Source organism: Gastrolobium bilobum, unplaced genomic scaffold (assembly GCF_033153095.1).
Source record: "Gastrolobium bilobum isolate Gb01-03AN ecotype WA unplaced genomic scaffold, APGP_CSIRO_Gbil_v1 utg14771, whole genome shotgun sequence".
Lineage (NCBI taxonomy): Eukaryota > Viridiplantae > Streptophyta > Magnoliopsida > Fabales > Fabaceae > Gastrolobium > Gastrolobium bilobum.
The window spans coordinates 93,267-236,572 of record NW_026896622.1 but is presented as its reverse complement, the minus strand read 5'-3'; the positions used below and the strand labels follow the sequence as shown (position 1 = coordinate 236,572).

The window sequence follows — 143,306 nt, the reverse complement described above, 5'->3', positions numbered from 1 at the left end:
GAAAGACATTGCCGAATTTGTCTCTAAGTGTCTCATTTGTCAGAAGGTAAAGATTGAGCATCAAAAGCCTTCTGGTATGTTACAACCTCTGGATGTTCCTGAATGGAAATGGGAGAGTATCTCCATGGATTTCGTAGTGGGATTGCCGCGAACACAGGCTAGTTATGATTCTATATGGGTGATTGTGGATAGATTGACAAAATCCGCACACTTTTTGCCGGTTCGGGTAGATTTCTCTGCGGAGAGATTGGCTAGGCTCTATGTGAAGGAGATTGTGAGGCTTCATGGGGTGCCTGAAAGCATTGTTAGTGATCGGGACCCGAAGTTCACTTCTCGCTTCTGGGGAGCATTGCAGGAGGCTCTTGGCACTCAGTTGAGACTGAGCACTGCTTATCACCCACAGACGGATGGTCAGACTGAGAGGACCATTCAGACGTTGGAGGATATGCTGAGGGCTTGCACCCTGGAGCAGGGTACTGCATGGGATCGATATCTCCCGCTGGTTGAGTTTTCATATAATAATAGTTTCCATGCTAGTCTGGGTATGGCTCCCTACGAGGCCTTGTATGGTCGCCGGTGTAGGACACCTACCTGTTGGTCTGAGGTTGGAGACACAGAGCGGTTTGGATTGGATTTTGTTCAGGAGACTACTGAGCAGATCAAAATGATTAGGGATCGTCTGAAAAAGGCTCAGGATCGTCAGAAAAGTTATTATGATCTCAAGCACCGGCCTCTAGAGTTTGAGGAGGGAGATCATGTGTTCCTGAAGCTGTCACCGGTTACGGGTGTGGGACGAGCCCTTGGAGTGAGGAAGCTGAGTCCGAGATTTATTGGACCCTACCAGATTCTTCGTAGGGTGGGACCGGTTGCCTACCAGCTTGCCTTACCTCCGCAATTGGCAAATTTGCATGATGTGTTTCATGTTTCTCAGCTGAGGAAATATGTAGCTGATCCTTCTCATGTGGTTCAACCTGATAATGTTGAGATCCGGGAGAATTTGAAGACTCCTATTGGGCCACTGAAGATACTCGAAAGAGATGAGAAGAAGCTGAGAAATAAATATATTCCTATGGTGAAAGTCCAGTGGGAAGGAAGGACGCCTGAAGAGTCCACTTGGGAGCGGGAAGATGAGCTTCTCCGGCAATATCCTGAGTTTAAGGACAGGTACGTTCTTGATTTTGCGGACAAAATCGCTAAAAGGTGGGGTGACTATAATAGCCCTAACCTAATTAATTAGCAAATTGCATGTAATTAAATAATTAAGCATGTTTTAATGAGTAAAATTAAGTATAAGGCTTAATTAAATGAATCTGAGTCACTTTGGAGTTAAAAAGTGTACTCAGTGAAAATTAAGGGGTATAAATGGGTACAGGCAAAAGTACCCAAAATATAAAAATAAAAGTGGAAATATTCCTAGAATAATATTCCAGACTTTTGGGTAAAGTTTGGTAATTATTGGAGTTGAATAGATAGACGAACCAATACCCACTTGATTCCACTTAACTAATGTTAAGTGGCAAACAAGTAGAAACCCAATCTTCCCCCCCATTTCCCCGTCGACAGAAACAGAAGAGAAGAGAGAAAGAAGAGGAAAAAAGAGAGGGAGAAGGAGAGAGAACCTATATGGAGCAATCCTTAACCGATCGGAGTGATTCAAAAGCCTAAACCACTCTAAATCTTCCCCTCTTTCATGATCCAAGCTTAGTTCTTAGTGGGGAGCTTTGTGTGGTGAGATATTGGCTCTAAAAAATTCGACCCTTTGTGAGATTTTGGGGTTTTGAGAGTTTCTACCTCCATTGAAGCTTGAGGAGCCATCAATCCTTGGTTGTGTGACCATTGGTGGTAAGATTCTAACCCTTGAACCTCATGATTCCTTGAAATTTGCATGAGTTAGGGTTTGTGAATAGTAAATTGGGATTTTTATGAAATGTAGTTGAATTGACTATGTTCTAGGAAGATTTAAGCTTAGAGCATGTTGTGAAAAATGCTAAGAACGACGTTTAATCGGTGAAAATGAGCTTAGATAGCTAAATGAGTATATTTGGAAAATGGCAAGAATATGACACTTAGATATTGGATTTCTTGCATTGTTGATAAATGGTTTGGTTTGGTTGGTTGTTGATTATGCCTTGGTGTTGTCTAGGATTGAGGCAATTGGGCCAACCTTGAGAGACCAACCATTGGAGCAAGCTATGGAGCTTGATTAGCTCCATTGGATAGGTGAGTTCATGCTTATGTTTGGTATGAATTGTATAGCTTGGTTGATAGCTATGAGATGTTATTGGATGCAATATGTGTTAATTGCATTAAACCTTGTGTAGGTTTTGTTTGAGAAGTGAAGTATTGTAATTGACTGACTGTGGAACCTGTTGGTGGTGAACAAAGGTTGACTGAAGCATTGAGGTAAGCCTTCGGACCTTGGGTGTAATTCCCTTGATTGTTCCACCAAGCCCTGAAAGGGTAGTGGTGATTATAGTGTATATAAATGCAATAAAATAGTGTAATGCTTTGTTATACGTATGTGTATGCATTTGGTGTGGCATAGGATGGTGTTTCCCTATGTTGGTATGTGGCATGACGATGCGTAAATCATACTTGGTAGTTAGCTGGCCAGTAGGACTATTTGCATCTGAGTTTCCTTAGGACAGCTTGAGAGCTCGAGGGATTTCTCCTGGAGATGTATTGCACTTTGCATAGATATGTATTTACTGCATTATTATTGTTATTGCTATTACACTGATATGGAACTGTGGGGTGGAGAGATGCTCCAAGTACCCCTGGTTTACTGGATATATTCGTATATCTCACCCCGTGTTGTGGGGACCCCCTTTCAGGTAAGGACGCTGCAGGAGCCTCTGGTGGCAAGTGGCCATACCTAGATTATGCTTGAAATATGGCACTTCCTTGAGTTTATGCATGTCTTTTGTAGTTGACATGTATAGGATTTTATTTTGAAAGCCCATGATCATTTGTATATCTTGATTCATTGGATGAACTTAGCCTATGCTCATGCCTTTGGTTACACCTTTTGTTGATGGGAGCCAAGGGAATGATCATAGTGTTTTGTAAGCTAAGTTCTATGATTTGTAAAGGATATGTAATGTAAATGATGTCTACTTGGAATTCAATATATGCATGCTTGTTATGTATTGAGTTGTTGAATTGGTTGGGCTGAAAATCAATTAGGTACCCTCTTCGTTTAAACTGGTAAACGATGAGAAAACAAAGGTTATGCTGCCCAAATTCTAGCTAAATCTCATGAGGAGAGGTTGGATGAGTGCTAGGATTTAGTTTCGGGGCATGGACATTTGTGGTTTGTAATGGGGATGCATTTTCCCCTAGGCTTGGACTTGAGAAATGTGGGAATTGGAATTCCCTGGCAGCGCGCTTAAGCGCCCATGAGCGCGCCCAAGCGCCCTGCTGCCCCTGCGAGTGCCAATGCATTCTGCCTCCTCGCGCTGGAGCGCCCAAGTGGGGGCTTAAGCGCCCAGGATTGCGCGCTGGAGCGCCCTGGCGTGCGCTTAAGCGCCCTTTGCTGCAGAAAGTTGGGTGGCTTACTGCCCCCTCGTGTTTTAGCGCCCAGGGTGGGGCTTAAGCGCCCAGGGTTGCGCGCTTGAGCGCCCTGGTCCGCGCTTAAGCGCCCTTCGCCACTGAAGGAGGAGATGCTTCTGTCTCTGCGCGCTAAAACGTCCCAGTGGGAGCTTGAGCGCCCAGGCTAGCGCGCCTGAGCGCCCTGTTGCGCGCTTAAGCGCCCATCCACACCGGAAATGCTGATGCTTACTGCCTCCGTGCGCTTAAGCGCCCAGATGGAGGCTTTAGCGCCCGATAGCGCGCGCTTGAGCGCCCGGTAGCGCGCTGAAGCGCGCTGGGCCTGTGACCAACACTCTCTTGTGTTGCTTCAAATTGTCCTAACTTGGACTACAGTGCTCCGATTTGAGCACGGTTTGAAGCCACGGGTAGCTAATGAAGAAACCTACAATATAGTAGAAGTGTTGAACTAAACAAGAAGTAAATTAATGGTTTAAAAATGGGAAATGAACATGATGTTAAGCTTAATTTATCTGTTTCCGCAAGGTAATATGGTTATGATCACGAAATTGGGTATTATAAGTTCGGTACGTTTTAAAATGAAAAATTTATCCGGATTTTAATTGAGCCCAGGTGATTGTAACTGCGCTTAATATCATAATGCGATGTTAACAAACCGGTTCTAGAACGGGGTGTTACAACTTGGTACGATCGGTGCACTTGCCGATTTTACGCATCAGATTACCATCAAAAAGCTTCACCCTTCGATGCCACTGTTCCACATTATGAGGATTTTGACGCAGAAGCACACTATTAGCCAGTTCTGTCCTCCTCTCCGTAAGATAATCAAATCGAGCCAATCTTAAGTCTACGTCAATTTTGTCATTCAACCAAAACCCGCGTAATAGTTTCATTTATATAATTATGTAGTGCCTCTCTTATATAATTTTTATAATTATTCAACCATAGGAGTTTGAATTTGTTGTGTGTCCAGTACACAGTGAAGAACTTGGAATTTGCTCTGACAATTGAGCCAGACAATTTGAAGATACGACAGAAGTTAACATTGGCTCAGAACCAGAAGCAAGCTGGTCAACCTACAATTCCCTCAACCATTGAGGAAGAGATGGAGACCAACCCATTTATGAGGGTTGATCTACCTGAGCTTCAGGTTTGCCACCCACCCGCACTCTTCAAAGGGATATTAAAAAAAGAAGAAGCACAAATTGACAGGAAATGCATCTCAACTAGTCTCTATTATCAATTGCAAATTGAAATTTAATAATGTGGCACAGTTTCATTTCTTTGTTGTTCTGAACTCTGAAGTGTGACATAATGCTAAACCTGAAACTGAAGTGTTTCTGGAATGTTAAAAATCTTCGCAGGAGAAGCTAGGTTGCAAGTCTCCCGTTGAAGCTTTAAGAGAGATACGGAAGCGTAAAGACAACTGGAAGGGCTAATGGAACTACTGCATGCATACTCATTGTGCTCTCCTGTTCTATTTTCTTTTTCTGTTCCATCCTCCATATGAAGGTGTCTTATCTTATGTACATGTTGTAACAGTTGGTGATGTTGCTCAAACTGAAATGGAAATATCAGATACTTGTCATGTTAGGGGCGTGGATTGTGATTTGCAGTTAATGTCATCTAGACATGTGTATTATGTTGCTTAGTCTATATACTAAGTTGTTACATTTCATTCATGTCATCTACTTGTGACCTTGAAATACATTATTCTTTCCTTTCTCTCTCTGTCTCTGCTAAGTAATTTTCACCCTCTAAATTTAATAAAAATAAGCACGAACCAAAAGCTAGCTTCATTTCTATCAGTTACTGTCAGAAAAAGTAATGGCATGCTTCTTTATTTACTGATTTTTTATTTTATTTTTTTATGCGAACTTGTTTTTATTATAATTTGTTTTGGATTTAGCTCGTGGAATTATGGCCTGGCTTTTTATTATTTTTTGTCGGCGCAGCGCAAACGTATGTGTTAGTGCCAAACCTCTTAACTTCAAAGTTCAAACTCAAAGTCGACAATTAATTAATAACATTATATTACCTAAGATTTGCATTTAAATTAAGCCCTCGATATATTCTACCTAATAAGTTTTGTTTTTAGAAAATATCTTAGGTATTTATGAATAATTGAATGAAAACGAAGTCATACTTGGACGAGAATGCTGACTCAAACACTTATTATTATGAATAACCTAACGAAAATAAACCCTCAATAATAATAATAATAATAATAAAAGCATTGATTGATGAAGAGAAAAAAAGGAGGGATCTAAGAAAGGTGGGGACGATGGCAATTCATCCGTTGGCTTTGTGAAGGGAAGGAAGCAACTGATAGTATTTGTTTAAAATCAAACAAATAAAAATAAAAAATCTAAGGTTTTCAGCTTCGTGACGTTGACTTTTCTTCTGTCTTTCTAGTTCTTGTTCTGCTACCTTTACTGGGTTGACGTTAAATCCTCTCATCATGCAGTAACCTTGTTTACGAGTGAATTTTCGGTACAATAGTAGTAGTACATGTTTTACTAAAAAATAAAAAATAAAAAGGAATATAGAAGAAAATAATTATAAAAACAAGAGTAACGTAAATGTGTTAATTTTTTTTTTTTCATTTTTGGTGAATGGTCGGTCCATCTTAATTAATACTGAAAATATTTTCCAAGTACTGAAAAGATGTACTGATTTATCAAAGAAGCTGTTTCCTTTTTTTCATTCTCCCAAGAAAGGGAATATGAATCCCCGTTATGTTCATTTATTAAAGTTCATTCCTCGTTGGATTATATTTTCTCCGTCTCTCGCAATGGTTACAAACCAAAAACTTTCCTTCCAAGAAAAAGGAATGGTTTTTCCGTGTCTGTGATTCCTGGGGGGCAAAACCCATAATTCGAAAACTGCAGATAAGGAAAAAGAAAAGGAGGGGTTAGGTGAAGTGAAAGAGATTAGGGTTTTAAGTTTCCGTAGGCAGCAAGATGGAATCATCATCATCATCATCATCATCATCTTCTGGAGGTGAAGTTGTGAACAACAACAATAACAATAGCAGTGTAAATTGGTTTGGGATGAGTTTCCCCTTCCGTTCTCCACTTTCTTTTGCAATGGATTACTGTGGTGCTCATCGCTCAACCCGTGATGATTCTGCTGAGGATGTTATGATTATTCCTCGTACAAACCCTCCGTTTCAGCTTTTTTCTGATTCTGATTCTGATTCCGATTCTGCTTCTGCTTCTGGTAGCGCCTGCAGGGGGGCAGAGGAAGTTGCTATACGCATAATTGGAGCTGGAGAGCAAGACAACAGTTCCTCCTCGTCCTCGTCGCGGAATCGGGTTGGGGAATTTGGTTGTGTTGATGTGGTGAGTACTAGAGGGAGGAGGCTGTCGACGGAGACTCGCCGGAGACTCGCTGAGGAGAGGGTTCCTCTGGTGTCATTGTCTGATGCTATTAGGGATTCCTCCTCCTCCTCCTCCAACTACCAGAGGTATGATATTCAGCAGATTGCAAAGTGGATTGAGCACATTCTTCCTTTCTCACTCTTGTTGTTGGTTGTTTTCATCCGCCAGTATTTGCAAGGTACTGCTTTCTTGTCTTTTGTTTTGTCACTTATTGGATTGTTTGTGATGTGTAGTATATCATATATGCTTGCTAGACTTTGATGATGTGTAGTATATCAACCAAGTTCCGTTGCCCCAAATATTTGAGATATTGTATATGCTTGACTTGTTGGCATGTCTGAACCAAGTCCATAGCTTTTCTTTGTTATTTTGGTATTGAACCTTGTTTGGGGTATGCTTTTCTGCATGGTGCTCTTGATATTGTTGATAGTTTTTGCTTTCGTATAACTTGGCTGCCTGTTGTATTTGGAGGCATTTGTTGTTTGTTCTCAGAGGGTGTACTTTGTGGAATGATGGTCGGGCACAGAAAGGATGCTTGTCTTTTGGAGTGATGGAAACTATGAAATCAGTATTAACTAACATGTGCTACCCATTTTGTTTAAATTTATTTGTTGGTTTTGCTGCCTTGTTAAATGTTTTATATTAATTCTGACCAATGCTGCTGTGAGCCGTGTGGCTTGCAACACATGTGTTATCAGCTATCGCTGAGGAATGTGAAACGATTTCTGAAGGTCATGTAGGGTTGTGCCTCTTTTGTTTACTGTTCCTCCTACTTGGAGGCGCCTATCCTTCGTAAGGAAACTAGAACTTCCTAATCATAAGAAATTTAAAGATGAACTTGTGCAGTTAGTTAAGAAATTATGTTAATGCTATGTGTTTCTTTAATGATTCTTAGTTGATAATATCAAAACTTTACTCAATGAAGAAGACTGTGCTGCTTGCTTTCTATCTTCTTTGTGAGTGTATCTTTTTTTCTTCTTTGCAATCTCTTCATACCTTCTGAGTAGGGAAAGAAATAATATGGTAGGTTTTTTTTTTTAATTTGTATTGAATTGATTGATTCTACTGTCTAGGGGCGTGACTAACTGTTTCTCGCGTATAGTTTCGGTTTCCTCTGAATTTCTACTTTTGACTCTTTCCACATAACTTTGTGATATTCATTTCTGAGAACTTGCAGGTTTCTTTGTCGCCATTGGCATATCAGCTGTGATGTTCAAGTCAAATGAAGTTGTTAAGAAGCAGACAGCTTTAAAGGTGCTATACCCAGATTTTTGCAAGTCCTTTAAAATATTCATTCTCAAATGAAGTATCTACTTGTGAACTCCCTTCCCTCTAATAAAAAGATGGATAAAAGAATAAATAACGGAGGCTCCATTCAAGTTCTATTTTGCAGGGAGATCGGAAAGTCTCTGTTCTTCTCAGTATCTCTTTTGTCTTCATGCTGCACGTGATATGCATTTACTGGTGGTATCAAAATGATGATCTTTTATACCCACTGGCCATGTTTCCGCCAAAAGCAACACCACCTTTCTGGCATGCAATATTAATCATTTTGGTTAATGGTATGGATTTATTCTGTGTATGCACTATATGCAGTTATTACATTATTATAAGTTATTTAAGCTAGACAGTTTTATTTGCTCTATCAGACATAGAGATATGAAATGTATGTTCATAATTTATAATTATAATAGAAAGTCGGCTCCTTAGCAAATAATTATGCAGTCCGGGTCAAATGTTGATTTCTTGACTAATATGCAAGGGACTTGGAAGTTTCAACTTAATAGTAGGATTATTTGCTTGACTAATAATGATGAAGTTGAAGCCTTCCTTTTTTTTCTTTCTTAAATCATTTCTATTTTAAAATATTTTATTATTTAAAATATATCTTGGGTGTGGAAGGAGTACTATAAAATGGGTTTTTTGCATTTGATCAGTGGGCCTGCACCAAAATTGAATAAAACTTGTTTTAGGGCGAATTTAACAGTTCTTTGCCAAAGAGGGTTGGTTCACTTGGTCAACCTTCCACTCATGACAACTCCATGACTTGGGTTTGAATCCTGGGGCCCCTCACTGATAAGCGATGTATAATCCTGCCATAAATCTTTGCTGAGGTTGGTGGTTTTCCCTAGCTATAGAATGGGGATAGCCTTCCTCACCCTAAACTTTTATCAACCAAAAAATTTAAGTTTTATTTTATTTCCCTTTTTGACATAAAAACAATGTCTACTTGTTGTGATATGAGCTGTCATTGCTTGATCACTTGTGTAGCCTACATGTAAGTGCTTTCTCAGGAAAAAAAAGAATATTACTGCTGAAATTGTGTTGAAGATCCAGAATTTTCATAGGAAACAGATTTTGAACTCTCAAATGTTCTATGTAAACACACTTCGAACCCATTTAGATAAATTGTTTAAATAAGTGTTAATATACAAGTGAGTCTCAGATTCACACTCAACTTTGCAGTAAATCGAGAACTGCTTATTCTAAAAGCTTGAATATGTTTTATCTGGTCTCAAGCATGCGGTGAGCTTGAGAGCATAGACTCCCTTCTTTCATTTTTGGATTGATGTTGTCACATGAATTGTGGAATTAATATCAACTGTGTTGCTACTCAGTACTGTGGATGGATTTAATGTTTCTCTCAGAATTTTCTGGTTTTGAGTCTCTCCTGTATGCCATGCAGAAAACCTAGGTTGAATCTAAATGAATTGATTACAATATTAAATATGTTTTCAATGTATTCTAAGATTTTTGTGTCTTCCAGTATGTGCACATTTAAAGTCCTTTCAATGTTCTACTTAAAAAAAAATTAATATTTACTAAACTTGGCTGTTTGCATAATATTTAAGTAATTTTCTTTCATTTAATATTGTTTTGGAGAAAAAAAAAAAAAATTTAGCTACTTATTTGCCTCAATTTTTGAGATATTGTTCAACGCTGATGGTGAGCAGTAAATTTGTAAATCTCTTTATGTTATGTCAATCTTTTTTTTGGTGTTGTGGTTTATTGTTTCTTTGTGTCCTGTATTTCCCTTGATTATTGGTATTTTCCTGGCATATAATCTTTCTGATTTTGTTGGTTGTAAAAAACAATTTTTCGATTGGTATTCTTGGTGACATTATACATTGACTTTCAGATACATTGGTGCGGCAAGTGGCAATGGCTTTCAAGTGTTTGTTGCTTATTTACTACAAAAATGGCAGAGGCCATAACTTCCGTCGCCAGGTTATTAGTAGCTTCATTATTTTTCCCACAAGCATGTCTTGTTCAAGTGTAGTTTCATCCTACAACCATCTGAAAGTATTTAACTTATTTCAAGGGTCAAATGTTAACTCTGGTTGAGTACACGCTGCTGTTGTATCGTGCTTTTTTGCCAACACCAGTTTGGTACCGATTTTTCTTGAACAAGGATTATGGAAGTCTCTTTTCGTCACTGACCACTGGATTGTATTTAACTTTCAAGCTAACATCTGTAGTTGAGAAGGTATGTTTTCAATCTTTATAATTAGTGTTTCTACTTCCGCGTGCTCTATTTAAAGATGTTTGTGTAAGACCCTAGATTATTCCATTTTATTCAACCTTCTGCGTACTTATTAGGTTCGATGCTTCGTTTCTTCCTTGAAAGCATTATCAAAAAGGGAAGTTCATTATGGGGTTTATGCTACAATGGAACAGGTAAATATTCTGTGAAAAGCTTTGATTAAATCTGGGTCTGAATAATTGCAATTGTAAATAAAAATTATCTCTTCTTTATTAAAATGTTTTGATACTTTCATATGCATTTTGTTGTTTGGAAATTGTAGCTTTCCTATATTTGCAAATGATACTATTATTTGCAAATTCTGCTAAATCAACTTAGCAGTTTTAGAAAAAAGGAGGAAAGATCTTTGTGGCTTGTCTTGTTTGCAGTTTTATTGTGTCTTTAAATTTTCCAAGGATAAATTCCTGCTGTTTTGGACAGTGGTTTTATTGACTTTTATATAGTGTTTAGTTCATGGATACTTCCTTGAGGATTCTTTATATGATTATGCAGCTGAGCTGGAGGTCTTTGATACATTGATGTGGTTTTATTCTGGTTTATGTTTGTTATTGACCTTTTGTTATTTGATGCTATCTTTTTCCTTTTTATTTTTCAATTGTTCCTTTATAATCGGGTTTTTTTTTCCATTTAAGAATAAAACTCTGTATATGCCAATATTGGTATTATTATCAAAGACACTTCTTTGGCAGCCTTTTTAAGTGTGATTCTAAGTTAGAATTATCTAAATGCAGGTAATTGCTGATGGTGACTTGTGCGCTATATGCCAGGAGAAGATGCGTGCTCCTATCTTCTTGTGCTGCAAACACATGTTTTGCGAGGAGTGTGTATCTGAATGGTCAGTTCATAGTTTTATTCCTTGATTGGTCCTTTTAAACTATAGGGTTTTTAAAAGCGATAGATAATTGTTTAAGGTGGACAAGTTATCTGTGTAGAGTGTTTACCATAAGCTACCTCTATTAGTTCTCTAGAATGCATTGACCAAATGCTTTTATTTAAAATTCTTTAGAATTTGTTAATCTTGGCTAATGGTTTACATCTCTCTTGCATGAAAAAATAGGCATATATTTGCTAGCTTTTTCAGTGGTCTATATTTCTATGGAATAAATTCAGAAAACTGAACTGGTTTATATGAAGAATTTGTAACTATTTACTAATAAAAATTGAAACCCTTACTTGTTATGCATCCTCAGACTATTTATTAGGCTTTTGTCCTGGGATAAAATTCTTGATAGTTTTCAGTTTCTTTCTTTATGCTTTTCCTTATTATGTTGTGTTGCATCGGTAAGTCTAGCTACTAACTATATGGAACATGAGAATGCGGCATTAGGGAGAGAGGTGAGTGATCATGGCCCTCTTCTGCATTAAGATAGTGAGGGAAGAAAATGCATTGTTAATGGAAATGGAATTTTCTAGACAGTGCACTCTGCGTTGCACCCAATGGCCAGGTGCACTGATTTCTTCAAACTTTAGAGCTTTGATTCTACGTAAGTTTTATTCTCACCGCTTGCATATTCATCATATTTTTAATTAACTATAATAATTACATTTGAAATGCCTTTGACTCGTACAAAAATCATTTAGATTGTAAGTACATTTATTATAAGTAAATAATTTGTTCATAATCATATTTATCACTTTCTCTCTTGACCAACAAAGATACACTTGTTTTTCAGGTTTGAGAGAGAAAGAACTTGCCCATTATGCAGGGCATTGGTGAAACCTGCTGATCTGCGGACCTTTGGAGATGGATCAACAAGTCTGTTTTTTCAGTTGTTTTAAGCTCGTTTTTTTTTTTTTTTTTTTTTTTGGCTTGGATCATGTTTTTGAGCCAAAATCTTCCTGAAAAAATGTCATGTTTAGTTTTCTGGTTTGGTAATTTTTTCCATCAGCGGACTCTTATGAAATTGAGATTGAAGGAAAGAATTTAAAGAAATATTACATTTATAGCTTGTGTACAAGTTCTTTGTTGTAATGAGGTTAGATGTACAAATGGCTTTAGACAGCTGCCAGTTATTGAGAACCGCATGGATCTTCTAACCTGATATTCCTAACAACTCACATTATGGACACATTTGTTCATAATGTTACATTCCATATTCAGTTCGCTCTTTCCTAGTACCATTTTGGTAGGAAGTCACTTCCATCAGGCAAGTCTGAGCATACTTTTATGTTTGGCATAGTTACTCTATTAAGATTGGACATACTTCGTTGAATAACTTCTTATCAGTGTTGAATCTCGTATTTTTCACAAGGTAAATGAATTTTTTTTATATTTTAAAAATTGGTTGATGTTTCATTGCACTATGTTATTATAATATTTATAATGGGATAGGTTATTCTGAGTATTCTTATTTTGTTTACTTTTGCCTAGGGGTGTAAATAGGCTAGGCTAGGCTAGACTAAGCTTTGGTTTAAATAGGCTAGGCTTGTGTAAAAAACACTGGGTCTGGCCTAGCTTGTTAGTCTATGCAGGTCCGAAATTACAAGTCTGGCCTGACTTATGTTTAAAAAATAAAAGCTTTGGCCTAGACTTATTAGCTTGTTTAAGCCTATTAAACATTCAATAATTAAAAAAAATCAAAATAATATTACTTTATTATTCAAAATTATTAAAATAAATAATATAATATAGGCTTGACATGTACAAAAAAGCCTATGGCTTATTTTCTAAATAAGTTTTTTTAAAAGCCTAAGTCTATTCTATTTTACTATTTGTAATAGGTCAAGCCTGGCCTAATATAGGCTAAGCCGTAGGCCCCTGTAGGCCGACTTAGCTCATTTACACCCCTACCTTTGCCTATCCCTTTCAATATCGTTCGATTACAATCTCATCTAACGGTTGATATTTGCGATATAAAATAAATCCTTTTTTTTTCTCTCTTTTTTTCTTCACTTTCTTCCACATCTTTTCTTTCTCCTCCCCTTTCTCTTTTCCACTACGATCAAGACTGAAAATAACGAAAAAATCAAAGGAAAAACACATATTGAATTTAGATGTAGATGTAGAAGCTACTCAATTTATCAATTGACCTCATAATAACCTATTCCATTATTTTATACGTCTACAAATTTCTTAAAGTTTTTCAATGGATAAATCTTGTCTACCTTTGAGACATGTCTTTATCAATTTTTTAATATTTATAATCTACCATAATATACAAATCAATACTCTGATCGTCATGGTCTTTCCAAAAATTTAAGAAATTGGATTGTGCAATAATTTATAGGTTTGTGCTCCGCCACAAGCAATATTAAATATTAAAGATTTATTGGCGGCCAGTGGTGGAAACAAATTGTTTATTAGGGGGCAAAAATTGGGGGATGAAAATAAATTTGAGGTTGCTCTTGGTTTATGATTATTTCCTAAATGGAATCTTAGCATATCACCTCCATGGCAAGAAGCTTAAACAGAACCTCAATATTTCTCTGCAAATGGCGTTGGCAATGAAGTACCTTCACTTCTCGATGATAGTTCCAAGAGACATAACTTCATTAAAAAAAAGTCTTTGAATATTTTTTTTGGAGGTGGGGGCGTCATCCCCCGCACCCCTGTAGTGGCGGCCTTGATGTCACCGGATCCTTTTTTGAAAATTCAATATGTGTTTTTCGTTCGATTTTCTCATTATTTTTGATTTTGGTTGCAGAGGAAGAGAGAAAGAGGAGGAGAGAGAAAGGGTGTGGGACGAAGTGAGGGGAAAGAAGGGAGAAAAAAGAGTTTATTTTATATCGCAAATATCGACCGTTGGATGAGATTGTAATCGAACGATATTGAAAGGGGTAGACAAAATATCGTATCATGTATAATTTGTATTTTAAAATAGAAGTATTCCTAATTATGATAGCTCAGTTGGCGCATGAAAGTTAAACAAGTGGGGATTAGAGAATGTATATTTGATCCTTTCCAGTACCATTTTTGGGAGGAGTTTAAAGTCTTAATCCTGGACCTTTTCCGAACAAGATTGTCTCTCGTGAAGGATGCATGTGGTTTATCCAAATAAATAAATAATTAGAAGTATTGACTATTAATTTTAAAATAGAAGTAACTAGGGAGCATTTGATAGAGGAGAAATTTTTTTTTTTGCATGAAAATCATGATTACCAAGAATATGCTGGGAAAGTGAATTTTTCAAAAATGTGATCAAGATGCTGTTTGGTAGGCAAAAATATTAATGAGAATATTGGCTCAAGTTTATTGATTCTATGTTTGAGTGATTGTATTATTGGGAATGTCAAAAAATTTCAACACCCGGGATTCCAGGTGGTATTCTTGGATGTCATATTGCTATACAATTTGTTCGCAAATCAAAATTATTGGAAAATCAGATATGGGAACTTTCTACCAAAAATAGAATTCTCAATACCAGTTTCCCGGAAATCCAAAAACAACAATTCATGTACCAAACGCCCCTATGGAAAACCATATTTTCATGTTATATGAGATCGCTTTTTCATGTTGTACTCACATCGAAAATGTGTCATTTTATTTTTTAAAAATTGGTAGGCCCATTTCATTTGTGTTCAGTAGGAAATAGACATGGGCATGTTGGATTCAAATCGGTGTTTTTAATGAATCGAAACAGAACAGGTTTAAATTGATTCAGTTCAAAGAAATGAACTCCTTCATTTAATCTGACCGGTTCGGAACGGGTTCAAAAGTGATTCATATTTCAAAATCAGTTCATGATTTATATCCAATTCTAAATAAGTTTGGATATGCAAACTAATTTTAAACCAGTTTCGAATTGGTTTCCAAACCTATTCTTTTGATTCGGTTCAATTTTTAAATAATTTATAAAACCAGTGATCAGTTTTCAAAACTGATTAAAAAATGCAATTGAATTTAATTCACCTCGGTTATTTTGCACAGTCCCATTCAATATGGAAACAATGACATATTAGTAAAAAAAATAAAATTCCCCTGAACTGTTACATTTGGCATCGAATATTTCCGGAGAAATTTGGTTCACTCGCCTGAAAACAAAACGTAAAAAAAGAAAATGCACTGTTACCAGTGCTAGTTGATGAAGAATGGCAGGATTATCAAACTGTTATTGACAATGTGGTTTAGGAGAACAATTGAGAAAGGCAGAATAAACTTACAAATTTATAAATATATACAAACAGAAGTGACTCTGGCTGACTAATTGAAAACTTTTAAGGTAACGTTAATAAAAAAACTATAAGTTGGAACCACGATATGTGCACTTTGTAAAATACATCATTGTGATCAAGGTGGACCTGCTTGGATGTCTCTGTCTGCAAGTGTGGACATAAGTTCCTTAATTTTTTTTTTTTAAACATAATAATAAAGCATGATGTTGGTTAGATTAAGCTTTATTTGAATATATAATAAGGGGTGAAATGGAAATGAATGAAATACGGTGGTATGAAATGGAATGTCATATATTTTATTGGACATTTTATGATACCATACAACAAATCAGCTTGATTAAAAAAAAGAAAAAAAAAAGATGTTAGGAATAGTTATTTATGTTAAGTTGAAGTTTTTTTTTTTTTTATAATTTTTTTTTAATGCATTTAAAATTTTCTTTAAAAAAAAAAATTGGAGGCAGCACCATCACTAAATGTGCGGACATAAATAATAATTTCTAGGTTGATCAAACATGGTTTATGAAAAAAAGTCAACTTTACATAGGAAATAAATCAAAACCAAATCCGGACAAGATTGAATTTATGCAATGATATATTTTGTGGTCCATTAGTGGTCTGGCTGCTGCTCCCCACTGTGGCATTGTGGGAGATCACATTATTTCGTATCCCATACTGCATCACTGAAACTTTTGACCCCCCCGGGCACCAAGAGTGACAACATTCATGCTTTTGCATTATGACTTTGATTGGAGCTTTAGACTCATGTGTAATCTTCATCATCACCTTTTTTTTATTCCTTCTCTCACATGTCCATTTCTTTCGTGGGTTTAGTTGGACTCCCTCCCTGCTTCTCTGTTACTAGTTTTACTTTACCATAGTTCAAGTAGCTGTTGCATAATTTCACTGCAATGAAAGCTCATTGTATGAAGTTTATTTATTTTTTTTGTTTTCTTTTTAAGAGGAGAAAGACAAATCCAGACGAAGAACACAATCTGATATTAACTAGCGATTTCCTTGTTAAATATTACTCTCCAAATTATGAAGATATGTTCACAATTGTATAATTTTCTTTTTCAATTTTGATAGAAAAAATTTAAGCAAATTATTTGTACTCAAGTAGCACAATCTAGCTACAAGGAAATACAATTATGATTTGATCCACTAAAAAAAAAAATAACAACTATGATTTGATTAGTAATAACTTTTAAGTTATTCATCAAACCCTTTTTATATATTAAAATAATCGATAACTTAATCAAACCCTAGGCGATAAGATTATGTTTGTTTGAATTTTGATATATAAACTCATGTAAAAATTCATCATTACAACCCTAAAAGTATTAATCTATTTTAAGCAATAAATAAATATAAATTACTAATACAATTAATCAAATAGTATGCAACTAGAGTTAGGTATAGCCTATCAGTCTACGACTCTATCTACGGCGAGACATTGACCTAATATATTCAGTAAAATGAAACAGGTTCAAATCTTAAAAAAAAATTATTTAAAAAATAGATTATATGCTTACTTTTATACTGCCCGACTTATATTATATTAATAATTTTAATTAAAATAAAATAAAATAAAATAATTTTAATTATTTTAATTAATAAACTAATATTATTTTATTTATTTATTCCAATACTTGATAGATATCGAAAGCTTGTTAAACTTAAAAATAGAGAGGTAAGATTTTTTATTTTTTGAAAATGACCAAATCAGATCTATAATTTAATTTGTATCAAACTAATAAATTTAATTTATTTTAATCAAAACCTAACCTAACCTGGAACCCATATAAGGTCATCTTGACAAACAATCCTGCTAACTTGAGTACTTAACCCGCAGCGGGCTGAACTATAATTGGACAATCCCAATTCCCATCAGGGGTAATCCAAATATGGGTCAGTAGGACCTGAATTGATACTTCTAAGTGGCAGGGTTTGCACTTGATGCACTATCCGAATTCTTTGACAGTAGTAAATAAGAATGACATGCATATTGAGTTCAAAATTATATGTATTGTGATTTTGTTATGACGATGTATATATGGTGCTTTTTCTTTTTATAAAATTTATAAATTAAATTAGAATTAATTTTTTAATAATATTAATTTAAAAAACTATACATATATATAAACAATACGTAACAGAATATAATAACATTAAATTTTAATACTTAATTATATAATAGTATACTATTATAGATAGTAAAAAAATAGTACACAACTTTGAAAAAATTGCACACATGCATGCATAAATATAAGTTTATACCATCGTGAAGATTGGGGGTTGCTGCAAGGCTTCTCTTAAATCTGTCATTGACTATTGAATCTATATTCTTATTAAAAAAATTTTAATCCCTATGTGCAAATATTTTTTTTATTGAATATACATAGTAATTATTAGTTTTTTTTTTTTTTTTTTTTTGTATAAAACCACATGTATCTTCTATGAGAGATAATCTTGTTTGGAGTGAGTTCAGGATTAAGCTTAAACCTCTTCCAAAGATCAGTGTTGTTAAACCCGGCCCCACCCGGCCAGGTCGACCCGGGTTCCGTTAACCCGGGTGGGTGACCGGTTTAGGTCAGTTTTTAGACCGGACAAGTAATCAATCCCCACTGACCCGTACGACCCGCCGGGTTTTTACCGGGCCCCATTTACCCTCCGAGTTTTGTGAATCGGCCCGGGTCGGAGTAAAATTTTTTTTACAAAAATAAAAAATCACACAATAAATGAAAAAAATAAAATTATCAGTCCCTTAAGTCTACAAAATCCCTAAAGCCTAAACGGCTAAACCGTGCGAAATCCCTAATCTTTTTCGTCGCCGCCGCGTTACTCTAGGTGGTCTTCTTCGTCGCCGCCACGTCCAAGTTGTCTTCTTCGCTGCTGATGTTTGTCACTTCTAGGTGAGTTCGCGTCTCTCATGTCTCCCTCTTTTCCATTCTTTCAAGTATTAGCTTGGGTTATATGTTGTTACACCATCCAAACAAAAAAAAATCTTTACATATGTATACAGTGAGCAAGAAAAATTAAAGTTTCTCAAGTTGCACCCAGATGCTGATTCTTCATATTTATATACATATATTTATGTATATAAAGTATATATCTGGTCCAACCGGTCCGACCAATGACCCAATAACTCAGTACCCCAACTGAGTTGTTGCCCGGTCCGAGTTAGTTATATAATAGTATACTATTATAGATAGTAAAAAAATAATAAGAGGGATATTCTTACTACCAAAATTTTCTACTACTAACTTACTACCTATCTAATCACCATTGAATCAAAGAGAGAGAATGCTAAAAAGTTTTTGAAAAAAGAGAAAATGTTGTTCCAATGGTGATTAGATAGGTAGTGAGTTGGTAGTAGAAGATTTTGGTTGTAAAAATATCCCTCCTAAAAAAATATTACACAACTTTGAAAAAAAATATTGCACACATGCATTAAGTTTATACCATCGTGAAGATTGGGGGTTGCTGCAAGGCTTCTCTTAAATCTGTCATTGACTATTGAATCTATATTCTTATTAAAAAAAATTAATCTCTATGTGCAAATATTTTTTTTATTGAATATACATAGTAATTATTAATTTTTTTTTTATATAAACCACATGTATCTTCTACGTACGAGAGATAATCTTGTTTGGAGTGGGTTTAGGATTAAGCTTAAACCTCTTCCAAAGATATCGAACACATGCTCTCACCATATTTACTCAGCTCTCATGCGCCAACTAAACTACCATCATTTGCTTTTTTTTTAATCCTTAGGGAATTTTTTTTTTTTTAGAAGTTAGTATAATTAGGGCTGGCAATATGGGCCAGCCCGCCCCGGCCCGCCACTAGCCCGCCCCGGCCCGTTTTGACAAAATGGGTTGAAAGGAGTAACCCGGCCCATTTTATGAGTGGGCTGGCGGGCTACGGGCCAGCCCGCCTAAAATAAAAAAAATATAAAAATTAAATACAAAAAATTAAATTCTGCATAAAATCACATAAAAAAATCTGCATAAAAGCATACAAAAATCTGCATAAAATCCTAATGTGCTTATGAAACCAAGAAGATTAGTGTTTAATAATCTGCATATAAATATGCATATTTCATTCCAAAAGTAATAATAAAAAAATAAAATCATATCAGGATAAAATAGAGTAACAAAACAAGTAACAAAGTGTTGTATGAGCAGTCCACAACAATTCAAAAAAGTCACTTGCATGCAGAGAAATCTAAGATACGGAGCTACATAACAATTGGGTAACCTAAAAAAAAAAAAGGACTTGGCGGGCTGACCCATATGGGCTGGCGGGTTTGGCGGGCTGGTGGGTTGAAAAACTCAACCCAGCCCACCCCATTTGGCATGCGGGGCGGGCCAGCCCGGCGGGCTCAGCCCATTTTGCCGGCCCTAAGTATAATATAACAACTTATACAAATAAAGTAAACTTTTAGGTAAAAATATATTATTTTTAAAAAACTATTTTTATCCTGTCTAGTGGTAAATAGCTTATCACTAAACATAAAATAATATTATCTTATATAATAAAGTATCTTATATGATATCACAAAAAGCATACATAATATTAAAATTTTACAAAATCTTATAGAATCAAACTTTATATTATTAGGCGTTATCATACCATGCATACAAAATGAGCTGATAGTATACTTGAATATCTGTCTGTCTTGTTTCCTTTTTCTTCTTGAGAAACACCTCTCTCTTTACATGGTTGTTGTTGAACATAACCTTATGGTTATACTTCTATTGTACGTTCTGCTATTCGCAACCACGTTATGTACGTAAACATTAGATCCCAATGGGAAATTTGCTTAGAGAGTGGGGTGCAAGCCTGTGGTGGTGGAGCACAATGCACGTGGGTTAATCATACCGGTAAGGTACTTTGACAGGTCTGATGATGGGAAATAAGACTAGGAAAAGTACATCTGAATAATGCTTACCATGCACATATATATGGCTGGTTTCCATGAAAGATGAAACCAAAGATATAGAGACCAGCTAAGGTAGCACATTAATTGTAGAGCACCCCTTCAATGATCTATAAGCAATTTGTGATGATTTTTATGTTCTCGAAAAGATAGATCATTAATTCATGGATGTTAAAGATTTATATTTAATTTGGCAAGCACTATGCTATTATATACAAGAAAAAAAAACTGTTTTTATGGGTTGTTTTTTAAATATCAATATCTTTTAATAAACCTCAACCTTTTTTTTTTTTTTAAGGAAAAGTTCAAAATCTCCTATGATTTATTCTTTTATTGCTTATCTTTCTTTAGTTTTTTTCTTAGCACTTATCTCCCCTATCGTTTTTATCATCCAAATTCATTTTTATTTTTTTTTGGTAAAATCATCCAAATTCATTTCTAACACTATTAAAATTTGCACTAACTTGCCTTTTTACCCTCATTTTGCCTCTAAATTCAATTGTTATCAAAAGCTAGCTACATTATGCACTTTCAGTCGTTCAACTGCAAAGTTTCAAGACATCTTTCGTTTCCTTTTTACATGAAAATTTTCAAAACTTAGTTGATAAATATCTTACTTTTGTTAATCACTTCATACAGATATTGAATTTAATTGTTAATCTTAAAGGGAGTCCTCTTTCAGTATGATATTTCATTTATAGAGTATTTGTCAACTAAAATGCAATATTTGGATGATGATGCAATAAATAGTGAATTGAATTAAAAGTAATGACTTCAAAAATGAAGATATAAATTAATATTAGAATAAGGATAAGGGTGAGACTTGACTCTATGATATATTGTCTTGATTATATTTCATATTTTTTAGAGTATCATGGAAAATCTCTTAAGATTAATTTTTCTATTTTTTTATCTTTCATAATTTATTTTCTTATAGTGGGGGAATCACGTGCACCCATTTCATATAAATATATAGGATTTCATACTCTATTTTTTCCTCTTGCTGGCACAATCCGTTATAGCTAGAATTTGAATTTGTCACCATGATATATTATTTTGATTATATTTTCATATTTTTTAGAGTATCGTGGAAAATCCCTTAAGATTAATTTTTTTATGTTTTTTTATCTTTCATAATTTATTTTCTTATAGTAGGAATCACACATTTAATATAAATATAGGATTTCATACTTTATTTTTTCCACATGCTGGCACAATCCATTATAGCTAGAATTTGAATTTGTCACTTGAGTTGAGGGGGAGATTTAGGTCGTATATATTCTATTTTTAGTGACAACTTTATAATATTAATTTGAAGAAAAATACTCTATTGATTAAGTGCAAAATTTAGTCTGGGATACATATTCTAGTTAATTAGCTCAACAAATATAGTTTAAACTTTTTTTTATAATGCTTTTGATGTAGGCAAAATAGGGGTAAAATAGATCAATTAGTTCAAATTTTAATAACTTAAAGGTGGACTTGGATGAAATAAAATATATAGGAGATAAATGTTAAGAAAAAAATGGAGATAGTATGTTAATATATTTATATTGATATATTTTATACAATGAAAAATTCAATTGGAAATATATATAGATGACGCGCGGTTTAAGTTCACAAATTGAGGATTCCAAATTGCCGTCTCGATAGAGAGACGTAAGCTTAGATATTTATCACGGAATATAGAAAAATATATAGATTCTAAAATATTATTCTCTATGAATTCTCAATATACTTTTTTTTGGTTTTAAGCTATTGTCTTTATTGAAAGTTAAAAGATGTTGGAAGAAAAATATGTTTATTTGCAAATTAGATGATCGGTTATAAGTTGTTGCATCTAAGAGAGATGCACATGCTGAACAGTCGTTTTGAGAAGGATGTTTATGTTGTCGGTTGTCTTGATCTGTATAATAGTTCATCCTCCAGAATTTTTTAAAAACCTGTACAGTGTGCAAGTAAACAAACAAAACGAATTTTATAAATAATTAAATATAGATTGTTTTTTATTTTCTATCTTTTTCTTTCTTAATGCTGGGAGTTGCATTGCACATATAATTAATTTCTAATATTTAACAATTTTTTAAATATATTTAATTAACTAATAATATTCTATATATAACTAATGAATTTAAACGAGATTGGCAAAAAATTTAGGATTAAATTGTGATTTATATAAGTATAATATTAAGTAAATATTCACTTTAACAATTATTTAGATTCACATATGTAAATTATATATATGAAGGAATAATAAAATGTGTAAGTATCATTTCTAAAAAAACTTTTTTTGGCTATGAATGCGTGTGGCCTCACACTTGTTTGCATAGTGCAAATTTGAGAAAATTTTGCGGACTTAAGGAGAGGATCTAACACAGTAAAAATTATAAGGTGTACAAGTTTTTATTTTATTTTATTTTTTGGATAAAAAAGAAGTGGCACTGAAATGCTGAAGGCAAATTTTTTCCCCCAATGTATTTATTTTTTTTCAAATTATTCTTATATAATAAAAAAATTTATATCAAATTTAAACATTTGATTTTGCTTACATTTAACAACTCACACATATAATAAATCAGAGTTGCTCACCAAAAAAAATAAAACCCATAGCTATTAAATATAAATAGAATTAAAAGTAAAGACTTTTTTTGATCCCTAACAAAAAATACGGTCCTCACTTTAATCCCTTATAAAAATAAATTAGTCAGGTAGTCTCTAACAAATTCAAGGTGGACCCATTTTAGTCCTTTTGAGGAACTAATATGGGTCTTTTTTGAATTTGTGAGGGACCACGATTTCAACTAAATGGATCCACTTTGAATTTGTTAGGGACTAATTGATTAATTTATTTTTGTAAGGAACTAAAGTGAGAACCGTATTTTTTGTTAGAGACTATAAAAAAAAGGTATTTACTCTACAATTAATTAAAGGTAATTGAGAATATAACATTACTAGAGTGAAATTTACAAATTTGTGCAGAGGATCTAACACCGTACGTAAGAATTACAAGGAGTACAAGTTTCTTTTTTGGATTAAAAAAAGAAAGAAAGTGGAACGTACTGTAGGAATACTCCGAGTGAAATTTAATTATACCAACCAGTCATCCATCCTCCGTTGCCCTTTGTGCCACTAAAGTGTTTCTTTATATATTGGATTCACTTTCCTTTCCCTTTCTGACTCTCATGAGGACAATGACCCATCATGTCTACATGATATTCTTTCTATTCATAAAAGCAAAAATAGTAGAATAAATTAATCATTAATTTCATTTCATTATTGGCCATACAATACCTGTAAGTCCTTTTTAGTCTTTACAGTTTTAATTTCTTTATAATTCTTCGTTTTCTTTGGTATGTTGTTCAGTGCAGATATCCATAGAAAACATATCAGATTTAGGGTTTCTGGCAGCATCTTCCTTATTACTCAATTTCAAGTTTGTTTTCTATATATTCTGTCATCCAAGATTATAGTAAAAAACTCCTTTTATACCCAAAGTTCTTTCTTTATCTTTCAAAAAAAATTAGTCATGGCAATTCCATGCTGTTGTATTAATCTTTCTTCTTCATCTTCTTCATTGATCCTGTGGTTCATGCAATTAGGGTTTCCTTCACTTAGTGTCTGTCCTATGTTACCAGGGATTTTAATTTTTTCTAGGTTTTGGATTTATGGTTGGTATTGGTACCAATTTTTCTGAATATGTTTTTCAAATGAAACTTTCTGAGTTTTTAAACTTGCATGGACATGTACCTTCAATTCCCATACATATCGTTTAATTAACAAGAATCTTGTGCTGCGCTATGATATACGAATCTTATTATCTGTTCTTATAGCGCCCCTCTTGCTACTTCATCTCTTCTCCTTTTTCTAATTCTTAAGTTTTCTTCTATTTCAAACTAGCCTTGTTTTGGGCCTAGAGCAGTGAATTTTTCCAGTTTTTTTTTTCTTCTCTATTTCATATTAATTATAAGCAGCTAGTTGGCTTTCCAATTATATTATATTTTTGGTTTCAGATCAGGATATATGAAGGGTTGTAACTTTTGAGAACTATTTTGTCATCTGATTTCATTCATTGATTTAATTGACAATATCCTACTATACATACTTTGATTTCAATATATAATATATAGTTGCTCATTTTATCATTATGAAACCTTTACTTTGTTATATATTAATTTTCTTGAGAAGTTTTTCATTAAACCTGGTTTAATACTGTCGGTGGTCATATATTCGTTTATTCCTTAATTTCATCCTATAAAGTATATTGATTCCAATTAGACTGAATTATTTGATAATACAAGAAACAATTAATTGGCCTTATTTTTGAGTATTTTCAATTAGATTGATATATTATCTCTCTGCCAGCAATATATATATACAGTACTTTCTTCATCCACTCATCAATGTCATCCATGTCAGGAAGGGAAAAAAAAATGCACACATATGCAGTTTACTCACATTGGGAGAGAAAGAGAGTGAAGGAGCTTCCTTCAGCCCACTCATGGATATGGGGGATTAAAGGGTTGCTAAAGTATCTACTAGAATCATTCATCATTAATTTACTTACTACTGTAATTGTGTGAATGAAGAGTGAGATATTTTGCATCCCTCTTTCTCTCTGTGCTTGGACTGAAGGGGAGCTCCTTCTTTCTGTTGCCTCCATTTGTATCTTTTTTTTCTCAAAACAGCTTTATATGTCTAAGCCTAATAATCTTTACATGCCTGGCACAAAAAGGTTCAGCCACTGTACTGTAGCTGATGTAACACATCGTCTTCTATGTCTTTGTGAGTATTAACTCTTTCACCACAAAGCTGTCTAAGATTCGCCAAGCATACTGAACAGTTGCATATGAGTTTTATAGCTGGATGGATGACCCACTTGGTACTTTTTCACTTGGCAGGAAAATCATGATGTCCAACGTATAGATACAGATCTATGATTAACACAAGCAGTTTCACATGTCTCTGATGAACATGGTAATCTCTTTTCTTCAACTTTAAAATCATATTCGCTCTCATATATCTATATATAACTTTGTGTGATTACTTTTTTACATAACATATTTTTTTGAGGAAGCAGGATCAACACTGTGCTACTTTCTTTTCTTGTTCTTGTACAAACTTATCTTTCTCTCTCTCCATACTTTTCTCTGGCCAGTTCATTTTTTTAAGAGGCTGGAAAAGCAAAATTTAGGTCATAATAGGGGTAACAGGTTTTTTTGTTTTTTTTTGGTAAATGTAACAGGTTTTTTTTAGTTTGTACAAAAGTTATATTAGTTGTAAGTATCAAACTGAATCTTAATTATATTCCTTCCCTGATTAATTGCACTACTTACAGATAATAACTTTCTGATCAGCATGGAAATCATATGAATATGAGTTTGGACTTCGTTTGATATTCAATTTCATTAGCATAGCATGGGATATTTCTGTGTATTTAATTGAGAGTGTGTCTATATATATATATATATATATATATATATATATATATATATATATATATATATAGGGGCAGGATCCTTTGACATCGGTGTTAAACTTTGAAATTTGACAACAAATTTTAACAATTGATTTTCGTCAATCAACGATGATCATATATTGAAAATTAATAATTAATTAATAAGTTTGATTCCCAATATATAATAGCCGTTGATTAACGGAAATCAACAGTTAGGATTTGGTGTCAAATTTCAAATTAAGTTTGACATCGGTGTCAAACTTTGAAATTTGACATCAAATCCTAACCGTTGATTTTCATCAATCAACGGTTATCATTTATTGAAATTAATAATTAATTAACAAGTTTGATTCCTAATACATTAATAATTGAGTTTAATGTTTCTCGGATCACCGGAGATGAAATAATTTCCAATGAGGCTGAAATAACGTTGTTTTTAGGTTGACAAAAAAAATATAACGAAAAAGATTAATATAACTCTAAAATAAATTAAAATTACAAAATTAATTTTTTCGTAACCACAAAATGATGTTATTTTGGAATCACAGGAGATAAAATATTTTCAATGACTGGAGATACATTAAACATATATTGATTTGCTTTCATCTAACGATTTTAATATTTAATAAATCAGAATCGTTAGATATAATTATGATCAAAGATCAATATTAAGAGTGTAACTTATATTAGTGTAAAATAATCTTAGCGCGAATATATATATATATATAAGTCATACTCATGGTAATGAATACAAAAATATTAATTTAGTAAAAAATTAAAAAAAATAAATCATTTTCATTAATTTAATGATTGACTCTTTTAATTCAACTCAACATAGTCATATATTTAAAGGGAAAACATCATCTTCTGTTGAAAAAAATATGTTACATGCACTTCCTGCACACAGATCGAAACTTGTGCCATTTATTTTTGTTTTTTGTTTTTGAAAAAAAATGATGGGGCCATGTGTTATGTATCTAGAGAAATGATTGGTTATCATCTGTGTGACAGAGGACATATTTAAATCATAGAAATAGTAGTCATTATCATTCGAATCTTATCATCAGATTTATATATTAATGCTATTGTTAGAATACACAACAGATTACTATTATATTGTCATCACTTTTATAACCAATCACCAAGTTATCACTGTCATCACAGCTATAATTATCGTTAAGCATAGACTTATCATCTAACAAATTGTGTTTATTATATATTAATTAGTAGTCTGTGTAAGGCACGAATTTCTCTTTTAAGTTTTAATGTGTGTTTAAATTACTATTTAGATATTTTTTTAGAAATATTATTTTAATTTATATTGAAAGAAAATGTTATTATGTAATATAAAGCAAAAATATATGTCATCTAAAAGTGAAGGTCTTTTTAATGATTTTTATAATTATCTAATATGTAATAACACGTGCTTTGTACAATTTTTTAATTGTTTTAATTTGTAAATAAAATACTATATATTCAAATATCATCTCTTAACATTATAAATTACATTAACTTTATTATAGTCTCTTAACAAATAAAATTCATAACAAGATAAAAATGAAAAAATCTATATACTTATGACATGTTCGAGAAAATACCTAGTAATATAAAATTGGAAAAAATATTTGTCCTTTTAAAGGACATATAGTTATGTCATTTTAAGTGAGAGAAAGAAATAACTTAGTATTTTTTTATTTAAAAATTTAGATTTTAAAAAAAATACTCACTTTCTCTCCTATGATTTTCATTGCTTGTGTCTTTCTCTTACTTAAAATGACATAATTCTATGTCCTTTAAAAGAACAAATACTAAACCCTATAAAATTCCCTAATTTCATACCTTCCAAATAGTTTCAATAATAGAATATTAAGGCAGTGACATCTTAAAATTTTATTTAATACACATTAAATTTGAGGTTATTAAATTTAAATTAAATTAAATATTAAACCAATCCATTAAGTATAATTTTTAATTTCCTAATTTAACATTGTAAGAATGAAAATATTGACATTACTAATAATACAGTAAAACTTCCCTGATTCAATGCCTATCGAATATGTTTCTATATATGATTAAATAATGAAATAAAATTTGAAAAAACAATTCTTTATTATGTGCTATTTATAACCAATTAAAAATTTCATGTAAATATAGAAAGTTAATAAAGAAGAAAAAAGAAAATTAAAGTGAGGACCCAGGGCACAAAATGAGAAAATCAAAGAACATTACTAGAAAATGCAACAAAGGAGACATAATTCTGGGAGGGAAAAATTTCCCTTGCAGTTGCGACGACATTTGCTATGGACCACAATTTACGACATAAAATAGGCCAAATAATTGCCACAAAAAATCCATCACAATTCCAGATCTACGATGCAACAATATTACGTCGCAATTTTTCACAAATTGAGACAGAATTAGAGAGGGAATAAATTTATGATGGAATATCTCGTCGCAACACTAGGGATGAGAATATGCGACAGATTTGTGAGGTAATTACATTGCAATGTGTGGAATTTGCGATGGTGTATCTTGAGTTATAGTTTGCAGCGGATTATTATTTTCATCGCAAATAATAAAATATGTTGAAATTCGTTTAGTGTTTACAAATTTTTATATGTTGACTGTAATTTAATTTTAAGGCTCTTCCCTTTTATTATTATTTATTTTTCACTTCCCGCTAAAGTTATTGTGTCATAATCTTTGTAACTATTTCTCAATCTTCTGCCTTAATATTCCTTTGGAATATTATGATTCTGCCAAGTGAAGGTAAAAATTGTGCATACTCAACATCTTCGTCATTGTCACCATTAAATATACTTGTCAAATCCATGTGTATTATTGTACTATATATAGTACCGATCGGAGAAGAATGAAGCAACAACGAATCAAATTGTCTTTTGTGAATAATCTTACACGTATCTTGTATAAATGAGACATAGACAATTGACAAGATAATTGGTAATGGTACTTCATCTTCTATTTGCACCGGCGATCACTTCTCGCTATCTCTTGAGAAACTTGATAAAACTCATATTGATAAAAATGAAGAACTTGAGTTTCAAGTACATACAATGAACTGGTTATATACCAGTGTACGAAAGTAAAGAAAAGCCAAAGAAAACTAAAGGCGGGTAAAAGAAGCTAACTAATAACTAACTCATTGATCAACTAACTAAAGAGTTAACAGATAACAGTTAACTAACTGATAACTGATAACTAATAGTTAACTAATTGATAAATGATAATTATACTGTAATACCCCCCTCAAGTTGGAAGATGTATGTCTTTCATCCCCAACTTGGATAAAAGAGTGTGAAACGGAAGCGGATGTAAAGCTTTAGTATAGATGTCAGCGATTTGAGCAGTGGTGTTGATGGGCAGAAGATGTATAAGACCTGTAGTGATTCTCTCACGAATTATATGGCAATCAATATCAATATGTTTGCTTCGTTCGTGAAATGTTGGATTGTGTGCAAGGTGGATTGCAGATTGGTTATCACAGTAAACAGAAATAGGTTTAATCAAAGGAAGGTGAAGGTCCCTGAAGAGAAAGGATAGCCATTGAAGTTCACAAGAGAGATTGGCTAGAGCTTTATATTCTGCTTCTGATGAAGAACGGCTGACAGTAGTTTGCTTCTTGGATCTCCATGAAATAAGAGCAGATCCTAGAAAGACACATTGACCAGAAATGGAACGCCTTGTATCAATACAACAGGCCCAATCTGCATCAGCGAATCCAGTAAGAGCAAGGTGATTGGAAGAAGGAAAGAAAATTCCTTTGGATGGTGAACCTTTCAAATATCTTAAAACTCGAAGTGCAGCTTGATAATGAATCAGCATGGGCTTAGCTGCAAATTGGCTAAGTTGCTGAACAGAAAAATTGATGTCGGGTCGAGTTGTGGTCAAGTAGAGTAATCGTCCAATTAATCTTCTGTATTCAGCTGGATCATGATAAGCATCACCTTGGTCTCTCTGTAATTTGAGTGAAGGGTCCATAGGAGTTTTGCATGGTTTAGCAGCAAGTAGTCCTGCATCTGAAATTAATTCCAAGGCATATTTCCTCTGGTTGATAAGTAAACCAGATTTAGAACGAGCTACTTCCAATCCCAAAATAAAATCTTAGATGGCCCAAGTCTTTGATTTTAAATTGGGAATCAAGTTTCTTTTTTACACGTGTGATTTCTGCAAGACAATTGCCAGTAAGTACAATGTCATCGACATATATAAGAAGGGTTGTGAAGTTGGTTCCATCCTTTCGGATTAGTAAAGAATGGTCTGCTGCAGATTGTACATAGCCAAGATGAAGAAGAAAAGACACCAATTTCGCATTCCATTGGCGACTAGCCTGCTTTAAACTATAGAGAGATTTGGTTAAAAGACAAACTTGATTTGATTTATTGTTGTTCATACCTGGAGGAAGGGACATGTAGACCTCTTCATGCAATTCTCCATGTAGAAATGCATTATTAACATCCAGTTGTTCTATGAACCACCCTTTGGCAGTGGCTATGGCAAGAAGGGTTCTAACAGTAGTGATCTTGACAACTGGAGAGAAAGTTTCGAGATAATCAATTCCTTCAAGTTGAGTGTAGCCTTTAGCTACTAATATGGCCTTGAACCTCTCTATGGAGCCATCTGCTTTATATTTAATTTTATATACCCATTTGCAGCCAATGGGTTTCTTGCCTGGAGGAAGATCAACAAGTTTCCAGGTTTGATTTTGTTCCAAAGCTATCAACTCATCATTCATAGCCTTTTGCCAGCACTAAAGTTTGGATGCCTGGGAGTATGAAGTGGGTTCTGTTTGGGAGCTAATACTTAAACAAAAATGTTTAAAAGTACTGGAACAATTGTCATAGGATAAAACAGATGAAAGGGGATATGGTGTGTTCATACCTGAGAAGGAAGACTGATCAGCTGGAGCAGTTGATGATAAAAAGCAATGATAATTTGTCAAGTGTTTAGGTTGAGTTCTCATTCTGTCAGATCTTCGAAAATTTGTGGAATTAATGGATGGAGGATTGACATGTGTTTCTGGTGGGTTTTCAGCATGATTGTTATTTGGAATATTGATTTGATTAGAACTAAGTAAAGGATCATCAAGAATATCGGGTGATGGATTTCTAGCAATATTAGGATCAGGGTTATTGGAATTGGTAGGAGAAGATTTGAAAGGAAATTGATTTTCATAAAAAATGACATTTCTGGAAACAAAGATGGTTTTGGTAGAAGTGTTTAGAAGAAGATACCCTTTGGTGCCTGTTTTAAATCCAAGAAATATACATTTGCAAGCCCTTGGAGAAAATTTGGTTCTGTTATTTGTCAAAGTGGATGCATATGCAAGACATCCAAAAAGTTTTAAATGCATTAAGATGGGAGGTTCTGAATAAAGTAAATCATATGGTGACTTGTTTTGTAAATGAGGGGAGCATAATCTGTTCATAATGTGAACAACATGCGTAACAACATAGCACCATAGATTTGATGAAAGATTGGCTTGAAAGTATAGAGCTCTAGCAATGTTAAGGATATGTTGGTGTTTCCTCTCAACTATGCCATTTTGTTGAGGGCATTCTACACAAGATTTCTGATGTACAATTCCTTTGCTAAGAAAGAATTCAGTCATGGAAAACTCAATTCCATTATCACTTCTTAAAGTTTTTACTGCAGTTTGGAACTGAGTTTGAACAAAGTTAATAAAATTTCTTATGTTTGTTCTAGTTTCGGATTTACACTTCATTAAGATGATCTAAGTGAAACGGCTGAAATCATCAACTATGGTAAGAAAGTATCTATGATTGTGTATTGAGGGAATTGAATAAGGTCCCCAAATATCAGCATGAATTAATTCAAAAGGTTTGGTACTTTTGAAAGAACTAAGAGAATAAGGCAATTTCTTTTGCTTTGAAAGATGACATGTATTACAAGGAATTGTATTTTTACAAGAGATAAAAGGAAAATGTAAGTACATGGCTTTAAGAACAGAATCAGATGGATGTCCAAGCCTTAAATGCCACAGATTATCTTGATTTGAGGTTGTGTTATTAGAAGAACTCGAATTGGCAGAATATATTTGCTTTTCATCATCATGTTGAAGAATGTACAATCCATTCAACTGCCTAGTTGAACCAATCGTCCTCCTTGATGAAATCTGTATAATGGAACAGATTAGATCTTTAAAAATGGCAAAACAACAAAGATCTTGTAAGAGTTTGTTTATGGAAATCAGATTAACATGAAAATTTGGAACAAAAAGAACATTTTTCAAGGTTATGGTATCTGATAGATTGATGGTGCCTGAATGAGAAGCAATTGTTTTCGACCCATCAGGTAAGGTAATTGGTATTGGCTTGATCTTGTTGATGAAAGAAAATTGGGAGGTTGAATGAGCTATGTGGTCAGTAGCTCCAGAATCCAGGATCCAAAAAATAGGTTTCTCACCTGTGTTTGCAGAATCAACATTAAAGGCATATGTTTGAATCATATTGGAAGTGTGTGATTGATTGGTCTCCTTTGATCTTTGTAGCAGACTCAGTAATTCTTGATGCTGCTCTTTGGTGAAAGTTGTTCCCAGATTGAATTCAGAATGATCAGCTTCATCTTTCTGTGCATCTTCAAAAGCCAAATTAGCCATATGACTTCTTGTTTGATATCCAGGAGGAAAACCATGTTTTCTGTAACATGTTTCCACTATATGATTGGTCATTTTGCAATGAGTGCAAAATTTTGATACATTGCTTCGACCTCCTCCATAATTGCCTCCATAATTGCTTCTGCCACGACCTCTGCCTGTAAATCCACCTATGCCTCTGCCTTGTTCAATTGCATTGGCAAAGACTTGTTGCTCAGATTGGTTGTTTGAACCATTGTCAAGGTTCAATCTTCTTTCCTACTGAATTACTAAAGAAAATGCTTTATTAACACCTGGTAAAGGTTCAATAAGCATTACCTGTGATCGAACGTGTGAAAACTGGTCATTGAGACCTTTCAAGAATCTGATTACTCTATTTCTTTCTCTCATTGACTTCACTTGATTTATAAGACCACAGCTGCAATCTGGTTGACATCTGCATGATGGAATAGGTTCAAGATTATCCATTTCATCCCACAAGTTTTTGAGTTGGGTGAAATAATCAGCAACTGAAAGTGCCCCTTGCTGCATTTTGAGAATATCATCTTCAAGATCATAAAGACGAAAAACATCTGATTGTGCAAATCTTTCTTTTAAATCATTCCAGACATCGATAGCCTTATCAGCCCATAATACTGACTGTGCTATAGATTCTGAAATCAATTTATGAAGCCAAGAAAGAATCATGGTGTTGCATCTATCACAAGCGATGAACATGGGATCTTCAGGTTCTGGAATGTTGATTCTGCCTTCAACGAAAGTAAGCTTGTTCTTTGATCTAAGAGCCATCCTCATAGCTCTAAACCAAGTATGGTAATTTTTACCATTTAATGGAGGTGAAACAAGAACCAGGGAAGGGTTCTCATTTGGGTGAAGATAAAAGGTATTAGTTGGATTTGTCAAAAAATCAGGAAGAGGAAATGCAGGATTTGGGTTTGCCATCTTAGTAGATCAAATGAACTTCAATGGAATTATTGAAAAAGAAAGAAAACGCTTCTGATAATCAGAGCTCTAAAAAAGCTCTGATACCATCTTGAGAAACTTGATAAAACTCATATTGATAAAAATGAAGAACTTGAGTTTCAATTACATACAATGAACTGGTTATATACCAGTGTACGAAAGTAAAGAAAAGCCAAAGAAAACTAAAGGCGGGTAAAAGAAGCTAACTAATAACTAACTCATTGATCAACTAACTAAAGAGTTAACAGATAACAGTTAACTAACTGATAACTAATAGTTAACTAATTGATAAATGATAATTATACTATAATGCTATCGTCAGCGCTCAGGATGTCACATACCCACTAGCTTCCATGTCGTTCTTCCTCAAACCATGCCATATTGGATGTCACATGACTAAGATAAGTTCTATTAACTTGAATGAAGGCTCCAGAAGAGCTTGTATTATATTACCTTGAGAAGCAATCAAGATATAAGATAAACTCATGCAATTGAAATAATATTTCTTCATCATTTTTATGATGATCTTAAAACCCAAATATGGCAAAAAGTTCATTAGATCCTGTAGAACGTCGATAAATTTTTGTGTCATTCCTTGAAGTGAATGCAATATAATTTCATAATCATGAATGTGGTCGTGGGCATGTCTGCAACAATATTTGCAATAACTCTGGAAGAGCTAATTATTTATTTAAATGAATCAGTTATCCATCAAGTTATATGCTCAAATGATTATGAACTAGAAGTTCAAACAATAATTAATTTGCAGAACATTGCAAACAGTTAAAAATATTATTTTGCGGCTAATTGTCCCTGAAGGACATCATGTGAATATAATAATTATGAACCTGAAGTTCACTAGCTCATATGCTTTTAAGCATACTCCTCTCCTAAACTTGTACATGGATGTGAACTTGATGTTTCCCATCTGCGCATTTTTTTTTGCTTTATATATGTCCTTATGTCATCTGAAGGCTTAACATTGACATGAGTTTTTGAGACTAAATATAGAATCAGGTACTTGGAGCCCCTGATGGGTGAATTGTTCTCTTATTAAATATTTAACGAGTGACATTTACGGGCATTAGAGGGAGAAAGCCAGAAGCTTGATGAATCCCAATAAATTATTTTGAATGAAAAACCAAATGAATTATTAATATTATGTTCCATGTACAAGTATAGATAAACTTGAAGTTCAGAACATCATTAACTTGCAAACTTTAGCAAGATAAATGCAAAATATTTCTGATCACAAAGGAGTGACTAAATCTCATATGCAAAAAAATGAGCCACCTGTAGTGGAAAATTTAATATGATAAAATTTGTTTGAATTTAGTCAATGCTAGAAGCGAGAATGAGACTAAAGACATAAATATGCAGAAAATGAAAATAAGTCACTCATCGTGCCTACTGAAGAGGTTAATCTTGAAGAAAGTGAACCCGGTGAAATAAATGCAGCTGCTAATTGCAACAATCCCGAGAATACGAAACAGCCAAATCTGAATGTCATGGGAAACGATGAAGATTTGGTTGACATTAGCATATGCAATAAACTATATTGATAAGGGAGAAAATATGATTAATATTATAACTATCGTCTATGATACCTTTGCCTTCTCAATAACTCTTATTGTCTCAAGATATAATCTGGATCAAACACCCAAAACTATAAAAATGCCAAAAGCATTCAGTTAAAAATAAATGATAGGAGACAATTAAAAAAGAACAAGGGTTTTCGTAGAGACCCTACATCAATTGTGATGATTATTCTCCCGTAATGAATGAATTCTATTATGTTCTGTTACTTGATCAATGTGGCAACTAGGATGCACCTTAAATGCATTTAACGGACATTGTAACTGCAGGATCACTTGACAATGATATTTATATGAAAATCCTTGAAGGATTCACCATACCTTATATGGAAAGAATGAAATTCGCAACATGTTTAGCATCGAGCTGCAAAGATCACTATATGGTGGTCTCAAACATATTATTGTCTCAGCCTGCAGATCGAGCATCTTCCAATAATGGTTATTTTATTTCACCAATTTACTATATAAGTGACTCAATGATGGTCCATTCACTAGAAGTGAATGCAGATTCATTTAGACCAAAAGAAAATGACAAGAAAGTATTAGGACCTGAAGCTCCTAATCTTAAATGTCATAAGAACACTATTATACTCTGCAAATTGCAACAAGCATGATATTGTATTTGCAGTAAAAATTCTAGCTAGACATAGTGTTTCCCCTAAAGACATTAAAATGACGTTAATCATATTTTGGTCATCTTCAAGGATCTATCCATGATATAGAAATTTTACATTTGTGGAATATTTTGAGGCTGAATATATGTCTAATAATCACAAATTAGATATGCATTGTAACACCCCATTTCAGACCGGTTTGTTAACATCAGAATGGTATTAAGCGCAACTAATTAATCAAATAAATACGAAAGCTAATCATATTAATTCATAATTAATCTCGTATAAGAATATAACTAAACTTTTTACAATTCTACATCAATTTATAATAATTACTTGCATGTCAGGTTAAGTACATTCTATATATTACTTGTTCCTTTAGTTACCTTCTTTACAATTTATCTACATGGTCATTAACACCTCTAGATGGGACGGAAATCCATTTCCATCTGAGCTCATTTTATTGATAAAAATCCATCTGTTCCGCTACCTGGCATTCAATTTTTGCTATTAAAAGATGTTTCCAAATCCTGGGAACAAAAATGCCAAAAGGGAACAAATGAGAATATCATCAGCTGATAAAGCAAGGAAAAAGGGGGGACAATTTGACTTATTTGTACACCTGTTCCACTAATATCTCCTTTGACCCTTTTGCAGGAAAACTCTAAAAAGAAGTTTCTAAAAATAGAGGAGTACAATAATCAAGCAGGAAGAAGCGTGCATAGTAGAAAAAAAGAGTGCTCATTGGTCTAAAGAAAAGAAAGGCATGTGGGTACTTTTTTTTGTACTTTATGAAGGAGTTTTTCCTTTGTTAAGTTTTTTTTCCCAAATAATTTTTCTATGCTAAAGGTTTTTAATGAGGCAGTTTATGTAATGCTTTGATAGCGTATGTCATGTACTCTTTTTCTTCACTAGTTTTTCCTATTGGGTTTTCTGTCAAGATTGTAACGAGGCGTGAATATTAGTGCAATGATGCCCATATGAAAATGTTATAAATGGACATTATGAAAAATAGTAATTGTTACTCCACTTTCTTAGCTCTAGCAGTAGCTAGCTATATGACTTAATAGAGGGGGAATTATATGCACTCTTTTTTCTTTTACCAAGTTTTTTATCCCATTGAATTTTTCTTGAAAAAGTTTTTAATGAAGTAGTCTAAGTTAGCGTATAATAAAAGCTTGTATGTTAATTATTAACATTGTACTCTTTTTCCTTATTTAAGTTTTATCTCACATGATTTTTTTAGCAAGGTTTTAATGAGACATATTCATAGTGTAAAGTCATTCAAAGGGAGTGTTGTAAAATATGTGAATGACTCTTGGCTTTCCCATAACTTTTGATATATTTCGTAACCACTACACTAATAATGTATTGAAATGTAATTACTCTTTTATTGACGTATAGTCTCATATATATATATATATGGGAAAAGTGTCTATACTTTTAAATTACACAACTTACATTCTTTCACTCTCACAAAAAAGTGGGACCCACAACTTTATTTTTTTTGTCAACTCTCTCTCCTCCTTTATCTATCTCTTTCTCTCTCTTAAAATGACACAACTTTACATCCTTCAAAATTATACACACTTTTCCCTATATATATATATATATATATATATATATATATATATATATATAAAGACATGACTCGAGAATCAATATTCTAGCTTACTTCTTTGTCTTTTCTCCCTTACTTTCTCTTATCTTTTTATCAATTTTATAACAGTATTTTGATTTTCAAAAATGTATTTCACTCGTGATTTAATCTTTAATTTCAATTTGATTATATCATAATTCATTTTTTATATATTTTTAATAAGGAGATTAAAATGAAATGAATTTGAATAATTCATACCCGGATCGATGCATGTTAATGACTCGGGTGTCGATGCAATATGGCAATGCGTCTTGCAAGTCAATTAATCAGGCTACTTATGCGACTTTCTGACAATTAAAATGAGGGTTAATTATATGCAGTTATCCTTATATTTTTATAAAGAAGTGGGTTCAGAAATAATTCCGCAACCTTGCAATCACACAAGAACAACAGTCCTTGATCATGTTTAAAAGAAAAATGAGAAAATTCATTTAATGTCTTGAGTTGATTAGGTATTCAGGAAATGAGAAAGTAGTAGGCTTTAATTCCTTTTTAATATAGACGATTGAAGTTAGTGTTAAAAATGTATGATATTTTTTAGTTTTAATTATAAATTACATTAATTAATACAAAAAAGACAAATATATATATATATATATATATCAAAGAGTGTAATTCTCGTCCGTATCGTTTGAATTTGTCTTTGGGAGAATTTTTTTTTCTCCGTCCCTTCCGGAAAAATGATTTTGTACTTATGTAACCAAATTATATAAATTAACACTTAAAATTTGATGTAAGACTTATTATTTTATATCGGTATAAATTGATCTTACCCAATAACGAAGCCATAATAGATGGAGGGGTGCCTTGGCCCTAGCTTATTTTTGAAAATTAATTACATTTTAAACGTGGCTAAATAATCTTTCACATTTTAGTATTTGACATCAATTAAATTCTTTTCCCTTATCATGCCATCCTCTTTTCCTCCCAACTTTGGGATCAAAGAAACTATTATAAAATCATTAACTACTTGTATTAATTAGTATGAGGTTATCCCAATTTAACCACTGAGCTCAAATTCGATTCTTGGGTATAAAATTTTGTAGTCTTTGTGGTCTTATCCTTTTCAATCAAATTAATTGATTAATCAATGAATTGATGGAAAAATTTAAAATAAAAAACTTCAATAAAAAATTATTTAAAGATATTATTCTACCATTTCCTTTTTATGATAATTAAAATTTTTATAACTTTTTATAAAAGAAGCTTATACTTCCTCAACCAATTTTTTTTGTTATGGTTGAATTAAAAATAAATCAACCATTATAACGTAGCTTCTTTATATATTTCTCATACATGCTTATATATTATATAGACTACATGTTAATAAAAATAACTAGACATGCGTTTGGAGCCCTGAATTTCTTTGATAAATAAATAACGTAGAAAAGAAAGAAAGAAAGAAAGCCAGTTAATGAACAAAGAAACAGAGATAGGAATTTGGAAGAGAAGCGTCTGTTTCACGCTTAGCATTCTGATCCCGATTTCTTCGCTGTCCGTAACATCTTTATGCAATTTATTTTTATTAAGATTATTATTATTATTATTATTGCTTCGATGATCTTATGGTGCGCATATTCTTGGACACCCATTACTGGGAATTTCATTTTTCATCGGTTTTCAATTCGATATTCCCAAAGAAAATGAACCTTTCCGCTTCATAATTCGCTAATTTTGATTTTGTTCTCATTAGTTCCTGTTTGGGTTCCCTGTTTTTCTGTTTTGAAATTTCTGATTATGGGATATATGCAGGCATGATGAAGTGAGAAATCGTTGCTGGAAAGAGTGAGAATTTTCTCTTTGTGGGTCAGTGTTGCTCTGCGTGATTGCTTCCTCCGGTACCCTCTTGCCTCAATCCCATTTTTACCCTTCCTTGTAGATATCATAAGATGTAAATATGGTGCATTTTGTTGGTATGCACTTCTAAAGAGTATCTTTGTTGGGTTGAAATAAGTATAGCTTAAACACATAATTTTGGTTTACACTAACCATAAAAAAAAAATGATAAAAGATAAACCTGTTATCAACTTATGTAAAATGATTGAAAGCTTGATTTTTATTTTATTTTTTCCCATGGTAAGGTTGCTTTACATTAAAACGTTATATGGGCATGTTGACTGCTACACTGGATAAATCACCTTCAAATTGCTCTCTATATATCACTTAAATTAGGGTGTTCGCGGTCTGGATTGGATCGGTTTTGAAGCAAAAAAAATCTGATCTAATCCCTTCGGTTTGATCATTTAATCATCTATTCGATTTGATCATTTAATCATCCATTCGATTTGATCATTTAATCATCCATTTGGTTTGGATTTTTTTCCGAATCCGATCCAATCCAATTCAATTTTATTCGGTTTGGATTGGATCGGTTTTCGGTTTTTCGTAAAGCCTAAAATCTCAGCCATAGAAATCACTAGCTATATCATAATGAAGCCATACAAAGTTACAAACCACTCACTGAAAAATTCAAGTCTTCAAACTAAAACGAGTCTTAAAACTCATGAAGAGTTAAAATAGAGTAATAGACAATAAAAAACTAAAACAAGGTAGTTTGCTATCAATAACATCCAAGATGTTATTGAATAAATACATAATACATTGGATCGGTTTGGATTGGATTGGTTTTCACCAACAAAACCGAAAGCCGATTCAATCCAATTAAAATATGTGGATTTTTTTCGGTTTTCAGTTTTCAGTTAATTCGGTTATCGATTTTTCGGTTCAGCCACTTCGGTTTGAATCGGTTGATGAACACCCCTAACTTAAATGATTAATCCGTTTGAACTTTGAAGGGCATCAAACACATGTTGCTTAGACAAGTCTAATGAATTTGGAATCCTAGGTTGTCAGTTTAAGTGATATATAGATACTAGGGGTTTTGGTGGTGGCTGAACTGATGCATGAAAACAGAAAACTAGTAGAATTAGTACGATTTGCAACTAAGGTAAATGTCAGGTATATAGGTTCATGGAAGATTTGAATAATACCTAAGCAATGAGTTTAACTGTAATATACTAAAATTTTGGTTATGGTGAAGCAGCTGAAACAGGCTGTTGCTTACTACATATATATATGATTTTACAAAGAAAATGAGGTGGGAAAAGACTGAGCTGCAGAAGGATTAGGAAAGGGGCATATGGTTCTTGTTACTTGAGTTAATGTATTATGTTGAAGAACTGTGTTGAAAGTCAAGGATTGGTTCAGCTGTCTAGGAGAAACTCAGTTTTTGTGACATATTTATCTAAATAATGGCCATGTCCTATGTCTGCAGATTATCACTCTGCAAGTCTTGAATGTCATTTAATTCTCATACCAAACATAGAAAATTTGAAATTCCCAAACACCAACTATCTTGCCTTACTATTTATTTGCTTTTTGCCTGTTTGAGTGAGCAGTAAGACAGGCAGCTATTCTTGAATATATTGTAACAATATAAAAATGTTGCATTTATTAGTATGTAATCAATTCCCTCCTTCTACTTTCATCTACCAGGTTGCAACTTGCAAACTTTACAGACTCTGATTAATTTGTTTCAAGTAACAACAATGAATTTTTCTTGTCTGTTGCAACAGATATTACTTTGCAGCACTTCACTTTCTATACCTTGGTCAATCGTGGTTATCAAGTGCGATAAATGCTGGCAGGTTCCCCCTCATCTCATATGAGCTCGCCTGTTTCAACATCTCAAGGATTATTTCCATCTTCAGGGATTGGAAATTATGAATCCCCGGAAGTTGGGACCTCTTCTTTTTCCCGGCCCAATGCAGATATGAATGAAAATGATGAAACGGACTTGCTCTCAATATCATGGAATCAGGACTATGGTTGCTTGTCTGCAGGCACAAGTCATGGTTTTCGTATCTATAATTGTGAACCTTTCAAAGAAACTTTCAGACGTGATTTAAAAAGTGGTGGTTTTAAAATTGTAGAGATGCTGTTCCGCTGCAATATTCTAGCACTTGTTGGTGCTGTAGCTAATTCCCACTACCCACCCAATAAAGTTTTGATTTGGGATGATCATCAGAGCAGGTGCATTGGTGAATTTACATTTAGGTCTGAAGTTCGTGGAGTGAAATTAAGACGTGATCGAATTGTAGTTGTTCTTGAGCACAAGATATATGTTTATAACTTCATGGGTTTGAAGCTTCTTCATCAGATTGAGACTATGGCGAATCCTAGAGGGTTGTGCTGTGTTTCACACCATTCAAGTACATTTGTTTTGGCTTGTCCAGGTCGTCACAAAGGACAGGTTCGAGTTGAACACTTTGGATTGAACGTTACAAAATTAATCAATGCTCATGATTCTCAAATTGCATGCTTCACTTTGACAATGGATGGTCTCCTTCTTGCAACTGCTAGTGTAAAGGGCACGTTGATTAGAATCTTCAACACAATGGACGGGTCTCGTTTACAAGAAGTAGGTAACTACAATGGGTTTAATTATTTTGATAAACCATTATTATGTCTAACTTCATGCTTTGTATTTTTTTTTTGGGCGGTGGGGGATTTTAATTTTCGCATCTGCATAGTTAAGATGGATTTACTGGAATATAATCTTTTTTTTGTAACACTCCCTCTTTATTTTATTGAAAAGTTTTCCATATTCCTCTTATAATTAATTGAATGTGGGAAACAAAACAAACTCTATTCAACTTTAGAATTTAATAACATCTTGTACGTTCATTATTGTGAATTGCTTATTGTGTTGCACACCCCTACTTCTTGATCATTCTCAAATACATATAGGATATAACAATTTCCTTTGCAACTTTTGGAAGTCTCCTTACGTTAATAACGTTTTAGCATGTCTTGCAGTTATTTTTTTTTACATTGCTTCTAAAAAGAAGCTTATTACACCTCAATATTCATGGGTTGTCCACAAAAAATCTTTATCAAATTTCCTCTTATGTTTTCATGTTCTGTCATCCATTTTCCCTTTCTTGTAGGTAAGAAGAGGGATGGATAGAGCTGAAATCAACAGCATAGCTTTGTCTCCAAATGTGCAGTGGTTGGCAGCATCAAGTGACAAAGGCACTGTTCATGTATTCAGCCTGAGAGTGAGAGTGTTTGGGGAGGATAGTTTGACTCATTCAAACGCTGCTCAAGGACCTGCACTGTTTCATCAGAATTCTTCAACTTCTTTAGATCCATTGGTTTCTCCAAATACTGGTGCCAACCCCAATTCATCATTATCTTTCATGAGAGGTAAAATATATTTTCTTTAGTATAATGCTGATTGCTGAGCACTTGGAATTCTCATAATTTGGAGATTCGATAATTTTCTCCAGTTTACCCATTTTAATACTTATACAGGGTGTGTGTTTTTTTAAATGTTAATTTATAGGCCTTTGTGTAGATTTAGAAACCTTGATGGTATCACTTGATTCACCTCTAATGAGCTATCTGAATTCTCTCGTTTTTTTATTTTTATGCACAGGAGAGTGGTTTTTTTTTTTTTTTTTGCTTGGTATAAAATGTGATACCACATCATGAAAAAGGATTACCCTCCTCCCCAGTCCCCAGGACGGGGTGATGTGTGTGTGTGTGCCTGCTGGCCCTGTTCGGCTGTTCCAATTGTTCATCCCTTTTTGAAAGGTGTTAGAGAAATATAATATAAACGCACTAACGTGGCATTTACCTAATAGTTTAAACTTTTTGATTTGAATTGGTTCTTTAGAAAAGGGTAACTGTAGATATATGACACAGAAAAAGTCTATTTCTTCTGCTCCATTAGATTTACCTTGGGATTTGTGCAGGGTTACATCAACACTTTTCTGCACAAATATACATGAAATCAATGGCTCTGCACATTAGTTGTGCTTACTATGCTTTTATTAGAGCTGTCCACCTAGCATTATCCCTTTGACTCTTTCTGATTCAGGTCCTTGCAAAGCATGGCCGAATCAAGTTCTGTAAATCAACTCATGGTTCTGAAGCTTACTTTTAAAATCAAAATTTGCATGATATTTGTGGTATATATTGCGTTTTTTTTCGTGCTTACCATTTTTCCTTGACAACATTGTAGGGGTTTTACCAAAATATTTTAGCTCAGAATGGTCATTTGCACAGTTCCGTTTGCCTGAAAACACACAATTCATTGTGGCATTTGGATCTCAGAACACTGTGATAATTGCTGGTATGGATGGGAGGTATGTGTATCTATAATCATCTTACTGTTATTGGGGATTTGTCAATTGGAGTCAGCAGATTCCCACTCTTAAACACATATAATTTACTTCCAAATGCGGAGAAAGTTCAGCAGCTTCTTCTATATAAGTATTGTTTCTGTATAATTTGTTTGATATATTCCCCTCCCTCTTGCTCTGTAGTTGATCGCATGTTTTGATTTCGTTAGCCTCAAAAGGATTGCTTTTTTAATGTACAACACTATTTAGTGTGTGACTTCTTTATTACTTCCTTTTAGCCTCTTCAAGATCACTTAAGGAACTTAGTTCTCATTAATCTCCTCATCTTCGCTCACAATCTCTGCTCTCTTTTGTCTGTGGTATCAGTTTCTACAGATGCAGCTTTGATCCAGTACATGGGGGAGAGGTGTTGCAGCAGGAGTATGTTCGGTTCCTAAAATTTGAAAATAGGACCAGATAAACTATTTCGTGTTGCTCAATATCATTTCGAAGCAATAAGCTCTTCTGAAAGTCATGTAAATATGATGTGTCCAACACCTGGCAATAAACTCTTTTCATCATGTGTAAATATGATGACCCCCGTTTGGAGTATCTTGAGATATGTTGCTGTATGTATGTATGTATATTTTGGGGGAATTTTTTTTTTTAAAAAAAATTTAATGAGGAGGAATACCGATAGCAACAGCTGCATCATAAATAAATCACTTTTTGAATATCTATTACTAATCCCATGCCCTGAGAAATTTTGTTGGGGTATTCAGTCATGTTACATGGTACATGTATGTCACTCGCGTATACAATACATATTAGCTCTGGCTTCGTTATACGCACCTGATAGTATAAAGAAGCTAATAAGCTCTTATATTATGTATTTGGTAGGCACGTTATAAGCAACATGATAGTAAAAATTATTTACTATGACAATACTACCCCTTAACTATGTTGTATCGATATGAGACATAATAAGACACTTCAATACGTTAATTTTAAAAAATATTAGATTTTGACACGTTAGGATATGTTTTGATATTAAATAATATTTTTAATTTATATAAGGGTTTGCTTTTTCTACCGTCAATGTAGATAAGTAATATAGATAACTTATCTACATTGAGCCTAAAACGACGTCGTTTTGAGGCGAAAATCAAGGTATTTTTGTAATTATAATTTGTTTCAGGGTTATAATAATTTTTTTATTATAGTTTTTAAATTTTTCAACTCAAAACGACGTCGTTTTTGGAACGAATGTAGATAACTTATCTACATTCACTGTAGAAACATTAAAGCCTTTATATAATGCATATTATATTTAGTATTTAATAATTTAACAAAAAAAATAAAGTTAAACTTATAATATAATATCCATCAATTTGCAAAGAAATATAAAATATTACAAATATTATATTAATCTCAATAAAATGATAATCGTAATCTAACGAATCTAATAGTTGGAATTAAAAACGTAACGCAACGCAACCTATCCTTTGAACCCTTTTTTGAGTCGTATCAGACATGACACGCCAGGTTTTTTAAAGTGTCGATGCATCATAGCCCATTAACATAGAAAATTTAAAAAATAAAAAGTCAACGTTTATGGATAGCCTTCGTGAATGGGAGCAAAAACTGGAACAGTGATCATTTTGCCACGCCTGGCCAAAATATTTACCAGACTGTCACGCCAATAGTAAATTTTCCTATAATGCCACGTGGCATAATTCGCACATTGTGCAGCGAAATATGCTTGCAAATAATTTGCTACACAGTGTAGCGAATTATGCCATGTCAGGCTGCACAGTCAACAGTAATGACACGTGTCAAGCAAACATTAATTCGCTACACTGTGTAGCATATTATGTTCACCAATGATTTTATCACACGTGGCACACTTTCGCAGGAAAAAGCTGACGTGTCATAATTCGCTACCACTGGTACCGAATTTGGTCTGCAATATGGTCATGTGTCACGAAATCATTGGCCACGAAATTCACTAGCGAATTATGACACATGACAGTCTAGTAAAAAATAATGTTCGCGTGGCATTTGGATAAAAAATTTGATAAAACGTGACATTTTGATCACAAATCCGCAAAAACTAATCACCTCCATGTAGAACGCCCTTCTTAGAGTCCATTTGTTTGCACTTTTGAAAAAAGTAACTTTTATCTATTCCTTATTTTAGAAGTCCTTTTTACAAAAGTTAAAGCTATTTATATTTTTATAAAAATATTTAGATTTTGAAAAAAAATATTTGACTTTTGACTTCTGCTTTTTTTAGAAGTTAAAATTTTTAGCTTCAGAAAAAAGTAGGTTTTTGATTTTTTTTGTGACTTCTGCTTTTTTAAAAGCAGACATCCAAACGAACTAAAAATGAAAAGTACTTTTTTTTTTTTAAAAAAAAAAAAGCAACTTCTGAAGAAAAAAAAGTTCATCCAAACGGGCTCTTAGTGTCTCTCCTCCAAAAAAGTGTGTTTTGGAAATTTTGATGATGGAACGAAGAGAAAGAAATGGCCGCAGAAACAGTGGTTTGGCAAGAAATTAACGAGGTAGCTTTATACCTCTTCCATCCATGCATTGTTTATGGGTAAAAAACTAACGAGGTTGATACTAGCCTGTTTGTTTAACCTTTTCCCCACCTTAACTATGATTTCCACGTGTTATGAGGCAATTATTTTCAAAGGAAACTTTTTCGTGATACCTTCCTCCAAAAGGTCAATTGAATCTTTGCAAACGCTAAAATGGTTGGGCAACAGGGATTCGCTGTGGTTGACACCAGTTGAAACATTGTACACAAATTATCATGTAACGAAAGCAGTACTAAAATTTGAAGAAAAAAAAAATGAAATAAAATCCAATTTTAGCAGTTAAAGATTTACATAACGATGCAGAGGCTGTTACCGGGAGAGGATAAGGAAAGGGAGGGGGTTATTATTTTACATAATAATTGCGCAATTATTGCTTCCTTTATTTTGTTACCTACAATAGTAACATCTCCTAGTCCCTGTAACAAATTCTTCAACCATGTAGCGGAATTTTGGCAGAGTTAGAGCTTAGATCTTGTAAATTTGTCATCAAAAACAATCATCACCTTCCCAATAACTTTCCTATCCTTGATGGCAGAAAATGCGAGGTGGGCCTGCAATTATAAGAAATTGTTTACACCATATATTATAGTACTAGGCCCCCGGTGAACATCTATGAAGCACAGAGATGTAGAAGACATGACGTGGCAAGTGGTAAAAATTTATAATTATAAATATCAATTTGTCATTATAAAAATATAAACAAACGATAAATTCAACCAATATACGAAATTTATTTAATTATGATCTAATGATAAATTCAACAAAGTATATAACTACATTCCTTACCTCTGAAAGGCGGTAAGAATGAGAAATGTGGATGGAAATCAAGCCTCTTGCCAACCAAGACAGTAGCTCCTTCAGAGAATCTTCAAGAACAGCCGGCCGATGTATTTTATAGCTACCCCAATAAAGGCCATGCACTGTCCAATTCTGGCACAATGGTTTTAAATAAAAGAAATCATAATTAACAATGGAGAAGGTTATATTTACAAACATTTTGTTTATAAACTCTTACAAACTACACTAAGTATGACTGGTCATACTTCAATCAAGAATGTATGACCGGTCATACTTAGTGTAATTTGTAAAAAAAATTTGTAAACGGATTCTTCTCCATTAACAATTTATACCAGCTCTGGCAGGATTGATGTGAATATGTAATGCGCGCAGCAGAAAGCAAGAAGTTAAAAGTCTGAAGATCCAAAGATCTCACTAGTTTGGTTTAATGTTGATTTACGGGCTAATGGTAATATTTTCAGCCATAAGAGTGTTTTAGTGATTTTATTAAAACGGTGAGTAGCTTGCATGAGGGTCTAAGAATCTAGTATTTAGTCATATATTTATGCATGGTGCTATGGGCTTTTCTTCAATTCAAGTTGTCAATTTTTATCTTGTTTATCAATAGCTGGTTATTTAGCTTGGCCTCATGATGACTACTCTATAAGTGATGTGCCTAGTTATCAAACAGATACAGAATAGAGAGTATTTTAGAGAACCCTATCTGTCTAGGCATGTGATATGTCTCTTAGGTGCCTTGGTCTTCTTCCTATCTTCATCTAATGCAGTTTGATATTTGTAGACTTAATTCATTAATGAGATTTGTTAACCATCCGGATAACTTAGAATTCCCCAATCTCAGATCCTTATATCATCTTTTTTCCATTACCTAAAATAATAAAAATTATTGTTTTTTCTGAAACTCACCCTAATTCCAATCTAATCCTAAATTTATAGTTTGGATGTAAATTTCACACCCCACAACTCTGGAAAAGAACCTTAGATCAGTTGTTTAGTGCTAAGGTAGAAAGACAAAGCATCGTACGGGCTATTTGTTTGGCTTCTGGTTTTATACTGTTTTTTTTTTTTTTTGGTGAACATTTTATACTGTTTTAAATACATAGCATAAAGCGACCATTGAATTTAACAAGATATTTTTCATCTTCATTGTCTAAAAGGAAAAGAAAACGAAATCACAGCTTCGCATGTTGCAATAATACATGGAATTGTAAGTTTTTTGTTGGTTGGTTAAAGCAGTCAAACTCTAGCAGCTTTTAAACTTAACCCCTGTATATATTGTTAAACTACTCTTTGACAATTCAAAAGTTTCCATGTTTAGTAGATATAATATGCATCTACACCATACCCATCAAGTAGTATCGTACTATAAACTCTTCTGCAGAATTCTTGGATGTCACAGACAGAATTTTGGAGAGACTTTTACTTGATGCCCAATATTGTGCATCACAGCAAGTTAAAAATTTTATCATTATTATATGCAAATGATTGATATATGCAATTATATACAGTCATTGAAAATGCCCAGGCAAATTTAGATTTGTTTCTATATGACAATAGATATAAGATTGCAGATGAAAGTATTTGCAGGCTAATTAAAAGCCTTAGCCAGCAATTTAACAATGATTAAATCTCAAGGAAGCAGCAGCATGAGTAATACACAAATTGTGCAATTACACTAGTATTTATGCAATGACCTGGGTACACTTAATTGAGGACATTATTTTGGGAAGCCAACTTAGGATATCTAGTGGCTTCCCAAACGACAGAAGCTACAGTTTTTATATTAAGTGAGACAACAAAGAGATGATTGAATCAATGTTGATGGCCAATTGTCAGGTGTGCTTCTCTCCATATCCCTTCCCAATTAATTTCAAATTATTTCTCGCACAATGTGATTTTAAATTTAAAATCTATTATCTATGTGAATAAATCATGATCATATCAAGCAACAAGCATCCAGTAATTTAGCGATCAAGCAAATAACGTTACACAAGGTAAATTCATAATCTGAAACATCATTTCTGAAGTACCTTAACAAGAGCTATGTTGGCAGGGATGACAGGAATCTCTCCACTTGCAAACCCAATTACCAGAATGTTAGCTCCCCATTTCAGAAGCCGCAAAGATTCTTTAGTAAGCTTGCCTCCAACCGGGTCATACAAGACATCAATCCCTTTAAGCCTTCTAGCTTTAAGAAACTCATTGACACTCTGAGTAACATTTTCATTACTCAAGTCCACTACATGATCAACACCAAGCGATTTCAAGAGCTGCACCTTTTCAGCTCCCCTGACACCGGATTATGCAAAACAAGAAAGACTCAAAACTCCAAGGGATACTATGTAGGTGGGGATAACTATTAAAATGCAGGAATCCGGTCAATGATTATGACATTATATGTCATAAGCAACCTATATATAATAAACAATTCACTACCTAGCAACAGCAATGACAATGGCACCACATGCTTTTCCAATTTGCACAGCTGCAAGGCCCACACCTCCTGCTGCACCCAAAACCAGCAACACCTAGAATGCCACAACCCATGTAACCACACCAAGAGACAGAACAACATGCATTACTATACATACCCAACAACAAGTAAAGTAAACCATAGATACCTGACCAGAGGTTAATTGAGCTCTATGGACAAGTGCTACATGAGAAGTGCCAAATGCCACAGCAAGTGCTCCAGCAGCAACAAGATCACAACCTTCTGGCACTCGAAACCTTCAAAGCCAACAACTTTACATACTTAAAAAATAAGAATATCTAAAATGTATGTAAAAGCAACCATTCAACCATCCCCGAATCAAACATGAACAAATATCTTAAAAAAAAAAAAGCAACTAATTCAACCCAATAGCTCAAACTGTTTAAGTATACACAATATTTAATTACTATTTTTAATAGAATGGGGTAATGAAGATTAAACTTGTGACCACTTGATTACAGGTTCTGATATCTCGTAGAGCAATCAATTCAACCGAGGTTAAGTGATGGCATTATTTTATAGGGATCTATTAATCTTATGTTGCATGAAATAATTATCTCATGTAACATAAACAAGATAGTGGGTCACTAGTTGTAAAAAAAAAATGTGGACCTCTCTCCTTTGTCTCCGAGATAATTATCTGATAATTATTTCTCTATTTTATATTATATTTATCTAGCAATGTAACAGACTAACAGTAAAATGCAGCAGGAGCGGAATCTCACAATTGGGACTGGTCAACAACGATGAACTGAGCAAAAGAGCCAAGAGGGGCGAAGGAACAAACGGGGTCCCCAATTCGAAAGTTGGAAACTTTAGGGCCAACGGCATCAACGATTCCAGAATAATCGGATCCAGGGATAAATGGCAAAGGGGCTTTCTCTTGGTACTTGCCCAGTATCTGCAAGTAATTTGCAAAATTCAAGCTTGTGGCTTTAATCCTCACTCTCACCGCAGTGGGAGAATCCAGTTCAGGAATTGGGTGATTCTTTGACACAAATATTGGGCTAGAATCGTCTTCCACACACACCGTTGGATCACCCAGTTTTCTGCACAACAGAGCTTCCATTTCTATTCTTTTGATTGATTTCACATCTAATCCTACAATCTAAAGACAATAAACTCTTCTGATTCTCTCACTTTGCCCGACACCATTATAGTAATTCACGCACAATCACAAAAATGAACATAAAACGATGTCGTAGGAGAGTCTGACGAAGTTTATCTCATTACACAAGGTTAAAAATACTTTTTTTATTATTCCTAGTTTGTTTTTGAACTAGGATAATAAAAAAAATCATCAAAAGAAAAACATGATTGGTTGTTGAGCTAGTATACGTGGCATTATTCTTTAGTTATTTATTACTGGCCACGGTAATTGTATTCTATTCTATCCGTTTAGGAGGAGGCAATGAAGCATTGAGCTTAAGCTGGTTTTAAAGAGAAGCGATTTGGGTGAAGTGCCGTAGCAGATGATGAGAATGAGGGTGTTTTGTGGGGAATTGGGTTTGGTGAACATTCCTAGTCCTTATTTATCCCATCGCCGCAATAACTATCTAAACTGTGCTACTCATAAGAATAGTCTTGTTGCCTCTGCTTCTTCAGCTCCATCAGTTAGCGGTTCAGGTGCTGAATATTCTGGTAATTTTGGGTCCCTATCTTTTTCTTTATTTGTCTTTGTCAAACTAGTTCCATTTATTTGTTGTTGCTTTTATTTGATGGGAAGAACCGATGAAGTATGGGAAAGAAGAAGTAAAAAACCTCACATAACTTGTCAATGATCAGTGACCAAAGTTCTCTTATTTTCTGTGAATTTATGTTGGTTTCTAGAACATACTAGGAGAAAAGAAAAGAAAAAATGAAAACTTGTCATTGGGGTTATTTTTATTATGGAAAATTCAGCATTATTGCTAGGTTACTTATTTGAGTGTTTTATGTTGAACCCCATGTTTCCAGAGCAGTTGTTGGATGTGGGAGCAAAGAAGAAAAAGAAGATGATAGCTGGCATAGACCAGGATGAGTTGGTGGATCCAAAGCTTTTAGCTGATCTAGACAGCTGTTTTTGTGAGTACAAAGGAGTTCATATACACCACAAGATATATGATGCTGAATCCCAGGCACAAAGCATGTTCCAGAGTGAAACTGTTTCTCACCAAATCAAGAAGCTAGGGTTTCCTGTGATTCTGTTACATGGATTTGGAGCCTCGGTTTTCTCATGGAAACAAGTTATGAAGCCTTTGGCAGAGGTGACTGGTTCAAAAGTTCTTGCTTTTGATAGGCCAGCCTTTGGTTTGACATCAAGGATGAATTTATCTAGGCATCTTTCTTCAGGAACAAGAGACACAAAACCTCTAAATGTATACTCAATGGCATTTGCAGTGCTTGCTACCTTGCACTTCATGGATTTGTTAAATGCTGAGAAGGCAATTTTAGTGGGGTATGTGAATATTCTATCTTCTGTTTTGCTAAGTGGCTTTATTTTTGTTAGATATCAGGCGATTTTCATCAGCCTAAGTAGAGCATGCTTCCCCCTGTAGTTATATGATGATAGCTTAACAGGCGATTGTAAGTTGCATCCCTGCATATGGATATGTATTTATCTGATTATCCTAGTTGTTACATTTATGTGTCACTTTATTAATATGATTATCATTTTTCAAATCATAAGTGTTAAATCGATCAGGTTTTTTTTTTTTTTTTTCACCATTCTGAAGTAGTAGTCTTGGCATACGGAATCAGACTAATCAGACATTAGTAACATGAATGCCCCATGTTGGTAAATAAAAATAACATATTTCTAATGGTGTTTTGTTCCTTTTTTTCATCTTAACCGTCCATTGAAGCCAGATTATATTGCTATATAACTGGTAATGGATCATTAACAATGGAAAGAAGTATATTCTCATATACCCTGCACCATAGTTCCTTTTTTTAGAAGCTGAGATGTCCCCAAAATGACATGCCAGGCACTCAGCTGGTTCACTTGTAGCAGTTAATACATATTTTGAAGCTCCCAATCGTGTTGCTGCTCTGATCCTCATTGCTCCAGCAATTTTTGCCCCACTTACTGGACCCAGAGTTGTTAAAGAAAATCAATCAAGACAAGATAACCAAATGAAAGAAGACAACAGTTCTATCGGAAAAAATCCAATTTTTGGGCTTTACAAGATGTTGTCCAAGATTACCAAGTACATTGCAGAGGCAATAACACAGATGATGAAGCAGATGACGAATATGCTCAACTCTTTGTATAGGAAATTCTTATCAGCTATCCTGCGTTCTTCCCTTGCTATAATGCTGGTAATAAACTTGTTCATGGCTAATGCAATACCAATCTTCGTTTTGATTCAATTATTATTGGAAAATATAATAATCCAAGAGAAACAAGGAATTGTTGGCTCAAACATCAAACACAGTAACATTGAACTCATGAAAACCTTTCCAATGAGTTGGTATTCCATATAATTCCTTTTCACCAATTTTTGTATTTCATAGCTTGAAATGCTTAAGTTGAAGTACATATAGTGAGCTACACGAGGAAAACCTGATTAGATTGTTTCTTGTTGGATGACTCTTGCGTATTTTGGCTTCTATTTTAGTTAGACTGTAATTCTCAAACTGACACTATAAATAATTTGTCATGATCGCTAGATTGATGGCTTCATTCTTTACATGCATCTCAGGTAAGAATGGCAATTGATAAGTTTGGTACTGCTGCAGTTCGAAATGCATGGTATGACCCAAAGCAGGTCTCTGAGCATGTCCTTGGTGGTTATACAAAGGTAATCTCACTGCAATTTCCTATTTTCTTATTTTGTCAGTATTTTATTTTTTTTATTTCCCTCGTACTCAAATAGTCAGTGCTCACCTTATGTTACCACTGAATGCAGCCATTGAGGACTAAGGATTGGGATAGGGCACTAGTGGAATACACTGCTGCAATGTTTCTAGATGAGGAATCTCAAACAAAGCCATCACTTTCCGAAAGACTTCATGAAATATCGTGTCCTGGTGATGTCACTTATCCTATGTACATGCACTTTTATTTGCTTTTTTTTTGTCCTCGACCTTTTTGGCTTTGTCTTTGAATAACTGATCAAGAAAAATATTAAAACCACTCTCCAATTAAATCCGATTAGCGAGTGTGGGGTGATGGCAATCCTTATACGGAGCCTTACCCTTACAAATAATTGCAAAGAGGCTCTTTTCCAGATTCGAACACGTGACCTTTCAGTCACAAAGAAACAGTTTTACCTCCGCTCCAGTTCGCCCTCTGTATCAAGAAAAATATTAATAACTGGTTTATGCTTTCGCTAGAGATTAACCAAGATGACAAGAGGCTCATACCTTATTTGTACACTGTTCAACCCACTAGATACTTCTGTGTTAAAATCAAATCTGGATCAAGATGTTCAATTGACAGAATATAGCTGCTAAGTGCCAATCAATATTACTAGAGATTTTCTATGAACTTGACCAATCAATTGGCACATAGTTTTGATTTATAGATTCATTTATGTAAGTACTTGTTCAATTCCTTGGAATTTTGCTGGTTCTTGTTCCTGAATCCGTGTTGATTCATGTATCTCTTTCCAGTAGCAATCTAATCTGAGTTGAATATTGAGCATAATTGCTGATAGTTGTTTGAATGAGCAGTTTTGATTGTAACTGGTGATAGTGACCGATTAGTCCCTTCATGGAATGCTGAGAGACTTTCACGAGTCATACCAGGAGCATCGCTTGAAGTCATTAAGCAATGTGGTCATCTGCCCCATGAAGAAAAAGTGGAGGAGTTTATTTCAATTGTTGAAAACTTCCTAAGGAGATTAGTAGGAGATTCCAACGAACAATATCTAATATCCGCAATGTGAAATTTCTACAATTCAAGCTTCCCATTTTACTTCATAGAAGATCCATATAATATTAGGCAGACACTAATGCAATTTTATCAGATGGATGTAGATTCATTAAAGGTGTATTGATGCATACCCTGTCTAGCAGGTAATGAAAAATTTGGAAGTAAAAAAATGATGATAAGCAATTACAAATAATTTTATATTATAGTTTATTGCTGCTAGCCTGCTACAGTGCTTGAAGAAATCCTCTGCATGTTTACCTGCCTGAATAATCTGTAACTCGATTTATACCATTGACCATTGGGCCTAGCATGGATGTCTCGGATGTAACAACACTTACTGTTTAACAAGCAATCTTCAAATTATTTGATTTTGGGATGTGATGTGTATAACTGCTGGGAATGCAGTTCATGGTCCAGTCATTCAATTTATTGAATTGCAGTGTTTATATATATATATATATATATATATATAATACAATAATACATATCTAAGGGACGAAATCTCATGCAGTTTCTGATCAATGATTTTGATTTTAAGCTACCTTCTTCTTTTGGGTCAAAAATATTAGCATGAAGCTATTAAAGAAAATATTGCCAATTTCAAAGAAAAATAATAAAATAACTTGATCTTTCGGACCTATAAATGAAACTCAGCATTTTCTTTAGCACAATTAATCTTAAGAATGTGGAACCCTTATACAATGGCCACAACTGGTTTGCTGATAGGCTGTGTGCAGCCAAATGTAATTACTCAAGTTGATTGATGCTTGTTCAGAAAGGAGGATCAATTTCTATGTTAAGATTAGCATCTCCTAGGCCTGGAGGAACATCAAATCCTGACATGAAGTCATCACCAAATATAACAGCACCAGCTGCTAATGCCCCAGCACCTATCCCCATTGCGACACCGGGAGATACCCTCTGAGCAGAAACTGCCCTGGATGGTGGCATGTTACGCATGTATGTGTAGCTTGGTGGCAAGCCATCATTTCTTGGGATAAAAGTGGGAATATAGCCAACATTTGAGGGTGGTGGTGGTGATGGTGGAGTTCTAGTTCTAGGTGGTTGATAGCTTGGTCTGGTTGCCGCATGGTAGCTTGGTTCACCCACATATGGGTCAGAATAGTTAGTAGAAGTGAATGGCACTGAATGGGAATCTGGGACGTTTGTTTGTACATGATTTTCTGGCTGATGGATTGAAGCTTGTGGCAGCTTCTGCGTGTAGGCTTGCCTTAATCCTTCCTCGGTGGTGAATTGGGTATTATCACCACAATCTAAGAGCACTATTTCTTCCTTACAACCTACAGTACAAACTTATGGCTTCAGATCACGTTAATTTTTCAAAAAAGAGGTAAACTTAGATCAAACTTGACAACTTCCTCTCAAATTATGGAACTCATTATAAGTACATTGAAATAAATGCAGTAGAGCAGCTACAGTGAAGCTGAAAGGCAAATTTGCTTTTGTCTTTAAGTTGTGAAATAATCATATACCTGTATGGAAATTTGGCTCTTTCTTTTCCTCATAAATACGAATTAAAATATCAATGAAACCTCTTGGCTTGCTGGATTTCTTCTTTCGTAATTGGTAGCTCCCAACCTCCTCTTGTTTTGCATTTGACACCTCAGAATTCTTTACCTGCTTGACAAGAAACTCATTAAGAAGAATCGTTGCTGAGCCATGAAGCTTTTCCCTGAAGAATATGCTGTCTATACTGTAAACTTCAACGTTCAGAGCCAAATCTTGGATGTTTGGCGCTGATTCATCAACAGGAATGGCAAACTTGGTTCTCCAAACAGGATTTGCATTCCCAGAATCATCAACTTTGGTGCAATATTTGCTGTTAATATCAATCCACACAACAGCAAACCATTGACGCTTCCAAAGTGAGGTTGAATGCTGAAGTCCATGAGCAGATATCAAACAGACCTCCACCCATACAATCCCCATAGAGGGCGTAAGGAAGAAAAAAACGAGATGTTAAAGGGATGTTTTCTCCTGTAAGCTTCTATAGATTAGGGTTGCGTAGGAAAACTGATTAAGTGAAAATGTTTTGCTGTATTTCAAAGGCTACTTTACTTTGATACCAGAAAATTCTTATACCTAAGCGTGATTTGGAGGTACCCTTATGCCAACTTTTTTTCCCTGTTAAAGGACAGGAACCTGTTTATGTTTACGTACACTCAAGGGGGATTAATTGTAGCGTTCAGGAAACTAGGCCATTGTTGAATATAATACTATTTTATGTAACTCCTTCAGAGATTAACATATCATCATATTAATCCTTTCAAAAGATTCTTATCACTAAATTAAAAATATTAAACAATTATCAAATTTATTCTTTTGTGTCATCACTTTAGTCCTTCGTATACGAATGTAGTTACTTTTTAGAATTTTGAGAAGCTAAAAACATTTAGAGGACTACACCCTAATCTTTAAAGAACCAATTTAAGGGTTTCCTCTGTTATTTATATATGGATGTGCTCTGCACAAAATAAGTGTTCTACCAGAAGCCACAATATTTCTCACATTTACATTGAAAGCATGGGGAAAAAATCTTGGCAGCTATACATTTTCCCTCCTTAGTTGATTTTACATCTGCTAATAATGAAGAAAAAAAGGGTAACGTTGAACCTCTTCTAATTGATCAGAACAATCTTGTTTTTGCTTGCTGTTCATGCAGTGAAGCTTGACTCTTTATATTATTGTCCTTTGAAGATTCGTACGGCCCCTCAATAAGAGGTGGAACCAACAAAAGCTTTCGACCTGCACGTGTAATTGTCTGTTCATCTTCCTTGGTTGTTAATGAAGCAGTTCTCGTGTACATCATGGTAGTAGAGCCCAGAATGTCACCTCCAAATCCACACGCCTTAAAAAATAACCTGACACAAGTTGAGAACATCACTTGTTGTTCGTACAGGAATAAGATCAAGCACTCGAGAAGGATAATGTACAAACCTCTCATTCTCTGAGCAAAGGGCTGCTATGTCATAGATGTCTCTATTTGTAAGCATTCTGCAAAACAAAGAGGTCATATTAAGATGTTTGGAGATTTATGTGTTGATCTTTAACCAAAGATAGAAAATACCATCATCCTTTAATATTCAACATCTACATACAAGGTTTATGGCCAAGAAAAAGGGAAGAAAGGGAGAATGATCTCATTTTCATTTTTTACAGTATATAGTGCATATTCAAAAACAAGTAACAATGCTACAAACATAAAGGCACACCCGCCGATATCAAAACAAAATTCTATGGCAACAATGAGAACATGACAAAAGCTTCGTGATTAAGACTTGAATCTCATCAAAAAGTGGTTTGGTCTGCTCAGCTACCTATTGAAAATGCCTATCAAAGTCAGGAACCATTCAGATTAACACTGAATCATCAAAGGAGAGAGATGTTGCATACCTCACAATTTTTTTAACTATTATCTGACCAATTCCCATTCTCCGCAGGGATGGAATAACCTGCGAAACACTAAAGCACGTTGATACATGCATGTTAACTAAGTGGTTGAGTAGCCGAAAGAATAACTGGCATTTCACAAAATAAACATGGAAAAACGCAAAATACAGTTTGCTCCGAAAGTTAGTTAATTTGACTTCATCACTGGAGTGATACAACCAATAACCCAATAACGAATTCCAAAAAACTAAGAAAATCCAGCGACAAACTAATCAATATAAGCATGCCCCAGAAACCAAGATGTCAAATTCAGCACGTGGGCTATTTCCATAACATGAAAAATCTCTTTTTTTTATATTTTTATTTTTTTGAATATTGGCAAGTGTTACCATCACATCGTGAATTGAAGCAGTGAGACCACAATCGGAAACGGCACGACCAAACCCCACCAATTGATCGTGGGAAGGAGTAACCGGCGTGAAGAAATCGACCATAGACAAGGAATTGGCGAAAGCATCATCATGAGGAACAACATGGTGAGGTTTGCAGAAGACAGAGACGAGAACAGCACTGTGAGACAGAGCAACGCGGAGCTTGTGGATATCCACGGGTTCGGGTTCGGGTCGGACATGGTTGGGGAATCTATGGCAAGAGTGATTGCAATTGGCGTAGAGGTCTCGGAGATGGTGAGGATCCACGTGGCGTGGGTTGGTGGAAATGTGAATCGGAAACATGGGTCTTAGCAGCTTCTTATTACCCTTCTCAAGGTGTGAGCTTTTGCTGATTCTTCTCCTCACCCATTTCAATTCCATGGATTTCGAAACGAAACCCTCTAACACGTGTTTCTCTAACTGTATCTGTGTGTGTGCCGCTACTCCCATTGCCACCATTTGCGTGCAACTTACCAGTTTGGATAAAAATGAAATTGTGAATACACTCCGACCATAAATAATAATAAATTGAAATTTTGGTGATTAATTAAAATTAATGTGTGCTGTTGAAGAATTTTATATGTTTTAATCAAAAAATCTGTATTTGATATTAATAATCATTTAACAATATATAATATTTTTCAAAGAAGATTTTTAATAATCAATATATAATTGACAATGTCATTAATGTCTTAAGTCAAGTTTACTCATGCAAATACAGATATAGATATATATAGAAAAATTATGAACATAATGCTCTTTGGCAGGTCTATATATACACTGACCTTTTTTATCTCTGATTTTTTTTTTTTTTTTTACATAAACATGTGTCACCTTCATTGTGTCTCATCTGTTGATGTATATAACTATCTTCGACATAAGTTTATTTACCAATAATGTTGAGCTCACGAGCTCTGAAGGTATTTATTCAACATTCTTGATCGATAAATAGATACATCATTGCAGCATCGTGTGTGTATAAGAGAGAGAGAGATCAAACAGTCATACTAGGCTACTAGCTATATCTGAACACACGTATACATTTAAAAGATAAGAATTAAAGTCAAGGGAGAAACTCTTCTAAAATCTAAGCAATAGTTTTAGGGTTTATCATCTATCATTTAACATGACTACAAAAAATTTCCTACACACATAACATTTTGTGGAACTCGCAGCAAAAAAAAAACTTCGGCACGCAAAACGAATCTCTATAACATAACACAGTCATTTTTCCTACAACATAACTCTTATAAAAGCCATAGTTTTATATCTAATTAAACACACATAAATATTACATGTCAAAGAAAAACCAAAAGCTTGATGAATTTGGGTCATCGATCAGGTCGGGTCAAATTTTCTGAATGAGAATATATACTCCATGTCCTGGTTCTACAATCATTCTATATGCGGGAGAATGGCTATAGCTAGGAGATAGAGAGAAGCTGAACTTTGAGATGATAAGGGCTAGCACAACCTTCAATTGAACCATGGCAAAGTTTTTCCCCAAGCACAAGCGAGTACCCAATCCAAATGGCACATATGCCTGAGGATACTTGCAAGCCTTAGAGACACCCTCACTGAACCTTTCTGGTTTAAACTCATTCGCTTCTGTTCCCCAAATTTCAGGATCTCTGTGCAATGTTGGGATCAGTGTCCATAAACAAACGCCTTTAGGAACATTTAAGTCTCCAATTTGGATATCTTCATATGCCTCCCTTGACACAAAGGCTGCTGGTGGATATAAACGTAGCACTTCTTGAATCACCATAGTTACCTGTAAGCACTAATATCTATCAGTGTAAAAAAAGTTTATAAATTGCCAAAAGGTGTGGAATATGATAAAGAGATATAATATAAAATCATTAAAGATTCGACATTTATAAGTTTGAACTGTTGGGTGAAACGATTGCTTATCAATTAAGAGGCGGAGTAAGGATCAAACTTTAGATTGCTTATCAATTAAGAGGCGGAGTAAGGATCAAACTTTAGACCACGTATTCATAGCACTCGTGTCATTAACCAATTTTCTAAAAAAAAATTTAAGTTATTGGATGAAAACATATGAACGATTTTATTATATTTCTAAATGAAAACAAGGAAGATATATATACATGCTTTCTTAAAATCAAAGTGCACGTACCGTTTTCAACAGAGGGAGAGAATCTGCATCTGGAATGCCACTGGGGCAAAGTTCAGCGACCTCTGTCCTTATACGAGATTGCCATTCTGGGTGTAAAGCAAGAAGCATCAAACACCAAGAGGCTGCAACAGCAGTAGTTTCATGGCCAGCAAAGTATATGTTTTTGCAATTATCCACAATGAAACGCTTGGAAAAGTCCTTCCCCAGATTTTGATCACTATTGGTATTGGCTGCTTCCAACAGTAACTGCATCAGATCCTTTTCTGATGATGATGTCTCTAAGCATTCTCGCTTGCGTTCCTCCACTAATTCCCAGATCAGTGACTCTATCTCTCTTTCCAAATTGGCAATCCCGTTTTGCTTCTTTGTGGAGAAATTCAGTTTGTCACTGGCATTAATTATGAATCAGTTTTATGCTACAATTAAACACACGGTTTTTTAATTTCTGTTTAATTTGCTTGTATATGGATGGCTTTAGGACATAAATTTTTATGAATTTTAAGAATTAACACACAAGGTTATAGATTTTATAATAAAGCTAACCAGGAATTTCATTTTTGTATCACACCTTATATTATCTTTTGAGAGTATGTAAAAACTTCTTGTTGAAGTTTTGTACTATACAGAAATTCAAATTTAGGATCTATATATAAAATACTAATGCTCTGAACACTAAATTTAATAGTGACTTTATATGTGTAGCTTTGGAAATAGTGCTCTTTACCGAAACTGCTTTTGTATGTGGCTCCATTTAATATAAGTTTCATGCTTGAACACAATAGAGCCATATATGGCAAAAAAAAAAAATTAATTAATTTATTGCATTTTAAACAAAAAAATTATGAATTTATTGTTGTTTTAAAAATAATTACGAATTTATTGCATAATGTCACGCCCAAACCAAGCGTGACCCATGCAACCTATAAATATCTCAAATTTTCCATTTTTACCATTTTATTCTCTTTCTAACTTCTCTCTAATACGCCGGTGCTCTCTACCTTTCGTGAAAGATTGGTTAGCGAAGCTCTGCCAAAAGAATAAGTTTTTAATATCTGCTATGTATAAGGTTAAATTACAATGATAGATAGGAAACTGTTAGTGAATTACAAATTTGTTAGTGACTTAGGAAACTATTAGTGACCAAGAAATATTAAGTGACTTAGGAATGTTGTAGTGACCTACGTATTAATATTATTTACTTATGAATTAATTAATGACTTAGGAATTTGGTAGTTTGCTAGAATTTTGTGTATGCTTAATAAACTTGATTATAAAATTGATAGGAATATGCTTAAATAATTTTTACGAATTAATTACTTACAAATTAATTAGTGACCTAACTATGATAATATTATTTACTTACAAATTAATTAGTGACTTAGGAATATGCTTAATAAAATTGATATGACTTAGCTAATGAATAGTGACATATTAGAAGTAACTGAAATTACGATTATAATATAATTTCATTTTGACGATTCACTTGGTAGGGGTGTCTAATTAATTTTTAAATATATATTACTGATACATCTTGTAAGTAGTTGTTTTTTAAATTATTTTTAATGTTGTATTACACTTGTATGTATAATTTGATTATAAATTAACGGTTACAATAAATTTAATATTTCATATAGTTTTTTATTATGGCTGATTCATCATCATCTGGGAGTTCTACATCCGATCACGAGCCAGAGCCTACCGATCCCAGTATGTATATCATACATGGGCCATATAGGTGGGAGGTCCTTCGGAAGAGGACGCAGAGTGCACATATTTCACAGCGGGTGTGGAATACAGAGCATGTACGTCAGCTGAAGACCCGGTGCGGTAAGATACAGGGAGTCCTCTCGTGTCGATGAGCCTGGACCACAGGCACCCCCGACCCAGACACAGCCTAAGCCACAGTTGTCTCTAGATGTTCTGCATACTAGACAGGAGGGACGCGGGTTAGGTCGTCGTCAGTAATGGGTACCACTCGTCCCAGTTCCCATTGTTGGACCCAGACCACGCACTGAGACTCACGGATGGTTCAGACCTCCGGTGATTGATCATACGTATGGATCACAACCCATGTATCATGAGCCATCTCAGCAGCCAGGTGGACCTAGCCAGCCAGAGTCTCAGCATCCGTATATGGATTCATATGAGCCAGTGTTCCAGGCTAGTCCGATGGCCATGGCAGGGGGGACATGTCGTACATGCAGGGTAAGGGTCTTAGTCCAGACATGTCGCAGTGGACTCAGGAGCATGTACATGCACTATGCACGGAGCTGGGCCTTGGCCCAGATAGCCTTGATAGTCAGGAGACTGATGGCACTCCACTTCAGACCCACACTGCGACATCACCCCACATGCAGCCCGGTACATCGGGACATGCACCTTTATATGACGTTGGAACCTCATCATCCATGCAGCCACGTACAACAACAAATGATTTCATGCATGCAGCGATGGATGATTATCAGACTCCCTCGCCAGCGCCACCTCCTGCGACACAGGGTGTTGACGATGCTTGGGACAGACGTATACTGCCTGATCGCGATGCACGTTATCGGTCGTCGCCACCATGGTCGTAGTATTTTTGTATTTTTTTTATGGACTGTATTTGTCGCACGGATTTTGTGTTGTGCATGCATTGTATTTTTATTTTTTTTTGTCATAGACTGTATATATTTTATGGATTATGGACTATATTTATTTTATATACTCTCATTTATCTTATGTAATGTGTATTTGTTGAGTGTATGTTTTGGTGATTGATAACGATAACAACATATCATACAAAAATATAGCCAACTAAATATAATAATGGCATCACACAAAACGTTATCTTCACTTTATCTTACAAAACCAAATTAATAGATTGCGCACTCGAAATAAAAAATAATATCATACAAAATGTAGTTTTAAGCATAACCATTCAATCGTTTGCTTCGCGATTAGGACACGTCCAGATTGAGCATCACAAGTTACATCTCATTTAGACATGATATTGTGTAATACATGCGTAATTATTTTCAAAACAACAATAAATTCATAATTTTTTATTTAAAATGTAATAAATTAAATTTTTTTTTTTTCAGCCATGTATACATACAATTGTGTAATGTACATTTATGAACGTACGAGCTGTATGAGAGTAGATTTTTAGAGTAATATGAAATTGACTTACCGGAAACCGCTGACCCCAAAAAGGAAACCTTGTTTGGACATGGCCTTCTGGATGCTTCTAAGCTTTGAGAAAACTTCCTTTCCTTTGGAATAAGAATGACCAAAACAAACCCTTGAAATAACATCAGCTGAGAAGCCCCTCAAATCAGCATCAACTTTAACTTCTGCTGTGGCACCTCCTTGGCACGCAATAAATTGCTCCCATTTTAGTAGTAATGGCTGCGATGACTCTATCATTAGGCCCACCATACCCTGCCATTAATTTCACTTCAGACTCACCGTCCCTACCATATTTCCTTTCATGTCACCAAAGGCCATTTTATATACATGTATCCAGAGCCTAGATTGTTCGGTTGATTTATTATATGGCCAGAAAAGTTAACATAAACTCTGGCAGTGCAGGTGGGGTACTTTCCTGAATGCAAATTAATTGGTCTAGATACATCCCTTTCCATTTATTAACTCATTTGCATTTCCTCCCAAATAATTGAATTCAAAATTAATTTAATCTTCTACAACCTATATAGATAGGTATAGAGCATGGGTACTTGCTTCTAGCTCACACATCACTCAGAAATCAGAATCATGCGAGTGGTAACTTATGTGGGTCTAGCTGCTTGTATATAAATGAAAGTTGCTACCAAAAATATGATTGTGCAAATAATATAAGGATTGCATCAAAATTTTGATTTGCAAATAACATTTTCAAAACTGTTAAAAAGAATCAATTTAACTCAAAATTTTAAAGAAAAGTTTCTTTATATGGTATCAGATTTTAAGCGATCATAAAGGTCACGAGTTCGATTTTCACCGTCTTCCCACTTGTGGAATTAAATAAGTATAAGGTAAAACTAAAAAAAAATTAAACCTATGTAATATCTACGTTTCAAACCCAGATAACTCTTTCATGAGACGATGTGTTAGAAAATAATATAAATCATTAAAAAGACTTTCACCCCAGTACCTTGAAGATTTAGGTTAAATTGATTCTTTACGAAAGCACTAACCAATTCAAATTATAAATCATAACGAAAAATAAAAGAAGTAAATAGACAAGGGTGTGAGATATTGACGACAAATAGCTACATATTTATATACCTTAACTTTGCCCATGAAGAACTCAGGTGCAACAAGTTTCCTCTGATGTGACCAACTATGCCCATTGGCTCTAAGAATGCCATTGCCAAGCAGGGGTGCAAGTCTGTTTGTTACATAAGAAGGCTTACCCAAACCTAAAGTGATACACTGGTTCATTTCTCTCACTAGATCCGGTTGGTTCACATAGAGGTGTTGCTTCATCCCCGTGGAGTAAGTGTACACTAGACCTGCAAGTCGAGATATTATTGCACGAAATATATTCTCTGTTATTTAATTTTTTAGATGCATAGTGCACAGTGCACACCATTTTGTAAAAAATTTGATCATATAATGAATATATATATATATATAGATAGAGAAAGAGACAGAGACTTGTTGACAATGCTCCAACCATGCCTAGCTGTGTTCCATTCACATATTATATAACTACTACAGGAGCTCATTTATTATGAGCGGGACCTCACGGTCCTTTTCCAAAAATAGAAGAGAAAAAGAATTCTGAAGATATTTAAATGAAAGAAAGGGATATAAACGGAACAAAAATTTCCTTTTTGATAAAAGAACATCAAATAAGATGGGACAGTGACAAAAATGCTGCGCTTTTGGCAAAAAAAATTATCAGAATGCCACACGAATAGTAAAATTTTCTAAACTTCCATGTGGCATAATTCGCTACACAGTGTAGCGAATTATGCCACATCAGAATGTACAGAACCAAAAAGTGTCATGTGTCAGAATTGTTGAAATTCGCTACATAGGATAGCGAATTTCAACAATTTTGACACATGGCACTTTTTGGTTCTGACGTGACATATTTCGCTATACTGTGTAATGAATTATGCCGCATGACAGTTTAGCAAAATTTACTATTAACATAGCAATCTGATAATTTTTTTTGTTCAAACATGATAAAATGATCACTCTTCCAAATAAAATTGTTCTCGCGGAGCACAATAAAAAAATCCCTACTATAGGCTACTTCAATGCAAATGTTGTCAATAACACCATGAGTATCCAAATTGAAACAAAACAGCTGTAAAGGTGACAATTCCACATGTATTTGTCACTGTGCCTCGTACTAGCTGATATGTAAAATTATCATTTCGTTGTACATATGAATCAAGAGGGTACCTGATTCCTGGACTACTAGATAATGCCTATATTCTGGGTAATTTAGATAATAAGAATTCTGCAGCAAACAAGTCTAAGTTCGTATAACTGATGAAAATGTCACTGTTTACCAACTTTTTTACTTAAATGCTATGCGAACAGTGTTATTTCTCAATTTGACATGGGACAAGTTCGCTTCTGACACAGACGAACTCGATTTGCTGACGTGTCACATTTCTAGTGGATAACAAGTATCAAATTTTTTTAAAAATAAAATAAAATAAATAAAGGTCGCCTACCATGTAGGCGACCTTAGTTAAAAACAGAGGTCGCATGTGTCAGAAACAAACTCTGACACCACCAGTTTCCTGACACATCATCATGCATAGTTCGCTACTGCTGCAAGCGACCTTGCCTGCGTGGCAGTTTAAAAAATTAGTTCAAGAGCATGGCATTTAAGTAAATTTGTGTGAAAACAGTGGCACAATGATCACTGTTCCTGTAAGTTCAATAGAAGATAATTTATTCATGGGACATGTTTCCAATTTCCACGTTGGTCAAGCTTCTTATCTATGTTGATTTGTTTGATCTTTTTTTTTTGGTACAACTTATCCAAAATGATTTTGCACAAAATAGTATAGGTTTAATCATTTATCATCTACACATATAAAAGTACGTGTGATTCATGTTTTTTTTTTCTTTTTTTCTCCTCGCATGAGCCCTTACCTAATAAACATTAAATCATATATCTGAACAACAAAAATTTTAATCAGATTTAAATAACAAAATATAGATTCTCAACTAGAAACAAGTGAAGACATACCTCCGGTTTCTTTTAAAAGTAAGCAGCAGATGCAAGCAAGACAATAATACAAATACTGAAGGATAAAAATTAACTTTTATAATCTTTGAAATCATATATGATCATCAATTACGATTGAAAAATTATTATCGCACATTAAAAGATTGTGTCGAATTTAGAATATTTGAAAATGTTAAAGTATGATGTTTAATTACTTACACAAAATATTTCGAAGAATATATCCATCCTTTGTTCTGTCCATCAATTATTAGCTTTTAAAGTGCCAATATCCTAGGCATGTTTGCTTTAGAAACCTCTGCTTTTCCTCTTTAGTAAAGTGTCTATAAAACTTATGTTTGGTATAAGGAATATTAAAAAAAATTGAGAAAATTAAATTCCTAATTAAGAAAAAAAAATTTGAAGTTTTTTGAACCAAAATGATATCTAAAAACATCACCAAGATGGTGGTATTCTTAAATTCCTGTGACATGAGAAAATTTTACACAATTTTTTGATAATATTTTTGGTAATATTTTGATCTATTAAATAATTTTTTAGTAATATTCTCGAAAAATTTATTTTTCCAAACATTATCTTGAAAATTATAATTCCCATCATAAACGCACTTTATTGTCATGTCTAAAACTTATCCAATTCGGAAGCCAAATTTAGCACCAGATAAATATTCACCGTTAAAAAAAAAAAGTAAGTCTTCTCAAAAATAGTGCTTCAAAACATTGGCAGATAGGCATATGTGCACTTAGGTACGCTTTCGGCTAAAGATAATTAGCTATCTTTAAATTCATGATTGCAAAAATGAGAAACCATTTAGTACGCCCCCAGTTTTCTACACTACACTTTAGAATATATATATATATATATATATATATATATATATATATATATATATATATATTTTTTTTTTTATAAGAGTTATGTTGTAGGAAAAATGATTGTGTAATGTTATAGAGATTCGTTTTGCGTGATTTAATTTTTTATTTATTTTTTTGTTTTAAAAAGTGTGGGCCCCACAAAATATTGTGAGTGTAGGAAAGTTTCTTGTGTTATGTTAAAGGATAAAATGAAAACTCATATATATATATATATATATATATATATATATATATATATATCGAAATAAGAACATAAATATAAAAAATATCTATAAAAAAACAGAGATTTTAACTAGATTTGTAATTGTCCAACCGCCTGAGTCAACATTTAAATTATACCAGAGTTGTTTACATAAATTACTTTATCAGTAATACAAAAAAAATTCGTTAAGATTGATGAGGCCAAGAATTTACCTTTTGTACAATCTACTACATGTATATTTATGCAAAAGGAAATTACGTTGCTTGCGCAAACTAAATGAAGTAATTATCTTCTTCTATCTTCTATATATGTACTATTGCAAAATAACAATGAGTTAAGTTTAAGGGTTTTGTTTTTCTTTTTTATAGGAGAGGATAAATTTTTCTACACACATATTTAAGGTGAGTTCCATCGTTAAAATAAAAATAAAAATGAAGCATATAGATAGATATATGAGTGACATAAGAAATGTTATTTTCAATAATATAAGAAAATATTTTTCCTAAATTTTAACTATGAAACTAGAAGCAGAAGAAGAATGAAAAAGAAGAGAAAGGTACCGTATTGTTTCCTCCAGTGTTCAAAATATGGGAAGAGGGTGTCGGTGTAGTCATGTGCTAGAAACTGATCAGAATGGTTGCAGCTAGGAGCTTTGGCTATGGTAGCCTGAGATTGGATTCTCTGCATATCAGGTAGATTCCCATGTAGAAAAGAAGGTGGAGGCCCTCTGATACCTTGCATTTGGAGCTTCCTTCTGACCCTTTGGGACTTATGCCACAGATTACCATACAGATAAAGTATCCAGCTGAAAATGCCCGCAAGAGCAAGTGAAGAAGCCACTTTCATTGCCAGCAGAAAGACCTCAACCTCCTCCATCGATCTCTTCCTTCCTCTCTGCTAGCTGCTCTTTCTTTGAGACTCAAATCGCTAATGAACTAAGTTTTCTTGCAACATATGAAATGTATATTATTTTATCAGAGAGCAAAGCCTGATTATTTTCACCATATTGCTAAGTTTATAGATACATATATATAGAATTAAGGATTTGCATCTATCATGTCACATGACACAAAAAAGTTTCTTACACACACAATATTTTGTAGAGTCCGCACTTTTTGAAGCAAAAACAAAAAAAACTAAGACACGCAAAATAAATTTCTATAATATTACACAATCACTTTTCCTACAACATAACTCTTATAAAACTCATACTGAGCGGGAGTAGGCTCCACAAAGGTTAAAGATTCTATAAGTGAAATCGGCTAACCATTCGATTGGAAAGTAGACAAGAAGCTTTGAATGAGGACGAAAACATGAGGAGCCGATGACTTATGCATATGCTTTGATGATTGGACAAACACAAACCTATGTAAATGGACGACCGACTTGTCACATTATATCAAAAGGGATAAATATTTGTTTATTAGAGAAGGATCCGTTTAAGTATGATTGTTCATATGACCGATCATATATTTAGTGTAGGTTGTAAGAGTTTGTAAACAAAAAATTAATAAATATAATATTTTTCTTGTTTATTTATTAAATTAAAAGTATGTGATGTTGCGTTGAGGGGGGAAGCAGTAGCTTGTAATATATAAATTTAATAACTTTTAATTCGGATATAGTATTACTCCACTGCACACTGTAGGTAGCATATTCCTTTCAACTTTAAAGCGAAAGAGATTCCGACACGTATTTGATGTAGATATATCATTCCTGTTTACCTCTTGTTTATCTTTCTTATTGGACTTTTGGTAGAAGAATTTTTTTTTTAAATTGGAGAAATAATTATTACTGAAATGTAACGTGAAATATATTTGGTCTGGAATGTTAGTAAAAGATGTTTGGTATGCTAAAATTTTCTCGGGAATTTATGATTTACTTTATGGGGCATTTGGTTGGGGAGAAATTTTTGAATACTAAGAAAATATAATTATTAGAGAAGTGGTAGAAAAATGAGTTTGATAGGAAAGTTAAAAAAAATTGTTTGGTAGGTCAAAATTTTACCGGGAATATTGACACAATTTTAGCATCAATTTTTTCATTTATCCTGCAAAATCACAATATCACCCGCTGGGTGGAATTTTTCTTTGAAAATTTGGTTTAAGATTACACACAAAAAATTTCCCCATCAATACAATTTTCCCAGCATTTTTTTTTTTAAGTGCTACCAAACATGGTATTATTGAATGTCCACCCTCACTTCCCCATGCATCCTACAAAAATCTTCCAACCAAACACCACCTACTGAGTGAGTGTGTGTTTGGTTGGTTGTGAAATATTAGTGGGAATGTGAGGTTATTTTACGAAAATAACCCCACTTTAAATTGTACCAATTTGTTTACTGTTTTCATAAAGGTTAATTTTGTCTATAAGGCATTTAGTTGAGGAAATTTTTTTGGAATAGTAGGAAAATGTAATAGATAGAGAAATGATTGGAAAGATAGATAAAGTGAGATAGGTAGAAAAATGTAAAAAAAAATTGTTTGGTGGGGAAAAACTTTACTGGGAAAATTAGGTAACTTTATGAAATCAACAGTGCATTAAAAGCCAGATAACCGGTTTTCCGAAAAATTCCACCTTCAAATTGAGTTTCTAAACAGTGCGGATATCTATATTTCTCATAAATCCATACAAATTGGATAGATGAATTTTTGGTGAAAATACGTTGAAACAAACATGGTGTTTCTAAAAGCCATACTTGAGAAACATAGATATCCACTAAAAAGCTCCCAACCAAACACCACCTAAATTCACACCACAATTTCCAGTTTCCTGGACAACAAAACATTCCATCCAATTTATGGAATTTCAGTTTTGGATACCGTATAACAAATTGCACATAACATGATTTTTCCGAAAACGTTTGGTGTCTGGAATTTTAATTTTTTTTTTGCTTTACCAAACTTGGATTTAGTATTTATCTATGTATGCTTTTCCGGGGAACCAAAAACAAACGCCCCCTTAGTTTGTACATTGTATTATTTGGTTAACTAATGATACGTTAGGTGCTTGTCTATGAATTAGGCAAAATTTATAAATGAAATTGTAGCTTGATGGCACCTCCCCGGTCATCAGAGGATTTTGGTGTTCAAAAATGAAAGTTCAAACCCATAGCTGTAAGTAATCCCTCCCTTCCCCCCACCCCCCCCCCCCCCCCCCCCCCCCCCCCCCAACACACACACACACCCCAACACACACACACACACAAAATTAAAAAAAGAAAAATAGGAAATATGATTTATTCTTATTCACTTCAATATAGGGTTACGTTCAGTAAGTCTATGATTATATTTTAATAGGGTTAGAATATAAATATCCTTCATTTTCTCAATTCTTTTTTTATCTCAATGAAGGTCTCCTATCTTAAAAATAAATAAATAGTTTTTAATTGTGTATTGAATTAATTGAAAATTGTGTACACATTCATTTGAGGTATTTAGTTTTTTAGAGTATAAAAATTTGTGTCTCTATAAGGAATTATCTGCTACATGGATTTTCTATTACTCTCTACTAGTCTTAAAATCTGATGTCTTTGTCTAGAATTGATTCTACATATTAAATTGGTTGTACCCTTTGAATGACTTTGCACACACGCGTTTATCCTTGTAACTTAATTGTGTCATTGAAATCAAATGGTCTATTTCAATTATAGTGATTGGATTTATTAGAGGCATTTGTTTCGTATACATACTTAGTGTCCTTTTCTTGGCAGTCTCTTTCAATCCTTCTTTGCTTAAAAATTGACGTACTAATTTGTTTAAAGCTTATTCTATATATCTAATCTCTATTACCTTTCGAATAATTTTGCATGTGCATGATTTTCAACTTATATACTTTGAATGGTCGTTTTCAATATTAGTGTCATGAAGACTGCAATCAATTCCTCACTTTGATCTGAATACAGGTCTCCTGCCTATATAAAAGATAAAGTTCGTACGAATTAAAATGTGTTAAATTCATTTCAAATTGTGTGCAAACATTCCTTTGAGGTATTTAGTTTTCAGAGCGCGTAGTAATTGGCTATCTTATTGATGATTTTTCAATCGTTAATATTAATTCAAAAATTTGACGCCTTTATTTAAAATTGACTCTATATATTAATTGCATGTGCCCTTTGAATGACTTTGCACACATGCATATACTTCGCAAATATTGTGTCATTGAAATCAAATGATTATTTTCAAATATAGTGATCAAATGATTATGATGAAAATATATGTATGAATGATGTATCCAATAACCCTTGTCCAAATAACTGTAATTGGTAATTATGACGAATGATGAAAGTTAAGTTCATAAAAAATTAAAAGATACGATGAAATTATTACTAATAGTTGGTGCTCATTATTACTCATAGTTGGATTAATGTTGGACAAATTAAAATACGGAATTCAACTATTAATAATAAAAAATGTCAAATCCTTGGATGAAGCCTCAACTTATATAATGGAGTTTTATATGAGAATAACATATATGATTACACATGAGCAGATTCCCTTAAATTCAGGATGTATCGCATACGACAGTACCATATATGTCAAGTATGTGTAATTTATTAGTAATGTAACACAATTTGTATTTTTATTCTTTAATAGATACTCTAACACAATTTTTAAAATAAAATTAATATAATTATCGTAATTATTATTAATTTTTCTCTCTCTTTTTGTCATTTAATGACCTGCCTTAAATATTTTTAATTGTGTGAGACTCCTATTATGTGTAAGGAACTACTATGTGAGACACTACTAAGGTTGGTTTTCTTCTCCATTGTTTTGTCCCCCACCACACCCCTTTTTATCTGTCACAATATGACACATGTATAGAAGGTCTTCTCAATTATTCTATCTTTGGGTTACTGGTTTGGGTAGTGGTCCTGACCCCGAAACCCAGCTCTATCGTGACACGAAACACTTCAGGACCACTAGGTGAAACATATGTCAAATCTGTGAAAAAGCCAGGCCATTCTCACAGGAGACATCACATTGGGAAGAGACAGGTCTATGTCACCAAGTAAGTGGGAGCATTTTTTTTTTTTATTCAGGGATAGATATTTCCTTTTCTGAAATAAAAATATATATATAAAAAAATAATCATAAAAAAATAATAATATAAAGGTGTTATTTTTTCATATTTGATAAAAAAAAATATCGAATACTTGGTTACATATGTCAATAAGTGGAGCCTGTAATAGTCGAGCTCATTTATTATATGAGATTTGATTTTCTTATGTTGCATGAGAATTGAATTCTCATGTTGTAATTCAACTAGTGGTGGGTTCCACATTTATTAAGAAAAGAAAAGTTTTGCACGCAAATCGAAGGGTCACAACATGAGAATTGAATTCTCATGCAACATGAGAAAATATTTTTCCTTTATTATAAGTCGGGATCTCGTGCTCCTTTTTCAAAAATAGATGAAAAAAAGAATTGGGAGGAGATTTAAATGCAAAAAAAAATATAAATAAAAGAAAAAAATTTCTTTTTGATAAAGAACCATCAAATAATATTGTGCTCTTAAAGCACAATAAAAAAATCCGTAATAGTCAATCAATACCCTCTTTATTTTATATTATATTGTGTGTGAGACAACGATTTGGAAAGCCATTTATATTCCAACGGCACTACTTAGTAACAAATAGAAAGCATCGTCATTAGCTAGGGGTGTAAATGGGCCAGGCTGGCCCAGCCCAGCCTACGACCCGGCCTACATTGAGCTCAGCCCAGGCTCAGCCTTTCCGAAAAGTAGAGTAGGCTTAGGCTTATAAAATAGCTTTTTTAATAAATAGGCCATAGGCCAATTTTGTCAAGTCCGGCCTACAGCCTTGTAGGCTGGCCTATTTAATTTATTAAAATAAAATAATAAAATAATATTTATTTTATGTGGCAAAGACACAAAGTGCCAAATACCAATATCTCTTACTTTTTGTGCTATTTTATTTTATGAAAGGAAAACTTGTCTAATGTCTCCAAATTTTACATGTTGTTGCAACTTAATACCATGGAACAATGGGTACCTTGCTGGATTATGATGTTACTGATGAAGATCTTTCAATAATACTCTTCTTTCCCTTGTCTTGATGGTGATTTAAAGAATTTTAGATGAATGACATTCTCTTGTAGACTTTATTTCAGCATCTAGTAATTGTATTTTTCTTATTTTTTCCATTTCTTTGACTCTATTCCTCTATGATATACATTCTAGAGCTGAGGTATTATGTTGACTCTTTCTTGTTTGTCATTTTTTTCTTATGAGAAGTGCTAGTGCATGCATGAATGGAACTTTCTTTGCTCTATACAATTATTTTTTTTGCTTAGTATATATAGTGGGAGGCCTACAAGGCCTGTAGGCCATGTCAGGCTTTCTTATTTTTGAAAATGGGACGGGCTTGGCCTACAAATAAAGCCTTTAATAGGCTAGTAGGCCAGAAAGGCTAATTTTTTTTTGACGTAGGCTTGGGCCAGGATGGCCAAAGCCCAGCCCAGCCCAGCCCATTTACACCCCTATCATTAGCCAAACTCAAAACACAGTTACGCGTGGTCCTATTAGAAAGGAAAAGAGTGAGGACACTAATCAAAGTGCTACAATTTGACAAAAATTTTATCTAAATGTCATGCAAATAGTATATTTTATCAGACTGTCACGTGACGTAATTCGTTATAATTGATAGCGAATTACGTTTGTCAATGATTTTGTGACACATGGCTACATTCCGTACCAAATTTGCTATCATTAATAGTGAATTACGTCCAGTCAGCTTTATTATGTGAAAATGTGCCACGTGTCACAAAATAATTGGCGAATGTAATTCACTATCAGTCATAGCGAATTACGTTACGTGGCAGTCTGATAAAAATTACTGTTCGCATGACATTTGCATAAAAAATTTGCCAAAAAATGATACTTTTGTCACTCTTCCGTGAAGGGTGTGTCCGGAAGCATGTACTTTGACACAATTTTTTTTAGATTAAGTTTTTTTTTATGTTAATTTTTTTTAAAAAGAATTAAGAGTTATTTAGTGATTATATAAAATTATTATAAGGGTTTTAAAAAAAGGGAAATGAAATAATTCGTTATTAAAATGGATTATTGAAATAAAGAGTAAAATTAGTAAACATAAATTTAAAATAAAGGTGAAACTAGAAAATACATATGAGAATTTTAAAAAATTAAAATATACCTTAAAAAAATTAGTAAACATAATTCTCTTGAGAGTTTATTTATTTATTTATTATAATAATAAAAAATTTATAATAAAACTTTATAAAATATATATTTAAAAAATGGGAAAGGATCCGTTTACAATTTTTTTTATAATTTTTTGTAAATTACACTATGTAGTCTCGGGAGAACATAGTGTAACCTAGTGTTCTCCCGGGAGTACATACTGTAATTTGTATGAGTTTGTAAACATAACCTTCCCTTTAGAAAATATACATTGGCAGGTTGGCAGCTGGCAATCCACTGTTGAAAATGAGACTGAACGAGTTAACCCATTTTAAGGCAAATTGAAGATGAGACGAATTACTCGCTTTCCACCTCTATTTTTCTTCTCTGTGCTTTCAATGTTCATGAAATATCACATTTTCGCAGGGAAAAGAATTTGAGAGAAGGGATGGAGTCTTACCCATAGATAGTAGGGGTGTGCAAAATAACCAAAAAACTGAACCGAACCGAACTGCCCCTTAAAATAACCGGTTTTAAAAACCAGTTCATGAACCGAACTGGTTTTTAAAGAACCAGATCATGAACCGAACCGGTTTTTAGAACCAGTTTAAGAACCGAACCATTTTGAACCGAACTGAACCGTTTTCAAACCGAACCAAATTGATTTTTATAACTTTATTTTAAAACTTTTATTTTCTTTTCTTTTCAAAAGAGGGTCGACCCCAACCACTTCCGAACCGAACCAGTTTTGAACCGAACCGAACCACTTCTGAACCGAACCACTTCCGAACCGAACCATTTAAACCAATTCGATTCGGTTTTTCAAAATATCTGGTTCGGTTCGACCCATGCACATCCCTAATAGATAGTATAGCAGCAATGCATAACATGATTGGTGGAGATAGAGACAACATTTGTGCAATCAATAGTTACTAAAAATTTAGGTTTGTTTGAATCTATTCTAGCACAAGAAGTTTGTTGGGCAAATTAGGATTACTATCGGGTCGGACCGAAATATATGGAAATCATTGAGTTGACTTACTCTATCCATTTTGTTTTTGTTGAGTCAAGCTAACGAATTGATAAAAAATAATAATTAAAATAATTAAAAATCAAGCTCAATCCGACAATCACGACTTTAACAGAAAATAGTTTTTTTTTTCTAAGACATTTTGGCCTATAAAGTTTGAGTTTAATATTTCTTATCTTTAGGAAATAAAATCATCTTCTACACATACATAAAAGTAGTTTGTGAGATTCATGTGAATAGAAGAGAGAGAAAAAAATGGATCTTATAGATTTTTATGTATATATAGGAGATAATTTTATCTCCTATAACATGAGATATATAAAATCCATAAAATTTATATTAATTATAAACATAAGCAAAAAGATTAATTTATTGCATTTTAAATAAAAAATTACAAATTTATGGTTGTTTTGAAAATATTTATGCATTTATTGCACAATGTCATGCCCAATTTGGGCGTCACATGTCACGCCCAATTTGGGCGTCACATGTCACGCCCCATTTAGGCGTGACACCCACGTGGGTCACGCCTAAATGAGGCGTGACATGTGCTGCCCAAACTGGGCGTGACACATGCAGACATGATGCCCCCCAAGTAGAGGTGGGAAAGTGGGGCCGCCATCAACCCGCCAAAAAATGAGTCAGCCCGCCCCGCCCCGCTTTTGAAACTTGCTGAAAAACTCAGCTCACCCAGCCTCGTTTGGCGAGTTGGCCCGCCAACCAGAGCCTATTTTACATTGACCTGTCTCGGCCCGCCTATGCCCGTCGTCAATCCACCAAAAAATGAGTTCACACCGCTTTTGACATGGGTTGAAAAACCCAGCCCGCTCCGCCCCATTTAGCTTATGGGGCAGGTCGGCCCGCTGAGCAGAGCCCGTTTTGCCGACTCTATCCCCCAGGGCGTGGATGATGCAAAAAAGTCTATATAAACCTTTATCACTCTATACACTCTTCACAACTTTTCTCTACCATCAATTTTTGCATTTACATACATAATTATTATCTTATATTTAGTCTTTTATTTTATTTCTTATTCCATTTTAAAATGAGTTCACATTCTGATTCTGTTCGTGTTGTGTTATATTACAATAGTAGGAAGGTGGAAAGCCGACGATGTGTCATGTTTGAAGGTGAAAAAAGGCCGACATGTATCTAACGCAACGCAACCATTGACAAACTGCATTAGAGAATTCGTCAAAAGTTAACTCTCTAAGGTAACCAATGTATCACTTAGATCACCACAAGGTTATGACAATTTAATCAATACATTAGTTTACAAGTGGTTGATGATGAAGACGTCGAGATGATAATGGAAGAATTTTTCAACCAGTCAAGGAAATATTTTTTGGAGTTGTATATGGACATTGCCGGAGTAGAGGATGTAGTCTTACCAGTGAGGTCAGTTGCATTAAATTCTCCATGTCATGCATCAACGTCCGCTGCTCATGCTTCTCTAGTTGCTAACATTTTTTAGGGAGATGAAAATGATCCTACCTGGGTTATGCATGACGACGGCGATGACGATGATGATGAAAATATTGCAAGGGAAGAACATCTTCTGGCCGAGGATGCTAGTGCTTCTGAAGGAGATGACGGTGGTGACATGAGCGCATCTCAAATCCCAATATACCATGAACCGTATGTGATGGGCGCCGCATACAATAATCAAGGTATTTTACAGAATAACTCGTATGTGATTTAGGGTGTTCAAATAATGTATTAACAAGTGTTAATTCCTATATGCAGGTGACAATGTTGTTATTCCTTTTTGGGAAGGAATTCCACATGACACACATATTGATTGGAGTTATCGGAGCGAACAAGAATCATGCACTGATGGTTCAATTTCGGGATCGGGATCAATACAAGGTCCGTGGCAACTGGGTGACAAGTTATTTGTGAACCAGGAATTTGCAACGAAAAATGAGGTTCAAATGGTATTGAAGCTCAACCTCATGAGGGAGCATCAAGTTGCAATTGTAATTGAGAGCACGCCTGCAAAGTTAAGCATGAAATGTTGCGCGTATGATACGGGTTGCCCGTGGCTGCAAAGTTAACCCCATTTATTATTTATATGGGGGAATATAACTTTGTCCAAAACAATGCTATTAAAGATGCATATTTTAGTTATAAATTATAACTTCCTGTTAAATGAAGACAAATAAGAAAACTATTCAGATAGTTGTATCTTTCTAGCTGTTATCACCTGAGGTAGAGGCTTCTCTTTGATAATTATTGTGCATTGGCACCCTAACAGGTTTTGATACTCATCAAATGATATATGCAAAGCATGCCAGGGAATAAATTTTGCCATCATTTTAACTGGTGTGCTACAAAGAAGTTATCATACCAATCACACCTGCTCAGTATATGAAAATTTCTCAAATACTAAAAAGATGATTTGTTCTTCTTCCGTAAGCATGTGTTGGCTAATTAATGTTTAGAGGGCTCTAGTACTATAAGCTAATTTTCTTCTATAGCTCTCTGTATTTTTCCAATTGGAGTTTAGCAACTAGAAGAATAGATAAAAAAGAAGACCATCCCCCCATGATCCAAAAATAAAGAGCATGCATTATTTTTCATGCATTTATGCGAGACAAGAAATATGACCTTAAGGTTAGAGGTATCATCATGGTCAGCCCTTTCAGTAAACACTTGGTTTGCATCACAAGATGATCTTTTTTTTTGATACATCACACAAGATAATATGTGCTCAGGTGCTCTAGACGATATTGCTTCACGCGTTATGCAACTCAACTTGCTCAAAACATTACCAACAATGAGACCTTGACAAATAGTGAAGTTATCCTCTAAATGTAAGTTGTGAATTATATGACAGAGGCTAGAATTTGAAAGCTCCCATGGTGGATTTATTGGAGGTGGGTGCACGAGATTGAGATTAGGATAGTCACCATTCTGAATCGTGTTAGGTCCAGGGAAACCTCGTCAATCTCATCAGGTTGATCTATAGCTTGATTTTCTAGATCCATAGGTTCAATTAATATCAAGACATTCTTATCCTTTGATTCACCAACAAGAAACTCATAAACAGAGCTCACCACAATATCACTTGAAACTGGTATCTATGCAGCAAAACTGGTGGTAAGCATTGCAGCCTTGGCCTTTGCGAAGTCAACATGCAACATACATATTTAATCGTTGACTCATCATGCAATGCTTTTGACTCATTGATTGCTTTTTTCCAAACTCACCAATGTTCTAGGCAATTTGTTATCTCATCGTTTTTCTTGTGTAGCTCCAATATGCATATTTAATCTTTGGTATATTTGATGTTTTTCCTCTTAATCAAGACTATTCTCTTTTTGTTGTTTTCTCATTGTTATCATCAAAACATATCTTCTATCTATAAACTCGCCTCAACATGTGGACTGTGGTGGGACGATGAATTGGAATCGATAACCTAATTCATAAAATAAAAGAGATTAAGCAGGTTGACCTAACGAATTAAACCCACTTTGCTGATTTCAACTCACATGATATTTCCTAAATCTTTTCTATCTATATTATATTAAAAGGAAAATTGAATATATTGTTATAGGGTTTTTGTTTTATCCTTTAACATAACACAACAAACTTTCCTACTCTCACAATATTTTGTGGGGCCCACACTTTTTAAAACAAAAAAATAAATAAAAAATTAAGGCACACAAAACGAATCTCTATAACATTACACAATCACTTTTCCCACAACATAACTCTTATAAAACCCATTGTTATATTATAGAGCAACATCGACATTAACTTTTTTCCCCCCTCTCGACAATGAAAATAAATTCATCGGGAATAAGAGCTTATTAAATATAAAGGGAATATGTTTTTCGTATTGCATGAGACAAAATTGGAGATCTCATGTTTCACACAAAAAAGTGAGTTGAATTCACTAAAGAAATAGAAAGAAAGAAAAAGGTGGATCCCACTCAATTTTTTGTGTGCGCATTAAACAATTTTATTTCATATAACATGAAAAATATACTTCCCTAAATATAAATTGGCATTTAAAAATATGTTATTTGATTCATTATCAAAGTTTAATTTACGTTGAGAAAAGGTAGACACTACCTTATTATATATAAAGTATTAGATATTTTTTCATTACTGGTAATAAGACGTTAACCTACTTTCCACTAACACAAAAACAAAAAAACTCAATCTAAATTTGTTCAAAAAGAAACTTTATATCATTTGACATAAAAGTGAACATCAATATCTAAAATATATTTTCAAAATTTATTATCGATTACATAAATCTTTAATAATCTCTCACATACAATGAATAATTAATAAATAATTTTAGAGATAAACTTTTTATCAATTTAGATATTTAGAGATTTTTTTTTTAATTTTCCTAAAATCTAAACCTTTAAAATTGTAATTCTTTTATTTATTAAAGTTTAACAATGTTAACTTAGAAAGTTGATTAGATGATATATCGTCAATTATGTTAAAATGATATGATTTGGCCAAAAGTTGTCCAAAAAAGTTATACAGATATTCCAAAATGAAATGTTCTATGCACATGCAAGCCATTTAATGATGTATAAAGACGGATCATGTTGCTCCAATTAGCAAAGTATCACGCATTGCACGAGTATTTTAAATTCAGGTAAAAGTTAGAAAGTGTTAATTAATAGAAAAAGTATTTAAGAGAAAAAATATTTAAAATTATAACAGAATAAACGTAATTATTTCAGGTAAAATGCATAATTGATTCAAAATAATTTGAATTCAAAATTTAGAAAAAGAAAAGTTAAGAATAATATGTAGTATTATTTAAAGAACAGTATGCAAAAAAATTTAAATCATTCTCAAGATATAATGTAATATAATTTAATATATAACGGCAATTTGAGAAGAAAGAACAAATTCTAATTGGAAAAGAAAAGTTTGAACATAATTAATTGGAAAGTATGACTAATTGTTATTTTTGAAAAAAAAAATATTCTAACGTTAAAAAATTATGAAGTTATTTTTTTGATAATATAAGTAATTAAGATTTTGAACAAACAAAAAATTTCAATGTAAAAAAGGAAAAATGAAAATAATTAAATACTTCTAAAGTTAAAAAAAGAAAAGAAAAAAGAGATTATTTTTCTTTAAAGAGAAAAAGAGTACAATAGAAGATTATCTTGCTTTTAGGAGAGAGGACTTAATTTTATTATATAAGGATAAATTGACGGAGTTGCATATGTTATATCAGTTTTTAAAAATTAATAACATTAAACTTCAGTATATGGAGGTTTAAAAATAAAATAAAAATTAGGAAATAAATTGTTAAAACTTATATTTAAGTGAATAAATTAATCAATATACTTCTTAAGGAAAAAAAATAAAGTTTTACTTAGAAAAAAATTACTGTAATATAATAACTCTCTAGTAACTGAAAAGGACAGTAGTTTTAAAATAAAAATAAAAATAAAAAAATGTCCAAAACCAGAAAATAGGCGTTTGAATATAAGAAAATGGGCCGAGATTTTGGGCCTGCGTGGGTAATTTATAAGAGAAGACATTCATTCATTCATTCGGATTCGGACACTGCTTGTTCTTTCGTGTTATCTTTTTTACTTTTTATTTTAAGCAGTGTCCGAGTCAGATTCCAAATTCAGAGTTTTGAGACTGCGATCGACGCCCCATTGAATTCTTGGTGGACTTCATTCTTCTTCTTCTTCTTCTTATTCCTCTTTTTCTTTTTTCCCCCTTCACTCTCACATACACACCTTTCAATTCTTGCTTCTAACTGATAAAACCCTAATCTTCCTCCTCTTCCTTTTGGGGACAGAAGATTTTAGGGTTCCTACTCTTGAGTCGTGGGCTGATGCTCTTATTTTGAGGATATGGAAAGTGGAAGGAGGATTACGGTGAGCCCTCGCCCTCGCTGCTGGCGGAGAGTGCTTGCGAGGAGGAGGCCGCGTCGACTTGGGGCAGTTGATGGGTTCGTGAACAGCGTCAAGAAGCTTCAGAGGCGTGAAATCAGCTCCAAGCGTGATCGCGCTTTCAGCATGACAGATGCTCAGGAGAGATTCCGGAATATTCGTTTACAGGTCCCATTTCCCTAACTTGCCCACTTTCACTTTTTTTCCCCTTTTCTTCTTATTAAAAAAAATAGCATAAAATGCTTATGTATGAATCCTCCAGATGTGAATTAGAAGATTTGGTTAGGGCTACTACATTAAAATTTTAAAATTATTCTGGGTAGATCGAACTTGAAATTTATGTTATTGCTTCGTAACTTTGAAGTTATAGAACTCAATTAAATCAGCAGAATCTAGTTTTTCTTTGTTGTTATCTCATCATTGAGCGAAGGGCCTGCCAATTATTGATGGAGTGAAGCATTTTTCCTTTCTTGGAGTCTGTACTTATCATAAAGGTGTGCTGGGTTTGCCTAACAGAGATTATTAATAAAGGTTTCTCCATTATGATTGTGTTGTCCTATGTCAATTTCTGTTTTGGCTTGTACCTCTAATTCTATTTGATGGTTTAATAGATTGTAGGGATTGGATGACTAGTCAGTCTAAGGCTGCCACGTGAGTGATGGGCGTGAAGCTGTGGTTTCTCCATGTATGGGATATTAGATATAGAAAAGTAATGTAGCGCGGAGCTGTGGTTTCATAGGTGTGAACTTGTTTGAGGTTATGATGTGGCCATTGCAGAGGGATCGAGAGGGACATGGATTAGGAAATTGTGATTTCTTGTATTGCTTTTTGTTCGTAGCTATTCGTGACACTTGTGTGCAGTACAACATTTGAAACCATTTGTAAGCCCAAAAGGAATCACCTGATACTCGATATATGGGCTAAAGCAAGCATCAAGGAGTTGGAATATTCGTTTTGATGAAGTCGTTAAGAGTAACGGTTTTATCAAGAACGAGGATGAACCTTGTGTTTACAAGAAGGTTAGTGGAGAAACAGGACCTTGTTAGACATGGTTAGGTCTATGATGAGTGAGACTCAACTTCCAAAATCGTTTTGGGGATATGCCCTAGACACAGCGGCATACCTTCTAAATAGGGTACCGTCTAAATCTGTTCAGACCACACCATATGAGATATGGAATGGTAAGAGACCCAACCTGAGTTACCTCAGGGTATGGGGATCGCCAGCTTATGTCAAAACGTTGGCATCAGACAAGCTTAGTGCTAAGAGAACTAAATGTCTATTTGTGGGGTATCCCAAAGGTACTAAGGGATACTACTTTTACTCCATGGATGAACACAAAGTGTTTGTGTCAAAAAATGCTGAGTTCCTTGAGAAGGATTTGATCTCTCAAGGAGCCAGTGGGAGTAAGATTGATCTTGAAGAAGTTCAAGAACCACATTAACAGATTGAGGAACCCACGTCTACTCCGCAGGCGACGTTCTCCAATGGAGAAGTAAACACACAACTCCATAGGTCAACGAGGGGCATCCATCCACCTGAGAGGTATGGGTTTGTGATTGAGAATCAGCAAACCGTCGAGGATGATGAACCAAGTAACTACGAAGAGGCAGTCAAGGATGTTGACTCTTCTAGATGGCTTGAAGCCATGTAATCTGAAATGGATTCGATGTATCAAAACAAGGTATGGACCTTGGTTCCTAAACCGCAAGGAATAGTTCCTATTGGTAACAAATGGGTCTTTAAAAGAAAGACTGATGCAGATGGCAACGTTCAGACCTACAAAGCTAGGTTGGTTGCGAAAGGGTATCGTCAAAGACAAGGAGTTGACTATGATGAGACTTTCTCACCTGTTGCCATGATCAAATCTATTAGGATCATGCTTGCAATAGCGGCATATCACGACTATGAAATTTGGCAAATGGATGTCAAGACCGCCTTCTTGAATGGGTTCTTGAAGGAGGATGTGTACATGACACAACCTGAAGGCTTTGAAATCAAAGATCAGGAGCATATGGTATGCAAACTTCAAAGGGTAAGTCCCAGAACCCGAATCAGATAACTCACCTCTACAGCCATTGCTGTGTTTTGCAAAGCATTTAGAGAGAGATGAGAGGGGAGGGCTGTTTCTTCATGTATGTGACTGAAATATTTATATGGGTTTAATGTTTCTGTTTCTGCTTTTGCTACTGAAATTTTTTTCCTGCTACATTCATATAAAAGTGAGTGGGTCCCATAGAAAAGAGAAGAACAAGAAAAGATTAGTAGGCCCCACTCACTTTTATGTGAGTGTGGCAGAATTTTTTTTTTCTGCAACAAAAGTTGAAATATTTTTCCCTATTTATAGATGCCAATAAAGATAGGTGTTACATCATAGTAAAATTAAAAGACAAAAGTGATACATATTGAAAATAATGTTTTAAATTTAACTACTTTCCATTAAATGGAGTTTTTTGGTTTTGTTATGGTGATTTTGAATTTTGAAATCAATTTGATTAAATTTGATTGATTATTTCCTTTACCGTGGAGGGGTATTAATTAATGTGTAGTGGAGGAATAGGAAGATAATTCAAGAAAAGGTTGGCATGTAAGTATGTGAGCATCTAATGCGGGGAATAGTGGTAGACAAATTTTGGTGCCTCAATCGGTAATTTTTTTTTTAAATTTAAACCATTTACTTATCTTCTTTCAAGTTTTGGGTAATATAATCATCACAACAATTAAAGAATGGTCATAATTATTCACAACGTGGACTTCACTTTAGCAGCTAAACCGCTACCCCCTATCTACTTCACTTTAGCTCCTATACCGCCACCCACTATGCTGCTGTAGTGGTTTTGCGGTTGGCCGTTAAACGATACTATTCGAGATTGATAACTATGAGATTTGGATTTTTTTTTCTAAGTATGCCCATTTCCCCTACTTGTTGTAACATGTCTGTTGGATATATTTGTAGGAAGAATATGATACACATGATCCAAAAGGTCCTTCATCTATGGTATTGCCGTTTCTGAGAAAAAGATCGAAGATCATAGAGATTGTAGCAGCACAGGACATTGTTTTTGCTCTTGCACAATCTGGTGTTTGTGCAGCATTTAGCCGAGGTAGTATCAGTACGTGGTGTTTATATTCTGTTTAATTCTATTTGCAACTCATAATGGATATATTATATGTTACTTGTTTCAACTGTTTGATGCAGAGACCAATGAAAGGATATGCTTTTTGAATGTCAGTCCTGATGAAGTTATAAGAAGTCTGTTTTATAACAAAAATAATGACTCGCTTATCACAGTTTCTGTCTATGCTTCAGACAGTTACAGTTCTTTGAGATGCAGAAGCACAAGAATTGAGTATGTATAACTCTGTTGTTTTGTTACTCCTACCCTTCCCCTTGCACTCAACAAAGATGGCAGAGAAAACCAAAACTCCAAAACCACTCAAGAAAAACAATAATTAAAAGAAAAGCAATTAATAGTTATAGTTGCTTGTCCAGGTTTGACTACTTGTGTTCTATGCTAAAATGTTTATGTTGTTCAGATACATAAGGAGGGGTAAACCAGATGCTGGCTTTCCTCTTTTTGAATCCGAGTCTCTAAAGTGGCCAGGTTTCGTTGAGTTTGATGATGTAAATGGGAAGGTACTCACGTACTCTGCACAGGATAGGTAAACATTTTACTGTGCTGATACTTTTATGCTGAGATATATCAAGGCTTTTTTTATAGTGATACTTGTTTTTTTTTTTAATCCTGTAGCATATACAAGGTATTTGACCTGAAAAACTATACGATGTTGTACTCCATTTCTGATAAAAATGTCCAAGAGATTAAGATCAGGTAACTTCTGTGTTTGTGAATTTAACTTTGGTTTATACAAAACACTTCCATAGAAGCGGTTTATGGTGGAGCACAAATTTCTGAAATCATATAACATCAGTTTTTCTATTCTAAATAATATCAGTTCCCCTTCTTTTCTTTGGGTGATCTTACTTTATTTACACTACTTTGCTCTTTGATGATTTCTTTTGATTAGTCCCGGGATCATGTTGTTGATTTTTGCTAAAGCAAGTAGCCATGTCCCGCTTAAAATCCTTTCAATCGAAGATGGTACTGTTTTGAAATCATTCAACCATCTCCTTTATCGGAATAAGAAGGTGGATTTTATTGAACAGTTCAATGAAAAGCTACTTGTCAAGCAAGAAAATGAGAACCTCCAAATTCTTGACGTAAGTAATTTTCTCCTTTACATGCATTGTATACATGGTTTTACATCCAGATATCTGACTTTTAATTAATTTTAGGTGCGGACTTTTGAGCTAACTGAAGTTAGCAGAAGTGAATTTATGACACCATCTGCATTTATCTTTCTATATGAGAACCAATTATTCCTGACATTTCGAAATCGGACTGTGGCTGTGTGGAACTTCCGTGGAGAGCTTGTAACTTCTTTTGAGGATCACCTCTTGTGGCATCCTGACTGCAATACAAACAATATATATATAACCAGTGACCAGGATCTTATCATATCCTACTGCAAAGCTGATTCTGATGATTCATTGTCTGAAGGAAATGGTACTTTTTGTATTTTTTCCTTGCCCCACCCCTTAGTAAAATTTTCCCTTTGTAGTGCACCTTGTCTGAAGGTAAAATGGGAGATATGTTTTTATGAAGTTTTGGCTTGATCATCAGACCTGATAGTTGGTATAGCTAAATGTTTTGCATTTTGACATGATATGTTAAAACGTAAAACATGATGGCAAATCATATTAATTAAACAGTTTTCAATGTGTCTTTTATCAATCTATATCATTTCTATGTGGAACACCTATTTTCAAAGGTGCATTACTGATGGGCTCTACTTTTTTTATGCAGCAGGCTCCATTAATGTCAGCAACATTTTAACTGGCAAGTGTCTTGCCAAAATAAGAGCAAGCAATAGCTTTCTGGAGGACAAATGCTGTTGCAGTGACAATACTTCAGGGAGCAGTTGTAATTCAAGGAAGCGAAAGCATGTATCCAAAATGAGGAGCACAGTTGCAGAAGCCTTGGAAGATATTACTGCTCTCTTCTATGATGAAGAGCGCAATGAGATCTATACGGGCAATAGGCACGGTCTAGTTCATGTGTGGTCTAATTGATGTATTGTTGAGTTTACTGTTGCCCTGTGTTTTCTAATTGGCTGTTCTTGTGTACGTTGATTGACCTGATCTGCTATGAGAACTTTCGGCAGCTGTAACCATTAAGTGTTCTTGTATCATTCATTTTTTTTTTCTTGTCATGTAAGCCTTAGGCGAGTTTGTTCTGTAGTTAGACAAATCTGTACGAAGTGATATTCTATGCTGGTAACTCACCACATGTTGCTTTTGCTGTAATCTATATATATATTGACATTTAATGTAGCGTTTTCGATGGAGTGAAATATGTGAAAAATGCTATACCCTCTTCCCTACCTATCTTTTTCCTTTTCTCCTTTTTGCCTTGTGGCATGTGGTGGATAATAAGTTTGCACACACATGGATTGTAAGGGCCGCGAAGCCAAATACTCGGTAAAGGTACAAAAGCAATCAATAATCGGTAGAGTGGTAGCTTTACGATTTGCCAACCTTTCCTTCTTAAGTTTCTGGTACTCCAATCAATTCACTTTTGTGTTCTATTCTATCCTACTTTTCCTACGGCTTCTTTTCTGCCAGCTGCCATCTAGTCTTCAGTGCAAAAGGCTGACATACGAGCTGTGCCTTCCACTTTAACTATGCATACGGTTTGGGAATAAATTTGTGGTAGCTGTACCAAAGATTCAGTGCATCCCATCAATGAAAATATTACATGTCAGTTAAATTTTTTTTTTTCTCTCCTTTGATGTGCACTGAATTTAGGTACAACAGTAGTACCAAAAATTTATTCCGGGTTTGGGATGAAGGGGAGTACATCTTGCGCATGGTCCGGTTTCGTGGGAAGGAACCACAATTTAAATAGAAAGTGGAAGGATCATATGAAAGTGTTAATACAACTTTTGTAAGGTTCTGTACAAATGTTACTCGTAGCACAATTCAAATTTTATATCAGAAAATTCAGGGTTACCCAAATTTAGATCAAGTTATTTATTAAGTACAGGATTAAAAATGCAATTGGACCTGTAACATTGAGTGCATTTTTGTTTGGTTTTTTTTTTTTTTTTTCGAAAATTAATTATTTCTTAAAGATTTCTTAGTAAATTATTAAAAAGAGTTTCAAAATAAGTTAATCCAAGTTTTGTCATCGTTATAAGCTTCTTCTCAAGGGTATCTCCGTAAAGTTTCTCATTTTTAAAACTGCATCTAGTTTTTTTTCTTTTGCTAAACTTTTTATTTTTTAATATGACAAACGGTATACTTTTCTCTCTCTTGCTGAATAGAACTTGATATTCAGATCTTGGATCTGGTCCCAGCGCTTCAGGCAGTCATTTAAGATTTATATTAATGGGGACGCATATGAAAATTAGGTTATGATTTCTTAATTTAATTTATCTCATACTTTCTTCTTATCTCACCTACACAAAAATGTGGGTATCATTTACTAGAATAAAAATATGAACTGAGTCAATATAAGATTTTATAGAATACAAAAAACTTAATAATAGTCTAAAGTTTTAAAAACAATATTTTTATATTAATTACATACCGCAGAGTAAAGTAGCCAAATCCAGTATAAATAAATACGGGAAGACCTTGTGCTGTTTGTCCAGTTCGTAAAGCGCGTATTTTGTAATGAGAGACAAAAAATATATAGAGGGATTTGTACTAAAACGTATATATTATGTTTTGGCTTGGGCATTTATTTTAGGGTTTTATAAGAGTTATGTTGTAGGAAAAATGATTGTGTAATGTTATAGAGATTCGTTTTGCGTGCTTTAATTTTTTATTTATTTTTTTGTTTTAAAAAATGTGGGCCTCACAAAATGTTGTGAGAGTAGGAAAATTTGTTGTGTTATGTTAAAGGATAAAAGTAAAACTCTTTATTTTATTGAGGTTGAAGGGCATGCATGATGCACACACGTACATTACCGACAACGGCAATTAATCGTCTGAGAGTGGATACAAATTTGACGAGGAACATGTATATGTGTGGTGGATCTAGAAACCCCAAAACCAAATGCACGCGTGTCATGCATTTGGTTGCGGTGAGAATTGTCGTTTTATTCTCATTTCTCAACCCAATCTTTGTCACACTTCATTTGCGTATTAGCACATACAAACTTAAATTACTATACAAATATTCATTCATCTCATCAATCAATGCAAAAAATGACGCAGCCCAAATGCACTCTATACAATATATAATAAGGAAGATATAAAATAAAGTGAAGTTCTTTTATTTATTTATTTTTTATAGAAAGAAGGGAAAAGAAAAAACGCACCACTAGGGATAGCCTAGTGGTGTTGGGTGTGTTTAGTGTATATTAGGTGTGCGGTTCGATTCCCTGTAATGTCCGAAAAGAGAAAAGAAAAAACCGAGAGAAGAAAAGTGTTGGGGGAGTGGTAAAGCGTGAAAGGCACGCGTTGGGGGGACAAAGCATATTTGATGGTGTTATGTGGTGGTGGTAGCAGCGGTGGTGGAATAACGTGTTGTAAGTTGTAAGTTGTAACATTAAGTTTAGTTACCTCTGCGGACCACAAACAAAATCAAACACAATTCACTTTGTCTTTCTTTTTACGCTCTTCACTCATATCACTCATTACTCATCTCACAGATTGGAATCGGAGGCAGCTTCTGCTTCTTCTCAGTCTCACTCTTAGTTTCAACACAGTGTTGTGAAGTTGTCTTTCTCTTTCCTTCTTGACATAAACAACAAAACACGTTTTCAGATCTCAAACGTTAGGTGAGAACAACCAAGGTCTATGCCTGTCTTGTCTTCCAACTCTCACTTTCCTTGAATGCATTTGCATTTCACTTTCTCTGTCTTGTTGTTTTATTACCATTGGTTTTTTTTTTTTTTTTTTTTCCACGTTTGAAGATTCCGAGATTTTCTTCGTTATCTGCTTCACTTCAACTTACTCTGTCGGTGATTTTTCTTTCTTTGTTTTTGCTTTTAATAGAGATTCTCGATGGCTTGCTAGATCTGATTTCAATGCACGCAGTTCTAGCTGTTCTTTTTTCTCTGTTGATCTAGATAAACTTTCTGACTGTAACTGCACCTTGCTTATCTTCTTGCAGAACCTTTTTTGGTTTTCCTTTGTTTGTTTCTTTGCGCCTTTTTCATTTTTCCCGAAATGAGCGTTTCTGTGGTTTTAAATTTTCTTTTATTTTATTTTTTGTCGATGGCAATGATTAACCTGGAAGAGCGCTTGCTAATAATAATCAGCAATTTATATTTTAAAAAGAAAGACAGTTCATAAGTCTTTTTTTTAAATTTTTTTTTTTTTAACATTATGTTTTGTCTCTTACAGCAAGCTCAAGTGAAATGCATTTTTATTTCTTCATCGACCTCGGGGCTATATTTAACTCGTTGCATAATTTTTCTGCATTTCGATTGCTTATGATTCAAATTTTTGTATTTTCTGGTGATGAAATGTGATTTAGTTGCATGGATATGATGGCTGCTGATTAGTTTTCACTTGGTGCCATTTGTTTGGTGGGTAGAGTCTTGAATAAATTCAGAATGAATTTTAGCTTATGGTTTGTCTAAATACTATTCTCCTTTCAGGTTCAAGTTCCTTTGTTTTTCATTGAAAATTTTGGAAATGGAGGATGCGATGGATGGTAATGCATATTTGGATTATGCTTCAATTCGGATTTTTCCAAAGCAAAACAGGTTAGCTCTGATGCTCTGTGGAGTTGAATTGTGCCTCATATGAGGTTTCCATTTTGAAACAGAATTTGACACATGAACTCATTTTAGTATTATTTTATTTCCTATCCTCCTTTTAGATGTTATTTTCCTCCTTTCTTTGTAATAGGTTTTGATGAGATAGTATTAGACTATATGTGTATTTCCATATTTGACTTATAAGATGTAGAGAAAAAATAAATGAAGGAACAAAGGGAATCAGTTTCTTCAAATCCAAAAAGATGATGTTTCTAATGTCCTGCTTTTAAGAATTTCAAACCTGTATCTATTCTGTGCCATGATTCCAATTTGAATCCTAATAGGGAAACAAAATAAAATATCTAGACAAAAATTCCCAACTCCAGTTCCACCTCTTGCTCCAACTTCGTCATTCAATTGAGTTTTATCGTTTTTCTGTGGTTGAAAGAAACCTATAAAATAAAAGACGACAATATCTTTCACTTTTAAATCTTAATAATAGATGATCTCATTAGTTATTAAATCATTAGATATCCTCTATATTTATATACTGTTTTCTCTTTCTATTTCTAAAACAACTTTTTTCTAAAAGAAGTTATGAAATCTGATCAATGAATATAGTGATTTTATAGTGGTTATTAAAAATATTTGTGAAGGTTGTTGTTTGAAAAAACATGTCCTTATGGCTTAGGAGCAGGATTGTACTTATAATATGTCATAGACTCATCCATTTTTCTTGTGTACTCTATTAGAGTTATTATGATTTCCTTTGCTAGTTAGTTCTTCCTTCAGTAGATTCAATTGTGCATCGAGTAGCTTTGTACTGAACCTGTTCCCCATTTAATGTTATACATTTTGTTTTTAATGGATATTTGCACATTTCTCTCTGTGGTGGTGGGATAGGTATGAGGCATTTGTCTGTAAGGGAAAACAATCCGAGAAAGTGGAAGCTGGACATTTGGAACATTTGTTGCCACATGTACCTGCAATAAATGATTTGCATGCTAAGGGATTTGATGCAAACTTTGATCTTAAATTACCTGAAAATCTTCATGGTGCTGAATGGTTTTCAAAAGCTACTCTTAAAAGGTTTCTATCAAAGAGTGGTTTATTTTTTATTTTTCCTTTGTATTTTACTTGTAGGAAAATCTTGCTAGCTCTGATATTATTTTGCTATTCAGGTTCCTGCATGTTGCTAGTTCACCAGATTTGATAGATGTCATCAATAGTATCATGGATGAGATGTCTCAATTGGAGGATTCAAAGAAATTCCATGTTTCTTTATATGGAAAGGTGATACTCTGTCTTTCAATAAATCAGTACTGGATATGTGTAGTTTCTGATTGATAGTTGTCTTCTGAAATCAGGACCATCACGATCATCTTGGAAGCGGCGATAGAGGTAATTTTAACTAAATTCGTTTACTAGCATGCCTTATTGGTTGGAATTATGGTTTGGTTGAGTAGAGTGGTACTTCATGGTTTTATTGATTTTGTCCACTACCACCAACCAGTAGGATTTATCATATTCTCTTTATTGTAATAAAGAGGTCTTACAGGGGTTAGCTTTTAGATATCCAATAGAAGAAATAGAAGATTAGCCATCCTAGTATCCATGAGGGCTGAAAACAAGAATGCAATGAAGTGGCCTTTACTGGCATTTACTATAATTGAATCTGCCCACATTTGAATATCTGTAGCTGCAGTTTACTGGCATTTACTATATTCCTGCAAAATTGAAGCGGTATTGTGGCTATTTATTGTCATGAACTCATGGGAGCTTGGATAACCTTTTGTCTCCGTCTTTCAATTCAAAAGAACTAATGGCTGCTAATCCGTTAATGCTTGGTCTTTTCCTTTTAATGGCTTTTCCCCGTTGTATAACTGAGAATACATTTTTAATGACTCAGTACATGTTGTTGATGACTGTTATCAATATCCTTAAATTTTTTTACCAATAACAAACTGGATTATGAACTAGCCAATATGACTGTTTTGATGCCATGCCTAGCAAGTTCTTAGTTGGATGTAGTGGTAGTCACTTCAGTCTCTGATATTTGTTGTTAGCATGGATTTCTCATGTTGTGCTGACCTTGAATGTCAGTATTCTGGAGTATATGATAAGCAGATCATTTAGTACTATAGATCTAGCAAACAATAGTCAAATTAATTTTGATAATGTCTCACATAGGATAAAAACTGCTTGTGGCTTTGCTCTAGAAGAAATAGTATTTAGTATTAGAGGGAAGAACAAAAGAGTAAAAAATAAGAGATGGATAAGAAATCCTCTTTTGATGATGGCACAAAGTAGAAACAAAGGACAGACAAACATATTAAAACAATAAAGCTCTCAAATCCTTTTCCAAATATGCCAGGGAGAAACTGTGAAAGAACCATACTTGTCAGTAGCGGGTAGCGGTATTGCCGTTACGGTGAAGTATTAATTCCACAGATATTTTACTAACAGTCTAATATTAGACAAATATAAATGCTCAAACATAAGAAGCCACACAAAATCAAACACATAATTCTACAATCAATGTCAAATACAAGGAACATAAAGGAAGGCAAATGAACAATGAAATTGTCAAATAGTCAAATACAAGAAGTGAACTAATGAAGAAAATCATCATCATCTCCAGATTCTCCATCAAATTCCAACAAATCTTCTCCCTCACTTTTATCTTCACTTGAACTAATGGTATAGCGGTATTGCCGCTACCTTCCGCTACTAGCCGGCGTCGCGGTTGTAGCGGCCGGCCGCTACTACCCGCTATGATAGCGGTTTAGCAGCGCTATCGACCACTACTGACAACCTAGGAAAGAACAATGTACATCACACCATAGAGACCAAGAAGACAATCTTCACCCAAATAAGAGCTCAGGGATAAGAGGAATTCCTATACGTACAAACATTTTCTCAAGCCAAATACAAAAAAGAACTGCATAGATAGCTCACTACCATATCAACTTTGCCTCCCCAGTCCTACCAAAATGCCTGAAGTTGATAAAAATATTTTATCCAATTTAAATGGTCACACCCAGCCTTTGCTAAATGCATCAAAACACCCTACTCCATATGATATTGTGGATTATAAAGAAGAGTTGGTGACTGTTAGGTTTCTGCTATCTTATTCATGATATTGAATATTTTCTACTATAAATAACTTTCTTGACTTTTACATTAGATATCATCGTTCTCCATATTTCCATTGATTTTATTAGCATTTCCCACTTTTGACAGATGGTAACAGCAGCTCATATGGTGAAGCACCAACCTCCAAAGTAATTCCCTTTTTCCAATGTCATAGAGTGGGTTCAGTTTGCAAATTCATTATAAACTATTACCAATAAATCAACTTATTCAATTATCTGGTTTTGACTTTATTACAGTACATTATATTTCAACTAACAATTTATTGCATATGAACAGCCTCAACATAACATCATGTCATCCGATGCTTCAAAGTATGTTCTTGTGACTATTGCATTACTTTTAACTGATATAGAATGGCTGCAGCCACTATTAAGCTTTCTGAAAATATGCTGCCAGGAATGAATTGTTACGAGCAATGGATCTAAGACTCACAGCTTTAAGCAACAAGTTAGGTGAAACTTTTAACAAGGCTAGTGGTGCTACCTGCTCCCTTAAAGACATGACTTATTTAGCAAAATTCTCTCAACATTTTGGTGCTGCTAATATAGAGTAAGTTTCAGACAGACTTATACGTTCATTGGCCTTCAGTGTAATTGCAAGTCCTAGATTCCACTTGTATGTCTTCTCTTTTCCCTCATAATAAAAACATTGCTAAGCTGTTAAACACGTTTTCCGTTCATTGTGTCTATGTTCTCAGGCATTCATTGTGCAAGTTTATAGAATTAAACCAAAAGAGCCAGGATGTTGGTTTCCTGAGCAATGAAACAACCTTGCTCACATGTGATGTGACGGAAGATGATGCAAAGAGGGCCATCAAAAACCTGCTGAATTCCATGCCATTACATTCAGATTCACCTGTTAAATATGGTGTTTCACCAGCTCAAGTTGCTCAAGTTGAGAGACACAGTTCAACAGAAAGCGAGGAATGTTCTAATTCAAGTGATGATGATCAAACATCCGCTGAGAGAAGCCGTTCTCTTGTGAGATCTGCAACTCCCAAAAGATCAGCATCCCCAATGCGAAGGATACAAATAGGAAGAGCTGGACCCCGCAGAGCTGCTGCATTAACTATCAAGAGTCTAAATTTTTTTCCTGGGAGAGATAGGCCAATATCTTATAGAGATACTGCTGAAAATGACTGTGAAGGGGAAGTATCTGAACAACCCTATAAAAAGACTGAGATTGATGTAAGGAGGATAACTGTGCAAGATGCCATCAGTCTTTTTGAAAGCAAACAGCGGGATCAAACTGCAGATATTCAAAAGAGGAAGTCATTAGCAGATGTTTCTGTTAGTACAAATAAATCTGTCTTGAGAAGATGGAGTTCTGGTATGGGGCAAACCTCTGTTCAAGACCAACCAGAACTTGTTCAGGAAGATCCTGTTCCAGTGACTTCCAATGATGTGGTACATGTTGAGATTCCTAAGAATTCAGAAGTAGGAGTGGTGTCTGATTTTATTTCTGAAAGTCACAATAATATTGAGATCATTGATTGCGATGTGAAACCTGAAAAACAGGAAAACGTAGGTTCTTATACTGTAGATAATCAAGAAGAAACTGATCCAAAAGTAAGAGAGGATATTGTCAAAAAGTTTGCAGCCTCAGCAGAATGGAATCAACAAAAGCAAGCAGAGTTCAACCAGATTCTTAAAAAAATGGTCCAAAGCAAGCCTGCCATATATGGAAAGTCCCAGCCCAGCAGAAACCAAAATATTTCATTTGAGCAAAGAGGAGGGTCTTATGATAATTATAAGGAGAAAAGGGATGCAAAGCTCCGAGGAGAGAAGGCTGGAAAACGAGTAGAAAAAGAAGCACAATTTCGAGAAATGCAACAACTACTTGATAAGAGGAAGGCTGAAATGTTGTCCAAAAATGTGAGTGCAAGTAAAAAAAGTTCTACAAAGTTGCCCCAAAAATCTCTTAGAAATTCAATTCAAGCTACAAATTCCCCAAAGGAAACCTTTAAACCTTCAGTTACGAAAAAAGCATCATCTAAAACGTCACCGATGCCTGCTACTCGTAAGTCTTGGTCAGCAACACCTTCACCAAGGGCTGCTGGGACATCCCCTGCTAAAGCTCGTGGTGGAATTTCATCTGCCAACAGCACCCCAACACGTCGGAAGCCAGTGTCAACAGCTTCTGTTCCCCAACCAAGCCCCCAAAGGGAAAAATCTCAGCAGCGAAGCATACACGAGAAAGAAACTCCGACCAGTAATGTCAGGAGCATCAAAAGCACGAAGGAAAAGCGGCAGTCAGCTGTCCCAAACAAGAGCAAGGAAATTAAAGCAAAAGAGATGGCAGCTTCTGGAGAAACCTCTGTTCCTTCAAAGAAGAGCTTAGGTAACAAGGGAACCAAGAAAAGCAGTGTAGTGCCATTGGAATCAAAACCATTTTTACGAAAGGGTTCTCGGATGGGGAATGGTACTAGTGATCTTAACAAGAAAAAAAGTCCTCCTAAGCTGGAAAAATCTGTGAGAGACAATGAAGATAATCTTATTGTAGATCAAGAAAGAGAGTTGGTTGTCAATGCTTCTGACTTGGTTAGTCAGCACTCAGACAGGGACACTATGACACCTAGTCATCAGAATGCTGCTACAGAACCAGAACCTCAGATAAATAATCACCTGCAATGTGGTGAGACAGAAAACTTAGACCAAGATCCTACTGAAGGTGATGTGTTAACATATATAGAAGAGTCCTCCTCCTTAAATATAAGGAATGAAGAAGAATCAACCATATCACCTTCTGCCTGGGTGGAGACAGAAGAGGATCTGGAGCTGCCTAAGCCATGTGAGGATAGCACATTCCAACCTGCATCTCTGGCCAATGCTGCCCCGGCAGGATCCGCTAGTCCTCGTGTTCGCCATTCTCTGTCGCAGATGCTTCAAGAAGAAAGTAGTGAACCTGACACTTGTGAGTGGGGAAATGCTGAGAATCCTCCTGCCATGATATACCAAAAAGATGCACCCAAAGGTTTGAAAAGGCTCTTGAAATTTGCTCGGAAGAGCAAGGGCGATTCGGGTTCTACTGGATGGTCTAGCCCATCTGTTTTTTCTGAAGGAGAGGATGATGCTGAGGAGTTTAAAAATTCTAATAAAAGGAATGCAGACAATCTACTGAGAAAGGCTGCACTCAATGTGAAAAGCTATGGACAACCAAAAATTTCAGTACATGAAGGATATGAAAGAAATTTAGGTACTAGTAAACTTATCTAATACATTTCCCCTTTGCTTTGCTCTACACTCATTGTTGCCTTTCTGTTTTAATTTATTTTCCTGATCTCATTTAAAGCTGATGGCTTTGCAATAAATTTTGGTATCTCTCAAAGTTGTTGTCACTTGTCTCTATAAAATTTTCTTCCCTTAGAATAATCAAACTAGACTGTTCTTGAATACCTCAAACATGCTTTCCTTGTGCTCATCTTTATCTGTCTTGTGCTGAAACTCTTGCCAACATAGGCTCATATAGTTGCAACATAGTTAACAAGCTATTCTATACTTATTTGGTGCTTAATTTTATCTGGTAGTGTCTGTGATTTAGTTATTGGGGGCATATCTTAGTTAAACTTCTGAAAATTCTTAGCTAAAGCACCTTTGGGTATTGGGAACTTAATAGGGACTAATGTCAAAAAGATAATGCTATCATAATTTTATGCTAGTTTCTTTGTGCTGTCCTTTATGTTGCTCCTGACTGATTGAAAGTTATTAAGATGCGGTTTTTCAGATTGAGATATCTTCCTCATTTCACTATTCTTATCATTTATAGATTTCTGCCATGCAGCAAGCAGAGATGATGGCAAGGGTTCTCACAAGACACAAGAAGGCCGTGATTCTGGTGCTGGTTCAACCACCAGAGGTTAGTCTTTCACTCCATGAGTAACAAAGACTTGTAACTTTGATTTTAGTGCTCCTTTACACCATGGAATTATACATTTTCTTACTTTTCTCACTAGTTGTGATCCTTATTAATTCCTTGCTTTTTTTCTTCCACATGGTCATGTTCCAGCGTCAAGGTCATTCTTTTCTCTTTCAGCTTTTAGGGGAAGCAAGCCCTCCGAGTCAAAGTTTCATTAATGCTATGGACAACTCTTAAGATCGTTGACTTTGCCATCATCTCAGGACATTTTCATGTCAGGTTTAGCATGGAGTTCTCTCTACTTTTCCTGCTATGTTTTGCGTCTATGCATTGCCAAAATCAGAATTAATTCTAGCGGATTGATGATAGTTGTAAAACAAGAAGGGGGGGTTAGGTGGAATGTTGTAAATTCATGAGTTATGTTGTGGTTATTTTATTACATTACCCTAAAGTTAATTCATATCATCCGGCCCCGCTCATAGGAAATTTTCCAATAGTTGGATTCATTGTTGTAATGTTGTCCCAAATGTTCTTTCTTCGTATGGTCCTGTTACTTCATAATATTGATCATTGTAGATAACTAAATTGTAGTTATCACTATTTTTAGTTGTTTGTAACTTTTATCTGTGTCCCTTGTTAGACGAGTACCAAAGAGCCAAGTATAAGGAAGGTAATCTTTCCATCGATTTAAGGAAAAGAGATGACAAATGATTCAAGGGTAATACTTTTTTTATATTTGCATAAGAAAAATATTATCTCCTTCTTTTATATTTTTATATTTTTCAAAGAGTTTGATGTTTGTCCTTTTAAATGACATAAATTATATCATTTTAAGAGAGATAGACACAAAAAATGAGAATCATGGGAGAGAAAAAGTGGGTGATTTTTTTTTAATTTAAATTTTAAATAAAAAAATTATTTTGTGTCTATCTCTCTTAAAATGATGTAACTTTATGTCATTTAAAATGATAAACACTTTTTCCTTTTTCAAATGGGTCTTACAAGAATTTTTTTTTTCTTCTTCAACTCCTCTCTCTTCTATTTATTATTTGAGTAGGAGATAATATTTTTCTTATGGAAGGTGAATAATGCACAGGCCCACCTACCTGTGCTAAGAAAATTTCACAAGAGAAAGTGAGGGGCGGTGAAGATCCTCGCCACCCTCCACTTTCTTTCAAATGAAATTTCTTTGTTCGCACAGGTAGATGAGTCTGTGCATTGTCCACCCTTTAAGCCCAGTGAACTTTCATGTGAGGGGACGTGTTGAGATATATAAAACCATTAATGTAGTCTTACCCAACACCTTAAGCTTTTGGGTTGAATTGATTATTTACATAATATCAGAGTCTCGTGTCTCGAGTTCGATCCTCGCCGCTCTTACTTTCTTTTAGAAAAGTATTATTCATGATTCAATACGTTAAAATAGTTCTGCATCCAATTTACAAAAAAAAAAATAGTTCTGCATCCCAGATTTTATTAAAATAATGTTAATAGTTCCAACCAAACCACTGCGAAGCAGTTCAAATTATAAAAATAAAAATAAACTCGTGGAAAACGGTTAATATTATCATCCAGAGACAGGAACTTAATTATTAGCGGTAATCATGGAAAAATACAATCAATTAAGTTAGATTGAACAACTTTCTTTTATATATCAAAATTAACCTCATCTGATGGTCCACTTCGGTTATTGGATTAACTTTTTGAACAAATTTGATGAACAGAGAAAGTGTTTTATACTAAAGTTTTTTTTTAAGAAAAAAAATAACTGAAGTAGTATTATTTGCCATTTTAAATTTTTTTAAGTGATCGTTATATCAAAACAATTTTTAAATAGATAGGTTATACATATAATTTAATTTTTCTTACGTCTTAAAAATTGAATTAACAACTCTCATTTAATTTTATTGTGATCATTGATTTATTTTTGTTCCAGTGATGAAAAAAATAATTAAATATAACCTCTCTTATTTTGAAAATACATATTTGATAATTTGCTTAATTCAAATTTGATCTACTAAAAAAAAAATGGCTATTCCAAACCAATTGAAATTTAATAAACTTAGATTAAACAAAAAGCAATCCCACTACCAAACCTAACTCCAATCATTAGTTTCGGTCGAATTTGTCAGATCATGAAATTGTTCAACTTTTAATCAAACCTATCCTCCACTTCTGCTCAAAGGCAGCCTTGCTCGTTCAATATGCGACAACACACAACTTTCTCTCTCCTGTAATCTTCTACATATCACCGAAAATACGGAAGGGCTGCTCCATAAGTTGAAGTCCCATGTTCGAATCCACACTCCCAGTAGTGCTACAAAAGGATGAACTGGACTCGTTAAATCTAACTTTATACATAGATGGCATATTCCCATCATAATTTGGGCATCATAAATCTCAATTCGCGGATTATAGACGACGAGTACACTCCTAAGTCATCAATTGGTATACTAGCAGCGTGATTCTGCCTATGCCGAATCCTTTCATCCTGCCTGAGACAGCCCTGCAGCGTGCCAAATGTCCAGAGCATTCCTAGGTTAGACACAAACCATGTGCACCTGTCTCAAAATGCTTCTCAAGCCTGTGAAAATCACAATCAGCAATGATCCGCTTTAGTAAGGACAATATCATGGAGAACTGGCCAAATTTATTTATTTATTTGTCATGGGCAAACCCACACCTCATGAGTCATGTCACATATCACTCAAAATGGACCTTAATACGATAGCCCACAAACTGAATGTTTTCAATGTCACCAGCTTCCAAAGAAGCTATACACATTGCCTGTATCTCACGTTTAAAGGGGGGAAGAACAAAATGGAATCGTTTACAGAGAAATATACTGAGTCAACATATTCAAAAGGACTTGGTAAGAGAGAAAAATGTACTTCCACTTTCACCCCTCCTTCAGCACTTTCTTCATTCAAATGAGATGATATTAAGGGATAAAATTTGATATACGCTATTCAATTGAGTTTTAACAAAATGGATGCTAAGTCTTACTTTCTTAACAATATGTTTTAGTTAAAAATATTCCCCATTCTGCACCAAAAAATAAAATAAAAAATATTCCCCATTAGGATAAAATAGCAAATAGAACTAAAGTATCTTTCCTTCCACTTATCTAACTCCACCAAGAAAGAATGCGAAAAATCTTGCCAGCCTTTCAAATTTTCAATCACTGCTAACAAGCACAATTCGTCAAAATCTATTCCTATAGCTTTTCATCGTTAATCTCAATTTCAGCCCCACCTCCAACTTTTACACTCTATGCTAACAATGACCACATAATAATAATTACTAAAATTACATGAACTCTTAGGTTTACTGCTCCACACTTTCACGAAACTAGATTAAGAAAGAAAGAAATTTCTCAGTTCAATAATAGTACTAGCAGTTAAAACTTACTACAATTAACAATTTGAGAGGTATAACATGAAAAGTAATTATTGGTACCCCTTCTCACTAAGTTAGGATTAAATTCCATTCACTGAAATTACAAGACAAACTTTCAAATATCTCTCCCCTTTCAATTTGAATTTATCTATATCAACAAAACACACATCTCAGTTCCAAAAGAGAGCAGTTAGAGAATATACCTGGGTATAGCAATTCAAAGCCTCCATCTTATCTATGCGCAAGTATTGACTGCCAAACTGCACGGATGAGCTTTGAGTAATCTTTCTTGAGGTCGTTGACTATTGTAGGCCTTGCATATCAAATTACCTGTCATTTAAACTGAGATTGTTGATTGTACCTCACACTGATTTTATAGCTCATTTTGCTGGAAAAGCATTTGATTGGAGAGCCTTCACTGAAAAATTCTCAATCTCTCTCCTAAGATATTGAAGATATGGGAAGACCAAGTCTGCATGAAGTCCATAAAAACGCGAGAAGATATCACCTATTCGACTTATGCTGTCCACAGCAGCACCATCATCCAAGGAAAGTTGGATGGAAGAAAGCTTCACAAGTTCATAAGCAATAACAATATCATCAGGATCATATAGCTTCTCCAGAATCTGCCATACATAAAAGAATGAATCACTTTAGACCAATTACTTGAAAAGACTGAATAATTTGATAACAAGACCGTGTTGGAAATTCATTCAGACACAAGCAGCAGAATACAACAAACAATCACATAATCAACACAAAATTTAACATGTTTCTGCAAGCGTTTGTCCACATCTGTGACTCTACAAGACTTAATTCATTAACAAATAATTTGCAATAACAATCATCAATCTCAACAAATCTCAGAACCCAAGCCACAATACTCCATAATAAAATCCTTGCAAAAAATACTACATAACATGCCCACTACAGGACCTCTCATTTCTCCCAGTGACTGCATCCGCACAAAGTCACAATCAAAACTACAAAAATACACACACTACAGTTACTCTTCATCCTTTCGCAATAGTAACACAACCTGCACAAATTTCATCTACATCGATATGCAACGTCACCACAGGTCACCTAAATTATTCCCAGGACATACATAATGGCTCCTTCCATAGAACATATAAATCTACGGAGCATTTTCTATGGAACATATAAATTCTTCCCAGGACATACATATGGCTCCTTCCAATACACCATGATTCACAGTGCTACATCACAGGTTAGTGGGACATTTTTCTGAGTTCCACTAACAATTATTTATATTTCTACTGCGGGAAAAAGGTACTTGATAATTGATAAATGATAAGTCCTATCTATACAGAGAGCTTGTTTGGCAAATATTTTTTTAAGCTAAAAGTTAAAAAAAGAGAGCTTAAAAAACAAAGCTAAAAGCTGTTTGGTGATTATATAAAGTTGTTTTGATGGTTTTGAAGTAGGGAAGATAAAATAATATATTATTAGGATGGATTATTAGGATAAAGGATAAAATTTATAAATACAAGTTTAGAATAAGGGTAAAACTATAAAATAAATATGAGCACTCCAAAAAGCTGGCATACATTTTTTTTAAAAAGCTCCTTTTAGCTTTTCTCTTCATTATAAAAAAACACTTTTTATAATAAGAGCTTTTACAAAAACACGTTTGGCTATGCTTCTGCTTCTAAGGAGAAGAGAAGCTAAAAATAAGACATGTCAAACAGGCACAGAAAGAGATACTAGCAAACCAAAAACATGTCAGAAATAAATCTGTCCTGCCCCTTCATTTTTGCTTTTGCTGAGTGACAGAAACAAGTCAACCTATAAAATAGTAGGCTTATTAATAAAAGTTTTACCTGGATAGATGCTTTACAATGGCCCATAGATGGTTGTAATTCTCCCACTAAACAAAAAGCCTGGGCAAGGTTGTCCTCTGCCTGCATGCAGCAGATCCGGTACATGGAAATGAAAGTTAAACGATTATATTAAAAACATGAGATCTTGTTTGTCTATCACAGTCTGTGCCCTTCAATAGCGGTCACATATATATACATAGGGTGGGGATCCACTTGCATTAGGTGTAAGTCTTGGACACTTAAACCGTTAATAATTGTATTAACATTGAGTTTCACCAATACAATCATTGAATCATGTAGAATTATCATGATAATCATGCATACAAAATTTGAGATCAATCAAACATTTGTATGTATCTAATCTAATAGTTGACTTTTACATATATTTTGAAATACATATTATATAATAAAATGGAGTAATTAAATAAAGTATTAGTTTTAAAATTTTATGAAAACTTGTAGGCGTGATCTATTTCATGATTACTTTCAATTCATATGGTTGGATCGGTTAAATGATGTCAATGAAGTAATTGAACCCCCCCCACAAAAATAAAATAAAAATAAAAAACCATACATGACAGGAGCCTGAAACTCACCTCTGCAATAAGTTTGTTGTATGCATGCAAATTTGATCTCAGCAAACGAAGAGATCTCAAAGCATCTGAAATAGTAGTATTTGAAATCTCTCTTGACAGTATTGCATCCTGCAACCTGTCATTTCAATATTTCAGAATGTAAATTGTGCAAAATTAAGCAGCCATCTATTATTTGAGATGAGCTAATGCAGGATTGAAAACTGGAGGATTTATCAAGCTAGCCTAAAATTGGGAACTATAATAGCCCAACTTAATTAATTAGTAAATCTAGTGTAATTAGTTAATTAAGCATGTTTTACTGGGTAAAATTAAGTATAATGCTTAATTAAGTGAATCTGAGTCACTTTGGAGTTAAAAAGTGTACTCCGTGAAAATTAAGGGGTATAAATGAGTACTGGCAAAAGTACCCAAAATATAAAAATAAAAATAGTAATATTCCAGACTTTTGGTTAAAGTTTGGTAATTATTGGAGTTGAATAGATAGACGAACCAATACCCGCTTAAAGCCACTTAACCTATGTTAAGTGACTTAAGCTACCAAAAGACCCCATTTCCCCAGAAACCCGTCGAGGAACAAAGACAAAGAAGGAGAAAGGAGAAGAAGGGAGAGAGAAGAAGAGAGAGAGGAAGGAGGAAACCTTGATGGTTTTGGATGATTCAAAAGCCTAAATCGCTTAGAATCTCGCCCTCTTTCATAATCCTTGCTTTGTTTTGTGTGGGGAGCATTGTGGAGAGGGATATTGCCTCTCAAAAATTCGGCCATTGGAGAGATTTTGGGGTTTTGGTGGCTTCTACCTCCATGGGAGCTTGAGGAGCACTCACATCATTGTTGTGCAACCATTGGTGGTAAGATTTAAACCCTTGAACCTTATTTTCATGGAAAATTTCATGAGTAGGGTTTTGTGAATAGTAAAGTGGGAATTTTAGAAATTGTGAGTAAATTGACTATGTTCTAGGAAGATTTAAGCTTAGAGCATGTTATGAAGAATGCTAGGAACGACATTTAATCGGTGGAAATGAGCCTAGATAGTCATTTGATAATTGTTCATAATATTGGAAAATTCATGCTTGGATTGGTTAGTATTCTAGCATGTTGAACAATTAGTGAGTTGAATGATTGATTGTGTCCTTGTGATGTCTAGGATTGAGACATTTGGACCAACCGTGAGTGATCAACCATTGGAGCAAGCTATGGAGCTTGAATAGCTCATCGGAATTGGTGTATATTTGTAAAAGTGGGTTGCTGAAACTGTTGGTGAAGAACAAAGGTCGACTGAAGCATTGATGTAAGCCTTCGGACCTTGGGTGTAATTCCCTTGACTGTTCTACCAAGCCCTGAAAGGGTAGAGGTTGTGATTGTGTATATAAATGCAATAAAATAGTGTAATGCTTTGTTGTACGTATGTGTATGCATTTGGTGTGGCATAGGATGGTGTTTCCCTATGTTGGTATGTTGCATGACGATGCGTAAATCATACTTGGTAGTTAGCTGGCCAGTAGGACTATTTGCATCTGAGTTTCCTTAGGACAGCTTGAGAGCTCGAGGGATTTCTCCTGGAGATGTATTGCACTTTGCATAGATATGTATTTACTGCATTATTATTGTTATTGCTATTACACTGATATGGAACTGTGGGGTGGAGAGATGCTCCAAGGACCCCTGGTTTACTCGATATATTCGTATATCTCACCCCGTGTTGTGGGGACCCCCTTTCAGGTAAGGATGCTGCAGGAGCCTCTGGTGGCAAGTGGCCATATCTGGATTATGCATGAAATATGGCATTTCTTTGAGTTTATGCATGCCTTTTGTAGTTGACATGTATAGGATTTTATTTTGAAAGCCCATGGTCATTTGTATATCTTGATTCATTGGATGAACTTAGCCTATGCTCATGCCTTTGGTTACACCTTTTGTTGATGGGAGCCAAGGGAATGATCATAATGTTTTGTAAGCTAAGTTCTATGATTTGTAAAGGATATGTAATGTAAATGATGCCTACTTGAACTTCAATATATGCATGCTTGTTATGTATTGAGTTGTTGAATTGGTTGGGCTGAAAATCAATTAGGTACCCTTTGTTTAAATTGGTAAACGATGAGAAAACAAAGGTCATGCTGCCCAAATTCTAGCTAAATCTCATGAGGAGAGGTTGGATGAGTGCTAGGATTTAGTTTTGGGGCATGGACAATTGGGGTTTGTAATGGGGATGCATTTTCCCCTAGACTTGGACTTGAAGAAAGTGGGAATTGGAATTCCCTGGCAGCGCGCTTAAGCGCCCAGGAGCGCGCCCAAGCGCCCTGCTGCCCCTGCGAGTGCTAATGCATTCTGTCTCCTCGCGCTGGAGCGCCCAAGTGGGGGCTTAAGCGCCCAGGATTGCGCGCTGGAGCGCCCTGGCTTGCGCTTAAGCGCCCTTTGCTGCAGAAAGTTGGGAGACTTACTGCCCCCTCGTGTTTTAGCGCCCAGATGGTGGCTTTAGCGCCCGATAGCGCGCGCTTGAGCGCCCGATAGCGCGCTGAAGCGCGCGGGGCCTGTGACCAACACTCTCTTGTGTTGCTTCAAATTGTCCTAACTTGGGCTACAATGCTCCGATTTGAGCGCGTTTTGAAGCCACGCATAGCTGATGAAGAGATCTACAATATAGTAGAAGTCGTGAAATAAATAGGAAGTAAATTAATGGTTTAAAAATGGAATAAGAACATGATGTTAAGCTTAATTTATCTGATTCCGCAAGGTAATATGGTTATGATCACGATATTGGGTATTATAAGTTCGGTGTGTTTTAAAATGAAAAATTTATCCGGATTTTAATTGAACCCATGTGATTGTACCTGCGCTTAATATCATAATGCGATGTTAACAAACCGGTTCTAGAACGGGGTGTTACAGGAACTATTCAAGATTAGCTCTGATTATATTTTCAGAGGCAAAAGGAAAGCTATACTTCAGAATGCAGCTATCAAGATCCAAATTAAACAGTGCATACCTTTTTATGGTTATTAAAGCTTTATCAACTGCAGCATGTGAAGACTCCAACTCACAGTAAGAGCCACATTTCAAACAGTATCCAGGTTGAATATGAATGGAGGCGTCATTTTCGTTTAATGCATGAAGACAAACTTCATAAATGTCATCATTCTTGTCAACCTGAAAGAGTAAGGGAGAAAATGGATCACACCCATAACCTTCTATCCAAGCTTCCAAGTCCCAACCCCCGAGAAACTTATGTGACAGCATGGAAATGCAAGTCACTAAATGATAATATATATAAGGGTAGGATCATTTGACACCGGTATCAAATTAAAAGGTTGACACCTCATCTGAGGACCAATAGATCAAGGTAAATCAATGGTGTCACGTGCTTACAAATCAAAGTCGTTAGATCAATGTAAGATCAACGACTCTTAGATGAGATGTCAAACTTTTTGTTTGACACCGGTGTCAAATGATCCTGTCCTACATATATATATATATATGTATATATATAGATATATATATATATTTAAAAAAAGGTAATTGACAAAACTGTGGATCCATATTGGTTTACCGTACACAGTTCCATAAATATGGACAAATGAAATCATACCAAAATTTAGGTGCATTTTATTCATGGTAATGAAGATGTTTTCGGAACTCTGCCAAGAGTGAAAATCATGGTGGAAAGTATGCAAATACAGATGAGAATGTAATGCATCTCAAGAATTATTTTCACATTGTTAATGTGACTTCAAGAGAATCAAGAAACCAACTGTGGTAAAACACATAATATAAACTTGCCTACATTTACAATGAAGAAAACAGTAGTAAACTAGTAATTTAGTATCTATTAATGACTTACTTTATCATCAATAGAGAAGTGTTTGATTTTCTGCTTTTCACAGTCAAGTACTCTGCTTTCCAACACTGCGCCAGAACAATTTGTATTGACACAATGAAAAGCATTGAGGACAATGTCAGACAGATTGACTTCTGAACAACCAGTACACTGACAATGAAATATGTATTCATCTTTGAGAAAATTAAGGCGATCTTTACAATCCCACAACCCAACCTGCAAAATAGATCTGTATATTTAACAATTGAACAAGGCTTTTATACAGTAGACTTGACATTTAAAAGTCTGAGTAAACCATTTTTACTTCCCTGGTTTTGCTTTCTTTTTAGATGTAGAGGGGGGAGGGGACCTTAAGCCGCATGTCATACATATAAGAGTCTTGTCACCAGGGAGGTGTGCTAAAAGCCTTAAAAACAGTTATTGCAATTATTACAATGGTTGGGATGCCAAGCTTGGGGTCAATGCTACTCAAGTGAGTCTGTAGAAGAGTATAAGTTCATTTTGAAGGTATATCCTTACTTTTATCCTTTTCAAGTGGCGGATGACTCCATTTTTTCTATGGGAGGATCTGTGGTTCAAAGAATCTTCTATTAGTGGGCTTGGGCTTGTACTAGTATTTATATCACTAGTACTTGACCTGATTCTTTAATGTGTTTTAAATCATAACACACACCATATCAACCTAATATTATATTATTCCAAGCCTCACTTTTGGCTATTCTAGCAAAAACCACCCTTCAAAGCCATCATTAACCATAGGAAAATTCACAATCATCCTATTTTCTCTTCCTTTTCTCTCTCCTCCTCGCTCTCTCTCGCTTTTGGAATTATTTTCTTGACATGGCAATCAGGCCCCTTTGATCAACTTGTCAAGAGTTCTATCCATGCAACCATCACTGTTCTAACTAAATTAATATTTCAGTACAAAGTTTGGTAGGCCCGTGCTATATCTATGCCTCAGGCACAGAGGATATTAGTTTGAGGAGTCATGTTTGAGATATAAATAAAGCTATTCTTTAACAGCTTAAGCTTTAGGGATCCTTGATCACTGACATTCTTTATCAAGAAAAAGGCATAGACATAATTTAAAAGGCTCAAACGAAGAGGCTGACTAGTAATATGAAATAAAGCTTTTAATTACCAAGAAGAAACTACCTGTGGACCATAAGACAATTCTAGCTGACACCCAGCTGCTACAACTTTTGTGGTTCGTAAATAGAGTGTACGTGAAATAAAATATGCATGAACATTTGGTTGGCAAGAATGGTTGAATAAACTGCCAGCTTTATAAATAGCTTTACCCACTCTGACCTGAGAGAAATAACAGAATATGAATCAAAATCACCAAGGATATAATAATCACAAAGAAAAATTACCATAACCAACAATGTCTACACTCTACACTATAATAGTAGGACTTACCCTGATGTTCACAAGTAAATATAGCACAAGCAAAAAAATGTGTCAAAGAAGCAATAAAAATGATGCAATAAAAGATAAGTGAGGAAAAACATGTACCTGTTCCACATTACTAGTTAAATATGCACTGGATTGAAATGGAAATTCTCCAAACTGATCTGATCGTCCACGGGCGTCTATTGATTTTAAACGAACAACAGTCATACAATTCACTTTAATTTGAGAAATAATTATGACAACCTGCATTGACAAAAGAAGATGAAACTTGAATATGAATATTTTACTGACTCAAAATATCAAAATAATTGCTTTCTTCAACAAATACTTGCCCCGTCATACTGGAAAAATATTTTGCAACACAGGGTTAATGATGGTTATGTTATGAATACAAGTACAAATAGACACATCCATGCATGCAGAGGAGTGCCAAAACAACCTGTGACATAGAGATTCCATCTATGGAAAATATAGTGCCATAAGAGTGTTGAAGACAGTATAATAACACCATTGCGTATATATGTGAATCCAATTTGCTTTCAGATGGCATATGATTGTAACAATGAGAAAGCTCCTGCGAGAAGGACAGAAGCCATAAGCATCCAGCTACTCATAATCAAATAACAAAGACAAAATCAGCCGAACTAAAATGCTGCATGCATTTAAAGCATACCAGCCTTTCAACAAAGTTTGAAATATCTTCAGACGTGCTTTTCAGTGAAAACCTAGCTAGTATTCGGCCAGCCAAAACTATCTCAGATGGAAGTACTGCAGGCCAATGTACACCTTGACATTCATGGTTATGTTCTGTAATATCATCAATTTCTAGTTCAGAATCATTGCCTTGAATAACTTCAGCAGCATATTCTCCAAGATCACTGGGTAAATTTTTAAGAATGGCATTTTCTTCTGGATAAATCCTGAACATTTGCCCGCCTGCCCGTATTTGACATTGGTTGGAGCAATAAAATGGTATTGAACACAAACTACAAGGAACTCTATCAGCAGGTAGTTCATTCAAGCAAAAATGGCAATGGGTTTCCCGGCATTGCTTTGATATTATCTGGAAGAAATAAAAAAGGAAAAAATTATGAAGTTAACTTGCCAAAATAAGTCTGTACTCCTAAAGGAATACAAATATACAGAACCAAAAAACAATTTATCCATTGACCTCAAGAAGACTGAAAGTTCATATTTATAAACTATTGACAACAAAAATCATGTCCTTACTTACTTACAGAATAGCTAATATTTATAAGTAAATTCTTATATATAATATTGTTGAGATATATAAAATCATTAATGTAGCCTCACTCAATAGCTTAAGCTTTTGGGTTGAATTGGTTCTTTACAAATATAAATGACAAGCACTAATTTGCCTCAATATTAATTTGGTGCAAACAAACTTTGAAATATGAACTATTTAACCAGAATAGTAAACAGAATGCGTAGGTTTACACAACGGCAATGATATAAGTTTAGGATATGTAGATTGCTTCAATTGGAAGCAGAATGGATAAATTGCACCTAAGCCTAAGTTGAAGGGGGTCATGTATATTTTAGCCAGAAAGTATAATTAAAGAACTAATTGTGAATCATCCAAGCAGAATGAAGTCATAAATATCGCTAAAACCAGGCAAATAAAAAAAATGATACTTCATGATATTACTAAGAAAACAATTGTTTCTTACCATAGCATAAGGTTCTTCAGCATGAACCAAAGAACCTGGTGAAATGTCACATGAGGACACCATGCCTCTTCCTTTATCAGGCATGGAGACACACTGTAGCTTTATTCGGGGCATCTCACCTGCCACAAATGTACTGTACCATCTTATTATCTAAAAAAGAGAGAAAAATAGAATAATTCTTTCAGTATTATATACAAGGATAATACTACGGTGCAGAATTACATATGAAATACATCAGATGTAAAAGAACATTGAATAAAAGGAAATCTAAATGTGACCTACAATCATTTCCAAACAGGATTCACACATTAGAAATCTTTAATTGAAGTCTTCTAGTTACCTCTACAGGCAGCTGCTTAATATGTGGTTAAATTAAAGCTTGTGATGTGAATTAATTCAGTTGTCTAATTCTGTATTTGTGAAAAACAAAGCTTAATTTTTTAGTGAATAGGAAGGGACTACAATCAATCTACAAAGTGCAGGATCTCAAGAAAGGAATATCGGTTTTAGTAACATAAAAGGGTTGTATATTTTTTCCTCTCTTTTTTCCTTAATTTCTCTCTGTCCTTGTTTCTCATTCATGCTACTGTGGTAGGTATTGAACAGCCAGTTTCCAAAAGGCATCCAACCTTTATGTTCTTTTCCTTTTATCTTTTTTCCCAATAAAAAAATTCAATCAAACAACAGCATGAGGGAATAAGAAATGAAGGACGAACAGGCCAAGTCCCATCTCAAACATTTGCACACATCTTGTTCTGGGAATAAGACAGATAAAGTTAGGTCATGTTCATTGGTAATGCCAGTGACTCTTTCAAGACTTTCCAGGGAGAGAAAATCAGTTGGTAAAGAGGAAGAAAGCCACATGTTTAAATAGAAACGGGGGGCTTTCAAGGAAAAGTGTATGTCAACATCTGCTCCAAAACACTGATTTGTTTTCCCCAGACCAGCTGAGCCGCGTAGTTTAACTTTATAAGGCAAATGTGTCTTGGATAAATTTCTTGGAGTTGATAACTGAACCCTAGGTGCTTTCAGTTTCTTGTCTTTTCTTTTTAAACTATTTTCTTGGCCTTGATTTTGTGCAACTCTTTTCCCTTAAAGGTTTCCAAGCCTAAATCAATATTTCAGGCTCTAAACCTATATAAATATTGCAATCCTCACTTTGCAACCCTATTAATAGTTTCTACAGGCTGGTCTCTGTATCTTCTTTTCAACATACTTCTTTAAGGATTGAGGTACATTTATTGCTGTTTGCAAGATTAATAAATTAATATGGACATGTGTCTTAAGGACAGAACAAAGCACAAAATGTAAAAGAAGATAAGTAGACCAAAAGATTATAAGAATTCCACAAAGTGAAAAATAATAAGTTCAGAATGCAAGATGTCACTTTAAACGTACTTTAGTGCTATGAGCATAACAGAACGACACTCAACAAAGCCCTGACCAACTAGGTAGTTACTGGATTCTGCTGCTTAAGTTCTTAACAAGGAAAGCTTCTTACCCACTGTCTTCAAGCTATTCTCCTTATGCTGTACTACTGTGCTTGTGCTCTTGCATTGGTCAAAAATAATTTTCAGCTCACTTTCTATTTGTCTCTTCCCACCTATTGATGACTCCACACTCTTAGCCACATTTAGGTCGTAGATTGCATCTTTATAATTTCCCAATGATGCATTCACCTTACCTCTCCTGTACCATGCCTGAGGTCAAAATAATAAATTATTAAAAGAAGAGTAGAAACTAGAATTCAAGTTTGCATCCACATTCTTTGTCACAGCCACCTCAGATGCACGGACACGCTCATTTTTTCAAAAAATGTGTGTCGCACACCGACACGTTCCGACCGTGTTCGACACGCGGTCAACGCTTCGACACGTTCCGACACATTTTTCCGACACGCGATCAACACTCCGACATGCATGCGACACGTTTTTTTTTTTTTAGAACTAAATTTTATTTTATTAACTAAATATGAAAAAATAATTTATAAATCATTTTTTCTCTGTTATGAAATTTGACATGAAAAATTAACAAGGTACGAAAAATTATTTTTGTTTATATTTATGTTATAAAATTTGAATATTTGATTGATTATATGACTTATTATGTATATGTATTAAATATAAATTATATTATATATATTAAAAATATTATGTAATATCAAAATGTGTCCCAACGTGTCAGAATATGACATTTTTTAGAATTAACGTGTCGGCGTGTCGTGTCGTGTCCCGTGTCAATGTCGGTGCATCATAGACAGACACCTACATCAAACGTTAAAGCACACATTCCTGAAAATTCTCACTTGCACCAAACAGAGACTGATAATTAGGATGAGGAAGCAAAGCATGTCAAATAATCATTACTTCGAATTATCATGTTAGTATGTGAAACCCCAAGACATACACAATAAATTTGCACAAATCTCAATGAGGAAATTGGCAAAGAAAACTAAATGCTTTGTTTTGATTACTAAACTCATAATATATATATACACTTCCATCAGAAAGTACTGAGAAAAGAAGCTAATATATTTATTTAACCACTCACGAATAATTTAATCTATAAACATTTAATGGACATAACAAAACAAACATGGTACAAATGCAAGAATTGCATCCGTTTCTATAATGCTGTGTAACTACATGAAACAGGTAAACTTGGAGGAAAAATAGGTAACATTTGAAGCTGATTTTCACCTTTGCATAGCTTGGACATATCTGAAGAGCTCGGGAGCAATCTCGCAAACATTCTATTAAAAGACTCATTTTCTGCAGGAAACATATATGCATGAATACTTTACTCCAATATCAAGCTTTGTATCTCAAAAAAAGTGCATGTGAGTGTGCTTAGGGCTAACATTAGAATGGAACTTACATGTAATACAGTAGCTCTGTTGATATACAACATTGCCACCAGATTATTTTCCATGTTACCAGCCTCTAAAGGTGCCCTGCGCAATGCCTATACCTCATATTACAAGAAGAAAAGAACACTTATAAATAAATGAGTGACAAAATATTCAAACTTACTTGATATAAGAAGAAAAGGTACAGATGGGTTGTACCTCATGTTAACATTTTTATTTTTGATAGAACATGATTTAACAAATTTGATTCCCTCAAACTGAAATAAAATCAGAATAAAAAATCTAAAGCACAATTTCAGTCAATAGACATGTGTTACCCTTATGGTTTACTTAAAATGATTCATATTAGGATAAATTAAAATAGTAAAAAAGAAGAGTGAACTGTTTAAGGGCATGTTTGGTTGGATGGAATGGATGGGAATAGAATTCTCATCATGTTTGGTTAGGTAATTATATTTGCAATGAACAACCCTACAATGATGGGAGTAGACATTCCATCATAAAAGTGATAGAATTTCCATTGCATTTTACCAAAATGTAGATGTAAAGAAAAGGCCAAACCCATCTAGCCCAAAAAACTTAGCTTAGACCAGCCCAAAATTTTTTGTTGTCCTAAACCGGGCCTAGCCAAGCCTATTTAACCTAAAAAATCGCAATTTATGTTTTCTTGTCTTTTTTTATCAATTATAACATACCAATAAAATGAAGTTGCCAGTTCCAATCCTATTCATAAAAAAGGCCAAACCCAGTATACAAGACTCCCCGACTTGCAAGGGTAGAGGTGAGGGTCGATTATACACAGTCTTAGCCTATCATTTTTGCAAAGAGGCTATTTCCAAGGCTCAAAACTGTGACCTTCCGGTCACAAGAAGCAACCTTACCGCTGCTCCAAGGCTTGCCCTCATTTCCAATTCTCTGCATCAGTCCACTCCCTATTAAATCCTGACTAGAGAGGTTAGAGATGAGGGTTACCTTTGTATATTTACAAAAAAGTTGTTTCTGTCATTTCCGATCCTATCCATACCAAACAAAAAAAGGAATGAACATTGCATTCCATTTCATTAATCCAATCCGACTTTTATTCCTATTTTGATTCCCGTTCCATCAAACCAAATATGAAAGATGTCTTTTCCTTCCACTCAACCCCTGTTATCAAGCAACTAATATAAAAGACCTTGCCAGTCTCACCTCCTTTCCCACTTTTCCTAACGCACATGGATAGATAAATATTAGAACCCTCCGTTCCAAAACAGAAAGCTTATCATTCCCAGACTCCATTTACACTCCCGAAGTCCAACTCTATCACTCTATGAGTCTATGCTACCAAATATGGAATAAAAAATTAATATCCCTAATCACGCGAACTCTTCGGTTTAGACTTGAGTGCTACCATTTTCATGAACCGGACTTAAAAAATTTCCATCCCGTTAACTTTTAAGAACGTCATTGCAGTTAGAACAAACAATTTTCTTTTGATACCAAAAAGGTATAAATAAAATGCAAGAACATTTCAAACACTTCCACAAGAGAAAACAGTTGAAAGGACGAAAAAAAAGACCTGAGTATAGGAATACAAAGCCTTCGCATAATTTGCGTTGGAGAAGTACTGATTGCCAAGCTGCTTGGATTTCAACGCAGCGTCCTTACTCTTACCGCAAAGAGCATACTTAGGGTCCGCCAATTCGGCCACCATCTAAGAACCACCAAAGAGTCAGAAAAAGAAATTAGGGATTGGTCAGAACAAGTGGAATGGGAGAAGGTTTTACCTTCTGAAATGGCTCGAAATGAACCAAAAAGCGGTGAAGAGAAGAACATGTGCTGCGAAGATCATCGACAGTGCTCTCTCCGATCACTCGCTTAAGGGCTTCTGGAATGGCAGCTTTCAGAGTCTCCATCTTCTACAACACTACTGACTCAAACAAGGCCTTTCAGCTTTGCTGCTCAAAGTTTACTTCTCTGCATTTGTAATTTAGGAAGCTTTACTTCTTCTTTTTTATTATTATTATCCACTTCTATATAGTACTTTTTATCGACGACAATGGATAAAAAATAGGAAAAAGTTCATAAAAATGATAAAATGGTTTACTCCTTTATCATTTATATTTTTTTTTTCTTATTAATTATTCGTATGTGATTTTTCTTTCATTCAAATCCACCTTTAATATTGTTAATAGCAAGATAGTTAAAATTGAAATTTACGTAAAATTAAAAGAGGATAAAAAATTATAAAATATAAAATCATAACATAAAAATATAAAATCATTTAAAATATTGAAAAAATCATTTTGGTAAAAAAAATTGTCAAAACATAAAATCGAAGTGATAAATTAAGATTTTAATTATCATGGTTAAACTAACTTGTCCGTTTGGAGTTTTGATTATCAAAAATAAAATCTGACTTTAAAAATAAAAATAATGACAGAGTCTACATGATTATGACAATAAAAAATAACACGTATCATATGAGAGAACAATAGCGGTAAAAAAGCATTAGCCCCAACATCAATACATAGAGTAACACTACAAAAAAACATGTGTTTACTGGGAGCTTTTTATTAGCGGTCAAGAAAAACGCTAGTAAATTGTCGAATTTCTAGCAGTTTGTTCAACGCCAGAAAATAAAGTATATTTTGGCGAGTTGTATAATATTCTGGAGATTTGAAATGCCACAAAAGTTACAAGATACTTTTTTTGATTAATTTTTTGGCGCCTTTATTCTTGTCCCTTTTGATTTTTCTCAATCACTTTCTGGTGAGTTCTCTCTCACCCTCTCTCTTTTCCTCCCCAAAAGCTCCCTCATTTGTTCCCTAAAAGTTTCAGGTCTTGCAATTTCGGGTTCTTCTCGCTCATTGCAAGCTACTTCTGTCAATTGAATAGTAGCCTCTTCATTTTTCCTTCTTCATTCTTTATATTCTAGCAGGTAACAAATGCTTCGTTTTCATCTTTACGAACTACTGATTTTTGTTTCAATTTAGTAAGACAAATTAGTTCCTCATCAATGATTTTGATGAACTAAAAAACATACAAATTTGTTTGAAGAGCATAATAAAACTGAGAGTGCATTTTTTATTTGTTTATCTAGATTTCTTATGATAAAATTTAAAACTGGATTTGAGCAAATGGTAGCATGTTAATTTGGTTCATGTCTCGCTTGCTGATAAGGGAGCCTCTTGTAGAAATCAAGTCGTTGAGAAACTCAGAGTGTCTTAAAGAAAAAGGAATTGAAGAGGTGCACTTGCTTTTCTATTTATTTTTTGATTTATCGTATTTTATTTTCTAATTTTTTTATGCTTAAATTCTCTAAATGGAACTCGAATAATCTGCTTCGTAATTTTTGAGAGAGGAATTATTATAAAATAATGTCCATGTCAACTTGTACATAAATGGAGTTAAATATTTTATTGTGTTGATTGCTGTTCATAAACAATGATAACAAATTGCTTTGGTAAAAGGTATGTTGTGTTTCTTGATGCAGGACTCATGTGTGCTTAAGAGGGAGCTTGTTCATGTTGGAAAAAGCAAAAAAACTATTAGTTTCATTAAAAATTTAAAAAAAATAGAGTTCTCTGAGTTGCTAATTTAATTTTTTTTATACATACTAATTTAATTTTTGTATCCATGTTTTTATGGTTTTTTCTTTTGAATTGATGCCAATTGTCTCTTTCTTAAATAAATTCCTAAATCATCAAATGGTGTCTTTTTTATTATAGGCTTATTGTCAAAATCCACTAGTCTTTAGAGAATAATAGGCTTTTTGTTGATTTGATTGCACTACCGCATTGCATTTGATATCCATTTGTCAACTAAATGTGCTGGAAGCTTCTACATTATAAGGTAGAGTAGCTATATTAGGATCTAAAAATTCAAGACCTGCTTACTGCTAAGCACATGAAAGGTGGAGGACAGTTTTACCAGAAAAAAATAGCTTTCGTACTGAATATTCCTTTCACTCCATTTCTCATTCTCCATAATCTTGTTATGTTTGCTTATATGAAAAATTCTATCTTCTTGTGATGCTGGTTACTTGTATACAAGAGACATAGCATAAATGTATTCATAATAACAAAATTCAACTGTGTTTGACCCAAAAATTCCAACATTTCGTTTTATACCAACATAATTAAGGACTAATACCAATCTGGTTACGTTTTATTATATGCAGTTTGCTAGCATCCCCAAATCATAATTGTTTGGATATTTTTAAAATAGAAATAAGTGGAAGATGAATTTGTGAAGGATACTTCTTCAACTCTGATAATGAAGAGATAAATTGGACTGTGAGAGGGATCAATTCAAGCTATTCTTGGAAATGTTAATATAGAATTATGCTGTGTATGGTTTCATGTAAATGATTGCTATGCCTTTCACTTTACTCTTTGGCCTTTGATTTTAAGGCTAACATTCAGATATATTATTCAGTCAATTGTCCATAACTCTGTTTTTAATGTCAATCTGTGAGATTTAGTTTGTGATTTTCTCATATTTGCTTTATTGTCAGCAAAATTAATTACCCTTTTTTTAATCAATATTAGAGAAAAAAAGGAAATGTTTCCGATTGTTATTGCCTTTTTTTGTTTCTTCCTCGTTTGAACCTTTAGGAAAAAATAAAAAATAAAAGTGTTGTTTTGCTATGTGATATGATTATTTATTTATTTTCTGAAGGAAGAAGATAACAAACAATACACAGGAGATGGCACAGTTGACTTTAGAGGCCGGCCTTTTCTTAAGCAGAATACGGGAAATTAGAGAGCTTGTCCCTTTATCCTAGGTATGCTTTTACATTGTTATTATATATTAAGTAATCCATTTTTGTTTATATCATCTTTATGCATGCAAATCACAGGCAATGAATGTTGTGCACGTTTGGCTTTCTTTGGCATTGCAACAAATCTTGTTACCTATCTTACAACCAAGCTACATGAAGGAAATGTCTCTGCTACAAGAAATGTCAGCATTTGGCAAGGCACTTGTTATCTTACTCCTCTCATTGGAGTTGTTCTAGCAGATGGTACATATTACATGATAAATATTGAGTGCATTAATGGTCAAAATGTTCTAATTAGGCAACTAATTATAACTAAAAGTCTACAACCTTTTCATTTTGTAGTTGTTCTTTTACCATATGATACATATTAATTCTGCATAAGATGAAGTAGATGATGGTATTTGAGCAAGAAAGCACCTTGTTGAGTATGAATTTGTAAAATCCTTGTAGTCTCTATTATGTGGTCTGAAGTTTGTAAGGTATGCATGCCATTAATCAGAAATTGTGTGAATGATGTCTTATAATTGTTTATGAAATATAATTTACATATCACATATATGCATACTTAACCCTGTTACTCTTTTGTAACTTTAGGTTGGAGGGAGAGATTCAACAAGGCAAGACATGGGAGGCAAAAACTATGGAGCAGCAGGTCCTGTAAACATTCATTACACTCTGACTTGAGTACTATACATATATATATACCCATCTAAAATCTTGTCTACATACAAGGAACATGTGGTTTTTTCATTCCTTTTTAAATGTTTGGGCTTATTTAGTCAAGCTTAAGTTGGATTCGTTCAGGCAATTACAGTAACAAAGGTGAAAGCGCGCGGTGGCATCTCTAAAAAGAATACTAGCACCAATTATCAGAGCGGTGGCATCTCTAACCAATTGGTGTATCAACCTCAGCTTATCAGGTTCTTCTCTTTACGTTTCTTCCTTTTCATGTGAGAATTCCATTAATTTGATTTTGTTGCTGATTAAGTATTGGTGATTCATGTACATTTCATATGGTAACAAGATATGACCCAAAACAAAATGCCTACCATTCAAACTACATGAATTATTAATTGATATCACATTGGTAAGGCCTAAGGCTGCTTGTGTTGATTTAAAAATTTCAGAATACATATCTAATAACATAATAAACATATATAATGTTTTGTGGGGGTCATTTTTTAGTTACGTGCACATTTTTTTTATATGTTAATTTTAGTTAATTTTATAATGTTTTGTGTTGATTACAGGGGCACGTTGCATAAATAGAGAGAAAAGAGGTTCAGAAGAGGAGGTTGGAATTTGGGCATTTTAGGCATTTTGGGCTTATCAATTGTGAGAGAACAGCACCATTCGAAAGTGCTGATATTATTTTCTTCTTTTAAAGTTGATTCATTTTCTGTATCTAGAGCTTTTCCTGTTCATATTCTTCAGTGTCTTTTCTTTTACATGAATTCAATGTTGTACTTGTCTTTCTTTTTCATATATAATACAGAAAATCCAGAAGTTTTCTGGGCCAATTCCTCTTGTGTCTCTTTTCATTAAGTACCTACTGATCCAGTTCCCTGCAAAATGGATGACATAAACTTTGCGGCATTCAATTTGCTGAGGAAAGAAACCATGTTTAACAAGAGTGTTTGTGATAGATATGAAGAAGAGGAGTGGCATGGAATAATATTGCATTGAAATGTTAACATACAAAAAAGCATGTGCACGTAACTAAAATTGACATATTATTTTTCACTAAAATTAACATAATAAACCTCTCGTAAGGTCTGTTTTTTTTTTTTAAATAAAATAAACATGTTGTGGAGGTCTATGCCTTCTACGAAGTGACAAATATTGTGGGGGTTTAGAACCTCCAGAAAGTGTAACATTTGTGGGGGTCTAGAACCTCCAAAATTTATTCCAACAAATTTGTGGCACTGCACAAAAAACCCCCACAAACTATGTTGTGGCGAAAGCAGAACTGGGGGTTTGGGTGAATGCCACAAATGTCTTTTGTGGGGGTCAAAAACCTCCACAATATGAAAATATGACCTCCACAAAATGCCTGAATTTTTGTAGTGTAAGGCCTATTTTATCTTTCTCTTTTTATCTATATAATTCAATATTAATAATATATTCTGAGAAATGATTCATATATATCATATTTTTTATATGATTTTTATATTTAAAAATAAAAAAATGTTATAAGAAAATAATAAAAGAAAAGATTCATATATATTATATTTTTTATACGATTTCTTATGCTTTTTATATTCAAAAAAAAAAAAAAATTGATATATATGTATATATATATACTATTACCTAAAAATATTGTATAAAATTATAAAAAATAATATAAATAACATATAAATAGTATTATTATCATAACATAAAAAGAATAGAAACAATCGGGGATCGGTTCACGAATAATAAAAGAAAGATTGCTTTGTTTAAAAAGTGATTATATTCAAAATTTCGAATGATAAAATTTTTCTGTAAATAATTTTTTAGGAATGTTCTGTTCATTCAGTAAAACCTTTGAAATTTTATAATGAACCTAAATTTTGCTTATTTATCGCTGGTGTCCAAAATTTTTATATCATATTAATTATAACAAGTAAAATAGAGATAAAATGGTCAAGTTAGTTTAATTATTAACGGTAATAAAAACGGATTTGGATGGAATAAAATCACAGGAGGTAATTGATAAGAAAAATAAAATATAAGGGTGTAACTGGACTTTTATCTATAAAGAATAAAGGACTGCTTGAAATCTGTTTTAAAAAATAATTTTTAATTTTCAGAAGAAGAAAAAAATCTATTTTTTTTTTGGTACATAAAAAAAAAACTATTTTGATGAGGCCTGTTGTGTAATTAAAAATTTAAAATTATAACTATTTTTTTATTTTAGAATTAAATATAGAGAACATATCTAAATTAAATTTCATTTAGTACGATTGAAAAAACACTCAATCTTAACTTAAATTATTAACAATATCCGAAAAGTTCAGCTTTAGACTTTAATGATGCAAGAATAATGGTAAAGAATATGTTAGCCTCCAAAGTGGCAGAAGATGAAATTAATGAGCTAATCTTAACGAGGAGTTCAGATGGTGCTACTTGTACATAATTTAGTTCCCAGTAAAATGGCCATAATGGAGTGTATAATCTATATACTCTCGAGTGTGGCCATGCGAAGATGATAGAGTTTTTTTTTTTAACATAAGAAGAGGATAAAGTTTGATCATATCTGGGTTCAAATAGTTGGGGAGGTAACTTGACTTGGATTCCCACCAAATATATTTTTGAGAAGAAATGTGGAGTTGTAATTGTGATTAAGTCCCAATTCGAAATTAGTTTTATAGGTAATTCAAAGAGTTAAAGTTTGTAAGAATATCGGAAATCGACTCGCTTCAAAAAGGTCGCTATAAAAAATTAAAAAAAAAATTCATCATACCTATGTAGGTATAAAAGAATCAATCGCATGGGCTTTATCTGAGTTTGATAAATATAATATTACATAACATGTTATTATCATTTTTTTATTTGTGCGAGTAAAGAGAAAGCCTAGTTGAACAACACGTCTCATAGTAGCAGAATAATACGACAACCGCACACTAAATGTTAAACTTCATTTTCCTCCGTTGCGACATACCCTATGATTTTATTCCAACTGTCATAATCTTTAACAACGGGATTGAAACGTAGCCTCTCGCAAAATAAATATAAATAGCTAGAATCATGACTATTAATTAAATATAACCTAATAATTAGATATATCGATCATATATGATCCGTATTTGTCATTTGCGGGACTTATTGCATTAGTTAGGAAAATAATTTTAAAAATGCATTAATTTAATAATAATATTTTTTTATAGGTATCCACTGTGCCTCCAGTAAGTTATAAGATGTAAAGTAAATATTGTTAACAATTATAAAGTGGTGCAAATTGCTTATTATTATTATATTAAACTTCATTTTGCTTGTTTGTTATATCCTATGATTTCCTTACAACTGTCCATATATAGTTTTTCATCAAGTTGAATCGTATTTAGCCGCACCACCTAATTAAGTGAAAACGACACAAGATAAACGGAATAATTACCTCTAACCTACAACCATAACCTAAAAAAATCCCGTAGAAACCTTGGAATTATAATTTATAAGAACTCACCGTTTGCATGTCCACGTACGTATTTTTATATTCCCCAGAAAAACAAAAATATTATCCTAAACATCTTTGAATACTTTTGTTTCGTAATCGGATTACATGCCATATTATAGAATTTGAGGTCTTTAGATTGTAAGCATACATCAGTAATGACATGTACGTGATTTTGTGCTATAGAAATCGTGCAAAAGTCCATAAAAAAGAAAGAAAGAAAAAAATGTAAAGAAAAAAGGATAGCAAATCATTTTGCGTCTAGATAATTCTATTTAATCAAATGGGTTGTAATCGGACCAAATACAGTATGGACTGGCCTATATGTATTGAGCCCAATCACACACGGTTGAATCACCTTACGTTGTTGTTGGCCTGGGCCTAGTATTGCTGTCGGACTGATCTTGAGCTTTGTCCTTCACGTTGGCACGTTGCTCCAAATTGGGGTACCTGCGAAAACACTCTGATGCTTAAGTTAGTATCAGAGGCAGGTGTGTTATCTTGTTAAAGTAAAGAATGATCGTACCTTGGTGGTATATCGTGTGTTTATATAGTAACTGGGATGCCGCCTTAGTTAAGGCGGCTTGGCTTCTGAGTTGCCAGCCATGGGCTGCAAGTTATTTAGGGGACCTATATAGCCTTATCTTCCAGAGGGTCTAGTAGTAGATTTGAAGCAAGCTGGAGCTGTTCGTTGTTTACTGGAGCTAAGGTGCGGCGAGTTACCTTGAGCCTTACGTTTACCTCTCTTAGAAGGTTTCATGCGCGATATGAGAATCGAGTCTTGTGTGCCGCGATGAGACCATCGCGTCCTGTATGTCGCGATGGGGATATCGCGTCTGGGACGCCGCGATGTGGGCATCGCGTCAATGCTTGTTCCTTGTGCTTCGGAAGGGCTTGGGCTTTCCTTATGGGGCTTTGATTGAGCCTATATTTTATCCGGATCCGGTTGCAATAAGAAAACAATTTTGGGCACATCGGTACGGTAAATTTATGCATGTCTTACTATTCTTTAAATTGAAAGTGTAAAAGAATCAATTCAACCCAAAAGCTTAATATATTGAGTGAGGCTACATTAATAATTTTATATATCTCAACACCTCACAGGAGAGCCACCTACCTGTGCGAAGAAAGAAATTCCACTAGAAAGAAAGTGGGGGGCAGTGAAGATCAAACCTGGTACACCGAGGCTCTGATACCATTTAAAGAACCAATTCAACCCAAAAGCTTAAGCTGGTGGGTGATGGCTTTTTAATGGTTTATATTATTCTCTCACACGCCCCTCACACAATGGCGGACTAGAAAATTTTATTTATGTCTGCACACTTAGAATAAAAGAATAAAAATTTAAATATATTAAAATACAAAAGAATATAAACAAGAAAAGAAAAGAAAACTTTAACTTAACATAAAAAATAATAATTAAGAGTCAACTAAACTGTTACAATAGAACATTTTGGGTCCTCAACAAAAATTACAAGCCCCAATTTAATCCCTTAGGAAAAAAAAAGTCGACTCGTGGTTCCTCAGAATTCAAAAATAGACCCAGATAATCAAAATCGTGGTCTCTCTGAAATTCAAAAAGACCCATATTAGTCTCTCAAAAGAACTAACATGGGTCTATTTTGGAATTTAGAGGGATCACGAGATGGTTTTTTTTAAGAGATTAAATTGGATCCCGTAATTTTTGTTGATGATCCAAAATATATTTTATTCTTTTTCTTTTTCCAAAAAATTTGTGTGTGCACTTGCACACACTTACACATATATAGGTCTACCATTGCCCTCACACGAGAGCCCACTGGACTTGAAGGGTGGACAATGCACAGACCCACCTACCTGTGTTAGAAAATTCCAGAAAGTGGGGGTGGTGAGAATCGAACCCGGTACACCGAGGCCGTGATATTATGTAAAGAACCAATTCAACCCAATAACTTATATATCTCAACACGCCCCCTCACACAAGAGCCCACTCCGGTACACCGAGGCTCTGTAGAACCAATTCAACCTAAAAACTTAAGCTGTTGGGTAAGACTACATTAATATTTTTATATATCTCAGCAGAAATTAATCTCTTAAGGCATATTCTTGCCACATTCGAATCATGCACAATTGAAAACGTGTCTATATATTCAGTCAGCGTATCTCTCATCCGATTTCATTAATGCAGTGTTCGTCATAACGGCTCCCAGCAAACAACAAAAGGTAGTGGAAATGGGGGATATGACAGAAGAAAATGGCCGTGATGAACCGAACAAGAACGTTGTCAGAGCATTGCCATTCTTCAAACTCTTGAGCTATGCTGACTTAGTAGACTGGACTCTTATGGGTTTGGGAACTATAGGTTCGATTGTGCATGGCATGGCCCTTCCTGTTGGCTATCTTTTGTTGGGAAAAGCTCTTAATGCTTTTGGGAACAATATTACAGACGCAGATGCCATGGTTCAAGCTCTTAAAAAGGTATCTACAGCACTTACATATACAAAAAATTCTTACGTGTTTGCAGAATATTTTAAATTATATTTACAAATTTTTTGTTTATAAACTCAATTATGTATTCAAGGAAGTATGAACATTTAAGTGTGTACTACTCGAAATATATAGTTGACATCATAAAAATTTGAAAATAAAAAATTTATAAATATAAGAGTTCTCTAATTATTAAAGTTAGGGAAAAAATGTTCCACTTATTTGTATTTATTCTATTCACTTCTTATTTTTCATGCAACATGAGTTCTTTTAGGAGTGTTCAGTACTAACCACTACTGTCAATATTTACTAGCAAGGAGATGTTATGGAGTATTTTATATTAATTGTCTCTCATGTTAAATTAAATGGTATACGGCAGCAACTTTTTCTTACTTTATGCATGTGACTACGCACTAGTTCGGTTTCTTAATTTGATTTTGATCATCTGATTATATTTTTACTATTTTTCTGTAAATTAAAATAACAATAGGATGATATTTTTATAATTAGTAATAAAAATAAATAAATCAAACCCACTCTAAATACTGTTTGAAAAAGGATTTGGATAGTCACGGGACCGCACGCCTTGTAAGAGAGACCATTGAATTGCTCAAATTTATTTGCCAGTAGAACTTAGTTTGATTTGAATAGATTAATATACGATTGTTGTTCTTGTTGGGTTCAGGTTGTTCCATATGTGTGGTACATGGCCATCGCCATATTTCCTGCTGGGATACTTGGTATGTTTTTTCTTTCGTGCATATGTCAAGTTGATTTTGTAGTAATCCAGTGCTTATATAGAGACAATTTGAGTTTATTTTTTCATCTTTTAAACCAATTAATTTTAGTAAGGAAAGTCTATAATAATTTTAACTTTGATAAAAAAATAAGATAAGAATGTAATATTTTATATCATACAAGTATTTACATAATAAATCATGCATATATATATATAATAGTTTACTTTTTTAATTTTATCATCAAACAATTAAAAGTTTGTTTTTTTATTCCATTAAGTACACATCTCAATTTTAAGGATGTCAAAGAAAGAGAATGATCCGTTTACAAAAATTTTTATAAATTTTTGTAAATTACACTATGTATTTACAGAAGTACATACTGTAACCTAGTGTACTTCCAGGAGTTCATAGTATAGTTTGTAAAAAAAAAAAAATATAAATATAACCCTCCTCGTCAAAGAAATATATTACTACTAAATGATGATAGTTCAGTTGGCGTATGTGAGTTAAGGGATAAAAGCATGTATTTGATCCTCCTCAATATCATCTTTGAAAAGGGTTTAAAGCCTTAAACCTGGATCTGCCCCGAACTAGTTTGTCTTCCATGAAAGATACATGCAAGATAAAAATAAAAATATGTTACTAGCAAACTATCTAAAGAAAAAGTGTATGTCATTTTAAATGATATAAATTGTGTTACTTTAAGTGAAAGAAAAAGATAGATCATGGAAAGAGAGAGAATGGACAAAAAATAAATAAAAAGGTGAGTTTCATCTCTTTGTGAGAGTAAAATGACATAAGTTATGTCATTTGAAATGACAAATATTTTTCCGAGTATCTAATGTATATGTTTGTTTACATATCTACTTGTGTTAGAAATATTCGAGGTTCGTAGTCCTCTGTTAATTAAGCTTGGGGATTTACGAACGTTCTTTGCCCTGATCACGATTAAACTTACGCAGAGATTGGTTGTTGGATGTATGCAAGTGAAAGACAGTTATTACGCCTAAGATTAGCTTATATAAAAGCAATCCTCAGCCAAGAGGTAGGGGCTTTTGATACAGAATTAACAAGTGGAAAAGTCATCAGTGGAATAAGCAAGCACATGAGTGTCATTCAAGATGCCATTGGTGAGAAGGTCAGCAAATTAATCATGATCACGTTCACCCTTCTTCCCTCTTCCTTCACAACATTTTATGACTGAACCTCAAAGTGTATTTTATACTCACAGTTGGGTCACTTCACCTCAAGTTGTGCTACTTTCTTTGCTGGAATTGTGATTGCTACCATAAGCTGTTGGGAAGTGGCGCTTCTGTGTTTAGTGGTTGTCCCGCTTATTCTTATAATTGGGGCAACATACTCCAAGAAAATGAACACCATATCAACCACCAAAATGCTTTACCATTCTGAAGCTACATCTATGATAGAACAGGTATGAGTATATACATATATATAGGTCCAGCCTTCAATTACTTCTTATGTCACATAACTGTGACATAACTTTTATGTGACATAACTTAATCAACATAAGTCTCAGCCTATTTTAACAACCTCTGATATTGATATCTCAGACACTATCACATATAAAAACAGTATATGCTTTTGTTGGAGAGAGCTCTGCAATGAAAGACTTCACAGAGAACATGGACAAACAGTTTGTCATAAGCAAAGGGGAGGCACTTGTGAAGGGAGTTGGAATAGGGATGTTTCAAACTGTGAGTCTCTGTTCTTGGGCTGTTATTGTATGGGTTGGAGCTGTTGTGGTCGTAGCTGGAAGTGCAAAGGGGGGAAACATAATAACTGCAGTGATGAGCATTCTCTTTGGTGCCATGTAAGGAAGCTAGTACACTATATAACCTTCAGGCTTGTTTGGAATGTAGGAAGAGGTTAATAGTGGAGTAACAAAATTAACTCTCCATGTCAATTGCAGATCTCTCACTTATGCAGCACCAGACATGCAAATATTCAATCAGGCAAAAGCTGCAGGATATGAGGTTTTCCAAGTGATCCAAAGAAAGCCACTAATAAATAATGAATCAAAAGGGGATATGCCTGGGGAGATTAAAGGTTACATTGACCTAAGAGATGTTCACTTTTCCTACCCATCAAGGCCAGAGAAACCTATCCTTCAAGGACTGTCCTTGTCAATTCCAGCAGGAAAGACAGTAGCACTAGTTGGTAGCAGCGGGTGTGGAAAGAGCACTGTCATTTCCCTCGTTACCAGATTTTATGACCCCTCCAGAGGTTAGTTTGAATTGTTTTCCAAATTTTCTTTTATTTCTGTATTTTATCATATGATAAAATGCTGATGTGCTTAATTCTTACCAGAAAAAAACTATATTAATCCAAGCAAATATATTAAATAAATACAGGTACACCTTGTATGACAATAATACATCAGTTAATTTTTTCTTTCGAAAGTAATAATACATCAGTTAATGAATTTAGGAAATGAATCCTCTCGTGAGTTATTTAACATTATTGTGAGGGCATCTTAACCATCAATGAGCAAATCAACCGTGATAATTTTGTAACTTCGTATTCTAATATTTTTTCTCGTTCTTCTCTTTTCACCATTAATTCACTCTTATATAGTTAGGATTATCTCATGGTCACTTAAATAATATAACACAACATATAATTGTCAACATGGTCAAACTCATTAAATGAGCTATAAACATAAGATTGAATAGTAATTAAAAAAACTCTACGTTACACAGTATTGTATGATCTTGAATGCCAAACAGTGTGGCGCCAAGCCTAACATTGTTTAATATATTCCAGGAGAAATTTTTATTGATAATCTCAATATCAAGGATCTTGATTTGAAGTTCCTTCGAAGCAATATAGGGACAGTTTCCCAAGAACCATCACTCTTTGCAGGCACCATCAAGGATAACTTGAAGGTGGGGAAAATGGACGCAGATGATCAAGAGATACAAAAGGCAGCGGTAATGTCAAATGCACACTCTTTCGTATCACAGCTGCCTAATCAGTACCTAACAGAGGTGAGCTACTTAATCTAGTATTTCATCTTTTTAGCTTAATTACGTCTTTTTTTATTTTCCTTTTATTGTATTAATTTACATTATTTGTATTCTGATCCTTCTCTAATTTAATGCCATATAACTAAAAATAAGGATGGAAGGAGGAAGATCAGGAAGTAAATAAGAAATACAAAGCCAAATTTCAAGACCCAAAAAAGTGAAATTGATTTTTTAAGTGTAAAACTCACAATTTTTAAAAACATACCTGAAGTCACATTTCAAAAATAATTCTACTATAACCACTCCCCGTTAAACCCGACTAGCGGGTGTGGGGTGGAGGAAATCCTTGTACGCAGCCTTACTCTTACATAATTGCAAAGGGGCTGTTTCCTGAATTCGAACTCATGACCTTTCAATCATAAAGGAACAGTTTTACCACTGCTCCGGTTCGCCCCCTTTAAAAAATAATTCTACTATATGATAACAAATTTTATTTTTCTAAACTCACTTTCAAATATTAATCCTAAATACAAATTAAATTTTTTAACATACTTCTTTCAAATGATTGCCAGGTAGGACAAAGGGGTGTCCAATTATCAGGAGGTCAAAAACAGAGAATTGCAATAGCAAGAGCCATTCTGAAAAATCCTCCCATCCTCTTGCTTGATGAGGCCACTAGTGCCCTTGATTCAGAGTCTGAAAAGCTGGTTCAAGAAGCACTTGAGACAGCCATGCAGGGAAGGACTGTCATCTTGATTGCACACAGGCTCTCAACAGTTGTAAATGCAGATATTATTGCTGTATTAGAGAATGGACAAGTTGTAGAGACAGGAACACACCAGAGTTTGCTAGACACTAGCGCATTCTATAGTGCATTATTCAGCATGCAAAACCTTGAACCAGTTCCTGAATCCAGGTAATTAGCCATTCAGTGTTCACTTTTTTAAGTATTTCACGAAGCAAAAGGTGTGGGGGAAGAACTCTAACCAGCTTTAAATGTTAACTGGATAGAACTACAATTTCCAAAAATAAAAGTGCCCGCCAACAAGATTTTCCTGATGAAACTAGACCACTACCAGAGAATCAGAGAGAGGTCCAAAGAAATCTCAATGAGCATTCTGTGCAAAAGGAACAGAACAAGAAAAGCACAACAAAAAGAAATACATTTTTCAGAATTTGTTTTGATTTAAAAAAGAGGGAGCTGGCGAAGATTGCTATTGGTTCTTTTGCAGCAGCTTTCTCTGGCATCTCAAAACCAGTTTTTGGATTCTACATCATCACCATTGGAGTAGCATACTTTGAAGAAGATGCAAAAAGGAAAGTTGGGTTTTATTCAGCCATCTTCTCAGCAATAGGGTTGCTTTCATTATTCAGTCATACCGTCCAGCATTACTTCTTTGGAGTGGTTGGAGAAAAGGCCATGTCAAATCTCAGACGAGCTCTCTACTCAGGTATCAGATTTCCCAAATTAGAATTTCTGCATATTCACCTAAATTCTCGTTCCAGGATAAAAAATAAGGCATAAGCTAAAAAGCCTAATAAAACAATGCATCATATAGATAAAATCCCAGTATGATTTAACAAACACTAGTAAATAATCCTTTCAACTGTTACAGGAGTGCTTCGTAATGAAGTAGGCTGGTTTGACAAATCTGAGAACAGTGTTGGTTCATTAACTTCACGCATTATCAGTGACACTGCCATGGTCAAAACCATTATTGCTGATCGAATGTCCATGATTGTGCAATGTGTTTCCTCCATACTGATAGCAACAGTAGTCAGTATGGTTGTCAACTGGAGAATGAGTTTGGTAGCTTGGGCTGTGATGCCCTGCCACTTCATAGGTGGTCTCATTCAAGCCAAGTCTGCCAAAGGATTTTCAGGTGACTACTCTGCTGCACATTCTGAGCTTGTTGCTCTTGCATCTGAGTCCGCAACCAACATAAGGACTATTGCATCATTTTGTCATGAAGAACAAGTACTTCAGAAAGCCAAAACATCTCTGGAAATTCCAAAGAAAATGTACAGGAAAGAAAGTATCAAATATGGAATCATTCAAGGCTTCTCCCTTTGCTTGTGGAACATTGCTCATGCTATTGCTTTGTGGTACACAACAATTCTAGTTGAAAGACGTCAAGCCACCTTTGAAAATGGAATAAGATCATACCAAATTTTCTCTATCACAGTTCCTTCTATCACAGAATTATACACACTGATCCCAACTGTCATCTCAGCTATCAATATACTAACCCCGGCATTCAAAACCCTTGACCGTAAAACTGAAATTGAACCGGATACACCGGATGATTCCCAACCTGAGAGGATCCAAGGAAATATTGAATTTCAAAATGTAAAATTCAACTACCCTTCAAGACCGGAGGTCACTGTTCTTGACAAGTTCAGTTTACAAATTGAAGCTGGATTGAAGGTGGCTTTTGTAGGACCAAGTGGTGCTGGAAAATCTTCTGTTTTGGCTCTTTTACTAAGATTTTACGATCCAGGCATGGGAAAGGTGTTAATTGATGGGAAAGACATACGGAGATATAATCTAAGATGGTTGAGGGCACAAATAGGGCTGGTACAACAAGAACCACTGCTATTTAATTGTTCAATTAGAGACAACATTTGCTATGGCAATGATGGGGCTTCTGAAAGTGAAATAGTGGAGGTTGCCAGAGAAGCAAACATACATGAATTTGTAAGTAACCTTCCAAATGGATATAACACTGTTGTTGGAGAGAAAGGCTGCCAGCTTTCAGGAGGACAAAAGCAGAGAATAGCCATTGCCAGAACCTTACTAAAGAAGCCCGCAATATTACTCCTCGATGAAGCAACAAGTGCTCTTGATGCTGAGTCTGAAAGAGTTATTGTAAATGCTTTAAAAGCAATCAGTGCCTTGTGTTCAAGAACCACCCAGATTACAGTAGCTCATAGGCTTTCCACCGTAATAAACTCAGATACCATAATCGTCATGGATAAAGGTAAAATTGTAGAGATGGGCTCCCACTCAACCCTAATAACTGCAGAGGTAGGACTTTATTCAAGGTTATTCAGGTTACAGAGCTTTGAAGAGACATCATAGGTTGACATTTGTTACATATAATATAAGGGTTTTATAAGAGTTATGTTGTAAGAAAAGTGATTATTTTATTTTATAGAGATTCGATTTGCGTGCCGAATTTTTTTTTTTTTGCTGCGGGTTCCACAAAATGTTGTGTGTGTAGGAAATTTTTTGTGATCATGTTAAATGATAGATGATAAACCCATAATATAAATATGTTAGAAATATAATAAAACCATTCACATGCCTTCACCCAACAGCTTAAACCTTTGAGACAGTTGGTTTGTGATATAGTTTTAGAGCCTCTATAACCAAGGGGTCTAGAATTCAATCTTTGCCACCCCTATTATTCTAATAAAAGGTTGAATTTCAGCATAAGGTAGGTGGGTCTGTGCATTGTCCACGTATCACGCTCAAAGAGCTCTTGTGTGAAGGGATGCATTGAATATGATATCAATATGTTAGAGATGATGTAATAAAATCATTTATGTGTCTTCGTTCAATAACTTAAACTTTTGGGGGAGTTGGTTCATGACAATAATTTTATACAGACGTGGTATTTGTAACTATGAAAAGCATCAATAATTCAATAACATGAAAATTACAAGATAGTACCTGGGCATAGCAAAGCACTGTACAAGGCTGTCTAAAATTCAAGGAAGACACTATCAATTGTCTTGAGTTTTTTCATCTCCTCTTCACTAGCAATTCCAGGATCAACATAACACAACTGAAATAGAAGCAAGACCATCAAGCCCAATCATTTATTTATGCAACGCAATTACAAATTTTTGTTACAAGAATTAAGACCTGGTATTGTGGCTTCTTCAGTGTATCCATTCCTCTTTTTATGAGTTTCTGCCATCCAACTTTCTGTCTTAGCGATCTTTCAAGAGCAAGCCGTACTCTATAATAATAAATTACAACATATGAAACTTGAAAGGATGCATCATCAGTATAGAACATGCATGCTCCAGGATACCCTTTTATATATATGTGTGTTAAACAGAGAGAGGAAGATGGAGAACGCATTGGTACCTGGCAATATCTACGAAACTCTTTTTAGTCCATAGCAATAAAAAAGGACTAAATTGGTTCCTAAAATTATAAAAAAAGGGTCACGTTAGTCCTTATGTCAACTCCTCCGTCACTAACGTGGCCCTTTTTAGATACTGTATTGGTCCTTTTTTATTGTCAGGGACTAAAAAAAATTTCATAGATATTACGAGGAAAGAAAAAAAAAAGTGTTTTCTCTAAAATAAATGACTTATAGAGCTCATACTAGTCCAAAGAATACAACCAGATTAGTCCAAAGAATACAACCAGACTAAACCAAAGAAATGAGAGCCTGTAGAATTTCAATAGAAGGATGTTGTGAATAGGGGACTAAGGTTGCCTTTTTTAACAAAAGCTGAACTGCTAGCAGTACTGGCGATGTACGACGTGTGTCAGGTAGCATGAAACGCGCTGTAAGTGGCAAGGAGTTCTTGTCTAACATGTCACATTAAAACTCCTTGCCATTGATAATGAGTTTCAGGTTGTCAACCACGTGCACCTGAAGCTGAGAGAATTTGACCATCAAACTGGTTACCACTATTTGTAGTTTGGTGCCCCAGGAAATGTCACGTGGCATATCAAATCACAAAGGGTTTGCCATTGTGAAATTTTCACAAATTTTTTTTTGTTGACGTGACATTCTCACAATTTTTTGTTTTTTAAGATACGACACAATGGTCAAAATTAATGTTATTAAAAACGGTCTGGTCATTGACCCGATCGAGATACTGGGTCACTGATTCAATCACATGACTCGATAATTATATGTAATTTTATAATTTATATTAAAAATTTATAAACATACTCAAATATCTAGAAAAAATGATAAAAATTTCAAATATTTTAATACCAAAAATAATAAATCACATATTATTATCAAATAAAAAATCAAACAAAAATATATTTATCGTGATACGGAGCTTTAGGTTCAGAAAACGACATCTCTAACTATAAATTAATTCAAAATTTTATGCATAATACATAATTGAGATAATATTAGTGTTGTAGTTATATAACTTATGTAAGTCGATAAGCAAAAAAATATTTAAATATGGCTATTATGATTTTTATTGAAAAAAAAATTTGGAACTTTTTTTTTTTTTTTTGAATCGAGCCGGGTCACCGATTTTTTTGAAAATCGGCAAGGTCGGACCAGGTCGCACCGGTTCTGATGTATGGCCGATCCGTTGCTTCAACCGAATCGATTATATGACCGATTTATTGATTCCCGAGTCGACCTGATTGAGTCGGTCCGATTTTAATAACTATGCTAAAAATCCCTAGTTGTCCTTGTATATTGGGCTCAATCTCGAGGTGGAGAATATTTTCAATGCATTAATTAATGCAAGATATTTTTATTTTAATATGCATCAGCATATAGCAGCTATGCTTTGAATATTTTTTTTTTTTTTTTGGTAAGCACTATGCTTTGAATATTAACCTGAGTAGAAGAATGTCATTTTACTTAATAAACTTATTTTTTTTCATTTAATCATGGTTTTTAATAAAGATTGTAACTAAATGACTTTTACACATATATATTATACGTCAAGTTGAATTTTGATTTAAAAAGTAACAAAAATCAATTTTGTTAATTAACATAATGATAAAATTTTAAAATGTGGATAATATATAAGTACAATAAAAAAACACATCAACGTAATCTTACCTAATAGCTTAAATTTTTAGGTTAAAATGATTCTTAATTCACATTTATATATTAGCGATAAGGATAAGATAGTATTTGAAGTATGTAAACAATATTTGTTTTCATCCTGATCAGACCAAATACAATATGGGCTGGCCAATATGTATCGAGCCAAATCACACATAGTTGAGATATAGATTGTTGTTCTTGGTCTTGAGCCTGGAGTTGAGGTTGGATCTTACTTTGTCTCTGTCCTTTGTTGTAGCGCGTTGGATCCGAATGGGGGTACCTGCGATGATACTCTGATGCTTAAGTCAGTATCAGAGGCAGGAGTTTGTATGCTATTAATGTAAAGGATGATCGTACCTTGGTGTTGTACCCTCTGCTTATATAATGTTTAGGATGCCGCCTTAGCAAGGCGGCTTGGCCTCTGAGTGGCCAGGCTTGGGTTGCAGGTCAGTGCTAGGACCTGAGTAGCCTTAACTTGTCTAATGTCCAGTTGTAGAGTCGCGGCAAGCTGGTGCTGTCTTTCGTTTATTGGTATAAAGGCGCGGTGGAATTGCCTTGGGCTTTAAGTTAGCTTCCTTAAGGGAGTTTTGTCTGCGATATGGGTATCACGTATCGTCCAGCGCGGTGAGGGCATCTCGTCTTATGCGCGATGTTTGTCCATCGCGCTTTGCTTTGGATCTTTAATGGGTTTGGGCTTCTTCGTATGTCACTGGGCCTATATTTTATCCGGATCACATCCTTTTATTCATTAGTTGTTTAATTGTTTATCTTGTATTTGTGTGTCTATATAGAGATGCCCCTGCAATAATGAAAATAGTTTTTATTCATAGAATTTCCTATAATGTCATGGCAAGCAAATATAGGAAGCAAGAACAATAAATTTTTTCCTCAAAATTCGTCAAGAACGACATTTGGGAGCTTATAAGGTAGGCAACAATAACAAATGAGCTTTGTTGAAAAATAAAATAAAAGTAATTGTTGAAAACTGTTGTAAATAATATTGATTATTTAGTTTTTATTTAGTCATTTATTGTTGTATTGGGCCAAGCCCATTAGGTTAAAAGTAGGTCAAATATTCTCTATAAATAGAGAACCCTTTGTACACATTATTTACAATTCTATAATATATTAGAATACCCTTTTTCAAGTTGGTATCAGAGCTCTCGATCTGAGGGCTTTGCTTCCGCACATATTATCTTCTTTTTTAACAAAACCCTAATTTCTTTGCCTCTTGCCGCCATCAGCCGCCACCGGAAAATTTTTCCGGGGACCTTTTGGACCAAGGGGACCATTGTTGACCTTATTTTTCCTCCGATCTATCGTTCTACGCATTGTTCCTCCGCCACAAACGACCGAAACACCTCCGACCGCCTCCAATCAGATCTGTCTTCACTGTTTGGACCACTTTCCGGCGACTTTTCAACCGCGACCACCCACAGACAGGTGCGCGCTCACTGGACGACCACACTAGAAAAATCTCAGCCAGCGAAGCCCATCCACGCGCTCTCACGCGCCGCCCCTTTCCCGGAGAGTGAATCCCACGCGCAGCTCCTTTCTCCGGCGCGTGGAGGCGCGTACGGCCGTGTTTTTGGACCGGACCACCACCATTCTTCTCGTCTTCTTGTCTTCTGTCTGGATCTGTAATTATTTTTCTGATCAGAGGTCATTTGATATTTTGTTTGGTTGATTTTATCGCTGGTTGTTAACTTTTTTTGTTAAAGAATGGCCAAGCATGATAGTTCTTCGATCTTATCTGGTAAGAGCACACGTTCTATATATCTTCTTGCTTCTTGCACTGATTTTAAAACCTCATGGATTTTGGATTCTGGTGCAACTGATCATATGGCTTGTCGTACTGAGTTGTTTTGTTCTTATCATCCTACTGTTGGTAGTCATACTATATCCGTAGCTGATGGATCCCATAAATCAGTTATTGGTTCTGGTAACATTCAAATTCAACCTTCCTTGTTTCTTAAAAACGTTCTTTATGTTCCTCAGCTTTCTACTAATCTTATCTCCACTCAAAAACTTACAACTGATTTGAATTGTTCTATCACATTTTTTCCTTCTCATTGTCTTATTCAGGATCTTACCACGAAGAAGACAATTGGAGTTGCTAATGAACAGGATGGGTTGTATCATCTCCTTCCAGACCATGCTAGCAAAAATTAGTTATTAATGACACGTCATCCTTCTACTGCAGAGTCTATGATTTGGCTCCATCACAAGCGTCTTGGGCATCCACCATTTAGTCTTTTGAAGTCTATGTTCCCCTTTCTGTTTCTCAATAAGTCGGTTGAGACCTTTCATTGTGATGTTTGTGAATTTGCAAAACACCATCGAGTGTCATTTCCTTCTAGCACTATTAAAAGCAGGGAACCTTTTTCTCTTATCCATTCTGATGTTTGGGGCCCTTCTAAAGTGCACAGTGTTTCAGGTGCAAGGTGGTTTGTTTCTTTTATTGACGATTGTACTCGAATAACATGGATATACTTGATGAAAGACAAGTCTGAAGTACCAGAGATATTTATTCGGTTTCATCACATGGTTGAGACTCAGTTTGGTAAGGGTATTAAAAGACTTAGATCTGATAATGGTACTGAGTACGTCAATCAACGCCTGTCACAATTCATTTCAGACAGAGGTATGATTCATGAGCTCACATGTGTTGATACCCCTCAACAAAACGGGGTTGCTGAAAGAAAAAATCGTCATCTTCTTGAAGTTGCTAGAGCACTACTTTTTCAGACATCTGTTCCTAGTTCTTATTGGGGAGAAGCAGTATTAGCTGCAACTTTTTTGATCAACCGTTTACCTTCACGGGTCCTTAACAATATCAGTCCTATTCATTCCATGACTTCCTTCTTTCCTTCTGTTCCCATATTGCAGAGCCTTCCACCAAGAGTGTTTGGATGTGTTGCCTTTGTCCATGTTCATAAACAACATCAGAGTAAGTTGGATCCTAGGGCTCTTAAGTGTGTCTTCCTTGGTTATAACCCTTATAAAAAAGGGTACAAGTGTTATCATCCACCAAGTCGAAAATTTTTTGTTTCTATGGATGTCACCTTTCAAGAATCTGAATCTTATTTCCTGGGTCCTCATCGTCAGGGGGAGAATAGTTCTTCAGAAGACTCGTCCCCTTCCTTCTTTGAGTCTGGATCAATCTTCTCTCTTCCTAGTGTGTCTGCTCCTGGTGTGTCAGAACCTTCAAATACTCCTGAGATACAACCCATATTGTCTCACCAGCAACCTCAATCGTCTGAACCACTGGTAAGTCCTGAATCTCCTATTTCTTCTGAGTCTCCTGAATCTCCTGTTTCTGATTCTAATATTATTTCCTCTCATGATTTGTCTATTTCTTCTGATATCTCTAATGACTTACCCATTGCTTCTACTTCTGATGACTTACCTATTGCTCTTAGAAAAGGAAAAAGATCTTGTCACAAGAAAACTTGTTCCTCATGTCTCTCTTGTACTCAATACCCTATCTCCCACTTTGTTTCCTCTGCTAATCTTTCTGTGCAGCACAAAAGCTTTGTTTCAGCACTAGATTCTAGTACAATCCCAAAATCAGTACATGAAGCCTTGAAAGATAGGAATTGGGCTCAAGCCATGCAAGAGGAGATGAATGCTTTGGAGAAAATAAAACATGGGAGATTATTGATAGACCCAACGGAAAGAAAGCGGTAGGGTGCAGATGGGTTTATGCCCTGAAATATAATTCTGATGGCACTCTTGAGAGATATAAGGCTCGATTAGTGGCCAAAGGTTACACTCAAACCTATGGCATTGATTATGAAGAAACCTTTGCTCCAGTTGCAAAGATGAATACAGTGAGAATCTTGTTATCCCTTGCTGCCCATTACAATTGGGATATAAATCAATTTGATGTGAAGAATGTTTTCCTCAATGGTGAGTTAGAAGAAGAAGTCTACATGGAAATCCCGCCTGGTTTTGATTCTGTGAAGGGGGAAAATAAAGTTTGTAGATTAAAAAAGGCCTTGTATGGATTGAAGCAGTCACCTCGTGCTTGGTTTGGAAGATTTACTAAGGTTATGATGACCTTAGGATACAGACAGAACCAAGGAGATCACACTCTTTTCTTCAAGCACTCCCAAAATGGGAAGCTTACTGTGCTCCTTGTATATGTTGATGATATTATTATCACAGGTGATGATTTTGTGGAGAGACAGATTCTGCAAACACGGCTTGCCTCTGAGTTTGAAATCAAAGACCTTGGGAAACTGAGATATTTCCTAGGGATAGAAGTAGCTCATTCAAGCAAAGGAATTTTTATCAGCCAGAGGAAATATGTTCTTGATCTTCTCAAAGAAGCAGGAAAGCTCGGGTGTAAACCCTCTAATACTCCTATTGAGCAGAATCACAAGATGGGCTATGAAGAAGAGAGTCCTCCAGTTGATAAAGGACAATATCAACGGCTAGTTGGGAAATTGATATATCTGGCCCATACTAGACCAGACCTAGCTTATGCTGTTAGTGTTGTCAGTCAGTTTATGCACGATCCAAAGGGAAAACACATGCAGGAGTAGAGAGAATTCTTCAGTATCTTAAAGGTACTCCTGGTAAAGGATTGTTATTCCGACGTGATGGCAATCTATCTTTAGAAGTCTACACAGATGCTGATTATGCTGGATCCGTGACTGACCGTCGTTCTACCACTGGTTATTGCATGTTTCTTTGCGGTAACTTGGTGACATGGAGAAGTAAGAAACAAGATGTGGTTGCCAGATCAAGTGCAGAAGCTGAATTTCGAGCTATGGCTCAAGGCATTTGTGAGTTACTGTGGCTGAAAATTGTACTTGATGATCTCAAAATAAAATGTGAGGGACCTATGAAGCTGCTATGTGATAATAAGTCCGCTATTTGTATAGCTCATAATCCAGTTCAACATGATCGGACTAAACATATTGAGGTCGGCCGCCATTTCATCAAAGAGAAACTTGATAGCGGGTTGATTACCACTCCATACATTCCCACTGGGCGTCAATTAGCTGATCTATTAACAAAGGGGCTTCCTTCAGACAGATTTCAAGAACTTACTAGCAAGCTGGGAATGATAAATATCTATTCCTCAGCTTGAGGGGGAGTGTTGTAAATAATATTGATTATTTAGTTTTTATTTAGTCATTTATTGTTGTATTGGGCCAAGCCCTTTGTTGTATTGGGCCAAGCCCATTAGGTTAAAAGTAGGTCAAATATTCTCTATAAATAGAGAACCCTTTGTACACATTATTTACAATTCTATAATATATTAGAATACCTTTTTTCAAGTAAAACTAAATGGGACATTGGGAGTTGAAAAAGGGTGACGTAGAGCTCTCAATGTTAGGAAACTCTTTAACGGAAAAGTAGTGAAAATGTCTCGGAGGAAGAAACTCATCACTAATAACATATAGGGCCGTCTAGTACAATTTTTTTTTTAGGATTTTCAGAAAATTAAAGGTGATAATCTTATTTATTTACATTTGGTATGAGATTTTTAAAAAATTTCCAGGATTTTATTTTCTGTGTAATTTTTTTTGAAAATACCATCCAAGAATACCACCCACGAAAAATTTTAATACAACCAAACATAGTATCAAGAAAATTAACCCAATATTCCCAAAAATATGTTAGCCTATCAAACAACTTTTAGGTAACAATCACGAAAAACTCATTTTTCAATCATTTTCCTGGAATCGTGATTCCCGGATAAAAGAAATTTCTCCCCTATCAAACTTCCCCATAGGAAATTCTATGAATCAACGTTATTTTCATTATTGGAGAGACATCTATGTATAAATGGACAAATACAAGATAAACAACTAAGCAACTAAAGGATAAAAAGAATAGAAATAGAAATTGTTTACATAATTCAAATACTATCTTATCTTTATGTCTTATGTAAAGAATTATTTCAACTGAAAAGTTTAAATTATTAGGTAAATGTCATAATAATGGTTTTATATTAAGTTTGTCTAACATTTAATAGAAGAGAAAAATATTTCTAATTTTGTTGTAGAAAATGTTGGACAAGTGGCTTCAATACTTAAGAGGGGGTGAATTGAGTTTTATAAAATCTTTTCGCAAAGTGCCTCATTTGATATTTTAAAGAGTATTTCTTCAATAAAATTGTTTAATAAGGAAAAAGCTAAGTGTGTGATCAATAAAGTCAGCAAGCAAATAGATAGACACAATCTATTAATGCAATTTCAATACTAAAGTAAGGAGTTTAAGGTTAGAGAAATTGCAAACTAGATATATCCTGGTTCGGTCACCACCACCGTAACCTACGTCCAGACTGAAGCCGCTCGATCAAACTTTTTCACTAACTATCAAACTTGAGGGTGCTTGACAAACCACTACAACCTTTCAAGACTTCGGGCTCTTGACGCCTTACAATTTTTCACTCCAAATTTTCTTGGAAATTTTGTGACTTCTTAAGTGTAAAGGGTTCACTCCCCTAACTTTTCAAGGAATCAAATGGAGGTGTTTAACAATGGCTAAGTACTTTCAGAGTACAGATTATACAAGTTGAAGAACTATGGGTGTTGAGACTTTCACAAGAATAAAGCTCAAAGAGAATTTATAATCAACAAGACAAGAATAATGCAAGTAGTCTGATTTAAATGAGTAATAATGATCAAGAAGTGTAGTCCAATCAATGGAACAATAATCTTTATTTATAGAGGGCCTCCATGGGTGTTTTTCTACTCATTTTCACAAACTAGTCATTTTATAGCCGTTATTTTGTCTTCTGCACAATGGGTAATCGATTACCATTGGGTGAGTAATCGATTACCATGAAGGGTAATCGATTACCAACCTGTTAAAAGGTTGGATTTCGTCCCACAATGGTTTTCTCATGATCCAAGTCAGTTTCAAATCCTTTTAAGCATTTGATAAACATTGAAAATAAATTTTCATGCTAGGAATGCATTTAAATGTTTAAACGATGATTTAATGCATGTATTTGAAAAATACTTTGAGCTTCGTTTACGTAAGAAATTAATTTCCCTTTCAAATAATCCTAAGTCCTAAGATATATTACTTTGAGATTGCTTGGACTTAGAGTCTTCTCTTGAAGCTTGAGTCTTGATCTTCTTTAGACTTCTTTTTTATGGTTGCACTTTGAAGCTTTCTTTCCATGCTTGTTTGTTATTATCAAAATCGTTGAACCTTTATATTCCTCGCGTAGAGTGCATTGGTTCCACAGAAAATATTTCTCTGCCACACTCGCATAAAAATGAGTAGGCCCTACTAAATTTTTCTGTCTTCTTTTCATAATGGGACTTATTCATTTTTATATGAGTATGATAAAGAAATATTTTATGTAGCAAAAGCAAAAATGTTAAATCCTTAATAAAATTTTCTATTAATCTCAACAGTTAGGTTATTTTTTATTAATAGAATCAATATAATATTTTATCTAAGAGATGGATGGTAATGATCAGTGTTATGAAACCCAGCACGACCTAGAACCCGATGATTCGATTCAAGTTAAGCATTTGACCGATCATGCATCGAACCTGATCAAAATTGGTGACCTGGATAGGTCATGAATTTTTATAAAAAATAAAAATAAAAAACCAAAATTGTTTCATCTTGTCAGAAAAAAATATAAAACTCATTTTAAAAAATTTTATAATTTTATTTGCTAGTAGTATACTCTTCTTCAATGATCTCAAATTTCAACTTCCAATACTGAAGTAATTTGCGGAACAATAAATTAAGAGAATGTGGCACATGTCATTTCAATGTGAATGAATTTGAAAAATATGAGTTCACAAAATCTGGTCTTTTGAATATCATTGAGAGGTATGCTTATGGGGATTCTACGTTGCAATTTAAATTGACATACTCAGTGGCGGAGCTACATATAACCTCAGTGTAGCCTCGGCCTGGGCTAATTTTTAACAAATTGTACTTATTATATATAATTATATAATTAATTATAATTTGGTCTGGGTTAAAATTATAATTTGGCCCGGGCTACAATTTGTAATTTGGCTCTATAAAACTTAAAATATTTTTGGTAAGAGATTTGGGTAAGTTGTATTAGGTTATGTGTTCAATTTTCACTTGTATAAAAATAAAATAAAATATTTTTAGTAAAATTAAAAGTTATTCAATAAAATTATAACTCTTTTTGGTGCTACCTGCTCAGGTGCTCTGTATAAATATAATTTAGATAAATTATAATATGAACTAACTAAAATTAAGAAAAATAAATACGCATATAATTTTTGGCCCAGACTCAAATTGGAACCTGGTTATATATATATATATATATATATATATATATCCGAGTTAATCGGTCTAATCAATGATTTAATATCCTAATCGGATCAATGTTCGGGTCGAATTTAATAATACTAATAATTATATTAAATAACATATTATTAACAATATTTTTAATTGTGTGAACAAAGAGAAAGATTAGTTGAACAAAGTGTCTCAGACTAGCAGAAGAATACGACGACAACTGCACATCAATATGTAGACTTCATTTTTATTATATCCTATGATTCATTACAACTGTCATAATCTTTAACGGGCTTCAAACATAACCTCTCGCTAAACAAATAAAAATTGCTAGAATTATGGTGTTATGGAATCGCATAAGAGGCACATTGAATGGCAAGTTCAATAATGGGCAATTCAAGATACGAATCAATTATAATTATGGATAGTATCTATCAAGGATACTGGGTGTGCATGACAACCATTCTGTTCCCTGACATTGTTTCTGAAAAGAAACAATTCTTTTCTATTTCTGTGCCTTGAAACAGTTTCTGAGAAAAAAAATGTGTTTGATAACATGTTCTATTTTTATTCCGAGAATGATAATTGCTTTTGATAACATAACAAATAATTTAATAAAATATAATTCCTGTTAAGCATAATTTTTTTTCATATTACACTTTCTTTTCCATATGGTGTGGTGGTGGCGGCGACAGTGACAGCGTGGTGGTGATAATAGTGGCGGTGGTGGCGGGGGGCGACGACGGTAGTGGTAGTGGCGGCGACAACGACGGTGGTAGTGGTGGTGATAATGACATGGTGGTGGTGGAGACAGGAGTGGCTGCGACGACGGTGGGGGTAGTTGGTGGCGGTGGTAATGGTGGCGATGGTGGTGGTGGTGGTGACGGCAGTAACTACGACGATGGTGGCGGTTGTTGGTGGCGTAGCGGTGGCATGATGGTAATGGTGACGGCAGTGGCTATGACGATGGTGGTGTCGACGACGAAGGTTGTGGTAATGACATGGTGGTGCTGGAGACAGCAATGACTGTGACGACGA

General features: G+C 34.4%; 12 protein-coding genes across 17 annotated transcripts; 7 read left to right on the top strand and 5 right to left on the bottom strand.

The window, feature by feature from the left end:
• Nucleotides 1-4,522: 4,522 nt before the first annotated feature.
• On the top strand, nt 4,523-4,988 carry LOC133301065 (hydroxyacylglutathione hydrolase cytoplasmic-like; the record flags this gene model as incomplete). Its single annotated transcript, XM_061500653.1, has 2 exons — nt 4,523-4,699; nt 4,914-4,988. Coding segments are annotated over 2 exons (252 nt in total), but the record flags the coding sequence as incomplete, so codon positions are not given.
• Nucleotides 4,989-6,109: 1,121 nt separating this feature from the next.
• LOC133301066 (uncharacterized) lies at nt 6,110-12,527 on the top strand. The gene is made up of 8 exons (XM_061500654.1): nt 6,110-7,110; nt 8,110-8,186; nt 8,326-8,494; nt 10,072-10,160; nt 10,255-10,419; nt 10,533-10,610; nt 11,208-11,311; nt 12,150-12,527. Exons 1-8 carry the CDS (start codon nt 6,513-6,515, stop codon nt 12,253-12,255), a joined length of 1,386 nt encoding a protein of 461 aa, XP_061356638.1. The 5' UTR covers nt 6,110-6,512; the 3' UTR covers nt 12,256-12,527.
• Nucleotides 12,528-38,809: 26,282 nt separating this feature from the next.
• LOC133301067 (autophagy-related protein 18c-like) lies at nt 38,810-44,299 on the top strand. The gene is made up of 6 exons (XM_061500655.1): nt 38,810-38,945; nt 39,204-39,289; nt 41,027-41,871; nt 42,401-42,659; nt 43,480-43,603; nt 43,967-44,299. The coding sequence occupies exons 3-6, from the start codon at nt 41,089-41,091 to the stop codon at nt 44,058-44,060; spliced, it is 1,260 nt and encodes a 419-aa protein (XP_061356639.1). The 5' UTR covers nt 38,810-38,945; nt 39,204-39,289; nt 41,027-41,088; the 3' UTR covers nt 44,061-44,299.
• A 2,095-nt stretch (nt 44,300-46,394) lies between these two features.
• Nucleotides 46,395-50,607, bottom strand: LOC133301076 (uncharacterized). The gene is made up of 6 exons (XM_061500671.1): nt 50,200-50,607; nt 49,602-49,710; nt 49,417-49,508; nt 49,011-49,269; nt 46,969-47,112; nt 46,395-46,733 (listed from the first exon to the last, which is right to left on the bottom strand). Exons 1-6 carry the CDS (start codon nt 50,541-50,543, stop codon nt 46,641-46,643), a joined length of 1,041 nt encoding a protein of 346 aa, XP_061356655.1. The 5' UTR covers nt 50,544-50,607; the 3' UTR covers nt 46,395-46,640.
• A 274-nt stretch (nt 50,608-50,881) lies between these two features.
• On the top strand, nt 50,882-54,677 carry LOC133301072 (uncharacterized). Of its 3 annotated transcripts, none has more exons than XM_061500664.1 (6): nt 50,882-51,102; nt 51,436-51,911; nt 52,441-52,774; nt 53,158-53,256; nt 53,365-53,485; nt 54,131-54,677. In XM_061500664.1, exons 1-6 carry the CDS (start codon nt 50,947-50,949, stop codon nt 54,343-54,345), a joined length of 1,401 nt encoding a protein of 466 aa, XP_061356648.1. In that variant the 5' UTR covers nt 50,882-50,946; the 3' UTR covers nt 54,346-54,677. The 3 variants fall into 3 exon arrangements, with proteins under 3 accessions (XP_061356648.1, XP_061356647.1, XP_061356649.1); XM_061500663.1 differs by having other exon boundaries at nt 50,882-51,115; nt 51,431-51,911; XM_061500665.1 differs by having other exon boundaries at nt 50,980-51,115.
• Nucleotides 54,678-54,960: 283 nt separating this feature from the next.
• On the bottom strand, nt 54,961-56,282 carry LOC133301063 (uncharacterized). Its single transcript, XM_061500652.1, has 2 exons — nt 55,826-56,282; nt 54,961-55,633 (listed from the first exon to the last, which is right to left on the bottom strand). Exons 1-2 carry the CDS (start codon nt 56,280-56,282, stop codon nt 55,104-55,106), a joined length of 987 nt encoding a protein of 328 aa, XP_061356636.1. The 3' UTR covers nt 54,961-55,103.
• Nucleotides 56,283-56,778: 496 nt separating this feature from the next.
• LOC133301077 (GCN5-related N-acetyltransferase 3, chloroplastic) lies at nt 56,779-58,647 on the bottom strand. The gene is made up of 4 exons (XM_061500672.1): nt 58,133-58,647; nt 57,747-57,805; nt 57,291-57,347; nt 56,779-57,214 (listed from the first exon to the last, which is right to left on the bottom strand). The coding sequence occupies exons 1-4, from the start codon at nt 58,631-58,633 to the stop codon at nt 56,980-56,982; spliced, it is 852 nt and encodes a 283-aa protein (XP_061356656.1). The 5' UTR covers nt 58,634-58,647; the 3' UTR covers nt 56,779-56,979.
• Nucleotides 58,648-59,512: 865 nt separating this feature from the next.
• On the bottom strand, nt 59,513-68,521 carry LOC133301083 (cytochrome P450 714A1-like). The gene is made up of 5 exons (XM_061500680.1): nt 68,151-68,521; nt 64,584-64,810; nt 63,487-63,737; nt 60,315-60,702; nt 59,513-59,948 (listed from the first exon to the last, which is right to left on the bottom strand). The coding sequence occupies exons 1-5, from the start codon at nt 68,464-68,466 to the stop codon at nt 59,523-59,525; spliced, it is 1,608 nt and encodes a 535-aa protein (XP_061356664.1). The 5' UTR covers nt 68,467-68,521; the 3' UTR covers nt 59,513-59,522.
• Nucleotides 68,522-81,351: 12,830 nt separating this feature from the next.
• LOC133301074 (uncharacterized) lies at nt 81,352-87,110 on the top strand. 2 transcript variants are annotated; one of them, XM_061500667.1, is made up of 8 exons: nt 81,352-81,849; nt 84,638-84,785; nt 84,881-85,031; nt 85,219-85,344; nt 85,434-85,514; nt 85,711-85,903; nt 85,979-86,249; nt 86,553-87,110. In XM_061500667.1, exons 1-8 carry the CDS (start codon nt 81,643-81,645, stop codon nt 86,813-86,815), a joined length of 1,440 nt encoding a protein of 479 aa, XP_061356651.1. In that variant the 5' UTR covers nt 81,352-81,642; the 3' UTR covers nt 86,816-87,110. The 2 variants fall into 2 exon arrangements, with proteins under 2 accessions (XP_061356651.1, XP_061356650.1); XM_061500666.1 differs by having other exon boundaries at nt 86,550-87,110.
• Nucleotides 87,111-89,417: 2,307 nt separating this feature from the next.
• On the top strand, nt 89,418-98,037 carry LOC133301080 (uncharacterized). 2 transcript variants are annotated; one of them, XM_061500678.1, is made up of 11 exons: nt 89,418-89,532; nt 90,358-90,465; nt 91,363-91,548; nt 91,641-91,752; nt 91,827-91,860; nt 93,703-93,743; nt 93,892-93,926; nt 94,012-94,164; nt 94,313-96,810; nt 97,396-97,470; nt 97,621-98,037. In XM_061500678.1, exons 2-11 carry the CDS (start codon nt 90,395-90,397, stop codon nt 97,686-97,688), a joined length of 3,273 nt encoding a protein of 1,090 aa, XP_061356662.1. In that variant the 5' UTR covers nt 89,418-89,532; nt 90,358-90,394; the 3' UTR covers nt 97,689-98,037. The 2 variants fall into 2 exon arrangements, with proteins under 2 accessions (XP_061356662.1, XP_061356661.1); XM_061500677.1 differs by having other exon boundaries at nt 97,381-97,470.
• A 1,519-nt stretch (nt 98,038-99,556) lies between these two features.
• LOC133301075 (uncharacterized) lies at nt 99,557-115,028 on the bottom strand. Of its 2 annotated transcripts, XM_061500669.1 has the most exons (16): nt 114,885-115,028; nt 114,677-114,811; nt 113,127-113,213; nt 112,949-113,020; nt 111,751-111,949; nt 110,250-110,368; nt 109,232-109,621; nt 108,998-109,132; nt 108,661-108,801; nt 108,298-108,453; nt 107,146-107,358; nt 106,294-106,454; nt 103,310-103,424; nt 102,714-102,794; nt 101,073-101,495; nt 99,557-100,054 (listed from the first exon to the last, which is right to left on the bottom strand). In XM_061500669.1, exons 1-15 carry the CDS (start codon nt 115,011-115,013, stop codon nt 101,250-101,252), a joined length of 2,379 nt encoding a protein of 792 aa, XP_061356653.1. In that variant the 5' UTR covers nt 115,014-115,028; the 3' UTR covers nt 99,557-100,054; nt 101,073-101,249. The 2 variants fall into 2 exon arrangements, with proteins under 2 accessions (XP_061356653.1, XP_061356654.1); XM_061500670.1 differs by lacking the exons at nt 114,677-114,811; nt 114,885-115,028 and having other exon boundaries at nt 111,751-111,938; nt 113,127-113,187.
• A 2,920-nt stretch (nt 115,029-117,948) lies between these two features.
• Nucleotides 117,949-131,311, top strand: LOC133301062 (ABC transporter B family member 19-like). Its single transcript, XM_061500651.1, has 13 exons — nt 117,949-118,126; nt 118,334-118,362; nt 118,478-118,540; nt 124,170-124,493; nt 125,188-125,242; nt 126,205-126,380; nt 126,474-126,674; nt 126,814-127,073; nt 127,173-127,486; nt 128,027-128,250; nt 128,802-129,145; nt 129,241-129,680; nt 129,846-131,311. Exons 1-13 carry the CDS (start codon nt 117,949-117,951, stop codon nt 131,309-131,311), a joined length of 4,074 nt encoding a protein of 1,357 aa, XP_061356635.1.
• Nucleotides 131,312-143,306: the final 11,995 nt, after the last annotated feature.

Excerpts from the sequence above, each read along its gene's own strand:
- LOC133301062 (XM_061500651.1), top strand. The coding sequence starts at position 117,949 with ATGCAAATCACAGGCAATGAATGTTGTGCACGTTTGGCTTTCTTTGGC. Across the intron at positions 118,541-124,169 it reads ACTATGGAGCAGCAGGTCCT|TCAGCGTATCTCTCATCCGA; the intron begins GTAAACATTCAT and ends CTATATATTCAG. Across the intron at positions 128,251-128,801 it reads CTAATCAGTACCTAACAGAG|GTAGGACAAAGGGGTGTCCA; the intron begins GTGAGCTACTTA and ends AATGATTGCCAG.
- LOC133301077 (XM_061500672.1), bottom strand. The coding sequence starts at position 58,633 with ATGGTGGCAATGGGAGTAGCGGCACACACACAGATACAGTTAGAGAAA. Across the intron at positions 57,348-57,746 it reads ATAGTTAAAAAAATTGTGAG|AATGCTTACAAATAGAGACA; the intron begins GTATGCAACATC and ends TTTGTTTTGCAG. Across the intron at positions 57,215-57,290 it reads CTTTGCTCAGAGAATGAGAG|GTTATTTTTTAAGGCGTGTG; the intron begins GTTTGTACATTA and ends AACTTGTGTCAG.
- LOC133301075 (XM_061500669.1), bottom strand. The coding sequence starts at position 115,013 with ATGGAGACTCTGAAAGCTGCCATTCCAGAAGCCCTTAAGCGAGTGATC. Across the intron at positions 113,214-114,676 it reads CTTTGTATTCCTATACTCAG|GCATTGCGCAGGGCACCTTT; the intron begins GTCTTTTTTTTC and ends TATGAGGTATAG. Across the intron at positions 109,133-109,231 it reads CAAACTTTGTTGAAAGGCTG|GAGCTTTCTCATTGTTACAA; the intron begins GTATGCTTTAAA and ends TCCTTCTCGCAG.
- LOC133301072 (XM_061500663.1), top strand. The coding sequence starts at position 50,947 with ATGATGAGAATGAGGGTGTTTTGTGGGGAATTGGGTTTGGTGAACATT. Across the intron at positions 52,775-53,157 it reads CTTCCCTTGCTATAATGCTG|GTAAGAATGGCAATTGATAA; the intron begins GTAATAAACTTG and ends CATGCATCTCAG. Across the intron at positions 53,486-54,130 it reads TCATGAAATATCGTGTCCTG|TTTTGATTGTAACTGGTGAT; the intron begins GTGATGTCACTT and ends TTGAATGAGCAG.
- LOC133301074 (XM_061500666.1), top strand. The coding sequence starts at position 81,643 with ATGGAAAGTGGAAGGAGGATTACGGTGAGCCCTCGCCCTCGCTGCTGG. Across the intron at positions 85,515-85,710 it reads GTCCAAGAGATTAAGATCAG|TCCCGGGATCATGTTGTTGA; the intron begins GTAACTTCTGTG and ends TCTTTTGATTAG. Across the intron at positions 85,904-85,978 it reads AGAACCTCCAAATTCTTGAC|GTGCGGACTTTTGAGCTAAC; the intron begins GTAAGTAATTTT and ends AATTAATTTTAG.
- LOC133301076 (XM_061500671.1), bottom strand. The coding sequence starts at position 50,543 with ATGGAAGCTCTGTTGTGCAGAAAACTGGGTGATCCAACGGTGTGTGTG. Across the intron at positions 49,711-50,199 it reads GTTGTTGACCAGTCCCAATT|GTTTCGAGTGCCAGAAGGTT; the intron begins GTGAGATTCCGC and ends TTGGCTTTGAAG. Across the intron at positions 47,113-49,010 it reads CCAACATAGCTCTTGTTAAG|AATTGGACAGTGCATGGCCT; the intron begins GTACTTCAGAAA and ends CCATTGTGCCAG.
- LOC133301066 (XM_061500654.1), top strand. The coding sequence starts at position 6,513 with ATGGAATCATCATCATCATCATCATCATCATCTTCTGGAGGTGAAGTT. Across the intron at positions 8,187-8,325 it reads AGAAGCAGACAGCTTTAAAG|GGAGATCGGAAAGTCTCTGT; the intron begins GTGCTATACCCA and ends TCTATTTTGCAG. Across the intron at positions 10,161-10,254 it reads GCCATAACTTCCGTCGCCAG|GGTCAAATGTTAACTCTGGT; the intron begins GTTATTAGTAGC and ends ACTTATTTCAAG.
- LOC133301063 (XM_061500652.1), bottom strand. The coding sequence starts at position 56,282 with ATGGGGATTGTATGGGTGGAGGTCTGTTTGATATCTGCTCATGGACTT. Across the intron at positions 55,634-55,825 it reads AGAGCCAAATTTCCATACAG|GTTGTAAGGAAGAAATAGTG; the intron begins GTATATGATTAT and ends TTTGTACTGTAG.
- LOC133301080 (XM_061500677.1), top strand. The coding sequence starts at position 90,395 with ATGGAGGATGCGATGGATGGTAATGCATATTTGGATTATGCTTCAATT. Across the intron at positions 96,811-97,380 it reads AGGATATGAAAGAAATTTAG|ATTTCTGCCATGCAGCAAGC; the intron begins GTACTAGTAAAC and ends TATCATTTATAG. Across the intron at positions 97,471-97,620 it reads TGCTGGTTCAACCACCAGAG|CGTCAAGGTCATTCTTTTCT; the intron begins GTTAGTCTTTCA and ends GTCATGTTCCAG.
- LOC133301067 (XM_061500655.1), top strand. The coding sequence starts at position 41,089 with ATGCTGGCAGGTTCCCCCTCATCTCATATGAGCTCGCCTGTTTCAACA. Across the intron at positions 41,872-42,400 it reads ACGGGTCTCGTTTACAAGAA|GTAAGAAGAGGGATGGATAG; the intron begins GTAGGTAACTAC and ends CCTTTCTTGTAG. Across the intron at positions 42,660-43,479 it reads ATCATTATCTTTCATGAGAG|GGGTTTTACCAAAATATTTT; the intron begins GTAAAATATATT and ends ACAACATTGTAG.
- LOC133301083 (XM_061500680.1), bottom strand. The coding sequence starts at position 68,466 with ATGGAGGAGGTTGAGGTCTTTCTGCTGGCAATGAAAGTGGCTTCTTCA. Across the intron at positions 63,738-64,583 it reads TCTTCATGGGCAAAGTTAAG|GGTATGGTGGGCCTAATGAT; the intron begins GTATATAAATAT and ends AATTAATGGCAG. Across the intron at positions 59,949-60,314 it reads CTCTCCCTCTGTTGAAAACG|GTAACTATGGTGATTCAAGA; the intron begins GTACGTGCACTT and ends TAGTGCTTACAG.